The sequence below is a fragment of the Anas acuta genome, chromosome 24 (genome assembly GCF_963932015.1).
Source record: "Anas acuta chromosome 24, bAnaAcu1.1, whole genome shotgun sequence".
Taxonomy (NCBI): Eukaryota; Metazoa; Chordata; class Aves; order Anseriformes; family Anatidae; genus Anas; species Anas acuta.
Window position 1 is genome coordinate 807,200 of NC_089002.1, and position 139,861 is coordinate 947,060.

Consider the following 139,861-nt stretch of genomic DNA (forward strand, 5'->3'; position numbering starts at 1 on the left):
GGGCTGCCTAAGGGCTCCCCTGGGGAGTTCACTTGTACCCAAAGCCTTCCTCTGGGGCACGTTTGGATGGTCTAAAAGGACTCGAATGCTTTTCTGGGGCCCGCAATTTCAGTCTTTTTAATGCCGGCTAGGGATATGTTTAGGGCTGCGGTGAAAGAGTGAACCTGGAGGGTCCAGTTGCATGTGGGGCTTCGTAAAGGCTCCACTGGGGAGTTCACTTGTACCCAAAGCCTTCCTCTGGAGGCACTTTTACATGGGTGAAAGGGGCTCGGAACGCGTTTTCTGGGTCCCGAGTTTTCAGTCGTCTGCCATGACGGATACGGATATATTTAGGGTTGCTCAGAAACAGCGAACCCAGAGGGTCCAGTTGCATGTGGGGCTGCATAAAGGCTCCCCTGGGGAGTCCACTTGTACCCAAAGCCTTCCTTTGGGGGCACTTTTGGATGGCCAAAAGGGGCTTGTAACGCGTTTTTGAGGCCCGATTTTTCAGTCGTCTCCGATGCTGGGTAGGGCTATATTTAGGCTTGCTTTGAAAGAGTGAATAAGTAGGTTCCAGTTGCATGTGGGGCTGCGTAAAGGCTCCCCTGGGGAGTTCACTTGCACCCAAAGCCTTCCTCTGGGGGCCCTTTTGGATGGGCGAAAGGGGCTCGGATCGCCTTTTCTGGCACAGCAGTTTACAGTCGTCTGCCATGCGGGTCAGGGCTATATTTAGGGTTGCTGTGCAAGAGCGAAAACGGAGGGTCCAGCTGCATTTGGGGCTGCGTAAAGGCTCCCCTGGGGAGTTCAGATATACCCAAAGACTTTCTCTGGGGGCACTTTTGGATGGGCGAAAGGGGCTCGGAACGCGTTTTCTGGGGCATTAATTTTCAGTCGTCTGCCATGCTGGCCAGGGTTAGATTTAGGGTTCCTGTGAAAGAGCGAAAACGGAGGGTACAGTTGCATGTGGGGCTGCATAAAGGCTCCCCTGGGGAGTTCACTTGTACCCAAAGCCTTCTTTTCGGCACACTTTTGGATGGGCGAAATGGACTTGTAACGTGTTTTCTGGGCCGATTTTTCAGTTCGTCTCCCATGCCGGCTAGGGATATGTTTAGGGTTCTTCTGAAAGAGCGAAACCGGAGTGTTCAGTTGCATGTGGGGCTGCGTAAAGGCTCCCCTGGGGAGTTCACTTGTACCCAAAGCCTTCCTCTGGGGGCACTTTAGGATGGGCGAAAGGGGCTCGGAACGCGTTTTCTGGGTCCCGAGTTTTCAGTCGCCTCCAAAGCCGGCTAGGGCTATATATTTAGGGATGCTCAGAAACAGCGAACCCGGAGGGTCCAGTTGCATGTCGGGCTTCAAAAAGGCTCCCCTGGGGAGTTCACTTGTACCCAAAGCCTTCCTTTGGGGGCACTTTTGGATGGGCGAAACGGACTTGTAGCGCCTTTTCTGGGCCCGATTTTTCAGTCGTCTCCCATGCCGGTTAGGGCTAAATTTAGGGTTGTTCGGAAAGAGCGAACCAGGAGGGTCCAGTTGCATGTGGGGCTGCGTAAAGGCTCCCCTGGGGAGCTCACTTGTACCCAAAGCCTTCCTTTGAGGGCACTTTTGGATGGGCAAAAGGGGCTTGTAACGCGTTTTCTGAGGCCCGAGTTTTCAGTCCTCTCCGATGCTGGCTAGGGCTATATTTAGGCTTGCTGTGCAAGAGTGAATAAGCAGGATCCAGTTGCATGTGGGGCTGCGTAAAGGCTCCCCTAGGGAGTTCACTTGTACCCAAAGCCTTCCTCTGGGGGCGCTTTTGGATGGTCTATAGGGACTCGCATGCTTTTCTGGGGCCCGCTTTTTCAGTCTTTTTTTAAGCCAGATACGGCTATGTTTAGGACTGCGGTGAAAGAGTGAACCTGGAGGGTCCAGTTGCATGTGGGGCTGTGTAAAGGCTCCCCTTGGGAGTTCAGATGTACCCAAAGCCTTCCTCTGGGGGCACTTTTGGATGGGCGTAAAGGGCTCGGAACGCAATTACTGGGTCCCGAGTTTTCAGTCGTCTGCCATGCCGGCTAGGGATATATTTAGGGTTGCTCAGAAACAGTAACCCCGGAGGGTCCAGTTGCATGTGGGTTTGCATAAAGGCTCCCCTGGGGAGTTCAGTTGTACCCAAAGCCTTCCTTTGAGGGCACTTTTGGATGGGCGAAAGGGGCTCGGAATCCATTTTCTGGGGCTCGAATTTTCAGTCATCTCCAATGCTGGCTAGGGCTATATTTACGCTTGCTCGAAAACAGCGAACCCAGAGGGTCCAGTTGCACGTGGGGCTGCGTAAAGGTTCCCCTGGGGAGTTCACTTGTACCCAAAGCCTTCCTCTGGGGGCACTTTTGGATGGTCTAATAGGACTCGCATGCTTTTCTGGGGCCCGCAATTTCAGTCTTTTTAATGCCGGCTAGGGCTATGTTTAGGGCTGCGGTGAAAGAGTGAACCTGGAGGGTCCAGTTGCATGTGGGGCTGCGTAAAGGCTCCCATGGGGAGTTCAGATGTACCCAAAGCCTTCCTTTGGGGGCACTTTTGGATGGGCGAAAGGGACTTGTAACGCGTTTTCTGGGCCCGATTTTTCAGTCATCTCCCATGCCGGCTAGGGATATATTTAGGGTTGCTCGGAAACAGCGAACACGGAGGGTCCAGTTCCATGTGGGACTGCAAAAAGGCTCCCCTAGGGGGTTCACTTGTACTCAAAGCCTTCCATTGGGGGCACTTTAGGATGGGCGAAAGGGGCTCGGAACGCGTTTTCTGGGGCACGCTTTTTCAGTCTTCTCCCATGCCGGCTAGGAATATATTTAGGCTTGCGGTGAAAGAGTGAACCCGGATGGTCCAGTTGCATGTGGGGCTGCATAAAGGCTCCCCTTGGGAGTTCAGCTGTACACAAAGCCTTCATTTCGGGGCACTTTTAGATGGGCGAATGGGGCTCTTAAAGCGTTTGTTTCGCCCGATTTATCAGTCGTCTCCGATGCCGGCTAGGGCTATATTTAGGGTTGCTCGGAAAGAGCGAATAGGGAGGGTCCAGTTCATGTGGGGCTGCGTAAAGGCTCCCCTGGGGAGTTCACTTGTACCCAAAGCCTTCCTCTGGGGGCACTTTTGGATGGGCGAAAGGGGCTCGGAAAGCAATTACTGGGTCCCGAGTTTTCAGTTGTCTGCCATGCCAGCTAGGGATATATTTAGGGTTGCTCAGAAACAGTGAACACGGAGGGTCCAGTTGCATGTGGGTCTGCATAAAGGCTCCCCTGGGTGTTCACTTGTACCCAAAGCCTTCCTTTGGGGGCACTTTTGGATGGGCGAAAGGGACTTGTAACGCGTTTTCTGGGCCCGATTTTTAAGTCGTCTCCCATGCCGGCTAGGGATATATTTAGGGTTGCTCGGAAAGAGCGAAAAGGGAGGGTCCAGTTGCATGTGGGGCTGCGTAAAGGCTCCCCTGGGGAGTTCACTTGTACCCAAAGCCTTCCTCTGGGGGCACTTTTGGATGCGCGAAAGGGGCTCGGAACACAATTACTGGGTCCCGAGTTTTCAGTCGTCTGCAATGCCGGCTAGGGATATATTTAGGCTTGCTTTGAAAGATCGAATAAGGAGGGTCCAGTTGCATGTGGGGCTGCGTAAAGGCTCCCCTGGGTGTTCACTTGTACCCAAAGCCTTCCTTTGGGGGCACTTTTGGATGGGCGAAAGGGACTTGTAACGCGTTTTCTGGGCCCGATTTTTAAGTCTTCTCCCATGCCGGCTAGGGCTATATTTAGGGTTGCTCGGAAAGAGCGAATAGGGAGGGTCCAGTTGCATGTGGGGCTGCGTAAAGGCTCCCCTGGGGAGTTCACTTGTACCCAAAGCCTTCCTCTGGGGGCACTTTAGGATGGGCGAAAGGGGCTCGGAACGCAATTACTGGGTCCCGAGTTTTCAGTCGTCTGCCATGCCGGCTAGGAATATATTTAGGGTTGCTCAGAAACAGTGACCCCGGAGGGTCCAGTTGCATGTGGGTCTGCATAAAGGCTCCCGTGGGTGTTCACTTGTACCCAAAACCTTCCTTTGGGGGCACTTTTGAATGGGCGAAAGGGTCTAATAACGCGTTTTCTGGGGCCCGGCTTTTCAGTCGTCTCTAATGCTGGCTAGGGCTATATTTACGTTTGCTCGAAAACAGCGAACCCAGAGGGTCCAGTTGCACGTGGGGCGGCGTAAAGGCTCCCCTGGGGAGTTTACTTGTACCCAAAGCCTTCCTCTGGCGGCACTTTTAGATGGGCGAAAGGGACTCGCTATGCGTTTTCTGGGGCCCGCATTTTCAGTCTTCTCCCATTGCGGCTAGGGTTATATTTAGGCTTCCGGTGAAAGAGCGAATACAGAGGGTCCAGTTGCATGTGGGGCTGCCTAAAGGCTCCCCTGGGGAGTTCAGTTGTACCCAAAGCCTTCCTTTGGGGGCACTTTTGGATGGGCGAAAGGGGCTCGGAACGCGTTTTCTGGGGCATTAGTTTTCAGTCGTCTGCCATGCTGGCCAGGGATAAATTTAGGGTTGCTGTGAAAGAGCAAATACGGACGGTACAGCTGCATGTGGGGCTGCATAAAGGCTCCCCTGGGTGTTCACTTGTACCCAAAGCCTTCCTTTGGGGGCACTTTTGGATGGGCGAAAGGGACTTGTAACGTGTTTTCTGGGCCCGATTTTTAAGTCGTCTCCCATGCCGGCTAGGGCTATATTTAGGGTTGCTCGGAAAGAGCGAATAGGGAGGGTCCAGTTCCATGTGGGACTGCAAAAAGGCTCCCCTGGGAGTTCACTTGTACCCAAAGCCTTCCTCTGGGGGCACTTTTGAATGGGCGAAAGGGACTTGTAACGTGTTTTCTGGGCCCTATTTTTCAGTCATCTCCCATGCCGACTAGGGATATATTTAGGCTTGCGGTGAAAGAGTGAACCCGGATGGTCCAGTTGCATGTGGGGCTGCGTAAAGGCTCCCGTGGGTGTTCACTTGTACCCAAAACCTTCCTTTGGGGGCACTTTTAGATGGGCGAATGGGGCTTTTAAAGCGTTTGTTTGGCCCGATTTTTCAGTCGTCTCCGATGCCGGCTAGGGATATATTTAGGCTTGCTGTGAAAGAGCGAATAAGGAGGGTCCAGCTGCAAAAAGACTCCCCTGGGGAGTTCAGTTGTACCCAAAGCCTTCCTTTGGGGGCACTTTTGGATTGGTGAAAGGGACTCAGAACGCCTGTTCTGGGGCATGAGTTTTCAGTCGTCTGCCATGCGGACCAGTGTTATATTTAGGGTTGCGGTGAAAGAGCAAATACGGAGGGTACTGCTGTATGTGGGGCTGCGTAAAGGCTCGCCTGGGGAGTTCACTTGTACCCAAAGCCTTTTTTGGGGGGCACTTTTGGATGCTCTAAAGGGACTCGCATGCTTTTCTGGGGCCCGCTTTTTCAGTCTTTTTTGATGCCAGATAGGGCTATGTTTAGGGCTGCGGTGAAAGAGTGAACCTGGAGGGTCCAGTTGCATGTGGGGCTGCGTAAAGGCTCCCCTGGGCAGTTCACTTGTACCCAAAGCCTTCCTTTGGGGGCACTTTCGGATGGTCCAAAGGGACTCGCAATGCGTTTTCTGAGGCCCGCTTTTTCAGTCTTCTCCAATTGCGGCTAGGGCTATATTTAGGCTTTCGGTGAAAGAGCGAATATGGAGGGTCCAGTTGCATGTGGGGCTGCATAAAGGCTCCCCTGGGGTGTTCACTTATACCCAAAGCCTTCCTCTGGGGGCACTTTTGGATGGTCTAAAGTGACTCGCTATGCGTTTTTTGGGGCCCGCTTTTTCAGTCTTTTCCGATGCCGGCTAGGGCTATATTTAGGCTTGCGGTGAAAGAGTGAACCCGGAGGGTCCAGTTGCATGTGCGGCTGCATAAAGGCTCCCCTGGGGAGTTCACTTGTACTCAAAGCCTTCCTTTGGGGGCACTTTTGGATGGGTGAAAGGGACTCAGAACGCCTGTTCAGGGGCATGAGTTTTCAGTCGTCTGCCATGCGGACCAGTGTTATATTTAGGGTTGCGGTGAAAGAGCAAATACGGAGGGTACTGCTGTATGTGGGGCTGCGTAAAGGCTCGCCTGGGGAGTTCACTTGTACCCAAAGCCTTCCTTTAGGCGCACTTTTGGATGGGCCAAAGGGACTTGTAGCGCCTTTTCTGGGCCCGATTTTTCAGTCGTCTCCGATGCTGGCTAGGGCTCTATTTTGGCTTGCTGTGAAAGAGTGCATAAGTAGGATCCAGTTGCATGTGGGGCTGCGTAAAGGCTTCCCTGGGGAGTTCAGATGTACCCAAAGCCTTCCTCTGCTGACACTTTTGGATGGGCGAAAGGGGCTCGGAACGCAATTACTGGGTTCCGCGTTTGCAGTCGTCTGCCATGCCGCCTAGGGCTATATTTAGGGTTGCTCAGAAACAGTGACCCCGGAGGGTCCAGTTGCATGTGGGGCTGCATAAAGGCTCCCCTGGGCAGTTCACTTGTACACAAAGCCTTCCTTTGGGGGCACTTTTGGATGGTCCAAAGGGACTCGCAATGCGTTTTCTGAGGCCCGCTTTTTCAGTCTTCTCCCATTGCGGCTAGGGCTATGTTTAGGGCTGCGGTGAAAGAGTGAACCTGGAGGGTCCAGTTGCATGTGGGGCTGCATAAAGGCTCCCCTGGGGAGTTCACTTGTACCCAAAGCCTTCCTCTGGGGGCACTTTTGGATGGGCGAAAGGGGCTTGTAACGTGTGGCCAGATTTTTCAGTCATCTGCCAGGCGGGCCAGGGTTATATTTAGGCTTGCGGTGAAAGAGTGAACCCCGAGGGTCCAGTTGTATGTGGGGCTGCGTAATGGCTCCCCTGGGGAGTTCACTTGTACCCAAAACCTTCCTTTGGGGGCACTTTTGGATGGTCCAAAGGGACTCGCAATGCGTTTTCTGAGGCCCGCTTTTTCAGTCTTCTCCCATTGCGGCCAGGGATATATTTAGTGTTGCGGAGAAAGACTGAACCCGAAGGGTCCAGTTGCATGTTGGGCTGTGTAAAGGCTCCCCTGGGGTGTTCAGTTGTACCCAAAGCCTTCTTTTGGGGTCACTTTTGGGTTGGCGAAAGGGGCTTGTAACGTGTTTTCTTTGGCCAGATTTTTCAGTCGTCTGCCATGCGGGCCAGGGCTATATTTAGGCTTACTGTGAAAAAGCGAATACGGAGGGTCCAGCTGCATGTGGGTCTGCGTAAAGGCTCCCCTGGGGAGTTCACATGTACCCAAAGCATTCCTCTGTCGGCACTTTTGGATGGGCGAAAGGGGCTCGGAACGCGTTTTTTGGGTCCCGAGTTTTCAGTCGTCTCCAATGCTGGCTAGCGCTATATTTAGGTTTGCTCGGAAAGAGCGAATACAGAGGGTACAGTTGCATGTGGGGCTGCGTAATGGCTCCCCTAGGGAGTATAGATGTACCCGAAAGCCTTCCTTTAGGGGCACTTTTGGATGGGCGAAAGGGCTCAGAACGCATTTTCTTGGTCCCGATTTTTCAGTCGTCTCCCATACAGGGTAGGGCTATATTTAGGGTTGCGGTGAAAGAGTGAACCCGGAGGGTCCAGTTGTATGTGGGGCTGCGTAACAGCTCCCCTGGGGAGTTCCCAAAGCCCATCTTACGTGCAGATCAACTCCCCAGGGGAGCCTTTATGCAGCCGCACATGCAACTGGACCCTCCGTATTCATGCTTTCCGAGCAAGCCTAAACATAGCTCTAGCTGGCATCGGAGATGACTGAAAAATCGGGCCCCAGAGAACGCGTTCTGAGCCTCTTTGGACCATCTTCCCCCAAAGGGAAGGTTTTGGGTACAAGTGAACTCCCCAGGGGAGCCTTCACACAGCCCCACATGCAACTGAACCCTCTGTGTTCGCTCTTTCTGAGCAACCCGAAACATGCCCCTACCTGGAATCTGAGACGAATTAAAAACAAGGCCTCAGAAAACGCATTGAATGACCCTTTTGCCTAACCAAAAGTCCCCCCAAAGGAAGGCTCTGGGTACAACTCAACTCCCCTGGGGAGCCTTTATGCAGCCCCACATGAAACTGGACCCTTTCTGTTTCCTCTTTCTGAACTACCCGAAACATATCCCTACCCGGCATGGGAGAGGAATTCAAAATATGGCCCGAGAAAATGCGTTCAAAGCCCCTTTCGCCCATCCAAAAGTGCGCCCTTAGAAAGGCTTTGGGTACAGCTAAGCTCCTCAGGGGAGCCTTCACACAGCCCCACATGTGTTAAAGGGTTAGAGGAAGGGGAAGAGGAAGGGGAATGGAAAGGGGAAGGGGAAGGAGAAGGGTAACGGGAACGGGAATAGGAACGGGAAGGGTTAATGTACTGGCCGTCCCGGTGCCGGGGTTCAGTCCCATGCGGATGGGAGGCTTGCCGTCCCGAGCTCCCGGGTGCCTCCATCCGGAGGCGAGGAAGCAGACCGTCCCGAGCCCCTTGGTTCCGGTCTCGGGAGACAATAGTGCTAGCCACACCGGGGTCCAGAGCCGACCTCGGGTGTCTCGGAGACGGCTATCCAATGGCACAGGTATCTGGCCACATATGGCGCGGTGCTTGCCGTGCGTTGAACGAGGTTGTTGCTGTCGAGATGTTTGGGGACCGGCTGTTCCGAAATCTGTGGACTGTGTCGAGCGGCATGCCGGCAGACTGTCCCGTGTCCCGGGTGTCCGGCCTCGATCAGCACGTTGGCCGGCCGTGCCGTGAAGCGGGAGGCTGGTGTCCGCTGCTATTGGGACTCGCCGTTCCCGTTCTCTCCCGTGCAGATCGGCGAACGACCATCCTACGCTCCCGGTTATATCCGTTCGGAGGCGCGGGAGCCAACCGTCCCGAGCCCCTTGACTCAGGTCGTGGGCAACGTGTGTGCTAGCCACACCACGATCCGGGCCCCGTCTCGGGCGGATCGGAAAAGGCGATCCCACGACACAGTTGTGCGGCCACGAGCTGCATGCGTAGCAGCCGTGTTCTGAAACAGGAGGTTGTCATCCGCAGGATCGGGGGCTGCCTGTCCCCGAGACCAAAGCTTCTGTCCTGTCCGGAGCGGCGGCCGTCCTTCCCGAACAGCCACGCTCCGGTCCTGGACGACGTGTGTGCTAGCCGCACTGGGGTCCGGGTGGGACCTCTGTCAGCTCCGCTATTTCGATCTCAGGACACGAGTGTCCCTCCACGGGCAGCGTGGGTCCGGCTTCCCGAGCCCTTTGGCTCCATCCTGGGTGTCGTGTGTGCTCGCCGCACCGGGGTCCGGATCCCATTTCGGGCGCCTCGGGGAAGGAGATCCTACGACACGGTTGTCCGGCCACAAGCGCTGTGGCTGCCAGCCGTGTCGAGAAGTGGAGGCTGTCGTTCACCGGCTCGGAGTTACGCAGTGCCGGGGACCGGGGATTCAGACAGTCCAGAGCGGCAGGCGTCCGGATGTGGACACTGGGCTCCGGTCCTGGGCGACATGTGTGCTAGCTGCACAGGGGTCCGAGTTCTGTCCCGGGCGGCTCGGGGAAGGAGATCCCATGACACAGTGTCCGGCCACGAGCTGCATGCGTAGCAGCCGTGTCGTGAAACAGGAGGCTGTCATCCGCCGGCTCGGGGGCTGGTCTTCCTTGAGACCAAGGGTTCTGTCCTGTACGGTGAAGCAGGCATCCGTATGGGGACTCTGTGGTCCGGTCCTGGGCGACGTGTGTGCTAGCCGCACTAGGTCCCGGTCGGACCTCTGTCGGCTCCGCTATTTTGATCACAGGACACGTGTGTCCCTCAACGAGCAGGGTGGGTCTGGCTTCCCGAGCCCCTAGGCTCCAGTCCTGTGCGACGTGTGTGCTAGCCGCACCGGGGTCCGGGTCCTCCGACGACCAGCTCCGGGAAAGCGATTGCAGGACACGGGTGTCCGTCCACGGGCAGTGTGGAACCGGCTGTGCAGAGCTCCTTGGCTCCGATCCTGGGCGACGGGTGTGCTAGACACACCAGACTCCATGTCCTGTTTCTGTAGTCTCGAGGACAGCGGTCCACGACAGGGTTGTCCACCCTCGACCGGCACGGTTGTCAGCTGTATCATGAAGCCAGGACTCTTGTCCGCCGGCTCGGGGGCTGGTCGTCGCCGAGACCGGGGGTTCAGTCCTGTCCAGAGTGGCGGCCGTCACTTCCGAACACTCACGCACCGGGGTTCGGGTCCCGCCTTGGGCGGCTCAACAAAAGTGATCGCAACACACGGGTGACCGGCCACAAGCGGTGTGGCTGCCAGCCTTGCCGCGAAGCAGGAGGCTGTGTTCCGTTCGCTCGGGAACTGTCCGTCCCGGAGCGGCGGCCGTCCTTCCCAAACGCCAAGACTCCGGTCCTGGGAGACGTGTATGCTAGCCGTGCAAGGGTAAGAATCCCGTTTCGGGCGGATTGGGGACAACGATACCATGACATGGTTGTCCGGCCACGAGCGGCATGGGAGCCAGACTTGCCGCGAAGCGTCAGGCTGTCGTTCACCGGCTCGGAGTTATGCCTTCCCAGGGAACGTCGATTCAGACAGTCCAGAGCGGCAGTCGTCCGGATGTGGACCCTGGGCTCCGGTCCCGGGTGACGTGTGTGCTAGCCGCGCCGGGGTCCGGGTCCCGCCTTGGGCGGCTCGACGAAAGTGATCGCAAGACATGGGTGACCAGCCACAAGCGGTGTGGGTGCCAGCCTTGCCGCGAAGCGTGAGGCTGTCCTCCACCGGCTTGTGGGCTGGCAGTCGCGGGGACATGGGGTTCTGTCCTCTCCGGAGCGGCAGCCATGTGTCCTGAAAACCCACGGTCCTATCCTGGGCGACGTGTGTGCTAGCCGCACTGGGGTCCGGGTGGGACCTCGGTCGGCTCCGCTATTTCGATCGCAGGACACGAGTGTCCCTCCACGGGCAGCGTGGGTCCGGCTTCCCGAGCCCTTTGGCTCCATCCTGGGTGTTGTGTGTGCTCGCCGCACCGGGGTCCGGATCCCATTTCGGGCGCCTCGGGGAAGGAGATCCTACGACACGGTTGTCCAGCCACAAGCGCTGTGGCTGCCAGCCGTGTCGAGAAGTGGAGGCTGTCGTTCACCGGCTCGGAGTTACGCAGTGCCAGGGACCGAGGATTCAGACAGTCCAGAGCGGCAAGCGTCCGAATGTGGACACTGGGCTCCGGTCCTGGGCGACGTGTGTGCTAGCTGCACGGGGTCCGGGTTCTGTCTTGGTCGGCTCGGGGAAGGAGATCCCACGACACAGTGGTCCGGCCACGAGCTGCATGCGTAGCAGCCATGTCATGAAACAGGAGGCTGTGGTCCGCTCGCTCGGGAACTGTCTGTCCCCGAGATGGGTTCTGTCCAGTGCGGAGCGGCGGCCATCCTTCCCGAACGCCTAGATTCCGGTCCTGGGAGACGTGTATGCTAGCCGCGCATGGGTTAGAATCCCTTCTCGGGATGACTGGGGACAATGATCCCATGACACGGTAGTCCGGCCACGAGCTGCATGTAATGAAACAGGAGGCTGTGATCCGCTGGCTCAGGGAGTGGCTGTCCCCGAGACAGGGGTTCTGTCCTGTCCGGAGCGGCGGTCGTCCTTCCCGAACACCCACGCTCCGGTCCTGGGCGACGTGTGTGCTAGCCGCACCGGGGTCCGGGTCCCGTTTCGGGCGGACTGGGGACAGCGATCCCACGACACGGTTGTCGGGCCACGAGCGGCGTGGGAGCCAGACTTGCCGCGAAGCGTGAGGCTGTCATCCGCCGCCTCATGGGCTGGCAGTCGCTGTGACCCGGGGTTCTTTCCTGTCCAGAGCGGCAGCCATCCGTATCGACACCCTGGGCTCCGATCCTGGGCAAAGTGCGTGCTAGCCGCACTGGGGTCCGGGTCCCGCCTTGGGCGGCTCGAGTAAAGTGATTCCACACCACGGGTGACCGGCCACAAGCCGAGTGGGTGCCAGCCTTGCCGCGAAGCAGGAGGCTGTGGTCCGCTCGCTCGGGAACTGTCTGTCCCCGAGACAGGGGTTCTGTCCAGTCCGGAGCGGCGTTTGTCCTTCCCGAACACCCACTCTCCGGTCCTGTGCGACGTGTGTGCTAACTGCATTGGGGTCCAGGTCGGACCTCTGTCGGCTCCGCTATGGCGATCGCAGGACACGCGTGTTCCTCCACGGGCAGCGTGGGTCCGGCTTCCCGAGCCCCTAGGCTCCGGTCCTGGGCGACGTGTGTGCTAGCTGCACCGCGGTCCGGATCCCGTTTCGGGCGGATTGGGGACAACGATCCCATGACACGGTTGTCCGAACACGCGCGGCGTGGGAGCCAGACTTGCCGCGAAGCGTGAGGCTGTCATCCGCCACCTCGTGGGCTGGCAGTCGTGGGGACCTGGGGTTCTGTCGTCTGCGGAGCGGCAGCCGTCCGTCCCGAACACCCACGTTCCTATCCTGGGCGACGTGAGTGCTAGCCGGACCACGGTCCGGGTCGGACCTCTGTCGGCTCCGCTATGGCGATCACAGGACACAAGTGTCCCTCCACGGGCAGCGTGGGTCCGGCTTCCCGAGCCCCTATACTCCGGTCCTGGCTGACGTGTGTGCTAGCTGCACTGGGGTCCGGGTCCCGTTTCGGGCGGACTGGGGACAGCGATCCCAGGACACGGTAGTCCGGCCACGAGCAGCGTGGGAGCCAGACTTGCCGCAAAGCGTGAGGCTGTCATCCGCCGCCTCGTGGGCTGGCAGTCGCTGTGACCCGGGGTTCTTTCCTGACAGAGCGGCAGCCGTCCGTATCGACACATTGGGCTCCGATCCTGGGCGACGTGTGTGCTAGCCGGACCGCGGTCCGGGTCCCACGTCGATCGGCTCCGGGAAAGCGATTGCAGGACACGGGTTTCCGTCTACGGGCAGTGTGGGACCGGCTGTGCAGAGCTCCTTGGCTCCTATCCTGGGCGACGAGTGTGCTAGCCGCACCGGGGTCCGGGTTCTGTCTCGGGCGGCTCGGGGAAGGAGATCCCACGACACAGTGGTCCGGCCACGAGCTGCATGCGTAGCAGCCGTGTCGTGAAACAGGAGACTGTCATTCGCTGGCTCGTGGGCTGGCTGTCCCCGAGACCAGGGGTTCTGTCCTGTCCGGAGCGGCGGCCGTCCTTCCCGAACACCCACGCTCCGGTCTTGGGTGACGTATGTGATAGCCGGACCGCGGTCCGGGTCGGACATCTGCCGGCTCCGCTATGGCGATCGCAGGACACGAGTGTCCCTCCTCCAGCAGCGTGGGTCCGGCTTTCCGAACTCCTAGGCTCCATCCTGGGGGACTTGTGTGCTAGCCGCACCGGGGTCCGGGTCCCGCCATGGGCGGCTCGAGGAAAGTGATCCCACGACATGGGTGACTGGCCACAAGCCGAGTAGGTGCCAGCCTTGCCGTGAAGCAGGAGGCTGTGGTCCACTTGCTCGGGAACTGTCCGTCCCCGAGACAGGGGTTCTGTCCAGTCCGGAGCGGCGGCCGTCCTTCCCGAACGCCTAGATTCCGGTCCTGGGAGAAATGAATGCTAGCCACGCATGGGTTAGAATCCCTTCTCGGGCTGATTGGGGACAACGATCCCATGACACGCTAGTCCGGCCACGAGCTGCATGCGTAGCAGCCGTGTCGTGAAACAGGAGGCTGTGATCCGCTGGCTCAGGGAGTGGCTGTCCCCGAGACCAGGGGTTCTGTCCTGTCCGGAGTGGCAGCCGTCCTTCCCGAACGCCTAGGCTCCGGTCCTGGGCGACGTGTGTGCTAGCCGCACCGGGGTCCGGGTCCCGTTTCGGGCGGACTGGGGACAGCGATCCCATAACACGGTTGTCGGGCCACAAGCGGCGTGGGAGCCAGACTTGCCGCGAAGCGTGAGGCTGTCATCCGCCGCCTCGTGGGCTGGCAGTCGCGAGGACCTGGGGTTCTGTCGTCTGCGGAGCAGCAGCCATCCGTCCCGAACATCCACGCTCCTATCCTGGGCGACGTGTGTGATGTCTGCGCAGGGTTAAGAATCCCTTCCCGGGCGGATTGGGGGACAAAGATCCCATGACACGGTTGTCCGAACACGCGCGGCGTGGGAGCCAGACTTGCCGCGAAGCGTGAGGCTGTCATCCACCGCCTCGTGGGCTGGCAGTCGCGGGGACCTGGGGTTCTGTCGTCTGCGGAGCGGCAGCCGTCCGTTCCGAACACCCACGTTCCTATCCTGGGCGACGTGAGTGCTAGCCGGACCGCGGTCCGGGTCGGACCTCTGTCGGCTCCGCTACGGCGATCGCAGGACACGAGTGTCCCTCCTCCAGCAGCGTGGGTCCGGCTTTCCGAACCCCTAGGCTCTATCCTGGGGGACTTGTGTGCTAGCCGCACCGGGGTCCGGGTCCCGCCTTTGGCGGCTCGAGGAAAGTGATTCCACACCACGGGTGACCGGCCACAAGCCGAGTGGGTGCCAGCCTTGCCGCGAAGTAGGAGGCTGTGGTCCGCTCGCTCGGGAACTGTCCGTCCCCGAGACAGGGGTTCTGTCCAGTGCGGAGCGGCGGCCGTCCTTCCCGAACGCGTAGACTCCGGTCCTGGGAGACGTGTATGCTAGCCGCGCAGGGTTAAGAATGTCTTCTCGGGCGGATTGGGGACAACGATCCCATGACACGGTAGTCCGGCCACGAGCTGCATGCGTAGCAGCCGTGTCGTGAAACAGGAGGCTGTGATCCGCTGGCTCAGGGAGTGGCTGTCCCCGAGACCAGGGGTTCTGTCCTGTCCGGAGTGGCAGCCGTCCTTCCCGAACGCCTAGGCTCCGGTCCTGGGTGACGTGTGTGCTAGCCGCACCGGGGTCCGGGTCCCATTTCGGGCGGACTGGGGACAGCGATCCCACGACACGGTTGTCGGGCCACGAGCTGCGTGGGAGCCAGACTTGCCGCAAAGCGTGAGGCTGTCATCCGCCGCCTCGTGGGCTGGCAGTCGCGGTGACCTGGGGTTCTTTCCTGTCCAGAGTGGCAGCCGTCCGTATCGACACACTGGGCTCCGATACTGGGCGACGTGTGTGCTAGCCGGACCGCGGTCCGGGTTCCACGTCGATCGGCTCCGGGAAAGCGATTGCAGGACAAGGGTTTCCGTCTACGGGCAGTGTGGGACCGGCTGTGCAGAGCTCCTTGGCTCCGATCATGGGCGACGAGTGTGCTAGCCGCACCGGGGTCCGGGTTCTGTCTCGGGCGGCTCGGGGAAGGAGATCCCACGACACAGTGGTCCGGCCACGAGCTGCATGCGTAGCAGCCGTGTCGTGAAACAGGAGACTGTCATTCGCTGGCTCGTGGGCTGGCTGTCCCCGAGACCAGGGGTTCTGTCCTGTCCGGAGCGGCGGCCGTCCTTCCCGAACACCCACGCTCCGGTCTTGGGTGACGTATGTGATAGCCGGACCGCGGTCCGGGTCGGACATCTGCCGGCTCCGCTATGGCGATCGCAGGACACGAGTGTCCCTCCTCCAGCAGCGTGGGTCCGGCTTTCCGAACTCCTAGGCTCCATCCTGGGGGACTTGTGTGCTAGCCGCACCGGGGTCCGGGTCCCGCCATGGGCGGCTCGAGGAAAGTGATCCCACGACATGGGTGACTGGCCACAAGCCGAGTAGGTGCCAGCCTTGCCGCGAAGCAGGAGGCTGTGGTCCACTTGCTCGGGAACTGTCCATCCCCGAGACAGGGGTTCTGTCCAGTCCGGAGCGGCGGCCGTCCTTCCCGAACGCCTAGATTCCGGTCCTGGGAGAAATGAATGCTAGCCACGCATGGGTTAGAATCCCTTCTCGGGCTGATTGGGGACAACGATCCCATGACACGCTAGTCCGGCCACGAGCTGCATGCGTAGCAGCCGTGTCGTGAAACAGGAGGCTGTGATCCGCTGGCTCAGGGAGTGGCTGTCCCCGAGACCAGGGGTTCTGTCCTGTCCGGAGTGGCAGCCGTCCTTCCCGAACGCCTAGGCTCCGGTCCTGGGCGACGTGTGTGCTAGCCGCACCGGGGTCCGGGTCCCGTTTCGGGCGGACTGGGGACAGCGATCCCATAACACGGTTGTCGGGCCACAAGCGGCGTGGGAGCCAGACTTGCCGCGAAGCGTGAGGCTGTCATCCGCCGCCTCGTGGGCTGGCAGTCGCGAGGACCTGGGGTTCTGTCGTCTGCGGAGCAGCAGCCATCCGTCCCGAACATCCACGCTCCTATCCTGGGCGACGTGTGTGATGTCTGCGCAGGGTTAAGAATCTCTTCCCGGGCGGATTGGGGGACAAAGATCCCATGACACGGTTGTCCGAACACGCGCGGCGTGGGAGCCAGACTTGCCGCGAAGCGTGAGGCTGTCATCCACCGCCTCGTGGGCTGGCAGTCGCGGGGACCTGGGGTTCTGTCGTCTGCGGAGCGGCAGCCGTCCGTTCCGAACACCCACGTTCCTATCCTGGGCGACGTGAGTGCTAGCCGGACCGCGGTCCGGGTCGGACCTCTGTCGGCTCCGCTATGGCGATCGCAGGACACGAGTGTCCCTCCTCCAGCAGCGTGGGTCCGGCTTTCCGAACCCCTAGGCTCTATCCTGGGGGACTTGTGTGCTAGCCGCACCGGGGTCCGGGTCCCGCCTTTGGCGGCTCGAGGAAAGTGATTCCACACCACGGGTGACCGGCCACAAGCCGAGTGGGTGCCAGCCTTGCCGCGAAGTAGGAGGCTGTGGTCCGCTCGCTCGGGAACTGTCCGTCCCCGAGACAGGGGTTCTGTCCAGTGCGGAGCGGCGGCCGTCCTTCCCGAACGCATAGACTCCGGTCCTGGGAGACGTGTATGCTAGCCGCGCAGGGTTAAGAATGTCTTCTCGGGCGGATTGGGGACAACGATCCCATGACACGGTAGTCCGGCCACGAGCTGCATGCGTAGCAGCCGTGTCGTGAAACAGGAGGCTGTGATCCGCTGGCTCAGGGAGTGGCTGTCCCCGAGACCAGGGGTTCTGTCCTGTCCGGAGTGGCAGCCGTCCTTCCCGAACGCCTAGGCTCCGGTCCTGGGCGACGTGTGTGCTAGCCGCACCGGGGTCCGGGTCCCATTTCGGGCGGACTGGGGACAGCGATCCCACGACACGGTTGTCGGGCCACGAGTGGCGTGGGAGCCAGACTTGCCGCGAAGCGTGAGGCTGTCATCCGCCGCCTCGTGGGCTGGCAGTCGCGGGGACCTGGGGTTCTGTCATCTGCGGAGCAGCAGCCGTCAGTCCCTCCTATCCTGGGCGACGTGTGTGCTAGCCGCACTGGGGTCTGGGTCGGACCTCTGTCGGCTCCGCTATGGCGATCACAGGACACGAGTGTCCCTCCACGGGCAGCGTGGGTCCGGCTTCCCGAGTAATTTTTTTTCTGTGATCAAAACAGTTTCATTGGTTGGTAGACAACATTCAGTTAAAGTCTGTAAAATTACAGATTGTCACAGAGCCTATGTTTTGCAAGACACTGCATATTCAGTGGTGAGGAACAAAATGGATACAGAGTTTGGACGACTTTGTGAACAAATTAAAGAATCTCGTGAGAAAAGAGGTACGTGCTTTAACGCTAAGGATTTTAAGACTTGTCTCTGCATTTGTAACTGAAAATGCACAACGAAGATCTTTGGTATCTATTCTTTATTGCAAGGTCGCACCTCTCCAGCATGTACTCCATGCGACAACTCCAAGTCACCACAGCAGAACCCTGCTACTGAAGACGACAAACCAGATGAAGAGAGTAATGAAAATGAGGAGATGACAGCGGCACCTGTAGATGCCAGTACACCCGTTTCTAATGGTAAGTTGCATTTTATTCAGCTGCTCTTGTCATTCATACCTTCTCTGTTCTTGAGGCGCAACAGGTGTCTCTGATGCCTGTCTCTTTATGCCAGAGGTATTTTGTTTTCAAATTTACTTCAAAATGTGAGAGAGAAATCCAGAGGTCATTCATTCAATATAGTTATGAATTAAAGTTCAAAGAAAGTTGGTTTACAATATAAAAAACAAAAAAAAAAAAACAAAACAAAACAAAACAAAAAACAACTTTGACAGCCCAATTGACATTTAGTCGCCCCTAAATTGCTAATTCTTGAGGTAAAAAATGTTGTGGATGGCAGTTTCTGAATACTTAACTAGTTTTTAATTATGCAAAATGGTATTTTTACCCCCACTCCACCCCTCCCTTCCCCAAATGCTAAAATCTTAGCTACCTCATACTGTGATTTCCAGTTGAAGGAGGGAAGTCTAACTAGTGAGAGTGGGAATTTTGCCATGGACTCCACCCATATCCTTTTGCAATACTATATGAATACTACGAATGTTGGGCAAAACCACAAAGTTTGTTTTTTCACAAAAGGTTTACCGAATCAGGAAGCATACGAGGTATAAGTCTTCACATTTTTTTCTCCATTGAATATTCCCTTAAAATTGTCTCATTAATTAATCTCTTCCAAACACATATTCAGCTTTTGAAGTCTTCCGCTTGATACCAGACTTGAAGGAGAGCTTATTTCCAGAGGCTTTTATGATGTTCATCTGTATTAGTTCATGCAGTAAGACAGTGACTTTATCAAATAACCTCATGTTGTATTAATACTGCCCATCCAAAGTAAGAATCCTCAGCATGTAAAATCCTGAAAGTGACTGTTTAGTGAATGAAATTCCATAGCAGTGTGTGTGGTTTGTTTGCTTGTTTTTAATCTTAATAGCAAACTGACCCCATTAACTTTCAACTCTTTTCTCAGAATATGTAGGCAGTGGTAGCTCAGTTCCTTTGTTTTCCTTGTCAGTCAAGTAAGATGAAGATAATGGATTTTGAAGAAAGAATTCTTTTGGTTATGTTTTGGATTACTTTTTTATGCTGTCTCTTTGTAGGTGCGTCAGAAAAAAAGCGCAGAAGGAACAACTGTGCGCAAAAAAGCCTCAAACCCTAACCCTAAAAATCCTCGAAAGCCCTATAGACCCAACCCAAACTATTTACCACACTAAACCCCTGAAGACCTATGCCTAAAACCCATAACCCAATAAATTAACACGCTCAAATCCCAAACCCACAAAATTAAGACACTCAAATCCCAAACCCAAAAAAAATAGGATGCTCAAAACCCAAACCCAAAAAAATGAGGACGCTCCAAACAGTAACCCAAAACATTAGGATGCTCCAAACCCTAACACAAAACATTAGGACACTCAAAACCCTAACCCTGGAGAACCTAACCTGAAAAAAAAAAAAAAAAAAAAAAAAGATCTTAAAACCCTAACCCTAAATAACTGACCAAAAATAAAACCCTAAGACCCTAACCCTAAAAAACCTATCAACACTACAACACAAAAAAATCTAAAACCGTAACATGCTAACGCTGAAACCCTTAAAACCCTAACCCCCAAATCCCTAAAATCCTAACCATTAAAACTCCAACCCTACAAAACTTAAAATCCTTAAACATAAACCCTGAGAACACTTACCCTGAAACCCAACCCTAGTGCCCTATCCCTGAAACCTTAAAACCGTGAATCAGTCTGTAGCCAATAACATAGGCTCAGGGGAGGATCTCAGTACAGTAGCATTTTTATTCGAGATTATAATGGCGGGTGTCCCGCAAGCAGGAGGGCGCCTACTAATTCCATACACAGTTTATATACTTTTTTTTTCCCTCCCAAGGACCAGGATCCTCCCCTGTTTCCCCATTAACTGTGCAATCCAGGTTCATACTCTATCTGTTGCTTCACAGAAAATACACAGCTGCTGGCCTGTTACAAGTCACATTTCTTTTGAGGCTTTTACTCTTTGAGGTGGTAATGTTTATTACACGGTGATTTCCACCTAATGGCAGTAAGGATTCTGGTTGTCTGCATTTTACAAGGTTGCCTGTTGTAATAAATGACTAAGTTCCAAATAGGATTACAATCAAAGTTTACAATTTATTAAATGAATAGAGGTAAGCAAACAGCACTGGGTGCACTGGGAGTCTCTGCTCGACCAAGACGCACACCAGTTACATCAGGCAGCTGGTTTTTATGCTCCTAGGCTAATACATATTCGTTACTACTTCTAGAAAAGGAGGGTTATTATAATTAGTTCCTGGAATCCAAACCCACCCACTGGTGCATGCGTTATCAGTCTCTGGTGGTCCCTCTGTGGGTCTCTCGTACTGAAGGCTCATAGTCTTCCTCACAGGCTTTTCCCTTGTCCTTCTCCTTTGTCCATCTTGGTTGGATGTCAGAGACTTGCATAGTGTCCCATGAAACAGTTGTAATAGCAGTTATTCTGAAACCCCTTTGTTCTCTTATCCCCTATTGACCCGAATTGCTGGACCATTCCTTTGCAAGATGAGAAGAGGCAAAGAGAGCAGGAGGAACAGCAGCCCTGTTTTTGGTCTGGCTTAGTTCAACAGGGTGCAGCACAAGCAACCAGGCTGTTTCTCTTCAAAGACTTGCATTGGTGAAGGAAACTGACCGGGCTGACAACCCTCTCACCTTTTTGCACCACTCTACAACATGGGGACTTCACCTCTCCAAGGCTGCATGAGGGAAGGGCGGAAACAAGAAAAAAAGCACATCCTGAGGCACCTGATAACCACAGCCTACCTACTGCAATACTTGTGTCTCTCTTCCCAGCTGCTTTACCTCTGCCACTCTCCATCTCCAAACCACATTCTTTTTAACTGCCATGCAGAGTGGCAGTCCTCTGGGCACCATAGAGCAGCACCATATTTTTATTTTTTTATTAGTATTTTTTAATTTCAAAACAGCATTCTACTTCCCTCTGGAGATGGACAGTAGGTCCAGCCAGTCACCGAGTTGCCAACACAGAGCTTCACAGTTCCAGAAGGCACTCTTTCCTTTGACCGATTCCTTATAAATGTTATCTACCACTGGCAAAAGCAATAAACAGACTGCAAACATCCACTGCCATGTTTGACAAATTTTATGTTTTTAATTTTATTATTTCAAAAGAGCAGTCCACTTGCCTCTACACCTGTGAAGTAGATCAAACCAGTCACTAAGTTGCCGAACAAGAACTTGACGGTTCCAGAAAGCGCTGTTTCCTTTGACCGGTTCCTCCTAATGTTTACCTACTGCTGAAAAAAAGCAAAAAGACTCTGTGCCAGCTGCCCTCGAGTACTCGCCCAGAGCTTGAGTATTCTCCCAGAGACAGAGCAGATGTCTTTTCCAAAGAGTCAGGACAATGTATTATTGCACTGATGGAACACCACTTTAGCTAACATCACTAATTGCCAGGTAGGACAGCTCCAGGCCAAACACACACATAAAGAGGCACGCTACAAACATCATGAATGAAACATGGGAAAAGAATTACTTATGCTATAAGAATTACTCACCTGAAGAAGAGCTGCATGCAATAAAGGCACCTACTACTACATAGATTAATTTACTTTAAATGATCCTACTAGATGTCACCTTAAATAGATGTACTCATCTCTTTCAACTTGGAAACACACCAACCCATAGACTTTGACCCACCACCAGGCAGGGACTAGGAATACTAAGTAGAGGAGAAAACGAGTGTTGTGAGCCTGAAGTGTGTACAACCATAGTAAAGACAGCTCCTGAGAGGATGGGGAAACAAAGGGAAAGCTGCTTACCTCTGAGAAGTCGTCCTTGATCTTTGTGCCACGGACATTTGTCTTGAATGCTCGGCGCACGAGTTTAGGGGTCCCCGTCCGTTGAAGGTTTACCTCCGGGAAGTCCTACATGGCTCCACCCGCATTACTGATTTTTTCTGCCAGCAGGCAGTGGCAGAAAATCCCGAGAAACAGCAGACACATCTTCCCAAACCATTTTCTCAATAACGGAAGCAATGCGAACTGCGCTGAAAACCGCAAGTGAAAACAGCAGAAATACACACCCCACGCTGTCTCAGGTAGGAAATAACTGCCCTGAGCAACATGCCCTTCCCAGGGTGAACCCAATGTACCCATGGCCTTAGGGGGAAGGCAGAAAAGGAACACAAGACTCTTAGTATGTCTCCTGAGAATCACAATTTCCATTTACTCCATGTCTTCTGGTCTCACAGGATGAGGCAGAGGTATAATTAATTCCTTCTCCATCTCTTTGCAAAGAGCTTTTCATCTGTGACAAAGAAGAAAAATGTTCTGATCGTGGGAGTCATTCCACAAAGCCACACGCGGTGAATTCATTATTACAGATAAGATCATTTTTAATCAAAAACACCTCAGCCACAACGTTACCATTGCAAGCATAGCACTGCACAAAAATTCAACTCAGGATATAGGAAAAGGCAATCTAAGACGAATGAAGGTGACCAAAAGCATCTGCAACAACCAACTGGTAGATGGTTGTCCACAGCCACCGGATTTCATGGTCGTCTTTCCTGACAAATGAATCCTGGAAGAACAGAAAAGATACACAACATGTCCACAACAACTTCTGAGGAGACTATTGAACAGAAAAAAAAAAAAAATAGAAACAGCAAGCGGCTACTACGTCAGTTTTGTTAACAGAGTAACATTAACATACCAGAAATTTCCACATTCTATGTAGCCCCAAGGTGGTGCTGGGTACATCCACTGATATTATTGAGATGGCACAATGTCAGAGATAGTTAACAGACAAGGTGCACCTGAGGTGCACCCAGTTTGGATCAGCTTGCATATGAGTCTGCTGATACATCAGTGCTGTTCTTCCAAAAGCAGACAGACTGTTATTCGTTCCTCGGTGGAGCTGTTTTAAGTTGCCCCCTTAATTAATTTTCAGAGATCACTGCATTAATAATAGAAAGGAATTTATTGAGTAAGTCTTAATTAGAATTGAGGGTGATCAAGTGGCAATTCCAAGTCATAGGGCATACCATACAGCATTTCAAAAGGAGAAATTCCTACATCAGTTCTGGGCTGTGTCCATATGTTTAACAGTGCAACAGGTAAACATTTTACCCAAGAAGCCTTAGTTTCCAGCATAAGTTTTGTTAGTTGTTTCTTAATTTCACCATTCATTTGCTCTACCTTTCTAGCACTTTGCGGATGCCATGGAGTGTGGTATTCCCAACTTGTTCCTAGAGCTTTCATAGTCTCTTGAGACACTTTGGAGACAAAATGAGGGCCTCGGTCAGAGTCAATTGTTTCTATAATTCCGTATCTAGGAATAATATTCTCAATTCCCAATTCAACCAGATTTTAGTATTTACTTAACTGATCATAAATTTCGGGATGATTAGGGTCTCAGTGGGGTTGGTCAAGGGAATGCAATTGTCCGCAGTTCCCTGAGCGGTCCCATCGGCAATCTGAGCTTGCACATGAACTCAGGTTGTTTTAAGAGTTAACTGCTTTTCTGTTTCCATAACAACTCTCTTTCTCAGACCCTTTGCCCCAGAGGACTAACACCCCTGATTTTAGGATCTCAGCCTCGGGCTGAGGCAGAGCTATTAACATTCCTACATCCTCTTTCCCTGCTCATTCAACTTTGAATACCTTTAACACTTTCAACAACCCTTTTAACACTTCCTTTATCTTTCTCTAGCCTTTACTTTTCTAATGCCAACATCAAAGGCTCAGTCAGGGGCCAACTTAATTCCGTACCTTTTCCCTCCAAGATGCTGAAACAACATCAATATACAACATTTCATCCTGTTTTCCTTCTCTCCACAAAAACAACATTGACTGTAATATGGTGTTATAATTAATAGTTCCATTTAGGGGCCACTCCTCTCCATCCTCTAGTTTATAAAGTGGCCACCACTGATTACAATATTTGATAAGAGTTCTTTTACTTTCTGTACCCTCTCACCCCACTATATCCCTCCACCGTGTTAGTATACATCCTAGGGGGCTTTTCCAGGGGATTTCTTTGCTTTGACCTTTTCCTATTGTAATCAACAGTGGTTAATATTCCACCGTTTTCCTAGGATCTCTTTACTAGTCAATCCCAATCCCTCCAAAATCCACAATATATAGATACACATGTAAAATCAGACCACTGTAAATTAACTGCCTGTAGGCAATTACACTGAGGACATTTAAACCTGATGAGCCGATGATATGCCTGGGCAAATTTTGTTCCCTTAGACATACACCTCAATGGCAGTTCTTATATTTACATATTAACATATGTATAAAAGAACACTTTAACAAAAATGCCCGGGCTTCTATATATACAATATACAATGTACAGTTATTATTCCAGTTAGAATTATTCCTCAGCAACTGCAAACATTATGCCAGTTACCATTAAAGCTCGCTTACCCTCCTCCTATCTCTTTCTTAAAATCTCGGACATCCCTGGAATTAATGGGGATGACCACATATTCCTAGTCACTGGTCCCTGAGCGCTAGAGTCAGAGTCGCTATCAGCATCTCCCTGGGGTTGTGGATTAGGAAGCCTGGGAGTCAGAGGGGCTGCAGGTGGAGTAGGTGGAATATAGGGAGGCAGTGGGGCTGGGATCTCTAATTCTCGGTTTTTCTTGTGCCTCCCATCCCCTCCTTTTTCTTTTAGAGGGTATAAATTGGCTCGAGTTTCCGAGCCGATCCACAAATGTGCATATTCACTTTCTTCCAAACTAAAAGGTTCCTTTGAGTTTACATAAATATTTAGGCCTGACAAACCCAATCTTCAAAAGACCCAAATATGGGCCAGTAAAGGTGGTCTCCTCGAATCTGCTTACTGCCCCAAACTTCAACACTATAATGTATTATTTTTACTTTATTTTTTCCCTGCCTAGAAAGGGATTCCTCATAGTTTTTAATCACTAATCCCGGGGTAACCTAACATCAGACGTTACCCCACCCATGGGACCAGAAGGCTTACTCTTCTTCTGTCCCATCTTCCGGAGCACCTTCACACATGCATGCACGAATCGCTTCCCCCTTTTCATGGCCCAGTCCCTTGCGGGATGTGGGAACCGTACTACCGAGGGGTCCACACTCGCTTCGTCCTGCTGGACATCTCACAACTATACGCTCCGGGATGCCAACCCCAACCGAATGGCACACCAGCCTATACTTACTCATCCCATGAGTCTTCGTTCATTCTTCGCGCACAAAGATTACTTGGGATTGCTGGCTTTATTTGCTTGTTGCTGAATTTAGGGTTCGTCAGTGAAGGATTTGAATTAAAGTAGTCCTAGCGAAGGCTGCTGAAATCAGCAGGGCGCCCCCTCTGAAGGTCTTTCAATCAAATTGCCTTCATCCGAGTCATGGCACCAAATTTGTTATAAGTTGCCCCCTTAATTAATTTTTCAGAGAGCATTGTATTAACCATAGAAAGGAATTTATTGAGTAAGCCAACAGCAAGCAAAACAGCACTGGGCGGCCGGGGAGTCTCAGCTCCGCCAACGGTGCGCACCTCACTCCCGCCAGGGTCCCTTTTTATATCTTGGTAATTCCGGGATTACGCAGCACATCCTGGTATATTCTGCGACTGCGCGCACTGTTGCTAGGGGGTCGTCTCTGTCCCTCTGGTGGCCGTGAAGATGAAGGCCATAGTCTTCCTTGGTGTTGTGGTTCAACTTCTATTTTTATTTGGTCATGTTGGCCCAGTGTGAGACGGGAAGGCAGGATGTTGATACACTAGTTTAGCAATTTATCAGGAGGTGGTTATATGAGCTTTGCAGCAGTGTCCTTGAACAAAAGAGGCAACTGAGATGCAGAAGGAGAGAAGGGGAGGGGGTTCTCTTTTTTGTTACATTAAGCAAAAGAATTTTCATAGTGTCTAGCCAAGTATTATACAGCTCCTTTCTTCAGCAGGGAGCTTTCGCAACTTTCGCTCCTCAAACAGAACTCCTTGTTTTTTATAATACAAAAGACAATGAACAAACATTTATGGTGTATTACAAAAAGCATTTGTGAGCAGACTGAGGTCCTGGGAAAGTCTGGGATGGGCAGAGTACAGGCCACCACAGGGACACAGATGGGGGTGTCCATTTTTACAGGGTACCCACACACCATGGGACTGCAGCACTGTGAGGCCAGGAGTGCTGACAGGCTGGGAAAGCAGCATCCTAAATCCTGGACTAAGGTCCCCGAGCTGGGTGAGGGCAAGCCACCAGCTTGGTCTCAGCAGGGTGCAAGACTGGGCCTGGTTATGGGTAAGATTATGCCAGGGAACAGTCTCTGTTGACAATCCTGCAGGACACTCCAGAAAATACAACCTCCATAAAGGCTCCTTAGACTGCACTGGGGTAAGAAGAAGGATTTATGGCAGCAGGCTATGTCTGCCATATGGCATCTACCACCAGGCTTGGAGGAAAGCTGAGGCGTGAAAGCTGTGCTGCCCTCAGGCGGCAGCACAGCGCAGCAGACCAATGCCAGGCAGGCTGTGGGTTCTCCCGAATGCCATGGCTTTCCCCCCACCTCACATCCTAGGTACCTCCATCTTCAGGTAAGGGAGGGGAGGGGAGGGGAGGGGAGGGGAGGGGAGGGGAGGGGAGGGGAGGGGAGGGGAGGGGAGGGGAGGGGAGGGGAGGGGAGGGGAGGGGAGGGGAGGGGAGGGGAGGGGAGGGGAGGGGAGGGGAGGGGGAGTTGGCTTGTCCATATGGTGACAAACATACCCCCACCTTGCCCTTTTTGCAGTGAAAAATTAAAGTACAGAGAGGTGGGGGATCTGCCTAAGTCTGGCTATGAACAGGAGGTGTTGGTGGGTAGGTGTGACCCACCAGGCAGCCCAGGAGTTGGGCCTGGCTTCACTCTGCCTCACTGCATGAGTCCACATCTTCACCCTCCTCTGGGTGTATGATCCCTGCAGCACAGCGTGCCATGATCCTCATCCAGCGCTGTTTCAGCTCCTCTGTGTCGGCCAGGAAGGTATAGACCTGCTGGGACTGTGCCAGCTGGAAAAGGTGTTGGGCCTTGCCCTGTGGCAGGTCCCTTACCTGGTAGCCCAGCAGTGGAATGGAGGTGTGGGCTCGGACATCCTGCCAAGAGAGAACACAGCAATGAAAGGCAGGCAATCTAAGCACTGGGCTGCCCCCTTGCAGATGGAGCTGAGCCCAGACTTACCTGGGGGGCTGCATAAATGTACAGCACAAGGGGATCATCCCATGGGATAACAAACCAGCCCCTCATGCCTCCCTTGCTGTTCTTGTCCAGCAGCTGCAGGGAACTGCACAGAAGACTCCTGCCTGATATCTCTGCAGCTCCCTTCTGCCAAAAAATAAATAAAATAAAATAATAAAATAAAATAAAATAAAATAAAATAAAATAAAATAAAATAAAATAAAATAAAATAAAATAAAATAAAATAAAATAAAATAAAATAAAATAAAATAAAATAAAATAAAAACAGCCAACAAATCTCTAAACACCCAGTGTTAGTGGAGGCAGAAAGGGCACTGATCAAAGGGCTGGGAATGGCAGCAGAGGTTGGAGGAGCAGGGCACAGGGAGGATGGGCAGAGAGGGGTACAACTGACCTCCAGGATGCCTTTGTGCTTCCACTCCTGGTCCTCCAGCACTACATGGCCCATCAGGAAGACATAGCATTCCTGACATACACGGTTTAGGCGGTTCCCATCATACTGCAGCTTCACCTTGTGTTCTGAGCAGCGAGCACACACCACCTACAACAATCAGGCATGGACACTGATGGGGCTAGGGTAAAACTGGGGCATCCCTATAACTCCATGAGGAGCTGAGGGACAGGAAACAGCCCTGAACCCAGGTAAAGGGGTGCAGAGTGTACAAGGGCTGCATTCCTGGCCCAACTGCTCAGGCCAGAAGGCAAGGGAAGAGTTGGGGAAGAGGGTAACTCACGTATCCACAAGCTCTACAGTGGTGTCTCCGGCGCATGATGGCATTGAAGGGCTCCTTGCAGCGCATGCACATGGTCACCAAGTTGTCCCGCACCCACTGTGGGGCTCGGCAGCCCAGCTCTTCTGTCTGAGGGTGGGAAATGGCATTGCTGGGGCTGGCTAGCCATGGTCAGGGTGGTCCTGCTCACACTTCTCTCAGCCTCCTCAGGCCCTCTGCACTTACTCGTCCCTCCCCAGTCTGCCCCCACTAGTTCTGTAGGGTTTAGCTTAGGAAATTGAGGCACAGCAAAGTGGGACCTCCCTGAGCTTCAGCGTATGGGGGTGTTGGAGGCAGACAGGACATGGGAAGGACAGACGGGTTACCTTGAGTGTGGGGTTTCCTGTCTCCAGCCCACGCACAACCATCTTAAAGCTCTCACTCCTCTTCTCCTTCCTGTCAATGGCATCCTGGAAAGCCTAGAAGGGAAGGCAGGGCTGGAAGGACAGATAGGGGGGATACCCAAACACTGACAGGTAGGGGATAAGCACCCCTGGGGACCCAGGCATCCAGCTGGTGTGGGATGTGCCACTTCTCACAGCACTCAGCCGTACCTTGATCCAGGCATTCATTTCCTCCCCAGACCTAAGTGCAAAAAGCGAGATGGATAAGCTGGCATCACTCCTCCCTGAGGAGAAATGGGGCTATCACTCTTTCCCTTACCTGGCCTGCAGCTCCAGTGTCCGCTGCTTTCCCGAGACTAGGAAGGTGTGAGGGAATTGCATATCATTCAGCTCCTGCACCTGAGAGACACCGAAGAGAACATGGGAAACAGCTGAACAAACATCCAGCTCAAAGGGACCTCCATCTGTGAAGTGAGTAACAGGGAGTTCCCTCAGGCAGAAGCCCTTCAGCCCCTCAAATCCGTGCATGATATTTCAGTGCAATCTCACAGGATCAGGCTGCAACCAGTCCCCCTCACCCACAACATCAACTCTGGCTCCAAATTCTTCCTCCCTTCCCAGGAAGTACAAGGTAGCAGCCACACTACACCACAGAGAGGGCTGCATTTGGAGGAAGCCTCTGAAACTGCTCCCCAGGGCCTTGGGGAAAGCAAAAAGACAAAGGGCTTGTCTGACCTTCATGCCATCCATGTCAATGCGGAGGCAGACCTGGAACTCAGCGCCCACCTGAATGACCTTAGGCACGCAGTACAGCAGCATGTTGTTGAACTGTGCAGGAGAAGAAGAGTGTGGGTCTGTGCCCAGCAACCTATCTGCTCAGGGCTGAGGGGTTCACTAGGATCAAGGGTCCCTCAGACCCTAGGAGCTGAGCCGATCCCTGGGAAAGATTTGGACTAAAAGGTGCCTACTTCTGCCCCAGCCCTCTCCCACCCTACAAAGGGAAACCACTACAGGATTCTGGCCTCCCCCAGGGAATCAGAGGTTCCCAAACACATGGAGCCCTGAACCAGGGTGTTCAAACCCCACAGATCTGAAATAATCCTTTCTATACAGAGATGAGCCACCACCACCCCTGGCCAAGCTGTCTGCCCCTCTTGCCATCCCTATCCCACCTGCTCCCTGCCCCTTCCCCCTGGCATCCTGGCTCCCATCAGAATCAGGTACTTCTCCGATGTGCTGTTGTTGCGGGTTGAGATTTTTTGGACTGGCCCCTCCTTGATCAGCTCATTGGAGGGATCCACAGTGTCATGCTCAAGGCCCAGTCTCTGGTAGACCTCCCAGAGGTTCTGCAGCCGCTCCTGGGGGAGGCAGGGGAACCTGTCTGGGAGGGAGCTGAACAGCCAACACCTTGTCATACCTGGGTCCCCTCCAGCCCCAGCCCAGCTACTGAGTACCGGGGGAGATGGCACATGTCACTCACCCCAGACTGACCTTCACGAGCAGCTTCCAGCCTGGAAACAGCCAGTCACAACACGGCTGATGCTACAGACATTATTTCCCCAGGCTCGGGGAGATGGGGGTCAGACATCAAAAGCAAAGTCTAACCTCCCCGGCTGAACCCTGCCCCATTCTGGGCAGGGTTTTGCTCTGTTCTGAGTTGCACAGCAAAGAGGCCATGAGAAAATCTGGCAGAGTGCCAGCAAATCACCATGCCATGATTTGCAAAGCATTGCCAGCTGTGACAGGCACTCACCATCTCAGCAATAGCTGTATTTGAATTCTTGGCCACCATGAAAATCAACTCCAGAGCCTCTGCAAGGAAAAGAGAAAAGTTAAGCTCCTGCTGTGGAGAGGTAGGAGAAAACTCCTGCGTCTGTCCTCACCAGCAACTGCACGTGCAGTGGCTGCTGTCCTACCCTGGATACCATCTGAATGGCCCTGAGCACCACACAGGTGCCTGGGTCGTGCTAGGCTGTGCAGCACAGGCAGTCGTGGGGAGACACAGGGTGCTAATTTATCCTTCATCCCAGCTGGACTGGGAACTGCTGTTATCCACATGGTTGTGATACCTCCCCTGGTCGTGGCAGATCTCCCTGCAGGGAAATGCTCTGCAGCAGCGCACCTTATCCTGAACCATCACCCACCTTTCCCAACAACTTTCACAAACCCTAAAGGGGTCAGAAAAGTGTCATACTCAGAGGTTTATCCAAGAGCAGCTGTTGAGAGGACCCAGGTAGCCTGATGCCCATGTACAATGTCAGGAGCTGTCAATTCCCCCACCAACCCACCCCACTGCTCGCTACAGCAAGGAGCTCTTACTCTCTGCATCATTCTGATCTGGGGACTCAGGCGGCAGTTTTTAGATATAGTCTTTTAAGAGGAGTTCATAGCGTGGGATCCTCTGCACTGGTTCCAGCATATGGTGCTGCAGTGTTAGGTTAGCACAGACCTTCCTCTTCTGACCCATGCACAGAGAAAGAAACAGTAAACACAGTAGTTCCTACTCTCCTCTGCTTCCTCCCTAGAGGGGGATTTTGGGAAGCATTCCTGTGGTCCCCCCACACTGCCATGGCCTATCACCTGGATGTCAGCAATGAGCTCCTGGAAGGGCAGTGATTTCTCTGTCCAAACGGTGATGAGCTCCACAGCCTTGTTGAAGTTCTTCACATATTCACCGTACATTTTCAGGAATGGTGCAAGCTTCTGGATCATGTCCCCGATCCTTGGGTGGGAGCTCCTGCAGCAGGGAACCACAGCTTCCTCAGACCGTAGGGAAGATGGACAGCAAGAGATAAAAAAAGGGGGGCAGTTTATGCATGACAGAGGTTTATGGCTACATCCTCATACAACTCCCCACTCTCTAGAACAGGTACATGGCCAGCCAGCCTTGGCATTCATTCCTGGGAACACCCCTAAGCCACATGAGATGTCACTCCGCTTTTCAGAAATAGCTTAATCTGGGCTGGACTGTTTTAAGGAAGTGCTGTCCAGCACAAAGACGTCTGGAGCAAAACAGGCTTGAACTCTCTAGTCCTATTGGGAGGCCAAATTCGCCACTGCTCCTTTATTCTGGGAAATTAACCCAAGCATCCTGGACCCTCCCCTCCCACAGCTCACCAATTCTCCATGCGCTTCTGCAGCTCTGGCAGGAAGAACTTGGCGTGGAACTGGTAGATGGAAGAAATGTTGGAGAAGATCATTTTTACCACCTCCTCTGGGACTGTTTTCCCATTTTTGGCTTCTTTCATCAGCTCTGTATAGAACACCTGAAAGAAAGGTAGGAGAAGATCACATTTGAGATCATCCAAGGAACCTGAATGTGCACAAGCCCAAGGGACCTGACAAAATGCATCCACAGGGCCTGATGGGATTGGTGGATGAAGTTTCTAAGCCACTACCCCTCGTATTTGAGAAGCTGTGGCAGTCTGGTGAAGTTCTCAGTGAATGGAAAAGGACAAACTTAAACCCCATCTTTAAAAAGGGAAAAAATGAAGACCCAGGGAACAAACCTGGCAGACCAGTCAGTCTCACCTCTGTGCTTGGCAAGACCATGGAGCAGACCCTCCTGGAAACTATGCTAAGGCACACAGAGATCAGAGAGGCGATTTGTCACAGCCAACATGGCTTCACTAAAGGCAGATAGTGCCAGACAAATTTAGTGGCTTTCTACAACAGAGTTAAAGCATTGGTGGATAAGGGAAGAGCAACTGATATCATCTACCTGGACACATGCAAAGCACTTGACATGGCACTGCACAACATTCTTTTCTCTAAATTGGAGAGACATGGATTTGATGGATGGACCACTCGGTGGGTAAGGAATTGATTGGATGGTTGCACTTAGAGTTGCAGACAACAGCTCAATGTCCAGGTGGAGACCAGTGAGGAGCAGAGTCCCACAGGGAGGTCAGTATTGAGACCAGCACTGTTTAACATCTTTGTCAGTGACATGGACAATGGGATTGAGTGCACCCTCAGCAAGTTTGCTGAGGAGACTAAGCTGCATGGTGTGGTCAACACACTGGAGGGAAGGGATGCCATCCAGAGAGACCTGGACAGGACTGAGAGGTGGGCCTGGGAAAACCTCAAGAGGTTCAACAAGGCCAAGTGCAAGGGCCTGCACCTGGGTCAGGGCAATCACAAACATAAATACAGGATGGGTGATGAAGTGAAAAGACAGCAGCCCTGTGGAAAAGGCCTTGAGGGTACTGGTGGATGAAAAACTGAACATGAGACAGAAATGTGCGCTTGCAGCCCAAAAAGCCAATCGTATCTTGAGCTGCATGACAAGTATGGCCAGCAGGTCAAGGGAGGTGTTTCTCCCACCCTGCTCTGCTCTCCATGAGACCCTATCATCTGCAGTGGTGCATTCAGCTCTAGAGCCCCTAGCAGAAGAAAGACATGGACCTGTTAGAGTTGGACCTGTCCAGAGGAGGCTTGTAACGATGATCAGAAGTTGGAGCACTTCTGCTATGAGGATAGACTGAGAGAGTTGGCATTGAGTTCAGCCTAGAGAAGAAAAGGATCCAGGGAGGCCTTATAGTACTTAAAGAGGACCTACAAGAAAGCTGGAGAGAGACTCTATCAGGGAGCACAGGAATAGGACAAGGAGTAATGGATTTAAGGTAAAAGAGGGTAGATTTAGATTAGACATTAGGAAGAAATTCTTTACTATGAGGGTGGTGAGGCACTGGCACAGGCTACCCAGAGAAACTGTGTATGCCCCATCCCTGGTAGTGTTCAAGGCCAGGTTGGATGGGGCTTTGAGCAACCTGGTCTAATGGAAGGTGTTCACGCCCGCAGCAGGTGAGTTGGAATTTAGTGGTCTTTGAAGTCCCTTCTAATTCAAACAATTCTGTGATTCTATGACTCTATGATTTTGTGATTCTCTGGCTGTGATGACCAGCAACCCAGCAAGGCTCACATCTGCACAGATTCATTCTCTCCATAACCTCCAAGAAACAGTTCCTGGCCTGTGCGCACACTGAACTGAGCCCAGGCACTGCCACAGTATCCCAGCCCTGTCAAGGAGAACAAGACAACTGCTAAGTGTGTGCCTGGTTTGTCAGCGTGGGCTGCCCAGGCTGTGCTAGTCGGGGCTGGTTGCAGCAGGGCTATCACTTCCCAGGCTTGCATGCACTTTTCTGCTCCCCAGCTCACCTGGTCAAGAAGGTGGAGGCGGTTGACGTAAGCCTGCTCTGTCTCCAGCAGCTCCAGAGCGATTTTCTTTTCCTCTGGCTCCTGCATGAGGAGAAGGGCTCAGTCTCATGGGCAGTGATGTGAGCTGTCCCTAACAGCCTGAGGGGATCCAGCTCTGTTCCGCAGGGTTCAAAGCCCACAGTGCAGCTGGAAGTGGACCTTACTCTGGGTCAGGGCAAAGGAAGGGCTTCAACAAAGCATCCAGCAAAACTGAGTGTGAAAACAAAACTGTGTGAAAACAAAGCAGGCTGTGGGGAAGCTTGGCTCACATTCTTATAGGTCACTCCTTTCTCCATGTCCGTTTCTCCTAGGGCAATACAGGCCTAGTGATCTCATACAGTAGGGCAGCATGGGGTGGGTTAACCCCATGGTCTGCAGTTCCACCAAGGCTTCTGAATGAGACCTGCAGAAATGCATCTGCAATAGGCATGGGTGACGCTGTGGGACCAACCATGCTATAGTTATATCAGAGCTAGAAGACACAAGCTTTACCTGGATCTATCTGACTACAGGGAATTTGTGCCCAAAGCACCAGGAATAGGGCCACTTCTCTGTCACCCCCTGCACCAGACCTTGAACAGGCAGTGACTTGCTCAGCAGAGACCTCAGCTCTGATCCAGCACACACAACTGGGTGTGAGCACCCATCAGCCTACCAGGAACCACCTCCAGAGCTCACCTTGCTGCCAGCTTCGAGGCCTGGATCCTGTTGCCTCCTCCAGTTGTCCCCGCTGATCTTGTGTCGGAAAGAACGAAGGCATTTGAAGCTAAGCCCCTTCTGACCTTGCTGCTCTTTCTGCCCTGCTGCTGAGGCCTTCCTCTTCTGCTGTTCCTCCTCCTCCTCACTCTCTTGCTCTGCTTGGTGCCTGGCAGCCATCTGGGAGAAGTTCTGGCCCTGGCTGGCTGAGGATGTTGGAAGCTGTTGGGGCTGGCTTGTCACAGGATAAGCCTGGCCATGCAGAGAGTGTTAGTCCTTCCAGGGGAATTTGCCAACCCTGCAAGGGGGGGGAACCAGCACGATCAGATGCCCCAGCACAGTGCAGGCCTCCCGGCTGCCAGCCCATAGGCTGGCTTTCCCACAGCACTGTCCTGAGCTGGCCTAGGCTACCATCCTCAAGCAAGATGGTAGGAAATGGCAGCACTTCAGTGCTGATGCTACCCTGCTCTGCCACAACCCTGCTGATACAAACCAGTGTCTGAAAGCCTATACATAGTCTGAGGGTGACATGATCCAGTCTCTCCTCTCCTGGTTCCTCCTGCTGGTGTGGTTAATCCCCATCCTGCTCTACAAGAGCACAGCTCAGCCATTTATCCTATTCACAGGCAGCCTGAGCCATCTTAGCCTTCCAGACTTGTACAAGCCACATATCTCCTTGGCACAGCCCATCACTTCCTCTCAGGCATCACTAGGTGGGAGCAATCTGAAATCTGAAGCTTTGCTGGGTTTTCTGCCCTGTCCCAGGCTCTTCTCCTCGCCACTCCTGATGTCTCCATGCAATAACACACAAACATGCCACCACGTTTTGCTGAATGCAGCCAAAATTCTGGGCTGCAACAGATCACCTGGAGGTTTTCCCCTCCCACTTCAGTGTTTCTTTCCAGAGATATGTCTCTGCCAACTTGTTCCCCATGTCTCCATAGGCTTGACTTGGCATAGTGCTCTTCAAGCCACTTCCAGTCTGGATCTCTGGTTTAAAACTAATTTTACTAATTGTGCTAGGGCCTGACTTGGGAAACCTGACAGCCTCTGAATACCTCTCACCAACTCAACAACTTTCAAGGCAATGCCAGTCCTTGATCATCCCAGACCTTATCCTTTCAACCTTCCTCCCCAGGGTCAGGACAAATCCCACATGAATACCACTTCCATCTCTGGGCTCACATCATCACTTTGGATACATGTCAGACAAAGCTTGTCTGTACTGTTTATCCATGGAGGGGCATCATCCCTGTTCCCAGCAGGATCCTCTTCCACTTCAAGTCCACGCCATTTAGCTTTGGTGTCAGCAAATGGTGCATCTGGATCTTTGCTTGCTCCCAGCTGTTAAATGCCCAAAGTGCAGACCTGTCCTTTGCAGCACTGGAACAGCTCTGGCTTTCTGTCTACTGCTGCTGTGGAGCCAAAGCAGGGAACCAACTGTCCTGGGCACAAGACTTTAAAAGCCAAATAGCCAAGAGGTCTCAGCCCTGAGGAAGGTTTGTGTTTTTGCAGAAGGGTGATCTTTTAGTGGCTTTCTCTCTTCTCTTTTCTGTCAAAGACAAAGACAAATACAGAGCAACATTGACCACAAACACAACCTACCCCAAGCCTCAGAACCACCTCACTGGAGCAAGGCATATCACCAGCCCTGATTCTGGCCTATGCTGTTTGTCATCCCATGCGATCTGCAGGTCCCAGCTCATGCTTCAAATGAAGATGCTGTTTTATGGAGCAGCCACACAGCCTGAAAGGCATTGACTCCCCTCCACACACACACTCCCTTGCAAGATGCTTTCTGTTCCCCTTCCTAGGGGTCATACTGCTGCAAACAACTGGATGTCTGAAGCTGGTGTCTGAGGCTCAGGCCCTCCAAGACACTCAAGTAGTGGATTTCCAAGGACTGTGAAGCGCCCAGCTGTCTACCTGCTGGCCCAGAGCTCGTGGGGCTGCTCTGGTCAGAAGAGTTGCAGAGGAAGCTGGAGGTGTACTGGTGGAGCTATGGCAGGAAGCGTGCACACCTACCGCCCCAGGCTGTGCTTGCCTTTGGGTGAGAACTGTCTGCATGTTTGCAAACCAAAATCTTCTTCTCCAGAGGCAGCAGAAAAACAACATTCAGCAGGCAGGCTAACTGCAAAGGTACTGAGCCTAAACCTGATTCTGGCACAGAAACCTCCAGCAAAGTCAGTCACCTCCTAGCTAAGGTTTTCAGACTTTGCTCCATGACCTGCAGCATGAGGAAGGCTACAGGGCAAATCTGAGTGCTAAAGAAAAACAAATTCCCCAATTGCCTTTCCCCACAGCCTCCAAACAACCTCCACCACGGGTCTTCTTTCCAAAACCCACACCACGTGGAACCCTAATGTACCTGTAGTGCCCCTGACGTTTCCTTCTTACCCACAGTCTTCAAACAGCCACAAGGTTCAGCATGTTCCACTGCCTGCCTCCCTTTCCATGGCACAGGCTGCGTCAGCTGGGAGCAGATCCCAGGTGTAAGGATGGAGCTGCAGGGGCAGGTGACTGTGTCTCCTGGCCACGGCCCTGAGCCTTTCCCTCCCTTACTCCACTTTGAGGTGTCCCTGGGACCCACAGCACAGACCAGCTGCTGTCCCTTCTGCAGCAGATGAGCTTTTATCTGGCACGGCCTCAAAAAGGAAAGAGGAAGCGCACCAGGCTGCAAGGAGCAGCTCTCAAAAACACTGGGAATTTGTTCAGCCTGTCCCCAGCCTGGCTGCGGCAGCAAAGGCAGGGCAGCAGCAGAGTGGCTGTGTTATAAATGAAGTCTCAACTCAATCTGAATTTAGTAATATTTATAAAAGAATATTTATAAAAGGTATAAAAGGCAAGTAAACGGCACTGGGTGTGCGGGGAGTCTACGCTCCACCAACATGCACACAAGAACATCAAACATTCTAAATATACAGAACATCGCTTTACATACTAAACGCAACTATGCCTATACATACGTACAATCAGAAAAGGTAACAAACAATCCTTTAAGTTCCATGGCTTAACAGTCTCCATTTTCCATTCCTTTTCTTAATTACAAACAAGTCTCCATTTTCCATTCCTTTTGAACAATATGTCTCGCTTTAAGTTGTCAAGCAACTCGGTCTTCAGGCCTTATGTATCCCGTTCTTCCCGGATCAAAGAAAAGCAGATCCATCTCCTTTTCAAGGCCAATAGGCCTGGGTCAAAAGGCACGTCCAAGTCAGCAGGGGGCGTAACAGCAAAGGCCTGCAACGGCTGTAGCAGCAGAGGTGCCCATGGCGTAGCAGTCAGATCAGTAGAGGAGCCCGCAGCTCCCTCACTGTCTGGTAAACCACACGTTTCTGACTGTGGTCCCACAGGGCTCTTTAAGGCCTCAGAGACAGCTCACCAGGTGCCGAGCAATCCCACTGCAACCTCGTTGTTTTTAGTTGCAGAGTCCCACAACTTGACATCAATTTGGTCCCATATTTCAGGATCATAAACTGTCTGATTGTTAATAAGGATGTGGGAATATAAATGTTGTTTTTGCAGAGTTACATTGTTTAGAAGGAGGGAATGTGGTACTGAGATATGCTTACAGTGATAAGAAAGCAGGCAACCTTGTAAAATGCAGACAACAAGACTCCTTAGGACAATTAGGTGAAAATCACGGTGTCAAGTCAAGTCAGATAAGTGAAGAAACATTACCACTTCAAGCAGTAAAAATGTCAAAAGAAATTTGATATTTAACAGGCCAGCAACTGAAGTCCATGCATTGTTTGTGAAGCATCAGATAGATTGTGAACCTGGATTACCCACTCAGTGGGGAAACAGGGGAGGGTCCTGCCATCAAAAGCTATCTACACTGTGTTTTGGAACTAGTAGATGTGCTCTCTCCTGCTTGTGGGGCGCCCGCCATTGCAATCGCGAATAAATTACTACTTCACTGAGATCCTCGCCTTAGCCTAAGTTATTGGCTACAGAGTGTTTCTCACAGTGGAGAACAAGCAACCTGAGACTGCATGGTGTCTCCTGAATCACCCTTCTTGGTTCCCTCTAAACTCTTTTACATTACTGATGGCCTCATCGTTAAGAGTCTGATATTATCATCAACCACAGGGGCTTTCCGACCCCCATGGCCACATTCCCAAATCTCCCCCTTCTTTATTAATGTCAACCATTTTCTCGACACGAATTACCACTCCATATATAACAGCTGCAATGCCACGAGCCCGCTACGCGTGCCGGCCCGCGGCAAGCCAGCGGCGGCGGGGCTGTGCCGGGGCAGCCCCCGCGGGGCCCGGCACTGCGAGGGGCCGCGACCGGGCTGCGAGGGAGCGGAGCGGAGCGGAGGCTCCCTGGCCCTCCAGGACTGCTCTGGTGCGAAGGGACAGGAGCCCGCGGGTGGACAGCGCGCTGGGGCCAGCCTCTTGGCGCGCCGCAGCCGCCCCTGCGCGGCCCCGTCGCGGCCTCCTCAAGCCGCACCTACGGCGCCAGCCGCCGCGCGGCGCTGCCGGGCCGCTGCCGAGCCTCCGCCGCGTTGCCTCCCCCCACCCCGCCCATGGTCCCGCCCGCGGCCCCTCCGCCTCTCCCGCCATGGTCCCGCCCGTGCCCTCCTCCTCCTCCCTCCCCTCTCGGGGAGCTGCACCCGCGGCGCAGGCGCGGTGGTGGCGGGGCCATGGCGGACGCGGCGCCGCTGCCCCTGGAGGCGCTGACGCCCCCTGGCGGCGGCCCCGGGGCGAGGCCGGGGCCGGGCCGGGCCGAGGGCGCTGAGGGCGCTGAGGGCCTGTTCGTGGTGCTGGGCGCCGGGCTCGCCGCTGCCAGCCACCCGCTGCTCTACGTCAAGCTGCTCGTCCAGGTCCGGGGCCGGCTGCGGGGCGGTGAGGGGCGAACCCCCGCGTGGGGGGGTCCGAGGAGGGCCTGTGTGAGGAGGGGTTCCGGTCCCCCTGTGTGACGGGGCAGGGCGTGCCCCGCGCACCGGGACCCCCTCTAAGCGGGGGTTGAACGGGGCAGGAGGGACCCCCGGCACGGGGACCGCAGCGTACGGGGGGGTGAGGACACCCCGTGTAAGGAGGGACTGTGCTGCACTGCCCCAGCCGAGGCCTCTGTGCAACGGGGACCGCGTTGCGAAGGGGAGCGGGGCGCTCAGGGAGTGCCACGGGAGGGCAAACCCCGCGTGTACCAGGGTTATAACGGACCTCTGTACGGCTGGGGAGAGGGATCCCTGTTTGACTGAGGAGATAAGGGCGTCTTGTGTGTACATCAACCTAGATAGTGGGGAAAGCGGCACCTGCATAATGGGGTTAATGAGGGAGCCCCATTGCCCAGGGTCCACCTGTATAACAGAGGATGGCACCCTCTCTAATGGGGATCCCTATGTCAGAGTGGGGGACCTACATATAACTGGGAGGATGAGGGTACCTATAAAACAGGGAGCCTTATATATTAGGAGGATGAGAATACTTTCAGTGACAGGGACTCTATAGGACAGGAAACAGAAAATCATATATAATGGAGGGACAAAGACCACATGTGCAGTGGGGACTTCTTTAAAAGAGAAGAACTGAGACCCCTTTTTATGACAGCAGGTGGGGACCCATATAAAATGGGACAGATGAGGATACCTATGCAGTGGGGACTCCTATATAATAAAAGATGAGACATTCCTGTACAATGGGGGGTTGAGGATCCACAGTATCCTGAGAACCCCTCTGTAATGGTAACTGCTATAAAATGAGAGGGACGAGGACCCCTGTTCTACAGAGACCCTGTTTAATAGGAAGGGGACTGCCCATGTCATGGGACCCCCATGTATCATATGGTAACTGAGTGGGACGTGGCGCTTCAGCAGCTCAGGAAGATGGAATCAAGGCCATGTGGTCTGTCAGGTTCAGGAATGCCAGAACTGTTTTGGGAACCTGCTCATGGGGTTTCTCCTGCAGGTTGGGCATGAGCCACTACCTCCAACCATTGGAAGAAATGTGCTGGGAAAGAAAGTACTGTACCTGCCTGGCTTCTTTACCTATGGTGAGTATTTCTCCAGGCCAACCCACACATGCTAAGTGAAATGCTGGATCCAGTGTCCAGCTGCTCTTCCACCTTCCCAGCAGCATCCGTGGTCTCATTCTGAGGCTGCACTTAGACGTTATATGCTACCACCAGTTGCACAGCCATCAGATGTACCTGTTGTTACGAGGCAGGGACAAGAAAGTGGTGGCCCAGTCTGCATCCCCCTCCTATGGCATGTTGCACTGACTTGCTTCCATAGCTGAGAGTGCAGTGGGGGTTTGTATGATGTAGGTTTGTTTGGTGGAGGGTTTTGCATGTATTACAGATAGTGTATCGTGTTTCTTTGCTACAGAACAGCACTGCAATAACTTGGCCTTCTGCCCAGCTCATTTGTATTGTAGGTGGAGCCCTAAAGGGACAAAAATACCATGAAAGGGGAAGGTAATATATTTCTTTCTTTGTGGCTGCAGCACAGGAGAGGCAGGTGAATACTGCCTGAAAGTAGGAGGTACTTTCACAGGTGTGCAGAACTTTGGGGAAGGTGAGCCCTGAGAGTTAAATGGGGCCAATCCCCAAATCAGACAGCAGTACTTGAGGGTGAAGAGCCAAGAGCAGGAGCAGTACAAAAACACTGCAAGCTGGGACACCCAGAGCTAGAAATGCTCCAGTGCTGTGCTTTGGAAGATGATGCATTTTCCAAGTAGATTTACAGCACTGCATGAGGGAGATGGGCACTGCCTTCACTCGGGACAGCAGAAGATGGGGAGGAGGAACAGTCAGTACCTGCAAGCTCACAGTGGGTTGTATTCCACCCTGTTATACCAGGGACAGATTGGCTCCTTTGGCTTTTATTTTTGTCTGTAAACCTGCCTGGGAGAAGGTGGCAGGGCAGGAGCAGAATCTGACTTTGCAAGGTCTTTATTTACCCTGACTCTGACCCTGCAGGGCAGAGGGAGAAGGTCACAACACGCAACACAAGAGATTATCCCACCCTACCTTAGTTCAGTTCAGACTGCCGTGTAGCCCTTTCAGGTAAGCAGAACAGTCGAAGGATGCACTCATCCTTCCAGTTTAGACAGATGTGACAAAGAATAGTTAAGTTTTCTTTGCAACCTATATTAAATTTATTTAGAGCTTTATAATAAAACATTTGTGGCAGGACTGCAGAGCAGTTGCTGTGACTTCTAGAGCTCCAGCGTGGTTTCAGCTGAATGCTGAAGTGGGGCAGGATACTCTCCACAGGTTGGCTGTATCCCAGCTGACAGCAGCCTGGTCTTTTCTTACCCAGCCAGACACATTGTGAAAGTGGATGGGAAAAGAGGCCTCTTCCGCGGTCTTACTCCTCGCCTCATCTCAAGCACTTTATCGACTGTCACCAGGGGAAACGTGAAGAAGGTAAAGGTCGTCTTCTCTCTCCGTAAATCATCTTGCTGGGGCAGACAGTGCTACTGGAGAAGAGCAACAGAGCCTGCATGTGCTTGTACCCAGCCATGACTGAACATGGAGGATTAAAGTACCTGTGCCCATATCCCCAGAACTTACTTTCTAAAGAATCTCAATTGAATTTGACCAGTCACGTGCCTTTTATCTTTTACAAGCAGTCTCATGGTAGTTTTCCTCTGTTTTACCTTCCATCCTTCGTTCTCCTGTCTTCCTCCTTGTCTGTTTTTCTACTGTAGTTTAGAACACAACTGCTGAAGGTTTCCTTCCAGCCCTCAGAAATCACGGGCTTGTGGGTCAGCATCTCCATCAGTTTTGGCCATATGTTTCTTCTCTCCTGCTCAGGCCTTTCCACTGGAGGACATGGAGCATGTTTCTAACAAGGATGATATGAAGACTTCCCTTAGGAAAGTGGTGAAAGAGGTGAGAAATGGATATAGCATGTTAATGAGTGATTAGGGAGATCACACTGGGAATGTGCCTGAAGAGCAAAGGAAGCTTAAACTGTGGCTTTTGGGTGAAATTACTTGGAGGGAAATTCTGGGTAAAAAGACTGAAGTATTTAGTAGCCATTGTGTCCAGATGTGGGATATTTCATAGAAATAGAGGTTTACTGTGAAAAACATACTTAAAAACAGGTCTGGGACCTGAAGTGGGCTTTCCTACACTAAGGGAAAGATCCTGATCTGTACAGGTGGAGCTTTTCACATAGCTGTGGTGTTTTCTCCCTTTCCCAGACATCTCATGAGATGATGATGCAGTGTGTGTCTCGGGTCGTGTCACATCCACTGCATGGTGAGTTCTGTCCTTCTGCCTGGCTGTCCTCTCCAGATTGAGGAACCCTTCCCTGGCTCAGGATCACTTCCAAAATCCTGTTTACTTGATGTGGTTTTCTATTAGAAGTGGCTTTGTATGAAACTACAGAACAGATGTGGGTCCCAGGTGATCTCTTCTCACTTGTCTTAAAGCTTGTCACAGAGGTCCCATTGGGGTTGGGACCAGAAATCCCTCCCTCCACTTAGAAACTAAGGGAAAGCACTGTTTTCTAATGAGCCTTGCAGTGATGAGGACCACAGAGAGGAGCTGATTTGAGAGGAGAAGAGGGGTGGCAGAAGGATCAGGTTGCATTTTCCTTCACCTCCATCACAACTCAAACTTGATTTGTTTGTCAGCTTATGTTTCTGTTCTCCTAGTGATCTCTATGCGCTGCATGGTCCAGTTCATAGGCCGGGAAGTCAAATACAGGTGAATGGCTGCAGCTCTGAATGAAGAGTGTGGGCACGAGTGAGAAGCACGAGTCCTGGAGTCAGGCATGCCCGATGTTCCCACACAGTGTGGATTATGGTGACCCAGGAGGTTTGGGAGACTGAAAAGCGAATCTTGTGGATAGAGGTTGGATAAGCATGGGGTGAAGGGATGTGGGAAGGCTGGACTTTGTCCCTTCACATGTGTCTCAGTTCAGCCTTGTGCCAATGGGTGTTTTGGTGCAGCTAACACACGCCTGCTGTCACCAGCTCCCAGGGGTGCAGCAGAAGAATCAGCCAAATCAAAGCACTTTACATGCCATGGTTGTGGCACACTTACCCACTCACACAAAGCCAATCAGACCTCTTCTAGCTTCAGCATTTAAACATAGATGTTGGCAAGTTGAGTCCTGGAGTTACTGCAAATTGGCAGAGCACAGACACTACCCTTCTTCATGAGTTGAGGATTAGAATGATGCTGCCTGCTACATTGATGGCAGGGTGACTTGTGGGGGGGACACTTCTATGGCCACATGAAGCTGTGCAGGACAGAGATGGAGAAACCTCTGCAAGCTTGTTCTTTTCCTTTCTTGGCAGCGGTGTGTTCAGTGCCATCGTCAGGATATTTAAGGAAGAAGGGATTCTGGGATTCTTCGTGTACGTGAGTTGTTTAAATACTGTCTCCTGTAGTCAGAAGATGCCAGTGGCTCTCCTGGTTATGAATCCAACTTCACTGAAAGGAGTTGTGCTGAGCTCCCTCCTCCCTGAAACCTTGTCTGACTGCAGGACTTTCACATCACTCCCAAGAGCACAGATTAAATCTGTGGCTTTGACAGAGCTCCAGTTGGACCATTAAGTTTGTTTCAGACCTTATCTTCAATCAAATTTTCAGAGCCCAGGGAAAACTATATTTTTTCTTACCTTTCTTTTTCCCTTGTACTTCTTTGTGTTTCAGTGAAGGAGCATTTAAAGCATTTGTTTGTGCAACAGGCACCAAGATCAAGTGCAACAATGAGGCCCTTTGTTGAAATAAAAGCCAGGGCCTGGATAAGGGCCTGCACATTCCTCAGCAAAGCACCATGGGTGCTTGTAATGAGTAGGTGCTTTGCTCTGGCAACAGGTTTGTCTGTACAGCAGGAGCAGGACACTGCATAATGCGGCAGCATTGCTGCCTGGACCAGCTTGCCTAAAGGAGCTCAGACTGTACTTACAAAATGTGGTGAATTGACAGCATCACTAAAGTGAAAGTCTAGCAGACACCTTTTTTTAAACCCTTTATTAATACTTCTTGACTTTTTCTCACATCTATATAAAACAGAACTACCTGCTACTTCTGTTCCCAGTGGAGACATAACTTGCTTTATTATGTCAATAATAGTAAAGGCAGCTCCAAAATTTCAGGAGGGGCTTTCAGGCCTGAAATATATGGCTTTGGAATCACAAAATACGGGCTTCCAGATTAAATATAAATGCATCAGGAAAGGATGAGCAGTCACAGGGGGTCTCACTCTGTTCTTCCCCAAGGGGAAAGGGCCAGAGGTCTGTAGAGACCTTATCAATCAAGTGTCACTATATCTTTTGTGGTCTACTGCTATTCTTCAGGATCTGCAGCCCCAGATCTCAATTAAATACAGCTTCCTCCAGGATGTTCCATGTGGTCTTTCTGAGCTCCCCTTTCCTCCAACTCCCTAGCAAACAGTCTGTGAAAAGAGCCAGCTGTGTTCTCTTCCTCCGTATAAAATAAACACTTGGTAGCCTAATTAAACTTAACAGTTAACAAGAAAGGCTTTAACATAACCCAAAATATCTCAGGAGGGCTCTGAATTTATACGTGCTCTACAACTCAGCTAGGTAATCACACTATAGTAAGAGGAACACAAACTACATCTGTAAGACCAAACTGTTGCTGTTCTGCTCTCAGCACTTCTAATGAAATCCAAACACATCCATTCCCTTAAAATCATTGAGGAACACTTATTTCTCATGGTCTGACAACCTCTACATAGTCATAGCATAATATCGGCAAATTCTCATTCTGGGTGCATGACCAGCCGGAGAAGAAGACATTTCAATGAGAGAACTTCTTAATTCCCCTGATATCTTAGCAGTTTCCTGCAGCCAGCAGATAAGAATGATGCTCTGTGGCCTCTGAAATGGGCACTGAAATTGCTGTACATGGTCAGTTGTTCTACCCCTCCCCACACTGGGGTTTCTCCTGCTGGATTGCATGAAGCAAGTAGGTCACAGCACTGTACATCATACAGGTTTCCTCATTGGTCTTCTGCTCTGAGCTTTTCTGAGAAGACTTCTGTTCTTCTAAGAATTTGCTCTTCATCCAAATGTCCTTGGACATCTCATCAGGTGTGAGAGCTGTAGTGCAAATTAATTTCTTCTTGATCCCCTTCTGCAGCTCTCAGACCCCTGGTCTCCAGCCATCCTTTAAGCACAGATCCAACATTCATCATTACTTGGATAACTGGGGATAGAGAGGGGTATGATCCTTATTGCAAATGGAACAAGTGGTCTGATTCTGTATCAACAGATGGGTGAGGCTTTACTTGCAAGCCTGGCATGGCACAATCCTGGACCAGCCTTCTGTTTCTGGAGTTGCTTAAGCCTCTGTTATATCAGTGGTACTTCAGGAATCTTCTTAAGACTTTACTTTGAGTTAGATGAGGGATTTTTATTTTTTTGTTGTTGTTGTTACAAAGGCTGAATGTAAAGCAGACAATCCCTGGGACCAGACACCTTTGATTCTTTGTCCTGCCTGTTGCTGTCAGGTATCAAGTCTTTTAAGTCAGCAGATCTTCTGTTGAACGTGTGTGCTGTGCCTGGCCCCAAGACCTTGGCTGCATCTCCAGAGCTGCCTGGGCCTTGACAATACACAGGTTGTCTCCAAAAACTGTAAAAGCCAAGCAGATGGAGCAAGCTGGTTCAGAGCATGCTGTCCCAATTGCTGTTCTGCTGCTACAGCAGTCAGAGGAGGAAACAAAATTAATACCCTGCCCCAAAATCTCTAATAAGCCCATATTAGACTTATTTTGAGGAGAACTGTCTTAATACATATGGTGAAACACAGGTTTAAAACACACCTGGATCCTTTTCCAGTGTAACAACTGCAAAGCCAAAGCAGGAGGCCTGAGGTTTGGTGAGTATGCTGGCAGAGCAGATGCTGCTGAGGCTCTGACAAACTGGAGAAACGCTCAGAAATGCTTCATTATTGTTTTAGTGCCAGAAGCTGGGGGTGCTTGTGCTACTGGGATCTCAGTACTGGATTTTGAGAGGGATAAGCCAAAGCAGCAAGCTCCCAGGTGGCAGCAGGGTGCCAGCCTGGACTTGGAGACTAGGAAGATCAGAGGGGCTAAGGTGCTGCCCCCAGTTAATCCCACTTTGCACTAGAGCAGACTTGGTAGGAAGCCCCCTCCCTTCCCCTCCCATTTTAATTTCTAAAAGGAGAGGGAGGTGGTCATCAGAGGTGACCTTCAAATTCTTTATCCAGAAGAGCATCTGCAAAATGAGCTTAACAGGAACCTGCTCCATCTGTGTCTTGCGTGGGTTTCAGAGCAGTAGCTGGGCTGAGAAGGTATTTGGAGTAAAACAAGGGGACTTGGCTGAGTCATACCCCAACAAGAGATCCAAAACTTCCTAGTTATTAGCATCCCCTGGCTGGAGCAGCTAGCAGCACAGACCACCACTTCTGAAGGCCATGAGAGCTCTTCCCTTAAGTCTCCCCTTCTCCCTAAATAAAGATGCATTCTGGGGAGCAGGGTTCCTTCATGCTGGTAGAGGAAAGGAGGGCTCCAAAGGCAGCACTTGGACCCTTCTGCACCTCATGCCCATATTTTTGCCATTGCAGTGGTGTAGTCCCTCACATTGTGGGGGATGTCATCTTCCTCTGGTGCTGCAATCTCTTGGCTCACTTCATCAACACCTACGCAGTGGACGATAATGTGAGTGGAAGTGCCCAATGGAGGGCTTGGGGGTCCATACGGACCACTCGGAGTTGTAAGGAGTTAATGGGGACGGGAGACTAATTTAATACAAATAGTGAGTTTCAGATAAAGCTCTGTATAAGTGCTAATATATGCCATGTCTATTCAGGGCACTGTTCTAGCTGCAGTTTGAGGTTCAGGTTTGATAGCAAATGTCTTCCCTGAGTCTCAGCGGGGATGTGGTGTGGCTACCCCATTGCTTTCTGTCTTGTTCCTATGCCCCAGGCACATCATCTCAGGCTCACAGAGATGTCTTATAGTGATGGGGACAGCTTGCTGGCATCTGCCTCCTCCACAATGCTTTTGTCTCTCTTTACAGTTCAGCCAGGCATCAGTGATCCGGAGCTACACTAAATTTGTGATGGGGGTATGTAGGCAACTGCCATGCCATTGCTTTGCTTCCTGCTATCTGTGGGGTGAGAGTTCATGGTCTGAGGACAAAGGCAGGTGCGTTTGAAGTCTGTATTTTGTATCCAGGATAACTTTGCTAATACACAAAAGGTAGAACTACTGTTTTTGGCATGATCATGTAGAGATGCTACCTTTTTTTTTTTTTGTGCTTTCAGATTGCTATGAGCATGCTGACATACCCATTCCTTCTCGTGGGAGACCTCATGGCAGTGAACAACTGTGGGTACGTCTCACATTGAGATCTAACTCCATCCCTTCCTTTCAGCCCCTTGTTGTCTGAAGCCTTTGCTAATGATTGTAAAGCTTTTATACAGAACCATAAACTATATGGTTTCCTGTCTCAGAATACTTAAAATTTTAGATCAGAGGGCACAGACAACAGCAGGATAAAAGTACAAATGTAGAGGAATAGGGAGAGTTCTGGTGGTGCAGTCTGATCTAAACTACACCAGAGGCAGAAGGGATCAAAGAGAGGATGCTGACTCCAGGGAGCAGCACGAGGAAAAACAAAACTCTTAATACAGCAAGCGGAGACAGGAACAGGTGAGGCAGGACCAGACAGAAATACCTCCTTCACCCAGCTTGCTTTCCCAATTCCACTGCTGCCTGTGTCTTCCTATATGTGTGCTTATGGAAATGGGACTGGATCTGACGCACTGGAATAATGCTGTCTTGATATCTGCTCCTTCTTGAAGGTATAGATACAGCCTATAGTCCTGCACTCTTAATGTGTCCAGGTAACACACCTTGTTTGTACACTCCAGGGGTATTAAATTACAGAATCACAAAATGTTAGGGATTGGAAGGGACCTTGAAAATCATCAAGTCCAATCCCCCTTCCAGAGCACGAACACCTAGATCAGGTCATACAGGAATGCGTCCAGCTGGGTCTGAATATCTCCAGAGAAGGAGACTTCACAACCCCCCTGGGCAGCCTGTTCTGGTGTTCTGTCACCCTCACTATGACAAAGTTTTGTCTCATATTTAAGCAGAACCTCCTGTGTTCCAGCTTGCACCCACTGCCCCTTGTCCTATCATTAGATGTCACTGAGAAGAGCCTGGCTCTGTCCTCCTGACACTCACCCTTTCCATATTTATAAACATTAATGAGATCACCCCTCAGTCTCCTCCAAGCTAAAGATACCCAACTCTCCCAGTCTTTCTTCATAAGGGAGATGCTTCACTCCCTTAATCATTTTTGTGGCTCTGCACTGGACTCTCTCAAGCAGTTCCCTGTCTTTTTTGAACTGAGGGGCCCAGACCTGGACACAATATTCTAGATGTGGTCTCACCAGGGCAGAGTAGAGGGAGAGGAGAACCTCTCTTGGCCTACTAACCACAGCCCTTCTGATACATCCCAGCATGCCATTGGCCTTCTTGGCCACAAGGGCACAGTGCTGGCTCATGGTCATCCCGCTTTCTGCCAGGACCCCCAGGTCCCTTTCACCTACTGTTCTCTCCAGCAGGGCAGTCCCCAACTTATACTGGTGTGTGGAGCTGTTCTTGCCCAGATGAAGGACTCTACACTTGCCCTTGTTATATTTTATTAAATTTCTCCCTGTGCAACTCTCCAGCCTGTCTAGGTCCTGCTGGATGGCAGGGGGACCATAAATTATATGATCTGCTGCTGTATAAGTAACAAGCTGGTGATCTGGCCTTCAGCCCGGTGCAGACACTTTTTCTGTGTACTCATTTACACTTATCGCTGCTTATTTAACTCTGTCTGGATAACATGACATCTGTACAGACCATCTTGGCTATTTCTCTTTGCCATGCAGATTGCGTGCTGGCCTGCCTCCCTATGCTCCCGTGTTCACGTCCTGGATCCATTGCTGGAGGTATCTCAGTGCCCAGGTGAGGGAGTGGAGTACACACAAGGCTTTGGACTTCCTCTGCTCTTTCCCGAGGGCTCTGGCACTGCCCAATGAGTACCTGTGCTGCACCCTTTATGTGCTTGGTAACTATCTCCATCCCTCCAGTTATGGCTCTGGTACCAGGCGTGACAGTAATTAGTGTGCCTGTGTTACCTGAGCTTGCAGCCTGCAATCTTTTAGCAACGGCATTGCACACAGCAAAGCCCCATGGCTCTGCTCCTCTCCATCAGCCATCCTTGCTGGAAGTACCTGACCTCAGTGCTCATGAGGCTGAAGGCCCACTTTCTCCTTCTTAGCAACCAGGGTGCTAAGGGTTTGCAGCTGTGCAGCAGGCACAACTCCGTCCCTGCTAATCTAGCAGTGAGGCGACACTGCAGCTTGGCTGCCCTAACCCCAGTGCTCTCCTCCTCAGGGGCAGCTGTTCCGTGGCTCCAGCCTGGTATTCCGCAGAGCACCCATGCAAGCAGCCTGCTTCCCCATTGACTGACTCCAGCTTGCAGGGAGAGGCAATGAACCTGGATTCCTCAAAAGACCCTAAGATTTTTCCATATATATATATATATATATATATTTGTTCTTTATGATCCAAAGGCTGTCGTGCCAGAACAAGACACTCTTCAGCAAGGCCTACAACAAGTTGACCTGCAGAGATCTGGCTTCAGGCTCCAGCTTGATCGAAGTCCTGTCCTCATGGCTGCCTTGACCAGGGCGCATAGAAGAGTTGTTTCTTTGGTCTGGGCTGTGAGTCTGGAGTCACTGAGGAAGTCTGGGAAACCAGAAAATGCCCAGGTACTAAATAAGCCTGAAATGCTGGGACAAAAGACTGTTTTTTTTTTTTCTGCCTGAGCTGAGAAGCCGCAAGAAGACTGCCTTGCTGAGAAAGCAACAACAGCACAGCCAGCCTCCTGTCTCATCTCTTCTGGAGAGGGCAATTATTTGTTTGGCAGGTAGCTTACACTGAGCAAGGTCAACCCTGAAACCCATACTTAAGGTTTTGAGGTATCTGAACACTAGGTAGTACCCCTGAAAGGGAAGTAATATTAAAACAGAAGAGAGAAACAGCCCCACTACAAAGAGCAATGCAGTTCTTAAGAGACGGGTATGACTTATCTCAAGGACGGTGGCAGAACTTGAAAACGGAGAAGACACTGGGGGAGGGATGTTCACTGTACATGTTGACTGCTTTGGGTAGGGTACTATTAGGACACATCTCCCAGCTGGCAGGACTCCTGCCAAACCTGAGCATCACCATGTCTCTGGTGGACACAGAGCCATGTAATAGCACTGGGTTGCTGTGTGGCATTGACCTGGTGCTGCAAATGTGTTTGCCTTTTTTTTTACTGTGGAGTGAAGGAGTAAACCTCAGGCTGGACAAAAGTTTGCAAGAAGTCAGGGGTCATGGCCTCCTCACATGCAGGGCTTGCCTTTGCATATCAGAGTTTACCTGTGACAGCAGCACAAGATTCATTCTCAGCTCTCCTTTCAGAGGTTTTGCTGGGGGGGGGCGTTACTTTTTAACCAGTCTGTGGTGCTACCATAGCCAGGCAGATTTCCCCAACTCCAACTCCCCATGAAGCAGTCTTTTGCACAGTTCACTGTTACTGCACTCCCTGGGAAGAGGTTTCTGGGGCCCTGAGAAAACTCCTTTGTGCTGCTGTTGCATGGGCATTTTCCTCTATCAGAGGGGCTTGATCCACATTTCAAAGCTGAGGCCTGCAGGAGGAAGGGCCAGCACCAGTGCATGTGGGACCTGCAGTCCCTAAACTAGCTCCCTTTGGTGTTGTGGATTCAGTCCTGTCTGTCCTCCCTTCTCATGTACAGTTTGTGTTACGTTAACAATACTCAATGCATGGCCGTATCTCCTAACACCAGAGATTATCTCAAAGAATATTTAACTATACTCCAAAATACAGCTATAAAACATCTCTTCTTGATTGATTCTTTTTTTTTTTTTAGAAGTGTTGATTTCTTCTGTACAGTAGGATCCTTCACTTGGGAAAGGCTTCCAGTTAAGATAACCAATCCTCTCCCCTCCCCTCCCCCAAAAAGTAGGGGCTGAAAGATTGCCACTGATACTTCTCAGCTCCATGGAAGGTCAGCAATTCTAGGCTGAGCAAACTGCATTGGGTGCACCCGGACCAAGGGTGGAGAAAGCAGTGGTTTTCCCAGAATCACAGAATGTTAGGGATTGGAAGGGACCTTGAAAGATCATCTAGTCCAATCCCCCTTCCAGAGCACGAACACCTAGATCAGGTCATACAGGAATGCGTCCAGCTGGGTTTGAATGTCTCCAAAGAAGGAGACTCCACAACCCCCCTGGGCAGCCTGTTCTGGTGTTCTGTCACCCTCACTATGACAAAGTTTTGTCTCATATTTAAGCAGAACCTCCTGTGTTCCAGCTTGCACCCATCACCCCTTGTCCTATCATTGGCTGTCATCAAGAAGAACCTGGCTCTGTCCTCCTGACACTCACCCTTTCCATTTTTATAAACATTAACAAGGTCATCCCTCAGTGTCTTCCAAGCTAAAGAGACCCAACTCTCCCAGCCTTTCCTCATAAAGAATATGCTCCACTCCCTGAATCATCTTTGTGGCTCTTCACTGTATAGCTGTCATGGCTACCTGAAACCTGCTAAAGCAGGTGTTTGTAGTTAAAATTGTCCCTGAGCATTTCTGGAAGGTACAAAAATCCTTTGCTCCTGGTCTGAGCTCATCAGGTGGGCTCAGCCCCTCTGTCCTCCCCTGTGTTGTTTGATGGGGCCTCACCTTCCTATCTTGAATGCATTAGTTGGTTTCTTGACTATTGTACCATTGGGCACTGCATCTCCTAAATCACACAACACCTGCTCAGGAACATGTGCCTTTATCCTCAAACTTAAGGCCACCATCTGCTGATGATATACCTCTAAAATGTGTAAAAGGCTCCTACACCTCCTACACAGCCTGGTTGCAGTCACTGCATTGAAAAGTACGATTTCCATTGACTAGTTCACCTAAATCTGCACTAGAGGCAGCCTGCTATTCCAGCTCAGTTCACTGAGCCCCACAACCTTTGCAGGACACACAATTCTTACTTGGTAAGCTTTTCGTCAATTAAATGAAAACCAGGTTTCAAAGGCCTATGGTAGCACAATGCAGATCCTCGGGCTTACCTTGGAGCAAGGGCTGTCATTCATACAATGATTAAATGTTTCCTTACTTCCCCTTTCTAACCCTAGTTTTTCTTGTCCTTTGCTTCATTTGAGGTATCCCACCACAGGGACAGTGCCTGTACCAGGAGCAGGCAATAAGAAAGCTCTGGCTGGGCACTCGCACCCACCTTTAACTGCTGCCCTGTTGGTGGGTACCCAGCCCGGCAGCCATTGCCACTGCAGTGGAGCTCACAGGGACTGGGGCCTTGCTTCTACAGGAGAGGGGCTCAGGGGTGAAACCTGCAGTCAGAAAAATAAATGAACTGGCATGGAAGGAAGCTTGGGTCCAGCACCCAGGATGGAGTCAGGCACTTGCCCATACATGGTCCTGGCACTCCCCTATCTAGCCAGGAAACAAACCTGTATTTAAATATTGACACAGAAAGGGGATGGGTGCAGGTTACAGTGCTTCTGTGCCTTTGCAGTTTATCAGCCAACAGTGGAAAGCAGAGATTGATGGGACTTTGCCCTCATGTGCTCCCAGGTGTCAAAGGGAGAAGGGAAGCAGGGATCACAGCTGGGAGAGAGAAACTCAGGTCAAAGCTACCCTAACTCTCCTTGGGGACTGGATGCATGGGTCTGGCAGGCTTTGCGAAGCAGTGAGGTGCTAGTTAAGCCAGGGGTGCCGCAGCTCAGTTCAGATCAACTGCAATGATTTTACCTTCCTTTTTCCCTTGCCCCCTCCAGAGCTCTCCTGCTCTCATAAAGACTGTTCTGTTAAGACAAAGCTCCCACCAAAGTATTGCTCTTCCCACTGTGGAGCCAGAAAGAACAGCCAAGCACGCCCCTCCTAATGGCTGTACAATGCCCTTCACGCCTGTGTCAGTCAGTAAAGGGGCTGCCAGCTCCATGTAGGCAAATAATTATTTTTTAAAAAATAGTAATAACCCCGGCAGAGCCAGCTGGTGCTTCTCAGTCCTGCCAGGAAAGGCTCACTATGTGAACGCAGACCTAGTCCAGGTTCAAGTGGCATGGCGGCCCTTGACTTGTTCCCTGTCTTAGCTCAGCTCTGGTTGGCACAGGGACAGAGAGGAGCAGGGTAGCACTGGCAGGGCCTTCACCCAAAGCAGGAGGTTACAGAGAACATGGAGCCAGGTCCTGCTCAGGGTGCAGAGGGGGAGTTGGAGCAGGCAAAGGTTGTAACAGGGGCAATTCCAGCACGCAGTGAGGAGAAAACACTACAAACAGCACAAATGGAGTCCTAGGTAAGAGAGCAGGTAATCTCTGGAGCTGTGGCCTGGCCTGCCAGGCTGTTCATGGTGTCTCCATCCATGGCTGGAAGCTTTGAAGAGGAGGGGAACTGCATGTGGAACCTTGGCTGTCCTGAGAAGGTGTGGAACTGCTTTCCACACTTCCTTTTGCTTTGTGCAGAGCCTTTTTAGGGAAAATCCATGGACTGGGCCAGCCAAGCCACCCCATTCCGTCCTGTATGCAAGGTCTGCAGCTGTCTTTCATCCCCTGTCAGGAGAACCTAGGTCTCAGAGGAAGAGGCCTGGAGCTGGCAGCAGTGGCAAAGGCTCACTGGGGCAGACAAGATGCCTTTTTCTGCAGCTGCCTGGATCCACATGCCTTCCTCCCACCCAGCTTACATGGTACCGTGCCCCTCCAGCCGCCCCAGGGGAAGGAGGGGCACTTGGCGAGCTGAGATTGTTAAAGTCTCTCCTAGTTTTGATTCAGCTCTTCTCCCCCCAATATGGCTCCACAGTGGGGTGATGGCACTGCCGTCCATGCAGCAACTTGCACGGGTGCCATCCCTCCCAGCCACCCACTGGCAGCCCCTTGCAGTCCCTTGATTAAAACATCCTAATTCTCTAATCTTGGTGAATTCAGTTTCTTCCTTAAAAGCCGTCTGCGCTCTCCAATCCAGCAGCGTGGTTCTTGTCACACTGCCAAAGGAGGCTGGGAGCAGTGTCACATGCCACAAAGTTTTACAAGCCAAGCGAGCTGTCTCGGAAGAGGAACACAAGAGAGACGGACATACGCACACACTCAGCCATGCACGCCGAGAAACCTCCTCTGGGCTCCCTCTGGGTTTATCTGATTTTTTTTTTTTTCTTTTTTTGTAAGAACAAAGACTTTGGGCTGAGTTGGTGTGTTTGTTTTCCAGAGCCGGTGCTGGGGAGGGGGAAAGGAGACCAGAAGTAGAGGGGGGAGCCAGCAGCTCCAATGTGAGAAAGTCCCAAATTGCCCTGGCCAATTTGCAGAGACCTTGCTGTGAAACTTGGAAGAGGAAAGACGAGGGAAAAGGAAAAATACATATATGTGATGACGTCACTTTGAGCAGGGGTGCCTTTCTTGCTGCCTGTCAGATGTGCTTGAAAAGAAAAGGGCAATAAAACAACAGCCGCCTCTGTCTCCCTCGTTAAACATGGCACTAATTGGATGTTAATTTCTCTTTGCTCTTCTCGCTGCTCAATTGTGAGGATTCTGCCTCGCTCTCCCTCTAGCGCTTTCTTTCTTTTCTGTTGCAATGCTCTTGGCAGCTCTGAGGGACTCTGCACTGTGTGCTCCCTCCCGCTCATGGACTGGAATAATTCAGGAGCTGGGAATATTAAAAAGATGAGGCGCTGGGGCGAATGGTTCAGAAACAGGGCGGGCAAGATGGATTTTGAGAGCTACGCTAATCTCCCCGTTTCCCATGCATTGTCCTGCCGATGTGAAGCTATTCTCTTCCCATTTGATTTCTTCCCCCCCTTCCCCTCATGTTGGGTCCAGGCTGCTGGGCAAAAAAATACATAGTCACAAAAAAAAAGCATGATTCAATGACGACAAACCCCCAAACCTCCTCCCAGCTCCCCCCCGTCTCAGCGCACCGCATGGAAACAGGCATTTTAGGGAGCCGGAGCAGGAAGTTGTTGTTCTCAGTGTTGCCCAGGTCATCCTTAAAGGGTATGTGTGCAAGAGCAGGCGTGCATGCGTGTCTTGGACAGCAGCCCCGTGGGCACCCGGCACGACGCGGAAGAGGCGAGTGGGGCGCACGGGTCTGGGGGTGCGTTGGGCCTTGGGGGCAGGATGGGTGGGGGAGTGAAGGGAGGGACGGGAGTGGCGGCGGCAGCAGCAGGGGAAGCAATGTGGGAGTCGAGTCCTACCTGGGATCGGTGCCAACTTCCTGCAAAGGGTTACAGACCCGCAGCTCGGAGAGCCCACCAGAGGCGAGTTGGCTCTTGTCACACGTCCAAGGCAAGATGAAGACAGCAGGAACAGGTACCGCGGAAGCTGAGTGGCCTCATTTGCCCGCCGACTGGGGTGGCTCGGCCGTTTGTTTTGATTTAAACATGCCAAAGGGAGGCTTTGGCACACCCGGGGGCCTCACCAGCCCTGCACAAGGCCGATGGGTGCCAAGGGTGGGGTGTACAGGCCGGGGGTGGTTGTGCAGGGGATCTGGCACTGCTCACTTGCCTTCTTGTCGTTTGGATTAACATGCAGAAGATGTGCCTGTCACTTTGCTTACTGTCAGCGCCTGCTCAGGGATGGGTGACGGCTTTGTTCGGAGCAGCTGAGGGAGCCGTGCCAAGACGGACTTGGCAGGCGTGCCCAGCCAGGAGGGTGCAGGGACACAGGCGAGGCAGCCACGGAGGGCTGGAGCTGCAGGCCCACTGGGGAGCACAGTGGCTGCTCAGCAGTGTGCATCCGCCGCTTGCCCCTCTCCCACCAGGCTAATGCAGGCAAAATGAAAGCATGTTTTGTTGTGTGTTTTTGGCATCTCCCCAGTAGCGCCACCAACCCGTCTGTACCCCCTCCCCACTGCCTTCCCCGACCCACTGTGACTCCTTTTTTATAATCAGCACAACCCATGTGCTCACAGCAGCAAAAAAAGGTACAAAATACCCCCCGCAACCCAAACTACCCACAGTCTGCCCTCCTGAAGGCAACTGCTCCCAAGCTTCCTCTGTAGTGGGTGGGTTGTTTTCTATTTTATTTTCTCTTTTTTTGCTATTTTATTTTTTCTCCTGCACTGGGTCTCTCTCACATTGGGTGTTCGAGTCCCTGTTCAAGCACCCATTGCCTTCCATCATGCCAAACCTGGGCAGAAGGGTGCCCTGTGTGGATGTGGGTCGGTGGGTTAGGGAGCTGGCGATGGAGAGCATGAGGTGGGAGGATCGGCGGGGGAGGGGGTGAGGAGGAAGAATTATATCCACATCCCCAGGCCTTTTGTTTAACCTGCATCAACATGAAGGAAGGTCTTAGCTTTTTTTTTTTTTTTTTCATCCTTGTGCCCCTTGGGGCATTTTGAAATCAAACAGGGCAATTTTTCAGGGTGGGCAGTGTCGGCAGCAATTTTTCGGAGTGGTGTGCGAGTGGGTGTGTGGCGCCAAGTGCAGGAATTCCTGCCAGTTTGCCTTTGTGCCAGCCTGGGCATTGGTGTCTCGTTCGGATGGAGCCTGGCATCCAGGCACCGCCCATTTCTTGGCGTTGAGTGAGAGGAGAAGTAAAGGGGAGAGAGCAAGCCAGAGAAGAGGAAAAAAAAAAAAAAAAAAAAAAAGAAAAAGCTATCTCTCTCAAACTGGCCTTTCTCGGAAAAGGATCCTTCCCCGATGATTGTCCGGATAAGCGGAGCTAAATCCAGCAGCCACTCCACAACAAAACCACTCTCTTCCACGGTGCGTCTCTCTTGCTGCCTTGGTATGAAATCGAACCTCACTTTTGATTTGTTTTTGGTTTGCTTTGCTTTTGTTTTTTTTTTGGTTAGTTGGTTGGTTGGTTGGTTGGGGTTCTTTTGCCTTTGATTTGAAATAATACTACATTCCTCCAGTCACTCAGTTGCTTTGTTGTTGCTGTTAACCTACCTTCTCCCCAAAACCCCTTTACTTTGAGACCCCAGCCTTTGGTGCTAAAACAACTGACTATTACATTGATCTAGAGAGAAGGATGTATAGCAGACATGCATCCACCTATGGGCAGTGCTTGGAGCAGGACTCGACGTGTTTTTTCCTGCCACCCTAACCCTACTGCCTGGGACACTGGCATCCCCAAGAGCCACTCAGAGCTGGGTGTTGTCACGCGAATGCTTTGTGCTTCCAAACCACTGGGGGGGGGGGGGGTGGAAATATGTTGAATCATGTCAGATTTGCAATTCAACATGGCAGCCATAGCAAATGTGGTAGGAGCCTGTGCACTGAGCCCCAGCCCCAGCAGGCTTGGGTGTTTTGTGCTGGCCACACCAGGCAGGCAATTGGCACAGGAAGAAAGAGCCAGGTGGGTGCCCAGGCTGGGGCGGAAGAGATGATTTTTTTATTTTTTTCATGTGAGTGGTGAATTCAACCAGGAGTGATCTGGGAATGAGGGAACCCCTGCAATCTGGTTTTGTCAGTGCTAACCCTTTAGCAGCCAGCTTGTTGCTTTTCTACTGGCACAGTGCACTGGTCTGGGTGCACGGCCAGGGCAAACCCAGGAGTGGGGTGTGAGGCTCCACTGGCTCCAGCGGGCAAAGATGGATGAAGAAGTGCTCCAGTGTTCTCTGCAGGGAGGCTGTTTGTCATGCCGTGATGGTGGCCTTCAGGCTTTGGAGACGGCTTCAGCTGGGCACCCTTGGGAAGGAGCTGCTTGGCAAAGGCATGGGGTGGTTGGAGAGGGCAATTTGCTTGGCCACATCCACCCTCATGGGGCTTTGTACCTCTCCTTGGTTGCCCAGAAAGGTTCTGCACTGCTGCAGCAAAGCTCTCCAGGTCTGCCTGAGCTTGGAGGCTTGTGCATAGTGACTGTGAATCTGCCCTCTTTCTGTCAAACTTAATTTAGGCCCATTTGGGATGCAACAAAAGCAGCTTGTTTGCAGGTCAGGGTTCCCCTGCCTCCTCCCCAGCTGCTACACACTACACAGGTGCTTGGGAGCCATGGAAACCATCCCTCCTCTTTCACCAAATTTTTCCTCCTCCTTCCTTGCTCCTGGTTTCCTCCTTCTCCTCCCTTGTCAAAACAAAACAAAACAAAACAAAACAAAACAAAACAAAAAAAAAAAAAAAAAAACCTCTCTTTCAGCAAGTGACATGCAGCTCTACAGCAAAGCCTTTGCCTCCATGAACTGCTGTTCCAGCCATGCTCCAGGGGACATCCCCAAGATTGTCTCAGTTACCACTCACCTCCTAGAGATGCTTTTCTGGGTGTTGGATGTCTTGTGGGCCTAGCAGCAATCTTTGTGGCCCTGTGCACTGGGGTTTGGATGCTGGGATGCTTGGTTTCAGTTCTGAAACTTCCCATTCAGTTGTCATTTGGCACAGCCATAGTGTGTCTCTAAGGCAAAGCATGCAATAGGCCAGAGCAGATGTAGGAAGATGCTGACAGGAGTTTTGAAAGCAGCTACTAAACACCTCTTGGGGTGAGTGCAGCCCCACAATGCCTCTAAGAGTTGCAGACCAGTGTTGTGGGTCTTGCCTGCAGATCTCATTTGTGAGGCCGCTTCTTATGTGTCCGTGGCTCTCATGATGCACAGCAGTTGGTTTGGGAGTTGAAACGTCCACATTAGCAGAAGCTCAGGGCAGTCAGTCATTCTTGGGATCTGGCCCCAAAATGTTTCAGGATGCCAACTGCAGTGGAGCTCACTTACACAACAGTTTACATCCAGACCTTTAATGCTAATGAGACAGGAACTCTTTTTTGCTCATCCGTACAGCTTTCTCCTTGCATGTTATTTACATAAATAGGGGCTGGGGTAGAAGCAGACCTTTCTTTCCTTCTCTTCTCTTTGTCCACAATCTCTGTAGCTTCAGTGGGAGATGCTGGCAGAGGGCTGCTACCAAAAAAAAAAAAAAAAAAGTAAGATAGAAAGAAAATTGCCAAAGCCGATGATGTGCCTCCTGTGACTGCAGTGGGCAGCCTTAGAGCAGACAAAGTCTGAACTAAGGAAGGACACTTCTCACGTGTCCTAAACAAAACATCTGGCACCTCTGTAAGAGCCATCCAGCCAAGGGAGGCAGCTGTTTTCCTCTACATGGCTTGCAGAAAAATAGGGCTCAGGCTTCCAGAACATGGCTCAGCAAAAAGGACAAATACTTGAAACTGGGAGGTGGATCTTTCTGCCACTATTGCCTTTGAATCTGGAGCTTGCTCTCTAGCTCTTCTGCCTTGAGCTCTGTGCCATCTCAGGGGGAAGACCAGGAGCTTTTCCGCAAAGCTCAAGCCTCTCTTGGCTACTGTAACACCCCCCCTCCTCCCCCCCAGCAACCAGCAGAGCTGCTCTGGATTTACATTGACATTCCTGAGAGCAGGATCAGGTCTCCAGGTTTGTTGAGTGTGGCTCTGGGAAATTTTCTTTCCTTAAAAGGGCTAGGTTTGGCCAAAGCAGAGTTTGGACTGTGTTTTCCTTTTCTTCTTCTTCTTCTCCTCCTCCTTTTTTATTTTTTTCATTATTTTTCTTAACTTGCAGCAAAACTTGCACAGGTGAAAATTGCCTGATTTGCAGTTGCAGACAGTGCTGTGCTGTTTGTGCACAGGCCGGCCCTCTGGGGACCATCATCCCCCAGGTTGCACCATCCACACAACCCGCTTCATCCCTCCAGTGACGACTTCTGATGGAGAAAAAGGGTGTAAAAGGCAGGGAGACTGAATTAGATCTTTGTGGATTTCATCCTCAGCCTTTCCACTAATTGCCAACTTGTTCCAATGGGTCTATAGGGCACAAGCCTAATGGGATCCCAGTAGAAACACATCCAAGGGAAAGATACTTCATGCACCATGGGGGAACACGGACTACCCAGAGGTACTCGATGCTGATTCACCCCAGTACCACCCCACATCTGGTCCTTTGAAGAATCAATGTCATTTATTTTCCTTGCTGCAGTTTTTACTCTCTGTCACCTTTTTCATTCCCTATTTTCCCTCCACTTTTTCTGCAGTTCTGGGTTGTTACTGTGGTGTTGCTCATGGATTCTGTTTCTCTTTGATGTTACTTGGCTGCTGTGAAAGGTGAGGTTTGGGAGGACAAAGAGAGACAAATGGTTTGTTTTTGTAGGGCTGCTTACGAGTTGTGTTGTCTGGGTCTGCAGTTGGAAAGCTGGTGAGATAGGCAGGGTTTGGCACCATAAGATCACTCATGAGTTATTGCCGGCTGCAGAACATGTAAGAGAACAGGCAGTCCAGCAAAGTCCAGCATGCTGCATAAAGTGAGGTCTATGGAGACTAAGAGGTAAGTATTACATTATTGTGATGATAACAATGAAAAGTCACCCTGTATGTAACACCCCATGGTTTGGTGAGGTCTGTACCAGGCAGCAGGGTGGCAGCTTCACGAGCATCTTCCCCAGTCACACCCAACCATGCTATTGTGTACTGTGGCTGCTGCCAGCACATCAGTGTCACTATGCTGCTGGGCTGAGGGACAGAGGAATAGCTCAAAAGAGCTGTCCATGCCCTGCAGGGCAACCCCTGCCCATGAGAGTTAGGGCAGAAGGTTTCTCCCCATCTGCAAGCACCCGTTGTGCTTCCTCCTTCCTCCTCCTCCTGGCTGAAGAGGTTTGTGCAGCAGCTGTGGCCACATTCAACTTGGTTGACTGCTCAGCCAGCATTTCTAGGTTATAATTTAAACTTGCAGGATGGCCTGTGCTGATGTTTTTGTGCCAGGTATGGTGATCTGAAGCAGCTCTGCATGGGCAGGGAGATTCTGGGATCTACACCAAGAATGCATGGAGCGGTTCTTCTTTCCTTCAGTCTTGGCTTGCTCAGCACTGTGCACCAGCTCTGCCGAGAAGAGGTCACAGGAAAACTCTGTCATACCTGTGAACAAAGCCAGGATGGCTTGGGAGCTGGCTGATTTGCTTGAACTGAGTTTGACAACACAAGTCTGAGGGCTAAGAATGGAGCCACCCACAGCATGCAAGGATAGAGAGTCCCCAAAAGCCCCACTTGGAGCAACAGCTTGGGTTGTAGCATTTTTCAAGCAGGCTACACTCATGCACACCACCAAAAGTGAAGGCAGGCGCTGATAACAACATGATAAACAGCTTGAATATCTGTGCCTCTGCTCCCAGGGTTCCTGTTTGTGGGAGAAGGATTGAGTTGAGGCTTCTGAGACCTGACTGACCCACAGGGAGGACACCTGAGACCATCCCTGCAGCCCTGCTGCCTTGGGAGCATGACAGTGTGGTTGAAGAGAGCTGGGATGGATGCAGAGGGACCAGGATAAAGGGGTCAAGGATGTTTTTACTCCTTTCTTCAAGGTGGTGTTGCTAAGTTAAGCAGGCTATGAAACCTGACCACTCAAGATCAGGGCTGGACATCAGGAAGAAGTTCTTCACCGAGAGGGTGGTCGCACACTGGAACAGGCTCCCCAGTGAAGCAGTCACTGCACCAAGCCTGTCTGAATTTAAGAAGTGTTTGGACTGTGCACTTAGTCACATGGTCTAAACTTTTGGGTAGACCTGTGCGGTGCCAGGAGTTGGACTTGATGATCCTTATGGGTCCCTTCCAACTTGGGATATTCTATGATTCTATGATTCTAAGAAGCTTCAATCCCACAGAAATAAGATTGCAGTTAAATTCTTGTCACCCAGTTCAGTCTGACAAGTCATCAGGCAGCCTGCTAGGGGATTACTTCTGATGTTTTAAGTCTACTAAAACACCTTTATTCCCTGGCTTCACTGGATATGTGCCATTCACACACTGGACATCACCCCAGAACTGTCTGCATCTCAGTGGAGGACATGGTGGCATATGTTGTACTGATCCCCAACACAATCTTTGTTGCACAGCTTTCTCTTGTTTGACCTGAATTCTTCCCTGCTCTTCAAAGAGGCAGTGGAGGAAGAGTCCTGCAATGAGCTCCCCAGGTAGAGAAACATAAGGCTGGCTATGCTGGAGCTGACAGCCAGGATCGGCCCCTGGCCTGGGCCTGGATCCAGCCACAGGAGCACTGTGGGAGTTCCTATCTGGATGTCAGCTTTGCAGTCTGGGCCTGTGAAATTATCTTAGATGTGGTTCCTAGAGCAGAGGAAAAGGGCTAATGAACAGAGATATGTTAAAGAAGCAGGCAAAAGCTTTCTGTCCTTCATGGCTGAAGAAGAAATCCTGCAGCTGGTCAATCTGGATACAATTAGAGTTCATTTCTCCCTGTGTAATCAACCCATCTGTCTATCCCTGCGCATCAGCAGTGCACACCCCACTGCAGGCAGATTCTTCCCAGGCACTGTTGTTATCTGCATTTGCTGTGGATGCTCCAGGCAGCCCAAGGACAAGGCTCGCTCAACAACTTCACCTGTTCCCTCTGCCCCTCCAGGCTCAGCAGGAGCTCTGGGAATGCTGTGGACAACAAACCAACTGTGATCACTGCAAATGGGAGGATCAAGCACCGGCAAAGGCTCTCCAAGAGGATGGTGGGTGGGTGTCTTCTACAAAGTGCTTTACATTTTCTGGAGTGATCTTTGTAATGTACTGATAGCTTCAGTTTTCCAGACACTGCCTACTCCTCTGAGCTCAACCTTACTGTAAGCAAGTAATGGTAGATTATGTTCAGGTGCCACACTGAGCTTGTGAAGTTGTGTTCATCACACGGGATCCTGAGTACTGGTTCAGGTGTCTGTGGTTCTGGTGTCCTGTATACTCAAACTGTATGAACTTGCATTTACATTAGCTCTTGCTTGTGTCACATTTTGTCATCAGAGTGTCTTGAGGGATCAATCCACTGTACTAAGTGCTGTCTACACAGAAAATAAAGATGGTCCCAACCTGAAGCAGCTTACACAATCAGCTCAGATCTCTCCTGTGTATTAAGTGATACAGGCACCTAAACTTCTGCCACTTGCAGAGAGACAAAACATCTTTACCAGCCAGAAACAATTTGAAGTATGCATCACAGGATTAAACATTTATTTTGCTTTCAAGGGGCACTTGTTGCTTAACTTCTAAATCCAACTTATTGTCATCCTCTATTATATTGTTCAGGATTGCGATTTGGGTCCTAAATCTTCTGATTTTTATTTGTTTTCCAATGCACTGATTTACCAATAAGGAATAATGGAAAAGCAAAAGAAAACAGCAGCACTTGTTTGCATAGGCTCTACATTGTTCTGTGTTGTGCTGCTACTCAAACAGAAGCAATAAATCCTACTCCCTGGATAAAGAGGGGGCTTGGGGTGGTGGCTGAGTAAAAACAAGGCCAGGGAAGATAAACAAACAGAAAAATACTGCTTCTAGGAAATAGCAATTGAGGATGGCCAATCAACTGATGGGTCAAAGCCAACACAACACCATCAATTAGAAAAGGCATACTGATAGTATTTCTCCAAGGCATTTTTGCCTCAATAAAGAGGAAAGAGATGGATTTGTGTTACAGTATCTGTGGTCAAATTTGACTGCAATTAGGAATCTGTATAGTTTCTGTGTTGGAAAAGGGGGGTTTTGTAAAGAACTCTGTAGAAAATGTACACGGTTCCAGAAGGGCTCTGCCAAATGGGTGCTGAAGATCTGTATGTTGGTGTCATTGTCAGAATTGCTGGAGGTGGGAACATTTGCTAATACTGCTTATTTTAGAGGGCCAGCTCTCAGCAACAGTTCATTCCTGAAAATGCAGCTCTGAAAACTCAGCCCTCAAGTCTGTGTGTGACACTGTCTTGTGTTCTCTTTGCTAGATGGGGAGGAACACAGCTAAATCTACAGAGTTTCAGAGCATGCAGAATGATGTGGAAAGAACTTAATCTCAGATTGCAAATCTCAGATTAATTGCAAATCAAACTTGACCTCTGTTCCTTGAGCAATCAAAACTGTCACAATTTCTTTTCCATCCAGCCCACACAGGATGACCTGGAGGAAGTCTCACTCATAATGGGTAACTTTTGGCATCCTGATGAATTGCAGAGTCTAAATGGATTGCTGTGTTCATATCTAAGGAAGGCAAACAACCTCCATCAGCACCAGTGGTTACATCTTCGTTAGGACCTTTCAGAACTAGATTACATCCTCTGTTGTGGGATTCAGCAAAATGGTCTTTGGATGAGCTCAGGACTGGCCAACATACCAAATAGTTTGGTTTGTGGGATTACTTGCAGCAGTTTGGCATGAGTCCCAGTGATGTGGAAAACAAACTCACCTCCCACCTTAGCAGGCAGAGGGTTCCCTACCACCATCTGCCTTCTGGAAGAAAGGAGAAAACACCTTGGCTGTGTGCAGTCCTCCAGAGCAAGGTGGATATGGGGCACAAACAGAGTGCTGGGCACGTACCAGAAAGACTGGCAATGTTGTTGAAAACGCTATCTTTGACTTCTCTGCTTCCTTGGTCTAGAGCCCCAGAGCTGTGTTGGTAAAAAGAAAATCAACTGCATCTTCAGTTTTCATGGGAGTAAAAGGCAGGAATGATCTAGCATGGACTCTGGCCATTCAACACTTCAGATGTGTTGTGAGTAATGTGATGTGTGTATGAGTAATGCAGATAAGTTCAGTGCTTTTCTTTGTCTGATTGGCAAGGTGTACTGGCTGATAATAACTAGGAGCCCATACATGTTAAAGCCGGTAGTGGAATTAGACCTTCATGAGATCTACTGCCTCAAGCAGTTCCATTGTTTGAAACACATTCAGTTGATTAGTACATTAACTGATTAAACTTCTCACCATCCCAGGTAGGGACTACCTATCTCCCAAAGGAGGAAACAAAGGCAAAGTTTTTACACTAAGACTAGATGTAGTTCATCAATGCAGCTGTGTCAAGTCTGTTTTTGTTTTGTTTCATTTTGTTTTGCTTTCTTCCCAAATGATTCTGTTGTTGCTGCTGCTTCTTTATGTATGTAGTCCCTTCAGACAAAAGAAAATGCTCAAGCCTGGTGGGGAAAGGTGCTACTGGACACACCTGTAGTGTCCACCACCCACGTTTATGCACATAAGGCAGTTTGGTTCACCTACATTCTAGCACCAACTAAGGAAAAAAGCTAACACTGTTTCTCTCCATTCACAAGGAAAGTTCTTCTCATCATCAAATAATTAAAATCACTTTTCATCTTACTCACATTTTCATCCACCCTAAACTTCATGAACCTGAAGCCAAATGGCCAGTGGGGGGAGAAGAGAGCACGTGAAATATGATTTCTGGGGCTATATTTGTACAGGCACATAGGGATGTCAATAAACCAGAACAATGAGACCTGAAGAGACTCCAGTAAATAGCCAGAGGGAAAGCTAAGATGCTGATCAAGTCCAAAGACTCAAACACTAACATAGAATCATAGAAATCATAGAATCATTGAGGCTGGAAAAGACCTTCAAGATTATCTGGTACAACTATCACCCTACTACCAATGTCACCCACTAAACCATGCACCAGGTCCAACATTTCCTTGAACACCCCCACGGACAGTGATTCCTCCACCTCCCTGAGCAACCCATTCCAATGCCTGACTACCCCTTCTGAGAAGAAATGTCTCCTAAATTCCAACCTGAACCTCCCCTGGTGCAACCTGAGACCATTCCTTCTAGTCTTATCGCTAGCTACATCTGAGGTCAACCCCCAGCTCCCCACAACTTCCTTTCAGGTAGTTACAGAGAGCAATAAGGCCTCCCATAATGACAAGCAGGTGATTTCCACGTCTTTACAACATGGTAGTGAAAAAAAGGAAAAAGGAAAAACAAAACAAAACAACAACAAAACAAAGCTAAAGCACAAAGATAAAGTTCTTTGGATGGCAGTATCACAGATCCTTTCTCAAAAGCCCCAGTTGCAAACAGAAATTGGCAGTCTTTTTCTCCCTACCCAGGTCTGATCCAAAGATAGACAGCATTCTTTGCTCTATCTACCATCCAATGACCCCTCCTGGGCAGCAAGTAAACATGCACTGAAGAATGAGCACCAACTCCTGCATTCAGTGATCATTTTCCTGAGGAATAGAGTCTCCTGGGTCCTGAGTATGGTCCCATATGACTTACCAGTGATGTGTTCCTGGTTTTTGACCAGTTTTTGCCCAGGTAGTAAACCTTTAATAACACTGAAAGATTGAACAGCAATGTCAAACATTTTAATAGCATTCACTGCCCCCCTCTCCTAATTGAAAACAACTTCCCAGCTCTCTCAGTAGCTCACGTCCACAAAACCTATGCATTCATGACCTCCTTCCCTTGCTTACATGGTCAGATTGCCCTCCTCTCTCCCCATGCTAATAAGCCTCCAAAGACCAAGTAAGCACACCCTCTTGTTTACTCTTAATTTCTTATTCCCATCTCTCACTCCTTGTACACCCATTTGACTAAGTTATATTGAATAAGCAACAAATGCTGAAGAATTATGCATAGTTTTTTGGAGGCTATATGTGTCTTCAATAATCCAAGCCCCAGAGCATGTCTATAATCCATTCTCTCCAGCTCTGTACCACCAGGAGAGTGCTGCATAGCAGATCTAGCCTTGTTATTGGGAAAGGAGCACATCACATTATTTACACTATTTACTGTCCAGGGAAATTCAGGAGCTTGACATTACTGAGTTGGTTTCCGTTCTCCTGCCCTGTTCCCTTTGGAAGCTTATCAGAGAACAAACCCCTCAGTACTGGCTATGGTGGGACTGGAGCCTGCTGGAAAGGAGATGCCCACAAGGCCTAGGAACATTGCATAAATCCTTTCAGGACAGGCAATTTGACCTCAAGTGGTTTGGGTGAGCTCGAAGTCCCAACCCACGTCTCTTCCCGCCACGTCGATCTGGCTACAGGGCTGGACAGGGCCGCTCAGTTTGCAGCAGGAGGCAGGCAGGACGCAACCAGGCATCCCTGCCAAGTGTTGCAGTTCCTGTTAAATCCACTCCCTCCCTTTTCCCTCCCTCTACCCTCCCCATCCTTCCCGGCCTGCATCTCCCCTCCCTTCCCTTCTCCCTCCCATTCCCAGCAAACAAAATGGCTGCTGCAGGGCCATTTTGTTTTCTGCCTGAAAGAGGGAAGCAAGAACGCTGGGACTTGGCTTTTTTTTTTTGGAGACTGCAGCCATGTTAGAACCCAACTCTCCCTTCTCGACGTGGCACCGGCTGTAGCGGGGAAAAAAAAGGACCTTCTGGAATGAGACCAAAGTCAGAGACAGAGAGTGGGTAGTTTTGGCATATGTTGAGCACTGAAAATGCCTGGAATTGCCAAACTGAGCTTTTGTATTAGCAGAGTAAGGCTACTCGGTGCATGCAGAATCGTGGGGCTGCACGGTATAGCTGGATGGAAAGGTTTGTTCACTATATTCAATAAAACAGCCCTCCTTTCTTGTGTATTTATAAAGTACCAGTGAGCACTGTTGTCTAATTTGTTTTTGGACGGGCAGATGGTTTTACACATCGGCTTGGTATGATTAGAGCCAGTCATTGCCGGACAGTAGCATTTTAACCTGTTGTGTGTCCTCTTGTTTTTGGTGAATACAGGTTTTGACCTATCCACTGATCTGGCAGTGCCTGAATTTAGCTAATGGGATCTGGAGGATTTTTTTAGGTATTTTTGTTTTGTTTACTGCCTTAAAAGCTTTCATCTTGGGAATAAAAATATTAATTTAAATATTAAAATAAATAGATGTTCCTGGCTTTGTAAGCAATTGCTTTTCTTGCCTGGATGGTGCAGTGCTGATAACAAGCTGTTTACTGCACCACTGTCTGCACGCATTAAGGTGTGGTACACATCAGATATACTATGAACAGTAATGTGCCTTGAAATTTTAAGGGAACTTGGTGGCATTACCATACGATGTTGCACAGACACATGGCAAAAATACCTGAACATGTGCCAAAGAAAAGTTTTTTTTGTTTGTTTTTTTACTTTAAGTGATTCTGCATTACCCTTAGTAGCTAGGATATCTTCTCAGTAGTCATGACTCTTTGTTCCCGGACACTTGGAGGAACAGCTTTCTGTCTGGTGGCATAGGGGGATTGGGCTTTGATAACGTGTCAGTGGGGTGATAGTCTCACTTTTCCTGGAGGGACTGCTGAGGCATCTGCAGAAATGCAGAGAGAAGCTGGGAAGGAGAACAGAAAGTTGGGAATTGCTGTTCTTAGACAGAAAAGGTATTTGTCTCCATATCTGCTTGGCTTTTTTACAAAAGGACAGTGCAGGCAGTTGCACTGGAAACAGTGGTCTCAGAGCTGGTGCTGCAGGTGTGGACACTGGTCAGGTGGTTTGTGTAGCAAATGAAATATTTTGGTCAAAATATATGTTACAGGTGGACATTACCTGTGTACCTTTTGTGAGCAGTTTTTGAAGTGAAAATCATGAAGGAAAGCAGTATGGATGGAAGAGTTTACAGAGTATTACAAGAAAGGATCTTTCTTTAGATTTTGGGGTTTTCCTAAAGACTTGAATATAGAGCAGTTAAAAAATAAACATTTTTTTCTCTTATATCTGTTGATTTTAATTATTTTTAAGAAATCATGAAACATCAATAACATTTGTTTTTAATTTTATGACAAAAATGTGTATTTTTTTTTTCTTTCAGGAAAGTATTAATTATAGGCTAATGGACAATGAAAACATATTTAAGTTTAGAAAAAGTATTACCTTTGTGGCCAACTCTAATAATGGATTTATGAAGGGTTAATAAAACATAAATAGTGTAACAAGCGTGTTACAGATGCATATATTGTAGATAACAATACTGGATTGATTAATGATGATCCAGAAATTTAGAAGCATCTGATAGGCATTGAGACAAGCCCTAGCACGAGTAGGTATTCAATAACTGTTAATTGTTTAATAATTCTTTATAAATAAGTGCTGCAACATTGATATGAAATGCTATCTACACCATTAAAACAGCACGGACAAAAAGCATTATTGAAACATGGGGTTGCTGAAAGAAAGTATTTTAAATATTTTTGCTTCCATTTCCCTTTTCCACTGTGCTTATTTATAGCACCTTTGATTAATTCTTCTGCAGAGTGGTGTTTTACAGTCAACTCCAGGGACAGGTGTATGAGCAGCTGGATTGTCTTGCTTTTCTGATAGGTCCACCTGGTTTGTGTGACATTAAAATAAACTTGTCAGTATGGCTAGTTTGGCAATTGTATTTTTTGCCTTCTGGTGGTACTGAGCGCTTCAAGAGATTTTTCTGGACCATTGCTGCTTTTCCTATTCCTTGCTGCTGGCAGTGTGGGTGTATGCTCCAGGGCAGTGTTTCCATCCAGCCTACAGCAAATAGCAAATCCTTTTACAGCAATACTGTGTCTAAAGGAAGCAAACAAGGCAAAAGAACTGGGGCAGGCACACAGCATTGCTGCATTCCAGCAACATTAGGGAGCTAGTGAAAACTTTTTTTTTGCTTTTTGTCCACTTGCTTTTCATTTTCCCACCCTGGCAAGGTGGCAAGGCAAGGACATGAAGTTACTAGAGGCTTCCCCACTGGCAAAGCTAAGGAAAGAAAATGGCTGACACTCAGCCATTTTGTGTCAGTGCAGGCAGCTGGCTTAATGTAGGTTTTGTGTTCATCAGGGCTGGTTCTGCCCTAGTTCAGCTGTGACTCCAAGAGGCTGAAAAGGGTTTCAGAGATTCAGGGCCATGATTTCCCACTAGGAAGTCCTGCCTGTCCCCGGCACATTTTGGCACCAAAGCGCTAGACTGCATCTATACAAAGGCTGAAAGCAGTGTGTGCTTTTCAAGGAGTGACTTTGTTCTTTCATGGTTTCCTCCTCCTTCCTCCATTTCATTCAGTTCTCCTTAATAAGCCAGATCAGCACCTCAAAGCTTCAGAGCTGTTCCAGCTACTTCCCGAGGCTCTGAGTTGTCTCCTGGGGGTCTGATCAGCTAGTTCATTATGAGACCAGGTGTTTTAGGTCACCTCTCTCTCCCATAAATTAGTAGGAAAGCTGGACAGGAGATGTCTTTTTTTTTTTTTTTTTTTTTTTTTTTCCAGCATAAAGGATCTTGCTGTGAAGAAATATATTAATCCTTTACCTGCCAATCAATTTCCCCTCAATCTTCCAAAAACATCTAGACAGCAAGACCATGCTGTGGCATACTCTGAGCATGGAGATGGCCTTGCAATCTTTCTCAGAAGCTGACTAGCTGACTAGCTTTGTCAAAAAAAAAAAAAAAAAAAAGAAAAAAAAAAGAAAAAAAGGCTAATTTTTAAGAACTCATGTGGATCTGGAAGGGGAAAACAGTGGTACCACTTCCTTAAACTTTTAGCACAGAAAATGGTATTTTTCAAAGTGGCCCAGCTCTTCACAGTGAAGTATCTAAAAATCTTCAGAAACTCTGGGCTTAAATAACTAAGAACTTAGTTAGTGGCTTAGGGTTATGGGCTCCTGACTCTTACAGACCCTTTTGGCTATTTTATGTAGAATTTTACATAGCTGCATCACATTTAGGCTCTTGTACATCTAATGCCTTAGCAGCAGTGTGCTGGAAGGGAAGTCTTCATGTCTGGAAACAAGGGCAGACCTTGGCTTATGGCTGTATGCCATAAGAACTATAGCTCTTATGGCTGTATGCATATATGCATATATTGATATGCCTCTTTGTGAAATCCCGGCAGGTTTCACAAAGCTTGTGAGCATTCATTTCTATTCTACTGAGCTTTTATCCAATATGTATGTGGTATTCTCTCTCCCAGGATGTGTGATTCTCCTGCAAATATTAGAATGGAGCACGACTTTTTCTGTCTCTGTGAAACACTGTTGGTAGAGGTGGATATCAACTGATCCTTTGGCAGTGTGACCAGAGACAAGAGCAGGACTTGACAATGATGGTTCCAGTATCAGCTTTCATATGGACTCACTGTGTGATCTTTGGCAAATTTGGTCACCTCTCTGTTTCTTCTTTCCCCACCTTGACTTCATGATTTAAACCATAAGTAATCCAGGAGAGGGGCTAGCTAGCCTTACAATTTCTATAGCAGCTTGAACAATCAAGTGTGACAGTGATACAAAGACTAGGATAGTCATACTGATCCTTACTGAGGATAGCACTTCTAAATCTTCCTTCCTGTTTGACTGCTTTCTTCATGAGCCCTGGCAAGATCAGGATTGTAGTGTCAGCTGCTCAGTATTCCCAAAACCTGTACTCGTTAAGACAAGTATCATGATTAAATCTCCTGTTTTCAGGATTGCTTGTAAAAGTCAGAAGGGATTTTTTGATTTTTTTTTTTTTCCTCTCAATGTATAATTAGATCTATGTAAACTAGGAGTTACTTAATGTAATTTCCTATCCACAGTTTGATATTGGCCCGAGCTCCTATTCTCTGCAATGGTACCAAAAGTGACCTAAGTGACCTTTTAAATGCATGGCCCATACAACATGTTTATATGTTTAAATAATACAAAACACCAGAATGGGAATCAAGAAATGATTGTTTCTCTAATTCACTTGTTAAGGGCCTCATGGGAGAAGGTGAGCATCCTTTCACCTCTAGTACTGTGTGCAGTTCTAGGCACCACAGTACAAAAAGGACATTAAACTGTTGGAGAATGTCCAGAGGAGCGCAACAAAGATGGTGAAGGGCCTAAAGGGGAACACATATGAGGAGCAGCTGAGATCACTGGGTCTGTTCAACCTGGAAAAGAGGAGACTGAGGTAATACCTCATCACATTCTACAACTTCCTTGTGAGGGGGAGTGGAGAGGCAGGTGACCAATTCTCCATAATCACCAGTGATAGGACCCGCAGGAACAGTGTTAAGCTGAGAGGAAGTTTAGGCTGGACATCAGGAAGAGGTTCTTCACCGAGAGGGTGGTTGCACACTGGAACAGGCTCCTCAGTGAAGCAGTCACTGCACCAAGCCTGTCTGAATTTAAGAAGTGTTTGGGCTGTGCACTTAGTCACGTGGTCTAAACTTTTGAGTAGACCTGTGCAGTGCCAGGAGTTGGACTTGATGATCCTTATGGGTCCCTTCCAACTTAGAATATTCTATGATTCTATGATTCTATGGTTCTTTGCAATAGGCGTCACCTGATGCAATCATCTGGGGCCATTCACCTTCTCAGTACTCAACCACTGCAACAACTTATGGCTTTCTTGCCACCAAAATCCCTCTGGTTGCTGTCTGTGGCACTAGCTTAATCTTTGAGAAGCTGAAACTCTTTAGAATAGAAAATCTCAATTTGGAAGGTACTCACAAGGATCAAGTCCAACTGCTAAACTTCTGACTTTAATCTAAACTAATACCCCTGTTCCTGATTGTAACTGCTATGAAGCTCAGACTGGTGTTCCATGCACTAAAGAGGCTTATTTAACCTTGGTGCATTGCTTTCTATGCCAATAAAACTGGAAGAATATTTCCCATCAGAAGGCTATTTGGGATTCAAAGTACTTCGCACTGTGGATGGGCTGGGTACTTAAATGCTGTCTGAATCAGTCCTGCAACACTGGTTTTCTGACATTATTTATATCTAATCATACTAGGAGAGGCCTGGCAAGGCTGAATTTGTCAAAAGAAGTTAAAGGAATTACCTGGAATGTGTTGACTGCTAGTGAGAATGACTTCTGGACATCTCTGCAAAGGAACAGGGGCACTTTACAAGCATCACTGCAGAAATATCCTTGTACCTACTCATCCTAAACTCTCACCTTAAGAATTCCATCTAAAACAGACCTTTCAGAATCTCACTCATTTGGGCTATTGCCTGTTAGCTGTGAAAGCATGAACACAGCCTTTGTCCTTTTGAAAACCCCTGCCTTAGCCCCAGCATATCCCACAACAGCAGTTAGCAGATATTCAGAGAGGCTGGAGACCCCTCTTGCTTCAAGGTGTCGAGTTCCAATGGGAAGTCCTCCTTTGGGTCTCTGCTGTGCTGCACATGCGACTCCTTTATTGTGCTACTAGTGGCTTCCTTTTTGTTATATCATTCTTTAATATTTTAGGGGAACTCTTTCTCATTTCAAGAGGAACCTAAAATGATTCTTTTAAATGGCCATCTTAATACCTTGCATCTGTGTTTAGGTGTACAAAGAACGAAAAATTCTCAGAAGGTGAGACAAGGGCTTGGGGAGAAGCCAGTCTGTCTCAGATCCATGCTAATATTGCCTGACTGTTATATAGCATTAAAGGGACACCAAGCCTGCATGTTGTACTTGTTTGTTTAGGAAATGAGATCTGCCTTAATGTACTCAATACCATTACATTTGCAGCCTAAAAGCTTCCTTGTACTCATTTATGATCTGTTCAGTTCCCCGGAATGCATAGAAGCTAAATTGATGGATTATTTTATATGGTCTGTCAGGTTTGTTCTAGATATGCTTTGTGTTCAAGAGGTGAGGTCAGCCTGCCTGTATATTATTTGGCATTACTGCAGTTTCAGGAGGCTTTACTAACTGTGTGCATGGCCCTGGGTTCAAAGGGCAGGGCTGCTGCTTCCATAAGGGCTTGGGTGCATAAAATTTGCAGCCAGTGTGATTGCCAAGGATAAACTGTAGTCAAAGTGGACAGAAAGAGGTTTAAAGGAGGAAAGAGTGCTACAGGGCAAGGTTGGGTATGAGACTCAGTTCCCCTAACATCATAAAGTCTGATGAATTTTCATGCATTTCTCTTTACAGGAGCCACAGAGCAGCCAATTCCTGGATAAGGGTCATCTCATTGCCTTAGACCACCATGGTCCCAAGCTGTCCTTGAGGCTGAGGTAGTAGATTGAATAGTTGTGGAGTCCTATCCTCCCTTTGAGCTAACTATACAATCTACTGTCTTTCCTAAGGAGACAGTCAGGTCTTCAGTTCTCATCATCTACTTCAACACCAAGCGTGGAGACGGATGGTCCAAGTAATCCTGTTCTTACAAAAAGCCAGTAATGTGGCTGTGAATCACACAAGACCTCTGTACTGCTTTGTGGAGGTGAGGTAGTAGGTTGTATAGTTTTGTGGGAGGGATTGTATCCCATTTCAGGTGATAACTATACAGTCTATTGCCTTCCTTAAAGAGCAGCAAAACCATTGGAGAATTGCCTCAGCCACAGAGGTCCAGAGACATCATTTCTTTCTGTTGAGGATCCAAACCCATTGCTGACCAACTCAGTGTGTTTTCTCTTACAGCATCCAGGATTGCATTATTCCAGGGACTGCTCCATGCTTAAGTCATATGAACAGGGAGTTATCTATATATTAAAACAAATGAAAAAGTCCCTGTGTTTAATGGGTGCAAGACAAACAAGTAATGAGCTGGTGCCTAAGCTCCTGGTGTTCAGTTCTATCCCTCCCCACCCCCACTCCCTTTTATTTTTCTGGAGATGAGCTGAAGTTGTGAAGGGTTTAAGTGTGTTGTTCTTTTCGGTCTATTCTCAAGTGTGGAGGGAAGTGTATTTGTATTTTTTGGTAGATCTGTACTTTTGATTTAAGTTTGTTGAACCCAGTTCTGAAGTTTGGATTAAAAACTATATCCAAGAGTAAGTTTAGCCTGTGGACTCAAAACCCCATGAGCTGATAGATTTTGGCTGGTTGGCCTCTGCTCAGTAAGTGCATTCAGGTTTTGGACAAGTTCCCAGCTCTACCCTGTTATAAAGTTAGAGGGTATTTCTTTCTAATTTGATAATCTATATTATCTGAACTCACTGATATGCAAACCCTAGCAAAGCAATTAGCGCTCGTGTATTTACATAGAATAAGCCAGCAGTTTATACTAACACCCTGTCCTAAATGTGAGACAGGTGAAGAAGAGACGTGAGGTGAAGGCAGCAAGTCTTAACACTTCTGGGTTCTCCCAGGTAGGAAGTACTGACATCTGATAGTAGACAAATGAGAAGACAGCACACTACAGAGCTCTAGCACTTGACAACAGACAGGGAACAGGTTTTTCCCTTTCCAAGAAGCAATTAGAACTATCCCTCTGCTATATTCCAGAGTAAATAGGATCAAGGTCATGAGTGGGACTGTAATGTGATCAGGGCTACACCAGTTCTTCAAGACTGAGGGATGTGCCAGGAGATTATCACTGGCATCACACTGTCAGGGAAATGTGAGATCTGAGACACCGGGGAGCAAGAGCAAACTGAGGACACTTTCACAAATTAAGTAGGAGAATGAGAGCTGCAAAAAGACATTAGAGCCCTCAAATTTCAGCCTTGAAGTGAGAGACAGGGAGAATGAGACCTGGTTGCCTGGGCTATGGGACTCCCAGAAGTGAAGCAGTTTGTTTAAGGCTCTTCTGCTTCTTGGGATGGGGCGTAGCTGCAGTAAGGCTGAGATGTGATTTCTGCAGGCTGGGAAACAGCTGGTGGGTGGGGATGCTGCAGTGTCTAGCATCAGAGGAATGCAGCCCTCTCTCCATAAATCTGGCTTTTCAGCAGTCCTGGGGACCTGCCACACAAAGCTACAGCTTGCTCCTCTTCTACGCATTATTATCCTCTAGCTGCTTGCTAAGGGGCAGGCCTTTCCTACCCCCAAGATTGCTCAGAAGGTAACAAAGAATAGCGCAGCATATCAACTTAATATTTAAGAGATATCCCCTAGAGAAGAATTAATCCTTTGTGTCCCAGATTGAATCAGTTCAGCCCCATCCATTGCACTGATGTTAATGTCTTAAGCAGCAAAACTGTATGAGGTGGAAGCCAAGAATAAAATATTATTACTAGAGATACTCTCTTGTAAAAACAAACTTGTTTTGACTTAAGAAAAAAAAAATTGTCTTTTTACCATCTTGAAACGAGCACAGCTGATGAACTGGGGCTAGGGCTGGCCAGCGCTCCTGATTGTGTGTTCCCAAGTTCTCCATGTGCCCAAACCCCTGAGCAGGAAGGGGAAACCACAGCCAGGACATTATAAGGGTGTGGGGCATATGGGATTGGCCATGCAGCTGAAACCATAGGTCTTTCTATCAGTGCACTCTAGCAGAATCCCACTGCAAAGCTCTGGGGCTGTAGCTGGGCTCCTCTCTGCTTTGTACAGCCACTGTTATAAGCACATTTGTAAATCTGATACAGATTTCCAGATATACCAATTATCCATAAACTGAGGTCCCCACCACAGTGGCAGGGCAGTGGCCATTTCATAGCTGGTGTCATGGCCCATACTGTAAATTCCTGAGGACAGCACATATGCTGCCCCCCCACCCTTCTAATTCACCATCTTCAGAGGAGCTTCAGGAGCTGAATCCAGATGACCTTCTCTCCCCCAGCCTGCAGTGAGTACATCCACCTCCCCACTGGAACACAGGTCCTGGGGCTTCAGGGAAATCTGCAGGTGGGGTTCATGCAGCACCCAGGTCTTATAAACACCACAAATCCCCTGATTTCAACCCAGCTGGCCAAAACTGATGGTTAAATGCCTTAAAGCATGTCAGAGCCTGTGTGATGGAAAATTGTGGTGCTGTGTTGCCATGGTGATGGGCCCCCACGGCACAGGAATTTGTTTCCTGCCTCCTTATAGCCTGCTGCCATGTAGCCCATGGTCAGACAAACATCAAAAACATCAACCCAGTGTCATGGGGCATCCTTTAGAGGTGTTGTGAATGAATGATGGCAAGTTATCCATAAGCAGGGCCTGACCACCCTCAGGAGGCTCCACTATGACCTGGTAGCTGCTATTTTCCTTCAGTTGTCAAGGCAAATGCCATCTGCCACCCTAAAATACCTCCATTGTCCCCAAGGACTTTGGTCACATGGGGAGGCCAGACAGCAAGAACATGAAGCACAGTCCTTTTCTAGCATGGTCCTCTTCACCATTGAAAGGATACCCGTATACAAACCTGCCACTTCTGCCACACACAACTGTGGGACTGCCAAGCACCAGCAGCATCTTTGACAGGTGATTGGTTCCTTCCCTGCCTACCCTGGAATCTCCCACCAATTCACCTAGATGCTAGAGCATCCTTCATATCAACCCCAGAAATGGGGTGGAAATGCAGCAAGTCTCCCTTGAATGTTTTGCATCTTTTTCTGGCATACCCCACCATAACCACGACCCACCTTTACCATACAGTCACCTTCTTTCCTTCCCTACATCCTCCTAGTTTGGGATTAAACCAAACCACTCCAAATCCCCTTGCTGGCAGGTCTCAGTTAGGGAACATGGGGAAGAAGAAAGGGAATTTTCCATCTGTTTTTGAATTTTCTGTTAGAAAGAACTCTATAAATAGGTCCTTGCACAACTGCATGATTACAGAAGTCAAAACCTTAATGAAAACAAAACTATAGAGATCAGCAGCCTCAAAACCATGATAAAATACTTAAATTGTAGAATTATTTGTATAGACACATGCCAGCATCCCTGTTAGGTCCAGTTCCATAATGGATCCCAAGGCAGGAGACTGTGGGGTACCCAGCTTTGCAAAAAAAAAAAAAAATGACAGGTGTTGACCAAATGTCTTGATTTTGCTGGAAAGGGAAATGCTTTTCTGCTCTTTTAATTGTTAGTTTGTAATTAATGCTGCACTCTCCTTTACCCAAATGGAAAAAACATTACAGGCCTGAAATGCTCTGTCTCTGCCTTACCCTTCGTGAGGCTGCAGCCCCCCTTACAAGAGGTGAACAGCAGCCACTCTGACTGTACATCATTGGTCTAGTGACCATCCAGACCCAGGCTGGATTTTTTTCTGCCAGAAGCAGCTCCACAGGAGCTTGCAAAAGCTCAGCCTGCAACAAGACCATGCAAAAACCATGGCATCTGAGCAGGAGGCTATTTCTAATCTGATTCTGAACTACATCTGATGCTTGTGATTAAATTGAGCACTAGACTCTCCAGAGGGCTGTGCAGTGAGGTTGAATTTGCTCAGTTCTCCGTGGTGACTCTCCCACTCCCATCTGCTGGCCACTGTTCAGCAGGGCTAATGGTGACCCTGATCTAAAAACACCCCACAGGCAGCCGGTTTCTTGTAAGGGATCTGGTGCTGCTGGGCTCCTGAACCAGGACTGCAGGAAGAGGTGTAACACAGAACCGCAGGGCAGCCTCACCAGGCAAGGCAGGGGTGCAAGAATAGGGAAAAGCAAAAAGCAAAGGTCCAGCGTCACCATTGCTCCTGTGCAGCAGGTTTACTCCTCACAATAAGAGATCCATTCTTCGCATGCTCTTTGTGGCTGGGTGATGTTCTGCAGTGAAAACACTGCAGAAATGCAGAGTCTGGGGAAAAAGCAGGGGAGGACACTTACATTTACATTTTTTCTTTACTGAAAAGATGAAATGGTGTGTGTTTGGGGGTGGGACGATGCTGACTGTTGGGCCTCTCTAAATGCAGAACCAGAAGCACTCTAGCCCTAGGTTTTTGTTTGTTTGTTTTTCTCTGAGCTCTCTTCCTCTTACTTTCCTTGCTCAAAAATTCCTGTTGGGGACAATTTTGTTTGCTCTGCACTCAGCTGGGAGCTAGGGGAATATTTCTTATGTCATGCTAAATCTCCTCCTTCTGCTGCCTTTACAAAGGCTTAAAAACATAAAATTGCAACCTTATAGAAACCAGCACCCAGATGCTTTTGGAAAGTCAAAAAAAAAAAAAACATTCAGCACTCCCCAGGAGCTACAATGTGTTTTAGCAGTTCTACTTAAACACACAAGCAAGATTGTTTTACGGATATAAGCTGGTCTTGGATACCCCAGAAAGACAGTGCATGCCCCACAGCAGACTTTCAGAACAAGATTTATTGAGTGCATGCTCTGCGGCTGCACAGGACACAGCATTCTGGGGGGGATAGACAAATACTGGACTTAAGGTCTTTCTCCACCTCACTCATCTATTAAGAAACCAAAGAAGGGACTGGATCTTCTAGTCCCTTCTGCTCATCTGTAAAACTTGTCACTTATTTAACCCACCTTACTGGGAATCTTCAGGTGAACAGAGCAGAAACATGGAGGGATAAAACACACATGGAGAGATAAAACACACAGTGCTCCAGAGAATGAATACCATCCTGCAACAAGGCCTGGAACCATTGGTAACCTCTAACATCATTCAATTGGCTCTCTCAAGCTGAAATTGTACCAGCACACCTCATTATTTTGTTTTCTTCTGGACCAGGTTCCACCATCCACAAAATACATGTTATCTGTATCTAATTTCAAATACATCGTACTCTTAAGTTATGCAAAGAAGGAAGCCACGCAGAAAAAAGCTGTATGAATAAGCCAGTAACTCCTCTCTAGAGCTGAAGGATTTTCTTCTGTGCAGGCACGTGGGTAAAATAAAGCCATGCCAATGGAGTAACTGTGGAATGGGTACATGAAATGAGGAAGCAAGCAAAGGTTGCAGATGTGAGAAGGAGAAAGGAGTACATAGGTTACTGGCCATAGCTATACCAGAAGCAGGAAGGAAATATAAATCCTCTTCTGTAGAAAAGAAAAAAAAAAAAAAGCCACACTTTTGGAAAAGGAAGGAAGAGGTGATACGTCCAAATTTGAGACAAACAGGCACATCAAGAGGAAAAAAGAGCATTTTTGTTAGAAACTCTTTCTGGTAGGCAGACATCAAACCCATCTACCATGCATTGTCTACAGACAAACACCAAAGCCAACATCCATGTCTCATTGCCATTCTGGTTTCCAAGGCATCTGCTTTCCCTGGAGACACGGTGCAGCAGGACCTGCCAGCTGCACAGGGGGATGAGAGACCTTACCATTTCCTGTTTGGAAACAAACCAGAAGCCCAGGATGTCTGGGAAGAAAGGCAAAGCACTGGTGTCCAGGTTCACCAGTGTTATGGCAGACACCCTCCTGCCCTTGGGCCTCCTCAGAAGGGGACTGAGTACCCATGGGATGGACAGTTGCCCTTGGCACATCAGAGCTGGAGTGCGTTAGCCAGTCAGTGTGAGTGAGCGTGTCAACCTGAACTGTCCACAGTGTCTCCCAAGTCTACCAGGGTTGTGGGACAACCAGTGCTGAAGAAAGGCTTGGTGACTGGTGCAGGGACAGCTGAGAAAGACTGTTCAAAGCAAAAGGCCCATCAGGATGACACTGGGTAGGAAGAGTGAAAGGCCCCAGCAGGTACTGGGGGCTCCAGCTGTGGGCTGATCCATGCTTTTCTGGTCTGAGTTTGTCTCCCATTCTTCAATGGCTAGAGTATCTGCTGGCAGAACAATAGAAAAACAGGAGTTAGAGGGAAAGATCTGAGCAAAAGAGAAGCTCCAATTCATGCAGGTCCTTCAGTGATGTGTACCAAGACACCCTGAGGTGCAAGGGACAGAAGTGCACAGATCCAGCAAAGGCAAGGGAAAGCTGGTGGGTGTTAGCGAGGAGCATGCTGTAAACAAAACCATGCTTCGTGAACCAGACATCCAATCTGCCCCTTTCAGTGTTAGAGGAAAGAGTGAGGAAAAGGGTTAGTACCACACATGAAATGAGGATCCAGAGGACCAGTCTGATACTGGTTCCTCCCAAGCCATGCCCCATGCTGCTTGGGGATCATTCAACATCTACATGTCTATGCCAGGACAGACTCCACAATTACTTTACCTGAGAGGGAGGACTGGAAAGCAGGGCTCTGACCCTTTTCTTTGGAAGATGATGTCAAACGCAAGAAGGTGGGTTCTTCAGGACTGAAGACCACTGACTTTGAGGAGGTTATATGCTCAGTTTTATTGAAATCTAACTTGATCTCTGGAATAATTTTGCTGAAGGATGGAGGTGGACTGGAAAAGAAGGATAATTTATCTCCTCCATCCCCTTTCACACCTTTATTTGTCTCTGGGACTGATTTGGGGCTGAAGGCTGTGCCAATACTTCCTAATAAGGTAGGATCCTCTGTACTTAAGCCAATGGGCTCTCCAGTGTCTAACTCTACATCTGGAAATATTTTATAATCCCCATCTAATGTGGGCTCAAAGGAAAGTGTGAGCCCAGTTGCCTCAGTTGGGTTGGGTCTTTCTGTTTCAGTTTTTGTTAGCATCTTTGCTGTTGAGGTGGTGAGATTTTGCTTTGTTGAAGTTGTGTAAGTGTGTGTTGGCTTGGATAAAATGGTGGTAAATGTTGGTGAGATGGTTGCTGGTTTGGCTGTAGAAGGTTTTGTCTTGGCCATAGTTGGGGTGGGTGCTGGCTTGGCCATAGTGGTAGTTGTGGTGGGTTGTGGCATGGTTGGTGATGGCTTAGCCACAGTGGTGGTTGTGGTGGGTTTTGGCATGGTGGGTGCTGGCTTAGCTGTAGATGTTGTAGTGGGTTTTGGCATGGTGGGTGCTGACTTGGCTGTAGTGGTTGTTGTTTTTGACATGGTGGGTGCTGTCATGGTCTTTGTGGTAGTTGTGGTGGGTTGTGACATGGTTGGTGATGGCTTAACTGTAGTGGTGTTTGTGGTGGGTTTTGGTGTGGTGGGTGCTGGCTTAGCCATAGTGGTGGTGGGCCTTGGTGTGGTGGGCACTGTCTTGGCTGTAGTTATTGCGGGTTTTGACGTGGTGGGTGCTGCCTTGGCCATAGTGGCAGTTGTGGTGGGTTGTAGCATGGTGGGTGCTGGCTTAGCCATAGTGGTGGTTGTGGTGGATTGTGGTGTGGTGGTGGGTGCTGGCTTAGCTGTAGTGGTGTTTGTGGTGGGTTTTGGCATGGTGGGTAATGGCTTAGCCTTGGTGGTGGGCCTTGGCGTGGTGGGTACTGTCTTGGCTGGAGTCATTGTGGGTTTAGATTTTGTGGGTGCTGCCTTGGCCATGGTGGTAGTTGTGGTGGGTGCTGGCTTAGCCATAGTGGTGCTTCTGATGGGTTGTGGTGTGGTGGTGGGTGCTGGCTTAGCCGTAGTGGTGTTTGTGGTGGGTTTTAGTGTGGTGGGTGCTGACTTGGCTGTAGTGGTGGTTGTGGTGGGTTGTGGCATGGTGGGTGATGGCATAACGGTAGTGGTGGGGGATTTTGGCGTGGTGGGTGCTGGTTTGGCCGTAGTGGTTGTGTTAGGTTTTGGCATGGCAGTTGTTAGTGTGATGGGCTTTGGCTTGCCTGTAGCTATGGTGGGTTCTGGCACAGTAGGTTTTGGCTTTGCCATGGATGTGGTGGGTACTTGTGTCTGGGTTGGGGGTATGGTTGTGAGTTCTGGCTTCGCTGTGGCCATGGTGGGTGATGTTGTGGTAGGTTCTGGTGTGGTTGTGGTGGATGTTGTCACAGAGGTTGGAGTGGTCTCTTCTACAGTGGATTCTGGTAAGAGATGAAAAACACCATGGGTTAGCACTAGGGTCAACTGACCCATTGCTGTCCAGGCCTCTATGTCCTCGTACTGAGGGGCCTAAAACCAAACACAGTACTCAAGGAGCAGCCTCACCAGAGCAGAATACAAGGGGATGATCACCTCCCTGGTCCTGCTGGCTGCACTATTCCTGATACAAGCCAGGATGCCGTTGGCCTTCTTGGGCACACTGCTGGCTCATGTTCAAGCAAACATCAATCAGTACCCCTAGGTCCTTTTCCTCTGCACAGCTTTTGAGCCACTCTGCCCCAAGCGTGTAGTGCTGCATGGGGTTGTTGTGGCCAAAGTGCCACAAGACCTGGCACTTAGCCATGTTGAACCTCACCCCACTGGCCTTTGCTCATCAACCCATACTGTCCAGGTCCCTCTGCAGGGCCTTCCTATCCTCCAGCAGATCAACACTTCACTCCAGCTTGGTGTCATCTGCAAGCTTAGGTCACTCTGGGCCATCTCCCACACTTGAGGTCCCAACCTGGAGACATCTCATCTCCCTGACACAACCTTCTGCCCCCTGGGGATGAGGCAACAACTCCTAGCTAAGGGGGTTATGAGGTCTGTGTCCAATCCTCATCTAGTGACAGCTGACCAGTCTCAAGGGCTTCCATCCCATGTGATGCCTCACAGTCCAGGCCTGGAGCTGCTGGTCCAGGTTCAGAGTTTGGACCCCAACCCAGGGGTCTCTGTCCCAATAGCCTGTCAAGGCACATACATTGCTTTGCTTCACTTACCACACAAGGACTTGACACACACTCTACCCTCAGGACACTGTGAGCAAGAGGGTCCTTCTTTGTATGGCTTTCGGCCTTTCACATTACCCCTGGACGCAGAAGACACCAAGAAAAAAAGTGTAAGGAAAGAGGGGAAATGCCAACCCCAAAGAGGGAGGTTTGATTCAACTGGAATATCCTAGCCATGGCAAAACTCAGAATTAATGTTAAAAAATAAAAATTAAAAAAAAATCAGGTCTTTGTCTCCTGCCACACACTTTCAATGCCATTTACTCAGTGGCCTGACCCCAGGGTGACTAAAACCAGAGAAGAAAGTTCCATGGACCAATTCCTTCACTACCACCTAGAAAAGAGCAGTTGGTGGACATTTGGACACATGATTTTATCTCCCCTCTACTAAACACCCCTAAGAAGGTCTGCTGTTGCTCTCCATCTCCAAGTGAGTGGTCTCCAAGGCTAGCCCCGGGGTTTCACAAGCAGGTACCCACCTCTCCTCCCATGTGCAACTCATCCTGCTGTTACAATACATGCTTCCTGACCCCTTCCCAGGCCATTGCTGCTGCTATTGGGGAAGAACAAGGCACAGAGCATGTAGGTAATGTTTGTATCCTTAGTTACTGTGACATCAACCGTGGGCAGCACTCTGGGGGAGTTCCCTCCCTGGACTGTGGCAGGAGCTGAACCAGACCTCAGTAGTCCTCATAGGCAAGGATCAACAGACAACCCTTCCTTCCTTAGTGACCAATCCAAGACAATAAAGGCCTTTCTTGAAATCGTCTTGCTTGCGTTTCTGAGCAACACCAAAAGCTTTTCCTGCTGTCTTATAGGGATGGAAGGAAGGGCATTTCCTTGCAGAAGCCCGATCAAAATGAACCAAGTCATGCAAGGCATAGGACTTACGGAGGATAGTAGTTGCAAACAAGCAGGTACATGTCCTCTGTTTCGATTCCATCAATCTTCTCACAAAACTTTGCCCCACAGCCAATACGATGTGTGTTTGCCCAAACCACCTAAGACAAAGACCAGGGGTGAAGGTGAGGTGATTGGATGAAGGCAGACGCCCTGTTGGCAACCCATCCTCTGGCCTTGAAGGCTGCTCCGTTATCACACCAACACCCCCCATGTCTCAGTGTGTGCCCCAGGTCCCACATGCCCGTGTTGCTTTCGCATTCAGAATCCTGCTACTTGCATCTGTCTGGACCACATTCACAACGTAGGGCCACAGCCCACATAACCAAGTGCCACAGCTTTTCTACCCTATACTTCTCCCAGGTAGAGCATCACTACCTCTGTTTTGGTCCTGGGGACCTCCACAGATCCATCCTGATATTTATACCACCACCATCTACGCTTTTCTCCACTCTCACCCATCCACCCAAGCTGCAAAGACACACTCACATCTCGTCTGCCTAAGACAAGCCAGCACCTGGCTCTGCTGTGTAGCCGAAAAGGGGTGCAGAGCACTTTTTAAAGAGAGGTCTTATCTAAAATGCTGGTTATGGTTGGCACCATGCCCAGATTCCCCTGTATCAGAGATTCCTGCCTGGTGCCCAGCATTAGTTCCCCATCTCTTTGCAAAGACTCTGAGAGGACCCAGGGCTCTGGTACATCTCCTTTCCTGACAACCCTCTCCGTCTGCCCCAGCAGGCCAGTACCTGGGTGTAGTGACCACACATCTGCCCAGGGACACACACGGAAGTCGTCAGGTTATAGTATTTCTCTTCCCCGTTCCAGTCCTCCACAGCAAATTCCAGATCCAGTGTCGGAGCCATAGCAAAGAGGTTTTCTCCCCGTCGGCCCCTCTCCTTGTTGTGGTCCCAGATGCATTTCTCCGCATAGGCTTGGGCAAAGGCCTCCAGCTCTGTGTCCCAACTCTGAAAGGACCTCAGTGTCAGCATACAGAGAGGGACATTGGGCTCTCCAACACACACAAGGACATGTGCTCTTGGGCTCCTTAGTTGCAATTTCCCCATTTATGAGTAAAACTAAAATTGCTACTCAATACATGGGTATCCCTGAGTGCACTCTGAGAAGTCCTCAGGAGATGGGAGCTCTTCAGTCTATCTCAGCACAAAACAAACCGCAACTTACAAACAGGTAGGTCAGTGCTGAGCATAATTCTCACAACCTTGCCTGGAGCACCTGTAACATCAGCATCCTCAACTCAGTGTGGAAAAGCAATGAAGAAGCAGTAAAAATGGAGGAAGGGAGGACGCTCACAGTGGGTCACACAGGAAGAGAACAGGGGACATCCTTCTCACCAGGGTGGGGATGGGAGAAGAGCAGAACACATCTCCCCTGGCAGCTGCACAGGTCCTGGGAGTACATGCTCCTAAAAGACATCATCAGTTCCCCTGGATCCAAAATGCAGCAGCTGCCTGCCTACCAAGAGCCCTTCCAGCACAGGGAGCAGCAGTGGCCCCACTGCCAGCTGAGTCCCCAGGCCCTAGTGACCATACTGCTATGCCTTGCAGAAAGGCATATGAGGAACCCTACACTACAACTGCTTGGACCATCCTAACACTATTTGATGGTGACAGCAACTTTGCTTCTGCAGCAGGATGGAAGGCAGCCAACAAACAACAGGTCCTCAGTGGGACCTTCCTTGCTGGAGTCAGAGCTGGATTCTAGAGGGGGACAGAGCACAGCTCTGTTACAGGGCATTACCACTGGGGTGTCAAGGGGACACGGACAGGCCCCCAAGCAGTAGCGCTGTAGGTGAAAGAAACACTGAAATAATCCGGGTGGGGGCACAGAGAGCTAGTTGACCTTGCATCATGGCCCCAAGCCAGGCTGAGAGTGATGGCTTGGAACCCTGCTGGGGAAATGCACACCCAGCTTCCTCTGGCACAGAGCTGGGTTCCATAAACAGCAGGCTCACACCTGCAGGATTTGCCTCATTTTTTTTAAAAAAGTGCCTTTAGGCTAGGAATCCCCCCAGTGCCTAACTACTTCCACAGCAACAAGACTCATGTCCCAAACAGAAACACAGCGTGACATCAGTCAGGCATGGTGCCGCAGCAGCAGGTGACCTCAAAGACAAACACAGCACAAGCGAAGTCCCAGGGAGGAAGGCAAGAATGGCTCTTACATAGAAAGCCTTTAATAAGAAATCGTTAGGGCTGCTTTATGATAAACATTTGTTGTGCTTCAAAGAAAGCCTTCTGCTCTGCAGTGTCAGTAGGTCTTGTGTTTAAGCAATTCGTATTAAACTAAGAGACAACACAGCCTTGCAGAGGGCAGCATCTCAAAGCATGTGATCTGCCATCACTCCTACAGCCAGCAGCAACACTCACCAGATCAGAATTGCCACCAACTTAAGGACCTTGACTCACATTTTAGGTACTTGAGAGATTGTTTCCCTCATGCTTTCCCTAAGAGTTTGGCTCCAAAGCCCATACTTCCTGATTTTTCTGTGCCTTGCTGTGGTGGGTGTCCATGGAAATTGTGGTGCTTAGGGTTTTCACACCCTCTGAACCCAAAGTCTCTTGTTAGGCCCCCATTATGCCTTAACATTGCCTCTTTCTTCATTTGCTCAGCAAGCTCTCACTTACCAGCTCATGAGCATTTAATTCAAGTGGTGCAACTTCAAGGCCAGATAAGAAGGTCTCCTCTGACTACACTGACCAAAAGAGCACAACACCCCAAATAGCTGTAATGAACAGCTCTCTTGCTCCTCTGCATGTGTTGTAAACAGCAAGGAAAAGGGGCCAAATAAGACAAAAACCAGCACCGGCTCAAGATGTCATTTTTGCTTCCACTGCAGCCACAAGCATTGGTGGGCACCCGACTCAGTTTCTTACAGAAAAATGGGAGATCCTTCACCTCCATGTCATCACGCATAGGTCACGGTAGGAAGTAGGAGCGTGATGGAGAGCCCAAACTGACCTGTTAGTCATGCTTGAATTTGACATTCCCTCTCATAAATTAAACCCCAATCACCTGCAAAGACAAATAAAGCACACTAGGTGACGCTTCACACAGGTGGTGGAACAGGATTCCTCCTCCAGTTGCAGGGCCCCACTTATTGCAAGGTCTCAGTGCAAGCGCTTGCCTTTCCTATCCATCACAAGGAGCTCCAGCTCCTTGTGAAAGCTGCATTGCTCTCACAGAGCATCAGGGGACTCAGATCACACTTGTGAGCTTCCAAAAATCATCAAAGTCAACTCTATAAGTGAAAGGAAACTCATCTTTTAGAGGCAATTTAGGGAACCCCTACATTAATACCAAATTGCAAACCCACACAATAATTGCTCTGCCTCCCAAATCCCTGCTAGCATTAAGATTCAAGCTTGCACTACACAAACTCCCTCTGAAATCCCCCTCACAGTAAAAGCCACTTACCATCTTCAGCATATCCATAGCAGGAGGAGAGACCTGGGAGCGGTATTTATTATGCCCATCCAAGATTATCTTCTTTTCTTCATCAGTCAGAGACCAGCTTAGCTCCAGTGCAGTGAGCAACAGGAAAACAGGAGGAAGACCTGTGCTCAACATCATGCAGCCAGCTTCTGCTCTTAGCAGCCCACAGCTCTGGCAGTCAGATTTAAAGCACCTCCCAAAAGCAAGGAACACCCAACAGCTTGAAGACTGGGGAGGAAATGTATTTATTAGAGGAGGATTTCAGAGCCACATGGAACACACCCATCTCACATATCAAACTTGATAGAGAAGCAGCAGTGTCTAGTGCCAATGAGCTCGCAGGGTCCACTCCCTGAGACAGACCCTGTGCATGAATTGTAATTCCCTGCACTGGCGTTTTCATCCAAACCTCTGCTACTCCAAATCTCAGACATTGCTTTAATCATCAGTTATAGGGTTCCTTTTCTATGTTTTCTCCTAAACTGCAATAATTCCCAAGCAACCAGCAAATAAATGCAAAGCTCCATTTACACAAGGGTCTTCCCCCGTCACTGGGGCACAGCCATTTCTAGAAAAGGCAACAAGATGCAACTCCTGAGAATCGTTTGCAGCCCTGTAACCCCAGTGCTGTAACCAGGCTGGGAGTCAGACCCACCTTGTCCTGTCCCTGCACCTGTACACTGATCATGCCACGGGAAAGCAGCAGGTAGCTGGAAAACAGCCCCTAGGCTCTCCCAGCCTATTAGGAAGGCAGAGGGTAGCAGAGAGTTGATGACCCTTCCCCACGCCATCAGGAAGATGAGGGAAGGAAGAACAGGATGCGCAGGAAGATGAGGGAAGGAAGAACAGGATGCGAAGGTGAAATGACCCCCAGAAGAGGAGTTAGCAGGCTCCAGGTCTGGCTGGAATACTAGACCATTTTCTCTGCAGGGACAGACTGCTCCATCCCTAGCCAGACACTTGGCGGGCTCAGGCTGAGGTGTCTTGAATTGCATGCCACACCACTTGCCTTGGGGACTGTCTGGCAGAAACCATCCCACACGCCTGCCACCTTTTCCTCCCCATCTGCGATTGTGCAGTCACTCCAGCTCTGCTCCTGGATCTGCCTTTGGGGATCACAGGCTATTAGAAAGGATCAGTGAGTGGGCAGCCCTAGCTAGCAGAGCCAAGTTAATCACACAGTCTGCTCTGCCCCTCCCCTCCCACTTTGCACCGCTCTGATCACCTCTCTTGCCACAATTGCTCTCCTACTGCCCCCCCAGATTTCTTACCTCTGTGCATTACCTTCTCCTTCATTAGGTCCAGAGTTTACCATGCTCTCAGTAGCCCAACAATTTCTGCAAGAAGGGTCTGAGGCTTCAAATGAGAGGTTCATATTTATCACTAAGGTCAACTACAGGCCTGGAGTCTGGGTCAAGACTAAAAGGCAAATCTGTCCATCAAAAGACATCTCAGCAGCTCTGCTGCTGCATCTCTGGAGACCTGGAGAAACAGCTAGAAAGGAACAACACTGGATCCCCTCTCCTACCAGCGAGCTCACTATGACCTGCCTATGAGGAACAAGGCAGTGCTAAGACGCCAATGAACTTGCTGATGTCTCCAAGTGACGCAGAGGTAAAGAGCCAAGCAGCAAGTGGTCCCTGGCTCTATAGAATCCTAATTAGGCCTTACTGAAGATAGCATAGCAACAAGAAATAAAAAATCGGGGGACACAGTGCTCTCCGAGAAAACAGGCCTGGAAGAGTCACAACCAGGGCATGTGGCTCATGGGGAGATAATTCCCAACTTCCCAGTCTGCCCCAACGGCTCTTTTTGAAGCCAGCATCTGAAACATGGAGATTAGCAGCATACGGTCCAAGCCCCACCCTGGAGCTGACAAGCTCATGTCCAGACAGCATTAGGTAAGTGCAGGAGGAATGCAGATTTCCTGCTGCTCACTCAAAGAACAGCCAGTCCACTGCAGCCCTGGGAGCCAACAGCCTCAGCACAAGACAGGAGCAATGTGCTGATACCTGATGGGTTGTAAAGGGCTCAGCTCAACACTGGTGGACTCCAGAAAGGCACTGCAGAAGAAATGAAGCCGGGTTTCCTACTGATTCACATTCTGAGGGTCTTCAGCATGGCTTCTTGGGTGTCTAACAAAGCTAGCACATTATCCTGATAGAAGTGGGATCTTTCTCTTCTACTTGCCTGCTTTTATCAGATCTGGAAGAGACTATCATCTTCTAACTCTCTGTCAAGGTTTGGCTGAAATATGCTGAATTGTGAAGGAGTGACAAAGGCTGTTAGTTAGAAGGACAGACATAGCTGTTGCATAACCTTTGCTTAGGGAATCAGGTTAAAACTGGCAAACTGTTTTTAAAGCACTTCTTTTGACATTTTCCAAACAAAATTGTTCCAACTTTTAAGTTAAAATGACATTTCCACAAAGTGCCCTAAAAGAGGTTAAATAACCCCTCAACAGCTGACACGCAACATGACAAAAATCAGAAGAGGGAAAAGGTTCATTAACACTTCCATTTAATTGCAAAAAGTAAAAACTTTTTATTCTTCTTCTCTACATACAAATCTCATTTATTTACACACTTTACAGGCTTTTCCCAAGTATTTACAAAGTTTGCAATATATTAAATTACAACAATCCATAAAATTCTGCATTAATTGCATATTTACATTCTTTTTATTTTTTATCCACCACTGAATTTATAGTGTACAGCATTGAAACAGTCTTTACGCATATATAGCTTTACTTCCCGGCACCCCTGAGCCTTTATAACATGACTCCTCTCCCCACAGAGAGAGAGAGAATTCTAAAAATAAATCACCTGTCATTTGTTTGAATCTTCAAAGGAAAGGGGAAGACCAGCATCTCCCTTGTTTAACTCAGCAGGACATTAAATATATCCTTTATGAGAAGTAGTTTCCTGAAGACAAGAATATATAACTCTACATATAAAGTTTAGGAAGAGGAGAAAGGTTTCCCAGAAGTAGAAGTTCTCTGCACACCCACTGCAAGGCCCACCAAAATGATCTGGCCTCAGAAAGTGCTCAGCTCTGTGGCTCCCAAGGGAACCAAGTGGGAGCCAGAGAACCTGGACCACTGAGCCCACGATTGGACAGATCCTGTAGACTTCACTCTCCAGAGCAGCATTACTGGTGCGAGCAGGAGCATCACGTTGCTGAGATGCTGGCATTCACACCTCGAGGAACGTGCTTTACCACTCTCCACCTCATCTCACTAAGGGAGTTCCCATGCTGTGAGCAGGACTGCTGAGAAAGGCGTGCAAGGCTTGCTGCTGGAAAGTCAGGGAGGCCAAGCCAGAAGAGAAGGGAGGTGCTTTTATCCAGCCCTGTTCCTTGCAGTAAAACCAGCTTCCCTGACAGACTATTAAAACAAGAAGACTAGCAGGAGAAGTTAACGGCCCAGGATACACAGGAAACTTGACCGTAGAAAGCTCTCCAGAACATTGCAAAGGGAGTTTGGGGCTGGGATCTGCAGAGCTGCCCCAGAGGAATGTGTGTGCACAATGCCAATGGGGAGAGGAAGAAAGACAGAAAGGAATCAACAGAAACTGGCAGCTTGCCCCCCACAGGGGATACTGATTTCCTGTTACTGAAGAAAACAGTACTCCTTTCTCCTCCTTTCAATTACCCTGAGTTCAGGGCTGAGTGAGAGCAAAGGTCAATGACCCCTGCTTTTGGAAACTATCTTTAAAACACAATCCAGATGTGGCACAGTCCAGGGTGGCAGCCCATCTCTCTATCTTGACAAGCAGAAGAATGACCCCTACACATCTCCACCCACTAGGTTCTTCGGTAGCACCAGTTTCAGGGCCTCACTAGTGTGATTTCAGAGCACCTTTGCAGTCTGTGGGATTTCAGGTGTGCAGACATCCCTCTCCCAGCTTAGACATAAAGCGCTCTGAAGCATTTGAATAGATTTTTAAAATGAGGATGCACATATTTACCGGGCACTCCTCTGAGCTGGCCAGTAAAGGGGAGTATTATGCAAAACAGCACACACACTTGGATATACAAGTGCCAAAGTGAAGCTAGTGGCAAGGGAGACTGTGTTGGGAGACACACCCTCTGTGACTCATCCAGATCATGTTCGTTGCTACAATGTCTCGATAGCTGAGAAAATGGACACATTCTACTGCAGTTCTACTCCAGACTGAGCAGCTCATTAGGAATTGCCGAATTCCCTAGGGAGGCCACAGCCTTTGGTAAGGTTGTGTGAAGCTGAAGCCGCTGATGAGGAAGATGGCCACTTGACCAAGATGCCAAAACCTCCTTTTTTTTCCTTACCCATGTCACAATGCAGAAGGCATTAGCATAACCTTTCTGGCAGTTGATTACAGGAGCTACTCAAGATGCTGCACTATAGATTGAGGCTCCATGCTTGACAGCAGCTATGGCCAAAATCAGCTCTTTATCAGCAAATAATTGCCGTCCTGTTTCAGTGTAGCAGCCAATTCCTTACAGTCCTTGGAAGAAGAAGAGAAAATATACTGGAAGTTTAAAAACAAATGATGTAAACTCCAAAGGGAGTAAGGTTGGGACATATGCAATATATCACCTAGACACAGATTTGGAAACTTATGAAGACACCATAAAGTGCACTTCGAAAGCTGACAGTCCAGATTCACCATCATCAGTCCAACCAGCTGTAACACACTGAGGAGGGGAGAAGCAATATCTAAAAGCACCTTTGCTAATCAGGCACAATTCTGCTCTAGCGCCCCTCCGACCCTCAACCTAAACAGCAGCTGTAAATAGATCCATTTTCTCTGCTATTTCTCAAAGGAGCCAGACAGCCACAATGACTTAAGTATGACTCCCAAAAAGTAGGCATTTCACAGACACTTGAGAATTGTCTCTGCAGCTCTTTTACAAGTTTCATTCAAGGACACTTAGAAGTAACAGCATCACCAAACCACCTGCAATCTCTGCAACAAAAGGTCCAAGCAGGTTCTTCCCGTATACAACTCCAACCCAACAAAATGGATCAGGTAAAAAAACAGTAAGAGGTGAAGTAACCTTGTCAGTCTTTGACTTGAGAAGTGCCAAAGTGCAAATAGCAACAGTCACTAATGTGGGCCCTCTGATGATTCTGCCATCACTGAATTCCCAAATTTCCATTAACTAAGACCCAGGCTTTAAGAAGAGCAAGAGGGGTGGTGTGTGTGTCTTGGCATGTACAGGACTGTATGTAGTGTCACAAGTCCAAAACACACTCCAAGCATTAACAATACTAACATAACTCTTATTAATTCAGTTCCCTTTGACAGCTTTGCTACAAATTAAATGTCGTCTTCTGTTCTGACTCAGTCTCTCCCTCTTTAGTTCTACTATATCTGATGTATGTCAGTTCAGTGTCAAGGACCAAACACACTGACACAGGTGCTGAGGTTGCTCTCATTAGCTCACAGGAAAAAAACAAGTGTTACGCATAGAAATATTTGTAATGCAGACTAAACTCTCCCAGGCTAAACTCTTTGGAGTGATCTGGACTGTCCTCTGCCTTATCTTTCTTAAGGAGCCAGACATGGTCATCCAATTTGGCAGCTTTTGTCAGTCCTTAATATGATTAGTAAGACGTTTGCTCCCATTCACCTGCTTTTGCTCAAAAGCAAAGGCTGGGTAGACATTTTTCCAATTGGTCATTTTAAGTGTACTTAAACTATTTACAGAGAAAAAGGTTCTTGCTTCTAAGAACAGAGTTAGCTTGCTTTCAAACAAAACCCATTCCAATTTCATAGTAACAAGTGTGAGAGTATGTCCTGAACCCCAGCCCTGGCCTATGAGTTCAGCTTTACACATCTGTAAATGATCTTCAACAGCAGGAACAGACCCAAAGGATCAAACTTGGAAGGGACTGCAGCATCCACAGTCCGCAAACACTGAAACCAAGTCTCTCAGGATACTGGATAATGCAGTGCTCAAGCAACAGGAAGCATGCAAAGGCAGCTTGGAAGGAACTCAGGAAAAAATCAAAATTCATTCTGAAGACAATGTATCAGATCTGGAAGAAGTTGGTACAAAAAAGACAGTGACAAGGAGATGTTCTGGTGCTCCTGCAGGTACCCCAAGTCAGGAACACAGGCAGTACTTCTCCCAACAGAATATATATGAAAACAGTCATGCAACCCCAGTATCTTAGGTGCACAATCACAACATGAACTTATAAAAAGCTTCTTTGCACCCAGCTCCACCTCCATCCAGAACTACTGCACTCCTGGCACCATGACCACCAAAACTTGCATCGGTGTTTTTATAGGAAAGGAAGTGGGGGGGGGAAAAAAAGCACAGTTACTATTTGACTCAATTACAATTTGCTGATAGAGAACAGTAGAAGAGCGATCACAAGACACAAAGAGCCCTGAACAGATTAATTTGGTACAAGAACAATGCTGTGGGTGAGTGTCCCTGCCACTCGGTTGGGAGGCTCATGTCAGCCCTGAAGCACAGAGCTAAGGTTGGCTTTGCAGGGCACACTGTTGAGGCACACAGCCATGAGCGTGATGGAGAGATGGAGCAGATGTGGGACATACCAATTCCCTTTATAGAGCTGGCCTGCCAACACAGGCTTCAGGCTTCCTCCCCAGGAGGAACGTATACAGAAATGTCACACAGACCCCTCCACTCCTAACCTCCTCCCACAAAGATTCAGAAGTGCCATAATCCACAAAGGTGAATCTCATCCTGAGACATCCCTCTGTTGCTCCTGGAAAATGCCTTTGCTGCCAGCCCAAGGCTTACCTGAGGGGACAGGGAAGGTCATGAATAGCTTGAGCTTCTCCCAAAATACATCTGAGGAAGGGCAAAGGATCAGGAAAACAGTCATTTTTTAACACTGTAAACATGCAAGGTGGCAAAGCTGCCTGCCACAGTTGCCCCAGGTCTATCGCTTTCAAGATGTTGCCTTGGCTTCACAGCTGAAAATCTTCTTGTCCTGGAAGTAGTTGTTTTCCCACCCACTGTCCTTAGCTAGCAGCTCCATAACAAACAACCGCCGGCTCTGTCCCTTTGGCCATGAAGCTCATCATCCAGTAATCTGTGCTGGCATAACCTTTGGAAGACACATTAGATGAATCAATGCCTAATCATTGCTCACATTTCCCACAAAGTGGTGGGGGTATGCAGACACTCTTTGTGAAGAGCCTGCCCTCTGTGCCACACTGGGTTTGTAACACCTCACAGAGCACAGTCTTGCTTAACCCCAGCTGCCCAGTGTTAGGCATCTCTGAGTAACCCCAACTACCCATTCAGCATCTCACAGTATCCAGTTGTTTGTGTTCCAGGACATGAATTCCCACATTCAGAATAATCACATTCATATCTTGCTGCAAACACTGAAGGCACACGAGTTCAGAGGTGGTAATGGCACACATCACCTTCTCAGGTGTCAGTTATGACAGATCCAGCTGGAAGAAGTCTCCTGGCTTTAACGGATCTCACAGACCCTGCATACTACAGTGCAGATACTCACCCAAATCTCCAGCTTCCAGCTCCACCTTGAACATCTCACAGTGTTCTCTGCACTTGTCCAGAGGTACAACAGTCAGAGTGAGCTGTCCGCTTCCAACAGCAAAGAGGCCATGCAAGCTGTAGCTCTAGGATGAGAGCAGAATATTTCAGAAGCCTTGACAGACCCTTTTCTTGGGTCTGTCTAATCAAGAGACAATCACTGCCCTGAAACAAGGCAAGACAGCACAAATCACAGGTTTGCTGCTCCCCCCAACTACCAATAGATCACGGCAAAACTCTCCAAGACAATGCAGGCCCTCCACACCCACAAAACCTCACATGAAAACAAAGGAGGAGATCAGGCTAGAAGAACCCATTTCAGTGATGTGCCTCCATGGCAGGTATCTCAGAATAGATGAAACTTATTGCCAGGAATTGCTCCAAAAAAGCACTTCTCAAATGAATTGTGCCCCATTGCACATACAAAGTCCATCCCTTCACCACTATAGAGCAAGGCCAGGACATAAATTTGAGTGGAGCTGGGACATCCCATGGGTATTTCTAACTGCCAAGGGAGATGGACACAGTGTACTAGCAGCACAAAGCTATACACAACACACCTCCTTCCTCCTCCTGAATGGTACAGCAACTCTGAGATGCCATATTACACAGGGATGGAAAGAACCGCTACAACTCTGCATCCACTGAAAATGTCCTGCAAAACCCCTAAATGTGTGAAGCTTATGGATGACAACTCACAGACAGGGAAATAATGTGATAGGGATGAATTTCTCACCTTATTCCCCAAATCTGGATGGCGTATGAGGAAGCAAGTCTCTAGGGACACTGTCTTGTGGAAAGACAATGAAGAGGAAGTGGGGAAAAATTCCTGCAGAATCTGAGTTCTATCTACAGATTTGCTCCTAAAAAATAAAAAATCCAACCTGTATAAATAAAACATGTAAATATATAAATAAAACAACCCGTATTAGAGAAAGATCACATTATGACAATGCTTATATTTAAGTCTACATCCAAGATCAAAATTGTTCACTAAGATCAATGCTTGATAAACATGGAGGCTGATACACTCCCCCTTTTTGGAGGGGGAGACTGAGGCAGAGACTAGAGAAGCTAAAAGAGCACAAACATCACTCCTAAGAGCAATATTGGACTTTTCAGCTGATGAACCTGCGCTCCTTCATATACTTTTAGTACCTGCTGCAGGCCCATATAAACAAGGAACAAACACATTGCCTTAGATACCTAAGAATTTTCCTCCTCTCCTTCCCTCAAAATGATCCAAATTGTCAATCAGAGCCAATAATTACAAAAATGCAGAGAGGTGGCATTGTATGCAACCATAACTGAGACCACATGGCAAGGTAGTGGGGGTGATGGTGGAGGTGGCATGTCTAAGCATATTCTCTAGGCCGGGCAATACAGCTGGAAAAGGCAGGGTTGGGTCTGTTATTTTTACTGTTCTGTAAAGTGGCTTGACATGATTAATACTGTTATACTCCAAGTCTGTCTGCACAAACCAAACAGGACACTACCTGGCACGTTCGTATGAGCAAAGGAGCAGTCTGCTCCACTGTGGCACCTTCCCATGTTACTTCTTATCCACATGAAAAGACTTTGCTAACATACAGGGTTGCTTCACAACCTTAGAGAGTTCTGAATTGTTCAAATGTCTTGTAGTCACTCTAAAAGCTGTACCACAGTTAACAGAGGTCCAGGATTAGGCCAGGCTGTTTTTCCTGAATGAGACCAAATACAAATTACAGGATCCATTAGTGTTCTGGTACTTCTCAGTGTTTTGCAAAAGTCATGGTACCTTTTCTCAGTTGATATTAAGAGTGGAAAATTTTCCAGAGGTTACCAGAAACGTAAACCGGTTGCCACAGACCACAGCCCAGATGATTAATATACGGCCTAAAGAATAGGACTGAGCAGTCACTAGGATATTTTTGTCTTGAAAGGGGAGCAACACATGAAGTCCCAATGTGTAACATTCCATTTTTAGTGCACAAGTATTCTGCTTGGATCCAGTCAGTGTCAGCAGGTGGACAGCACCTATAACCCACACCTTTTCCTCTTCACTCCAGTAAAAGTGCAACTTACAAGCTCCTGCTAACACACAGAGGCAAAGCGTGGGTACCCCTGAAGACAGGATATATACATCCATCACATCCTTTATCTTTGACTCACCAGGGAAAGAAAAATGGGAAGCTCTGTCTCGGGAGGCAGCTCCACAGTTCAGATGAATTTTCTTCTATTACAACCTCTGCCAGTTCTGGATGCTGGGACTGAAAGTGCTTTAGTTCTTCATAAGAGAGATGCTGTCCTGTCTTAAACAACACAGAACAACAACAAAACAAAAAAAAAGTTGCGCACCTGGAGTTTCTCCCCTCTCTCATTTCCATCCCACTGAAGAACATCCAAGAGTAACAGCCATAGATTGCTAAATTTTCAACCACAGTGATAATTACTCAGAGGAACAACTTGCTAAGGTTGCAGAGAGCTTTCCACCCCCAATATTTTTTAAATGGGGCTAGATGTATTCTTAGATATATGTTCCACCTGTATAAACAATTTGAGTTTGTGGTTGAAAATACATGGCAGCGTTCTTCAGCTGGTGCTATTCAAGAGCTTGGACTAAGCATCCAGCCTTATGAATCAAGACATTACCTTGATTAGAAAAGGCTGAGACCTCTGGAGTTCTTCTGATAGTTCTCCAAAGTCTGTCACAATCTGAAGGCTTTTCACAGAAGAACATGCTGTGCAACATGCAGGCAGCGTAGAAGTGTTTTGTCTACAACCTGCTGTCCACCAGTCCTGGCATTCTTAAAGGAAATAAGAGAAATGTGTTTAATAAACCAAAAACAAAATGGAAAGGAGACAGACTCAAACATAAATTCATTATCCCTAACATGAAACACTGAGATTACTTATAGCTTCCAATGGATGCAAGTTACTCAAAAAAGCAAGCTTCACTGGGGTAGGGAACATTTCCAGCACAGTTTGAAGATGTTGGAGAATTGGCTCATGGTTTGGAGAAATGGGAGAGCTGTCTATTAACTCCACTTCTCTGTATATATAAGGCATACAGGCCAAGTTACCCTTTCGCTATCAACATGAGGAAGGCAACCACCGTATACAGCGCAATGAAGTTGAAACAACTCCACAAGCAATAGTGCAATCCAAAGAGCATTTACAAGTGAGACATCCAGAAGACAAAATTACTTTAAGAAAAAAAGTATCTCCAAGTTGAAAATAGTAACTCTAATGTGGTTAGTACTGATGCCATGAGCCCTGCTAAGACATTCCTGAAACCCTGCTTTTCTACCTGCATTAACTTACAAAGACTCTGTCCTGGGCAAAGTTTGCCCAGTCCCCGATATGCAGAGGATGCTGGGAAATGTGGGTTTTCACCAAGATGTGGTGATGATATATTATTCCTTCATCTCTTGCATTGACTTGAAGATAAACTGAGGAGAAAAGTCCCAACATGAGGAAAAACTTTGCAATATATGTAGCTTATTAACTTGATACACAGTCCCCCCACCTTCCTCCTGAACCACATCTATATCCGTTTTAAGTTCCAGAAATCATTGTTACACCACCATCAGCTAAACAGGACTACAGTGAACATTGCATATATCTACTACTTCAAAAATATAATTTTTCACATGAAACTATTATTTGATGCCTATATCCTACCTCCCTCCTCCAACTTGCAGCTCTCCCAGCACAGAAGAGTAAGCAAACAGTAACAGAATTGACTTGTTCCTGCACTGAACAAACAGGACAAGAGAAGACAATCCTGAATATCCCATGTATTTCTATGTTAAGGCACCTGCAGCCACCAGACTAAAAGGACTTGGCTCTGATTTAATGGAAGTAACAGCTTTAATCCTATGGGAAGATGTTTAACTTGGGCAGTGGCAACAAACCCAACCAAACACCTGATCTGTCAGGGTGGGTTAGGAACCCAAGGCCCTGGCCACACCTCACATGAGACATCCATAAATCTACCCTCATAACAGACTCATCTGTCCTGTCCAGAGCCAGCAAATGTCAAAACAGCTCGGGTCTCCTGGGCATTTGTGCAGGCCACCCATTTGGGAAATGGGGTGAATGGGAAAGAAGAGAGAGAAGAGACAGTGATGCCTGTATGAAAAATAGTTGGGAAACCATTATACACAGCAGCTCTTCAGGCTTGCAGCCTTTGTGTTACTATGGTCATGGTTTCCAGCCACACTGACGCTCCTGCTGCTCATGGGTTATAACCGATGAACACCACTTAACAGGAAAGCATTTGCTTAATTTTTCCCCTCTGACATCTGCAACGTACAAATAGTAACATTATAGAGGGTTTTAGGTTCATCAGGACATAACAACAAAGAGCAGATTGGATATATTCAGAGGAAAAAAGCAAAACAGATCCCAATCAACTCACAAATGCCACACCTATTGCTGGTATATGGACTGAAAGGGATCAGGACATAATTCCTAGTCTTTCTGGAAAAAGCATCCCTGTTTTTGAGGAAAGGGGTAAAAAGGCAAAACAAAGAAAATCCCTATCGCAAGCAGAAGTCCCACTCCCATGAGAAACTGCTCCAATGCATTTTCCCTCCCTGTTCACAAGAGAAAAAAGAAAATCTTTGTTCCACAGGCTGTAGAAAACTTCAATTTTACAACAAAAAAAACTCAACTCATGAAAAACTGCTGGTCAGCAATGGGAAACAAAAGGCTGAAAGATCTCTCCAGAGGAGGGGCAGTCACCATGAAGAGAACAAGAAAAAATATCTTATGGTCTGTCATGATACAGAGAGCAACATTACTATAATTTCTTTCTGTGCAAAATTTAGAAAGTTCATCCTACAGTGTTAAGCCCAGTTGTCCCTAAATTTTCTCTCTGGGCTCAGGACAGTATCCCATAACTGGATACTAATCAGCTTTGACGGTATAGAGATTGATTTCTCTTTTGAGCTAGGCTGGTATATTTGCATTCTCAATTACTTGATTCAGGAGGTTATTTCTTTTCCCTATGAATAACCCAGGCAGAGCACAGTTGAGACACATTTCAAACGCCACAAGTGAGACTGTGGGATTTTTTTTATTTTTTTTTTGTAATTGATCTTTTAGATTTATTGTTGAGGGTGTTAGTCTGTGCACTAGCATGTATGTGACTGGCATGACAAGTACAGGCAGCGAGAAGGGCCTGCACTTCCCAGGGATGGAGGGAGGTGAGACTGCACAAAGAGCAGAGGGCATGCAACTGCACACTGGGGACCAGAGCAGGAGTTTTACCAAGGATGCTTATTCTCTCTTTTGATTACACTCACTGCATTCCTTTTACATTACCACCCTGCCCAGACACCCTGAGGATTATTTTGGTTTAAGTCATGCACACTGTGCGCATGCATAGCTTGCTTGGATATTGAAAAGAAAGATGCACTCTTCATCTCAATGCAACCATCACGTGCAACTGTCACACGATGGCTCTATCCACTCACATTCAAATGTTAAATTGTTGGGCGTGTGCAATTATCCCTGTGGAGTTTGACTGCAGGAAAGCAGCTGTAGTACTGACACATACAACTATTCATTACGTGACGGAAGTGTGGGCCAGACCCAATGAACCTCTCCTACACGCCTGTGCTTTCTCACCCCTCTTTGAGGAGCAGCCTTCACTTCGTTACACAGAACTTGTTCTCTGTTGATCACACTCACTTAACGCTTCCTTTTATACTTAATTAGCTCTACAGAACAAAATATGTCTTCTCCCTTGTGTTTGGATAGCTCCTAGCAGAACCAGGGCTGAGGACTTCCAGCTTCTAACGTAGCACAAACGAAGAGATGACAGCTTTCCTTAAAATGCATCTCTGAGTAATGCTGGCAGGAGTTTATAGCTGTACTTTCCATTGTGTAGGGAAATAATTTTCAATTTACAATTAGTTTAAAATGAGCACCCCACCCTATTTGGCCATTTTCACAGAGGATCTCCCAAGCTTCTTGGCTGTCCTCAGACCTACAGAGGGGTGTGTGCACACAGCCCCAGAGATGCTAGGCGTGTACAGTCAGATGGGAGGCTAAGAGTTTACTGAGAAGACCCAGCCCTGCTTTTACCCACTGCAGTGAAGCAGTAAAACTTACAGAAACTTGCCCACATTGATGTGAGACCAGGAGAAGGGCCAGGTCTCTTAACAGACCATATAGAGGGGGAAGTATCAGTCTGATGGCAGTGCAACAAGTTCAGAGTGAAGCCATCTAGCAGGGAAACCTTTTGCTCCAGCATGACACAGGAAGTCAATGGCTCTTCCTGACCCCAACAAAGTGCTGGAAACAAAATTGCAGAATTGCAGGTGCAGAAGCAGCTTGCTGGCTCTCCAATAAGCTGGTTTGCTTCACAGCACTCAGGACTGCAAGGCTGAAGAATTCTCTACTAGGCAGGTGACAGCTAAATTTGCACAGGAAAATCTGTTCCAGGGGATGGGGGCCTCTCCCAAGAATTTGCAGCCACCCTAGATCTTCTGCCACCATCACCTACAAAAGAAAGCTTCCCAGAGGACTGTCTAATGCACTAAGCAGCTCCACAACCTGCAAAGGTTGGTTCCAAATCCTCAATTCATCTTTCTGAGCCTGACACTCTTCCCTAGTCCTGCAACGTAATTTGCTAGAAACCAGTTCCAGGAATATATGAACAATTTTAACAAGCATGGAATTAATTCAGGACTCTCAAAAAAAGACTATACACCTGTCTATACACTGAACAGTCACAAGACATTTCTCTATCCTTTATTGTAGGTCTACTGTATGGCTTGACCGTACTATATGGCTGCAAATATTCCATTAACCACAACTAATTCGGACCACCCCTCACAGGGTTCAACATACCATCAAGAACTATACCTGTAAGCAGGGTGGGTGAGCAGGCAAGCCTAAGGGTTCAGAAAAAGCATGACTAACATTGGAGAACTGAAAGGTAGGCTCAGGATGGGGGTGGACTCACCTGGGCCTGGCCCACTGCCTCATTGATGACGCTGCACTTCAACCACAGTCTTATTCCTATGTGCTAGATGCAACAATGAGAAGATGCTGATCTCCACATTTGCCATGTTTCCTCACATTTGTCAAAATCAAGGGATTTTCAATGTGGATCTGAAAAGACCCTTAGAAAGGAAGAGGTTAAGACCTCAATCTACCTTCTGCTTTGACCATACTTTGGCCCTTTACGGATACGCACCCGACAGCCAGTAAGATAACTCCTCCATTCATTTCTGTAGCTAAGGCCCAATCACAAGCTAGTTCTTACAGCTGACACAGGGCAGAGCTTTTTAAAAGACACTCGGTCCCACTTGTAAAATTCCAAGTGATGTAGGGCCCATGAGATCCTCAGTGCTCTGATTTCCAATTACTACCACCACAGAAAAGCTGCAGCTCTTCCTCCATTTGAATATATCTAGCTTCCAGATGCTGGATTTTACCATGCTGCTTTCTATTATTTTTAGGACATGGATTTGCAAGGTCTAGCCCTTAACCTTAAAGTGAAGTTGCAGCTCATAATGTACTGTTATTGCTTTGACAGCCAAAGAATATTGCAGGCCAGGTCATCCTTGCACCTGAGATACGACTAGCCTCTTGTTGCTTTGGGACCACTGCAGACTTACAGACACTACACTTCTCAAGTAAATAGTTTGCATGCTGTTGAGCTATACCATTGTAGCAGATATACTATAAACTTATCGTTGTGCCTCCTTTCCCGGACTTTATGTAAAGATAAAACTGTTTTAAAAACTCAGCCATCAATTCATGATTACAAATTCATGATTATTCAAAGATATCAATTCATGATTACACGTCAAGACAAATTCAGGCTAAACCAACAGGTTCCTGAGTAAGTCAGAAAGCAACAGTCAGAAGTGCTTATTAATTACAGTGTGGAAGTTCTGATTAAGGAAGGCAGCACAGTGGGTTTTTAATAATACACCATGCAGAGCTTCTGTTCCGCACAAGATCCTCACCTCTTTTTCATATTGAACATGTCTGTAGCTCTGATTTTTCTTAACGCATTTATACCAGTAGAAGTACCTCCCATTTGGTTTCAGAGCATTTGTAGGAAAAGCTAGCAACAAAATAACAGCTACAAGTAAGCCCATCAATAAACACTTATTTTTGTTCTGGGTAAAAAGTCAACAGCTCATGTAACTTCTCACTCATTTCACTAATGGGTAACGGCTGGTCAAACAACCAAAGGATGATTAGTCAATCTCTAGCAAAGCACAAAAATGACCTTGATCCAACAAGACATTGTGAAATCAAGTCTGTTCAGCCTAGCCCAAGAGAAACTCTCAGACCACTGGGACAAAAGAGCATTACTTCCAGGACAAATCTGCATAACTGAAGGTAGGCATTAAGCTGTCAGAAAATCCTCCAAAGTCCACCTGCACCTCTGGTTACATGCCTTAGAAGGCAGCCTGTGCTGCTCTGGCAGTGTCTAGATGAGCAATGTGGCTTGGAGGAACAGCATGCATTTGAAGCAAATCCCTCTCAGATTCTTCCACTTGCCTGACAGTGACTTGAGTCTGCAAGAGGTCTGACATGCCCATATCACTAGTGCAAACCAGAGCTCTGTTACTCTGCAGAGCTCTGCCTCTGCAAGAGGTCATATACGGCACAATCACTCCAGGGAAGCAAACCAAAATGAGAATTCACTTGCTCTGCAAATGAGTAAACGAGATTTCTGGGGACATCCAAATATAAAACGAAGAGTTTTTTAAAGTTCTGGATTACCACAATTATTTTAAGCTAGTTTATTTGGATTTGCTAACAGTAAACAGTCCACTGGCTGAATGAAGACCAAAGTAAAGCAGTATTTGAAAACTGTTTGGCACCAACCTACACTGCAATATCAGCCTTTTTTTTCCCCCCTTTGAATGAGCCGACACAGGTGTCTGTTGGCCAGTCTCAGGTTACATTATTAAGGGTTGTTTACACATACGCACAAATCAGATAAATTAGTAGCTGCATGGGGATGGGAGGGAGCCCTGTCTGCAACCCATGTCACACCTCAAAATGGTCAAGCCCCTGAAGTGGGAACATGAGAGTATGTAAAAACAGAATAGCAAAACAGCTTGAATAGGCCAAAATGCATTAGGTTTAGGAAAAAAACCAATATCCATTGTAAGCAAGAGGGGAAGGCTATGCTGGAGGCAGGAAAAAAGGTCAGTTAGTGATTAGACCACTAAAATGAGCAAGAAGTTGGAAATCAGACCTTGAGTTATGCCCCAAGCAGCTTTCTTGTTCAAACCTTTAATTCAGAGAAGATCCATGTTCCTTGGGCTCGTACATCAGTGAAACCAGCAGGTCAGATGCAGCATGGGCTGCAAAACCTGCTAGGAAAAACAGTCTGAATACTAAGATGCTTAGCCCACAGGGAGCTCAGGAAGCAGAATGTACCCCCTCAGGTGAAAAAAAAAGGCACACTGGATGCTCCCTTTCTGCACAGAACTGAGCCAAGGATAAACATATTTCAGGGAAACAGAAAGAAATCTGGCAGCAGCTGGCCCATCACAGGCTGCCTGCAAAAGGTTAACTGCAAAAAGAAGCCGGAGCCTGGCCAGGCGCCAAGGCAAGCCTCAAGCTAAATTGAAGGTGGCCAGACAAGAGGCAGAGGCTGCAGTCTTCTCCCAGCTGAACAGCTCCAGTAACCCAGACTGCTGTGACCCATCCCCACAAATAGCTCCCAGAGGCACATCACAGGCCCCAGGATGTGACAGTGACATGCCATTTACAAGGTGTTGCTTAAACACAACTCCTCCAACAGGATTCATTTCTCTAAAATAGGTTCTGTATAAAAAACAATAAAATGTTTTTTAGCCATTCTGGTCTATACAGAAGGGAGCTTTTAACACAACTCTTCTCTGAACTGGGGGTAACTTATACAGGATCACTTTTATAGGTGTGTGTGCTTGCATATGATTTTTGGGGTGCTGAGCAGCTACTGACCCAGTTGATTTTGAGCTGTGTATTTGGTAAAGTTTGGGCCTCATTATTGAAGCAAACTGGATTTTCCTTCAGGTTATTACAGGGGTTATTATCAGCATATGAATTGTCAAGTTGTTGGATGAGAGCCAGTTCATTCATCATTGACCAACATGCATTGTGGAGGTTTTTGAGCTGCAAGGACTTACTGTACTTATCATAGGCAGACATATGAGTTAATGCAAGAGAAACATAAATCCTCATCAATGCTCTGTGTGGTTGGCAGGGAACAGTTACCAACGTGACATCAAAATTAACATTTAGATATCAACAAAGCTATAAAGATGTCATACTGTCACAAAAGGAAGAACCACTAATAAATATGTAGAATGTTCCCCATTATGATTTTAAAACTTCTGTTAAAGAAAGAAAATCCCTTTTCATTTGCCTCATATTAATATATGCTCCAAGAGCTCCACTCTCATTATCTTTCCTCCTAACATTTGCAGGGGAGATGGAAATACTCGTAGCCTTATTTTGCAGGCATAGAACAGAAACACAGAGGGAGTGACTTGTCCATCCCAGCCTATTAGGAAAATAGAAATGAATCCATAGAATCATAGAATCATAGAATATCCTGAGTTGGAAGGGACCCTTAAGGATCATCAAGTCCAACTCTTGACACCGCACAGGTCTACCCAAGTTCAGACCATGTGACTAAGTGCACAGTCCAATCTCTTCTTAAATTCAGTCAGGCTCGGTGCAGTGACCACTTCCCTGGGGAGCCTGTTCCAGTGTGCAACCACTCTCTCTGTGAAGAACCCCCTCCTGATGTCAAGCCTAAACTTCCCCTGCCTCAGCATTATTATACAGATTATATACAGATTATTATCTGTATAATCCAGATTATACAGGCTCTACTTTCTCTCCTAGGAAGTTTTGTGCTAACCCACAGGCCCAACCAAAATTATCTGTGTTGCATGCAACAGACTGAGCCCGAGGTCTGCAAATCTGCAACCTTCATGGGGAGCTGTACAACATGAAGTGCCAAGTTATCCAGCTAAAAGAAACATGCCCACACGATGAGAGGCGTTCATCCTTCCCAGAGCAAGCAGCATGACCCAGCACTGAGGTTTTCACAAGCTCTGCGTAAACACAAGCACAGGAAGAACAAATGCAAACCACATTTCCGTAGAACTTTTCCCCATCCAAAGGGACCTTGGTTCCCAGCCCTGGGAAAACAGCTTAAAAAGAAGCACAGGCGCCAAACCCAAGAATCTAAGAGTCACCTTTGAAGACACAAAGACTGGTAACATTAATTTTAATATGTGAATTCATACAGAGGAGAAAGCAAGAAAGCAACAGAACAGAAAGACAGGCAAAGAGGAAATTTACTTTGGACCTAATCCTACAAACCTAATGCAATAGTCGCAGCTTTGTGTGCACTGCTCTTCACCTTGTCTTTGTTGTAACAGCTCAAAGGTCCTCCCACATCCAAAGGCAGACAGGCAGCCTTTCTCATCCACAGCACAGTTCCTGGGGTACAAGGGACTAGAATAAGGGTTAGGAGGAAAGCAGGCCACGCTGAATTGGAGGGAGAGAAGAGCAGCACCCTGTATCCCTGCTTCTCTCAAAGCCCCTCCACCACCCTAGTTTGGGGCTCTGTCACTTGGAGAAACTAGGCATCCAAACCTGCCCCATAAACCTGACTGCTCAGGCCACATCTAGCCATGGAAGATGCTCCAACCTGCAATCCTGTAGACTTGCCCAAAATCTACGCTTCCAGAACAGGCCCAGGAGGTACAGCATAACCCCAGACTGCAGCCCCACACAGGCAGGCTGCCCCTGCCTGCTCCAGAGGAAGTAAAACAAGCCACCCATAGACCCTGTGGCCAGGCTTCATCAAAGCAATGTGGACAGGGGAATTCTGCCAGCATTGCTGGTGGGCCAATATAGTCTCCAAACTGCAAACAGGTGGTGTTCAACACAAATAGCCCAGGCTGGATTTGAACTGGTGTCTGAGCCCAGGAAACTTCAAGTTTCATCCTCAGCCCCCTCAAAAAATTAATCCAGCAGGTATATACACAAGAACGGAAGACGAGTAAGTATGTTGAGTCCCTTGGCTAGTGTTTTTCTTCTGCTGTGCAGACTCTGCATGGTGTCTTATTTGCAAATGAAAAATGCTAGACCTGCTTACAAGACCTCCTATCCTCACATTCTTGTCAATGAACAAATGGTAGCATTACCCCCTCCCTTCAAGAGACCGTAAGGCCAAAAGAAAGGGAAAAACATTACATTGTGCAAAAGGAAGTAGTGAGAGAGAGATGGAGACGACCCAGCCCAGCCCCATGCCATTCCCTTTGTCTATCCCTCATTAATGATTTTACCACACTCCATCCAGCAGAGAGCAGTGTGACACAAGCACTGCTGGGCCAGCACTAGGAAAGGCCTGGTAGCCACAGCTGCCCTCTAAGAAGCCAGGACATGAGGGATCTCCACAGGAATCCAGATGAGGTTCAGCCTGGGTGCTATACTCTGTCATTCAAATAGTCAGACTCTAACTCAGTTTCTTTCTCTGAGGCTAGATCAAAGTTACCCGAGCCATGTCAACTCATGTCAAGTGGTTATAAGAGCCATCTCTTCACCTTTGTTTTTTCTTCCCTGTGAGAGATTCTAATGAATAAGGAAATGAACAATGGGGGATACCCTGACCAACCCATGCAAACTCAAATCAACAGAAATCACACGTCAGCAGAAGAGAGAGAGAGAGACGCAGAAAATGCAGAATGGTGCTGGCATTTCAGGGAACCCTTTTTAGCTACAGCAGGTAGGTCAGAACTATAACAGAATCCCACAACACAATGAGCTGCGGAAGTTAAATATAAGCCACCCAAGAGCATGGACACTAGAGTTTGTTTTTACAGTGAGCCAACAGACCATCAACTTTGTGCCACATCCCTGCTCAAAATAATTCACAGTCTTTGTATTTTATCAGAGAGGCAGAGCCCATGCTTATACCACTTGCCAGCTTAAGTCAATTGAAATGATTAACTGAGAATGAGAAACGTTCATACTTTCTGTTTCTATTATGCCAGACTAGTAATATCTGTCATGTTCCTTTTCCATGATGGGACCATCTCATTACGAAATTATCTAGCTTCCTTACACACATTACGCTTAACATTACTTTAACTGCTATAAGCACTGTAGGCTCGCAAGCCCACAGTTCTTTACCAGTATGCCACTTGGTAAAAAACACTTTTCCTTAAACCTAGGTCACGTGCTGAGGTTTCTACATGCTGTTCACAAATATGAAGACAAACTGTTTTTGCATGCTTACTCAGAAAGAAAGTTGACATTTATCCAGCATAGCTATCACACTACAGTTCCCAGAACTGCAAAGATTTTTAGAGAAAGGAGAACCCTTGTGGAAGATAAAAACGTGTTAAAAGCAAGGAAAAGAGTGCAAGAAGAAAATGATGAATTTAAGAGAAAATATGCCTCAGCACCAGTGAATAGAAGGGAATGTACCCTAGCTAGAATTCAGGATGCTGTTTTTAAGTACAGTGGTAGGGGAAGAGAAAACCATGGTGCCATGTCAATACCGCATTTGCTATTTGGTGTCTAAGGAGACACTCAAGTGATTCGCATGGCTGGTATTTAACTTGGTATTTCTTTCTAGGGTTATGTTACAGCAGAAAAATCATTTCCTTACTCTCGAGCATGTACTTCTTAGCAATAGGCAGAGACAGCAGTCGGAGGTGACCGATGAGGGAGCCCCAGGAATGGGCTCTGGAGAGCGGAGCTTCAGGTGGCAGCAGGCTGTATGGCTGGATCACGAAGTAAACAGTTAGCAAAACCAATCCCAGCATGAGCAGGCCCTGTGAGAGAAAACAGCCATGTAATTAATTATATTGCAGTGACCTGATGCATTTTCAGAACATGACACACCTTCTGGCTGTTATCAAAGGACTGTGGCTGTGCACTGTAAGATGAACACTCAAATTTTTCACTGTGGCTCCTCATTCAACTGCAATTCTATTTACATACACAGGGAGTTGTCACCCAGTTTCACTGTTAGGGCAGTTCCAAAGATGAAGTAAAGCAGCCTTCAAATCAGACCCATGCAACTTCATTCATTTATTTTAGCACCGTGAATAATCCAGCACCAGAGCAAGAATGATCTACAGATGGTTTTGATTCCTCCCACCTAACCAAATAAAAGCTTGCACTTCCACCATGCCTCTTACACAAAGTTTACAAAGCCTTTTGTAAACATCCGCCAAGCCTTGAAACACTTTGGCAGCGCTGGTGCCAGCTCCCTCCCTCGTAACAGAACCTCAAATAAGCCTTAAGGAGATGACATTATGCATTCCCCCCCACCCGGCCAAAGTCAGAAAGAATCAACAGCAAAAACAAGAACAAAAGTTGAAAGTTCAAAATTCCAGTTTCTTGTTCTCCTGACTCATTTTTACATCTTTTATATGATAGAGGGAAGACAGAAGGGATGGATTTTTTTCTAAATAGAAACTACTGTGATGATTTTTCAAAGACAACACTAAAACACTATGGAATATTATGTCAATAGGAAGCTTTACATACTTGTAATATCTCCAAGCTACCTAAGAGAATGGAATCCTTTCACCCACTTTGTAACACTTTTTACAACATCTTCTAACTATGGTCCTCAAAACATTTTTCTGTCATCAAGCACCATGGCAGTTGATTCATTTTATTGACTAGAAGGAGAATAAAGATAGGTAGAAGCTCATGACAGGGTCAGAAACAGAATATGGATGTTTTCATTAGTCAACCCTGAACTTTAAGAATCTCCTTCCTTTCCACTATGTGTGCTGACACTTGGAATCAATGCCTGAAAAAAAAATAAAAATCCAAAGGCTTTGTTCTTCAATAATTTAAGCAAAGGGGGGCATTGACATATTCAACTTTCAATTCATATAAGCAATTCCAAATCTTGGTCATCTGTCTTCTTTTTTCAGATCAAATTCAGGAAGGAAGGAAGGAAGGAAGGAAGGAAGGAACGAACGAAGGAAGGAAGCTACACTTAACAGTTTTTTGAATAAAGGACTCTGAAAAATTAATCAGGAAAACACAATGGGAAACAAAAGGCTCAGGTGCCAAAGGAGAAATTCAGATCTACATGCATAAGACACCTTACCTTGTAGACAGCCACTAAGATAGGGTAGCGTGGAGGTCCCCTTTGGGGTTCATTTCTTTCCAAGAGCTGCTTGATGAATTTCTCAATAGCTTTTTCTGACATCCCACACTGGTGGCCAGTCTGTCTCACTAGATCAATTGTCTCTGATAGCTTGTCATAGATGCTGAGGTCAGTGGCTGAAAGCTCCATGGCCTCCAATGAAAAATCCCTATGGAAAGATTCGATACATTAACAGAAAACATAACCCAGTCATCCAGTTCAACACCAGCATGTGAAAAGAGATCTCAGGAACACCAGAATGTCTAGACAAGAAGGAAGGTTTCTCTGGAGCAAGCCCATTCACTGACAAAGACACAACATTAACTGCAATCTTAATAATCTCTGGTAGTCCAGTACCTCCAAAGGAACAAAAGAATATGTAAATTTTCCTGAAAACAGGAAAAAAACAGGAAAAGATTCACATTATGTAAATGAACAAAACTTCCCAGAAATCACTGAAAGTTCATTTATTCATCTGTTCCAAATGAATCTGTCCCATAAAGTGTTGTTCACCAAGTATGAATGCCAGCAACAGAAAGTTGATCATCACACACAGTAGCCAAGCAAAGCTCTCCTGCACTGTAACTGTAGTCACTTATTTTAACGTAGATTTCTTTTCATTAAATCCCCTGTCAGCAACTAAGTACAGAACAGGGAAATGAGCAGCATGTGCAGGGCAAAGTTCAACAGTTTACAATTTGTTTAAATTTTTGCAACCTAATGTCCAGGCCAACTGATTATTGAGTAACAGTTACAAGATAGCAGCACAGTCTGCAGGCAAAAAGAAAACTCTTGCATTCTTCTGAAAGGTTGCCTTCAGGTCATTCTTAAATGCAATGTAACTAAAACTGCAGTAAGAACTGCATTGTGAACTCAGGACAGAGACAAAATGGCATTTGATAGCAAATTACTTTCCATCGTGAAATTTCAACAGGGAAGCCTGTAAGAACACACCTATGAGCAATCAACATTAAAACACAAAAAAAGTGGTTCTGCTACCACTCCTCCTGCCTGCCACAAAGGATGAGCCTTACAATATCAAGAGCAGCAGATAGGGCTGAAGAAAAGATACAAAGAAATAGCAGAACAAGGAAATAGCAGGTAGTGTGAGAATCCCATTGTTCCAGACATTTAGCCTTGACAAAACACTGCTGATGTAATAAGAGTATCTTTGAGGTCTTGCTTTGCCTCTAGTTTCTGAGATGGGAAGACTCGAACCTAGATCAAACCAACACTTCTCCTGGAGAGTCACAGTTTAGCAATGCATTGCCCTGAAAGCACAGGCTGAGAACCATCAGAGAGAAACTCAAGGAGCTTGACCAATATACCCAGCTCACAGCTGAAAATGGAAATCAGGCCCCCAACCCCCTTTTGTTTTATGTACTACCTGACATCAGTAACAGCTCACAAATCCAGTGTGCTGCTTCACCCAGTGCAACACCTTGCCCTGCTAAGTCTGTTGCTGTACTGCAATAATCACCTAACTTCACACAGGTTTTCTCTGCATGTGCCTCACAGTACTTTCTGCATTTTAAAAACACAGGTCCATTTTGCTCACTTGAGAACAAGCTGACAAGCACTGAGCAATATGTTATTTAAACTTAGATTGGCTTTGCTGTAACCCATCCTGGCTGCAGACACGGGACAAATCAGCCATAAATGTACGTATGCATATACCATTGTTATTAATGAGGTCTCAACTCAATCTGAATTTTGTAATATTTATAAAACAAATATTTCTAAAAGGTATAAAAGGCAAGGAAACAGTGCTGGGTGTGCAGGGAGTCTACACTCCACCGACACGCACAAACAAACATCAAACATTCTAAGCTTTACATACTAAACGCAACTATGCCTATACATATGTACGATCAGAAAAGGTAACAAACAATCCTCCAAGTTTCACGACTCAACAGTCTCCATTTTCCACTCCTTTTCTTGATTACATACAAGTCTCCATTTTCCATTCCCTTTATACAATATTGTCTTGCTTTAAGTTGTCAAGCAACTCGGTCTTCAGGCCTTATGTATCCCGTTCTTCCCGGATCAAAGAAAAGCAGATCCATCTCCTTTTCAAGGCCAATAGGCCTGGGTCAAAAGGCACGTCCAGGTCAGCAGGGGGCATAACAGCAAAGGCCTGCGATGGCTGTAGCAGCAGAGGTGCCCATGGCGTAGCAGTCGGATCAGTAAAGGAGCCCACAGCTCACTCACTATCTGGGAAACCACACGTTTCTGACTGTGGTCCCACAGGGCTCTTTAAGGCCTCAGAGACAGCTCGCCAGGTGCCGAGCAATCCCACTGCAACCTCGTTGCTTTTAGTTGCAGAGTCCCACAACTTGACCTCAGTTTGGTTCCATATTTCAGGCTCATAAACTGTCTGATTGTTAATAAGGAGAATAAGCTGTAAGGTTACCAGGACAGCCTTTGTTCCTAAGGATGTATGATTCCCCATAATGTGCAACTGCTTACCAGCGAGAGGCAGTTATGTGCACGGGTCCGCTTCTCTCAGCTTGAGCTTCTCTCCAGCTCCGGTGTGCCTATTTCCAGCGACTTTCTGTACGAGCTTCTCTGAGCGGTTTGCTGAGTTTGGCCGAACCTATCTTCATGAGGCAATCAAAGTGCCTGTTCCCATCCTGGTCTCCATTCTGCCAGCCTGTTCCTCTTCACTTCTTTTTCCTGCTTCTTTATTGAAGACGTAACTTAATCATGTTGCCTTTTTTATCTTGAGGACAGGCTCCCCTCTTATACCCTTCTCCCCACAGCAGTTCTTTTCAAAACACCTTTTCATTGGTCAAACAACTTTGAATGCAACAACAACAGCAAACACCCAGAAACATCCATGCCTTAATGGCTGGAGAACAAGAGACCAGCTGGAGAACAAGAAACCGGAGACTGCGTGGAGTCTCCTGAATCACCCTTCTTTGTTCCCTCTAAACTCTTTTATATTCCTGATGGCCTCATCGTTAAGAGTCTAATGTTATCTCAACCACGGGGTTTTCCAACCCCCATGGCCACATTCCCAAATCTCATCCTTTTTTATTAATGTCAACCATTTTCTCGACACGAATTACCACTCCATATATAACACCATGAAGTAAGATCATCTTGTTGGCAACCAAACTTGAAATCTGCTTTGCCTTTCAAGTACTGGCTGACAGTTCTCCTCCTAAACCCTGGGCTTCTAGAAGTCAGAACTCAAGCAATGACATTTCTAATGATTTTCTTCAATAGTAAGGTGTAGTTTTGGGGGAGGAGCGGGGAAGAAAAAAAAATCAGTATTACAACTAACTTCAGCAACTACTTCTCTCTCCCAAGATCAAGTCCATGTTCTGCTCTTTGCACATCTATGTGGTCACATGGTGAATCAGGAAAATTACCTGGCTGAAAAACAACCCATATTTGTTTAGTCAGCAACTGCCTAGGCATCCAGCTCAAGTAGTTAATGTCAGATGTTACATTAATTTATTAGTTAAAATAAATTGCATTATATCTGATTTCAGCCCTAGAAACAACAAAAGAGTCAAATTGACATTTTAAATCAAACACCAAGCATGCAAGAAGAACATGTTGCACTACACTGCCAGGTTAATTAGTTCCTGGTCCTGTTCTGCCACCTTTCCTAGCATTCTAGGCAAATATTTGTCCCAGATCTTACTACCCGAGCAGCTTCATGGGCTGGCAAAACTACTCCAAGGCAGGTTTGATCAACATCTTATTATGGAACATAAGCTCTCCAAGGCAGGGACCTTTTCTTCTGGTCTGTAAAGCACCTGGCATGCATTTGGTTCTATAAAAACAATTCATTGCTTTACTAACTCTTTCATTTATGTAATACCCCAATTCATAAAAGAAGCAAGAGCCAGCACATCTGCATGATATTAAATCCTTCTTTTTTTTCCAGCTTTTAGAATTACAGTGGTTGCCTTGACACTACAATTGGTATGCTAAATGGTCTGAAAGGTTACCTAGCTTCCTCTTTTACTCCCATGTGCCAAAGCTTTTTTTGCTTGTGAAGCTCTCCCATGCTGAATTCCAACAGATTCAGTGAGCTTCCTCTGTGTGCAGAATCTCTCCTGAGCCACTTAAAACAATTATCCCTACAGAAATGCTGTCAGACATGACAGTTTCCCCCTTTCCAAATAGCAGAAGCATCCTTCTATACTAAAACGCTGAGACACATTTTAGTTCTCCCCACCTCTACATTTGTATTCAGCTCTGAGCAAGTATGTTTGAGGACAATGCCTGCAAGTCACAGGCGGTCATTTAAAAACCCTGTATAGTTTGTTGACAAATTCAACAGTAATCCATGTTCTCAGCTAAGAAATAAGGCATTATCCTAAGACACTGCTTTGAGAACAGATAGCTTTAAAAATAATAATACATTATATTCCTTCCCATCAGCACAATAAGACTAACAAAATAATAATAAGAGACTACTGTATCCACTTAGCTGTTACACAATGAGTCCTTCCACACAGCAACCTCTCAGAGGCAGGCGTTTTAAACTAGAGAACCCATATGGTTAGTGCTATTTTTTATGAACTCCACCAACCCAAGAGGAATGAGCAGCCCCTCTCTGCTGGCCAATCCACAAACAGAATTAGCAGCAGATCTTGTCCTGAAAGGTTTCCATTCAGGCACCCAGTCCGAGCAGCAAACTCTATACAGGGCTTTGCAGAGAATATGCTCTGCCTCCATGACGTACACTGGAGCGTTTGGACTGAGGCTTTAAAAAGACAAATATTTAGAAAGAAATGCTATTAGAGAAGTCTTTAAATGGGAACAGCAGTTTGCATTGCTACTGCCATCTGGTAAACCCGAAATAGCAATATACGAGAAAAATTTTAACCTGCTTTAACACCATTTCTGCTGCCCCCTGTACAGGGGAGAAGGGGAGGGGGCGGCGGCGAGCCCTGGCCTGTAAGTTCCCCGCCCTCTCCGGGAAGGAGCCTGCATCCCACCGCCACGGTAACGTGGTATCGCCCTTATTTATTTCTAAGAACCTCCGTCCAGGTTTTAACAAATAAACAAACAGAAGCAGAAATCACCCCAATCCCCGCAGCCGGGAGCCGAAGCGCGGAGGCGGGGGTGGGGCGCATTCGCGCCTCAGGCCCAGGGGAGCCCCCTCCGGCCTGCCCGGGCCACGACCACCGGAGGGGGCTGAGGGCCCGCTCGCCCAGCGCTGGGCTCTCGCCCCAGAGCTCCCAGCACCCCGCTGCCCACCCCGCTTGCCGCCCCCTGCCTCACCCGGCGGCCGTCCCTCTCCGCCGCCCGGCTCCGGGCTCCTCCCGCCCGCGGTGGGGGCGGGCCGAGGGGCCGCGCCGCTGCTTCCTGCTTCCGGCCCGGCCCAGCACCGCCGCGGGGAGCAGCTCCGGCGGCCCCGGGCGCCCAGCGCTAGTCAGAGCCTGGGACTGTCCTGAGCACCCTCGAGACAGTCCCCACCACCCACCGGGGCCCAGTTCCCCCTGAGACCACCCACCCAGCAGCCCCTTGACACCAAAACCACCCTGAGGTCCCCCCAGCGCCCTGAGAACCCCCAAAGAGCCTCCCAGCACCCACCGGCGTCCACAGCGCCCCGAGACACGCCACCGCCAACAACCTCTCCCGGGCACCCCAATCACCCTATTTGCGTTCCTGCACCTGATGTCGCAGCACTCCCGATACCCTCCTCCAACCCCACGCATCTCTAATCCTTGCTTCAAACCCTTTCCCCTGCGGTGGTTTAACCCGGCCGGCAGCTAAACACCACACAGCTCACCCTCCCCACTCCCTCTCTGGGACAGGGGAGAGAAGCGGGAAAGTGAAGCCTGTGAGTTGAAATAAAGACAGTTTATTAAGACAGGAAAATAATAATTATAATAATAACAATAATGATGATAATAGTACTACTAATAATAATGTGTACGAAACAAGTGATGCACAATGCAATTGCTCACCACCCGCTGACTGATGCCCAACCTAACCCCGAACAGTCTGGCCGCCCTCCCCCCGGCTAGCCACCCCTATATATTGTTTAGCATGACATCAGATGGGATGGAATACCCCTTTGGCTAGTTTGGGTCAGCTGTCCTGGGTCTGTCCCCTCCTAGCTCCAGCTGCACCCCCAGCCTGCAAGTTGGCAGGACAGAGCAAGAAGCTGAGACGTCCTTGGCTTGGTGTAAGCACTGCTCTGCAACAATTAAAACGTCGGGGTGTTATCAGCACTCTTCTCATCCTAAGCCAAAACACAGCATTCTACCAGCTACTAGGAAGAAAATTACCTCTGTCCTAACTGAAACCAGGACATCTATCCACCCCTTATTCCATACCATTTATGTCATGCTCAGGTTACACTCTTTCCCATACATTCTAATTAATCACCATTTTCATCTAGGGTATATAGTAATCATGGTAGTGATGACATACAGTATTATATGGTAATTAACATGATAGAATTCAATTCATGGGCTATTCTCACCCAGTATTAAATCCCCTTGAGGTACACACCGGACCTCTCCATTCTTTTGCATCACCCACCAAGTGTATCCAGGTCCCTGAGCAAAAGGAATTCCACAAATGGGTTTGCTTTTTCCTGAGGCAGGAGTAGCCCAGACTGTTTTACCCAGCATATTTCTTACGTGCACTACAGGAGCTTTATCCCCATCTACAGTACGTAACAGGTTTGATTGGGCAGGTTCAGCTCCGTTGGCAGATCCCCTTAGTATTGACTAACCAGGTGGCCTTTGCCAAATGCGTATCCCAATTTTTGAATGTCCCAGCACCCATTGCTTTCAATGTAGTCTTTAACAGTTCATTGTACCATTCAATTTTCCCGGATGCTGGTGCATAAAAGGGTGGTACACCCACTCAATACCATGTTCTTTGGCCCAAGTGTCTATAAGATTGTTTTGGAAATGAGTCCCATTGTCTGAATCTATTCTTTCTGGGGTGCCATGTCGCCATAGGACTTGCTTTTCAAGGCCCAGGATAGTGTTCCAGGCAGTGGCATGAGACACAGGATATGTTTTCAGCCATCAGGTGGTTGCTTTCACCATTGTAAGTACGTGGCGCTTGCCATTGCGAGTTTGAGGGAGTGTGATGTAATCAATCTGCCAGGCCTCTCCATATTTATATTTCAGCCATCGTCCTCCATACCAAAGAGGCTTTGACCGTTTGGCTGGCTTGATTGCAGCACGTTTCACAGTCATGAATAACCTGTGCTATAGCGTCCATGGTCAGGTCCACCCCTCGATCACGAGCCCATCTGTATGTTGCATCTCTACCTTGATGGCCTGAGGTGTCATGGGCCCATCGGGCTATAAATAATTCACCTTTATGCTGCCAATCCAGGTCCACCTGAGCCACTTCAATCTTAACAGCCTGATCCACCTGCTGGTTGTTTTGATGTTCTTCAGTAGCCCAATTCTTGGGCACATGAGCATCTATGTGGTGTACCTTTACAGACAGGTTCTCTACCCGAGCAGCAATATCTTGCCACAATGCAGCAGCCCAGATGGGTTTGCCCCTGCGTTGCCAGTTGTTTTGATTCCATTGCTGTAACCATCCCCACAGGGCATTTGCTACCATCCATGAATCAGTGCAGAGGTAGAGAACTGGCCACTTTTCTTTTTCAGAAATATCTAAAGCCAGCTGAACGGCTTTCACTTCTGCAAACTGTCTCGGTTCACCTTCTCCCTCAGCAGCTTCTGCAACTCGTCGTGTAGGACTCCATACAGCAGCCTTCTATCTCTGATGCTTCCCTACAATACAACAGGACCCATCAGTGAACAGGGCATATTTCTTCTCATTCTGTGGTAACTGGTTGTACAGTGGGGCTTCTTCAGCATGACTCACCTCCTCCTTTGATGATATCCCAAAGTATTTGCCTTCTGGCCAGTCCATAATCACTTCCAAGATTCCTGGGCGACTGGGATTTCCTATTCGAGCCCACTGAGTAATCACTGCAACCCACTTGCTCCATGTAGCATCAGTTGCATGATGTGTAGAGGGGACCCTTCCTTTGAACATCCAGGCAGTCAGGGTGCTAGGAGGAGCTGCGCTTCAGTACCGACCACCTCCGAAGCAGATCGAACTCCTTCATATGCTGCCAATATCTCCTTTTCAGTTGGAGTATAGCGGACTTCAGATCCTCTGCATCCCCGACTCCAAAACCCCAGAGGCCGACTTCGAGTTTCCCCAGGTTCTTTCTGCCAGAGGCTCCAGGTGGGGCCGTTCTCCCCGGCTGCAGTGTAGAGCACATTCTTTACATCTGGTCCTGTTCGAACTGGCCCAAGGGCTACTGCATGAACTATTTCCTGCTTGATTTGTCCAAAGGCTTGTCATTGCTCAGGGCCCCATTCAAACTCATTCTTCTTACAGGTTACTTGGTAGAGTGGGTTTACTATCAGACTGTAATTTGGAATGTGCATTCTCCAAAACCCCACAACACCTAGGAAAATTTGTGTTTCTTTTTTGCTAGTTGGTGGAGACATAGCTGTTATTTTGTTGATCACATCCATTGGGATTTGACGATGTCCATCTTGCCATTTTATTCCCAAAATCTGGATCTCTCATGCAGGTCCTTTGACTTTATTTTGTTTTATGGCAAAACCGGCTTTCAGAAGGATTTGGACTATTTTCTTTCCTTTCTCGAAAACTTCCTCTGCTCTGTCACCCCACACAATAATGTCATTGATGTACTGCAGGTGTTCAGGAGCTTCCCCCTGCTCCAGCGCAGACTGGATCAGTCCATGGCAAATGGTAGGGCTGTGTTTCCACCCCTGGGGCAGCCAATTCCAAGTATATTGGACTCCCCTCCAAGTAAAAGCAAACCGTGGCCTGCACTCTGCTGCTAGAGGGATGGAGAAGAATGCATTAGCGATATCAGTTGTGGCATACCACTTGGCTGCCTTCGACTCAAGTTTGTACTGGAGTTCCAGCATGCCTGGCACTGCAGCACTCAGTGGTGGCTTGACGTCATTCAGGCCACGATAGTCCACTGTTAGTCTCCACTCACCATTAGACTTTCGCACTGGCCACATGGGACTATTGAAAGGTGAATGGGTCTTGCTGATCACTCCTTGGCTCTCCAATTGACGAATTAGCTTATGGATGGGGATCAGGGAGTCTCGGTTAGTGCGATATTGCCGCTGGTGCACAGTTGTGGTAGCGATTGGCACTTGCTGTTCTTTGACACTCAGCAACCCCACAACAGAGGGGTCCTCTGAGAGACCAGGCAACGTAGACAACTGTTTAACGCCCTCTGTCTCAAAGACAGATATACCAAAAGCCCAATGGAACCCTTTTGGGTCCTTGAAATATCCTCTTCTAAGATAGTCTATGCCAAGGATACACAGAGCATCTGGGCCAGTCACAATACGGTGCTTTTCCCACTCTTTCCCAGTCAGACTCACTTAAGCCTCCAATACAGTTAACTGCTGAGATCCTTCTGTCACTCCATAAATACAAATGGGCTCTGGCCCTTTATAGCTTGATGGCATTATAGTACATCGTGCACCAGTGTCTACTAAAGCCTTATATTTCTGTGCATCTGACGTGCCAGGCCATCGAATCCACACTGTCCAATAAACTCTATTGTCCCTTTCCTCCCCCTGGCTGGAGGCAGGGCCCCCCTAATCCTGGTCAGAATCTTCTTCATTTCTGTGTTTGAAGGACTGTCTGCTGGAAGTTGGAGCAGCAAACTTTTCAGAGAATCCCTTTTTCCCAATTGTTTTCTTTTGCAACTCATGTACCCGTGCCTCTAGGGTCGTGGTAGATTTTCCATCCCATTTTCTCATGTCCTCTCCACGGTCTCATAAGTAAAAGCACAGTGTGGCATGGGGTGAGTACCCACCATATCGTCTTCCTCGTGTGAATGAATGCTTACCCCTGATAGCTGAGACACTGGTTTGTACAGGTGGGGGGGAAAATAATCTCTCTTCAAGTTGGTGATCCTTTTCAGAAATTTTCTCCCAAGTGTTCTCTTTTAGTTGGTGGACACTGGTTTGCTCAGGTGTGGAGGAAGATAGATTCTCTTTAAGTGGGTGGCACTCTTCAGAAAGTTTCTCCACAGCTGAGACGCAGGCCTGTGAGAGTCCTTGCTGCAACGTCCTTTTAGGTAGTTGTAGAGAGTGATGAGGTCTTCCCTCAGCCTCCAGACTAAACAACCCCAGCTGCCTTGGATACTCCTCATAACTCATCTTCTAATTCCTTCCCAGATGTTGGTCTTCTCTGAATTTGTTCCAGCAACTCAATAACTTTCTCGTAGTGAGTGCCCTAAACTGAACACAGTACATGAAGTGTGGTCTCACAAGTGCTGTGTACACGGGGGCAAGGGCAAGGGGAGTCCTAGGGGATGACCACACTATTTCTGATGCAGGCCAGGAAGCCTTTGGCTTTATTGGCCACCTGAGCACCCTGTTCTCTCTTGTTCAGTTAGCTGCTGACCAGTACCCCCAGCTCCTTTTCTGCTGGGCAGCCTTCCAGGCACTCTTACCCAAGTCTGTGTTGCTGCATGAAATTGTTGTGACCTAAGTGCAGAACTAGTGTTTAGCCCCAGCCCATCAATGCAGCTGGATAGGTCCCTCTGCAGAGCCTTCCTACCGTCAGGCAGATCAACACTCCTGCCCAACCTGGTGTTGTCTGCAAATGGACTGAGGGTGCACTTGATCCCCTCATCAAAAGCATTGATAAAAATGCTAAACAAAACTGGTCCTGGTCCAGAGACCTGGGGAACACCACTGGTGATGGGTCACCAAGCGGATGGAACTCCATTCACAGTGACCCTTTGGGCCTGGCCATCCAGCCAGGTTTCTACACAGCAAGCAGTACATCTGTCCAAGCCATGAGCAGACAGTTTCTTCAGGTGAATGATGTGGGAAACAGTATCAAATGTTGCTGGGATAACAAAATCAATATTTCATGCCTTTCTAGCATTTCTCTCAATGAGACATTCATTTCAGAGTTTGAAGAGGAGGATTTGAGAGCAGTAACATTTGCTTTATGCAACACCTTTGGGCACAAAGTCAATCCTCTTTTATAGACCTATTTCCAGTGAAATGGAACAGGCATTTCTCTCTATTTGCTGCTCCATGAAGCCTTTTCTTTTGCAGATCACTGTTTGGGGCCCTGTTCAAGCCCTCTGTTCTTTCCCTGGAGCAGCAAAGTTGCATGGTTTGAAGGTATTGCTGCATTTGCTGCCATCTAACGGGAGAATATAGCCTCGGCGGCCTCAACTCCTTACATTTATGTGGTAGATACAAATGTTTCTGTAGTAGCAGGATTGTGCAGGAAAAGCAGCAACAGCTGCATGCAATGTGAGCAAAGGGAAAAGGTAATCTGTTGTCGAACTTCAGCACATGGCCAGTTTTGTACAGTGGCTGTGCAGTCAGGAACCATTACAGAGCCGGTGAAAGGAGCCCACTTGGGTTGATCAGGCTGAAATGGTGCTTCTCTCATCACAGATCAGACTTGCAAAGTGCGTTTTATGTTGTTTTAAGATAAAACAGTAGAAACAGTGAAGATGGGCACAAACAAATCCTGTTACGGACATCCAGAATCCAGCCACAGCCCTAAGCTAAGCCAAGTAAACTCTTCCTGGGTAGTTGCATTTTTCAGGCTTGTCCCACAATGCAACAAGTAATAAAACCATTCTATAATGAAATATGGTAGAAGGTGATCACCATGGAGTGGTATCATATACTGCATTAAGCAAATAAAGTTCTTTAAAAATTAGGGCCAGTGGAGAATGGCCACTTGCAAAAGGATGGACTTGGGAAGGACTCTTAGGGGATGGGGGCTTTGGTGATACAGAGGTATTGGGGCACTGCAAAGGGGATGGCACGTCTAAGAGAGCTATCAGCACTGATGCTGCTTCTTCAGCTTGTTATAAATGATGAGAACTGCTTTGTATCAAAATTGCCTAGCTTTGGATTATTTACTAGCACAAGAAGGAGAAGTCTGTGGAAAATTTAGCTTTAGTAATTGCTGTTTAAAGATTGATAAAAAGGGTGTTTCTTCCTAGTAGCTGATAAAATGTTATGTTCAGGTTTAGGATGAGAAGAATGTTAATAATATGCTGATGTTTTAATTGTTTTTAATTGTTACAGAGCAGGGCTTACACCAAGCCAAGGACCAAGTCAAATTCAGCTTCTCACTGTCCTGCCAGCAGGCAGGCTGGGAGGAGGGCCGGATTGCTCGGGGTTAGGTTGGGCATCGGACAGCAGGTGGTGAGCAATTGCATTGTGCATTACTTGTTTCGTATACATTATTACTAGTAGTAATATTATCATCATTATTATTGTTATTATTATTATTTTCTTGTTTTTATCTCAACTCACAGGCTTCACTTTCCCATTTCTCTCTCCCATACCAGAGAAGGAGAGGGGGGGAGGTGAGCGAGCAAACACAAACCTGGAAAGATATGGAATGGGATTTATTTTCATGGCTGCCTGGTGGACCATGGGTTAAAAGAGTGTTATTTTTATTGTTATGTGGTGTAAAGATGTTATTGTTTATACCTTGTATGATACCTTGTCTTACATTATTAATACGCCGGGTGATAAATAGTACGTTGGTAATAACTTCATTAAAAAAGGAAGGGAATATGTCAATTATGATGCTTAAGAATTGGACCCTCCAAGAACGGACTGATGAAATCCAGTTAACAACAGAAGAGACACGAATTGTTGATATTAAAAAGAAGATAAGGGATTGTGAGGAATGTGTTAACAATTCGTGTCCATAAAGAACAATTCTGTTTGAATCCTGTCTGCCTCTGGGTCCTGCACTGGCAATTTAATTCTTGAACCACAGATGCAGTGTGTCCCAGTCTCCCCCTCATTCTAGTCAATTTATCACGTCTTCAGAAAACACTCCCTAAATTTATGAACCTGTTTGCTTTTGTTATTCCGGACTTCTATTTCTAACAGTTACAGCCTTTTTTCCTGTCTTCTTCGAGATTAACTTAACACTGCTATAGATGTGTCTGTGAATCACAGAATCACAGAATTTCTAGGTTGGAAGAGACCTCAAGATCATCGAGTCCAACCTCTGACCTAACACTAACAGTCCCCACTAAACCATATCCCTAAGCTCTACATCTAAACGTCTTTTGAAGACTTCCAGGGATGGTGACTCCACCACCTCCCTGGGCAGCCCGTTCCAGTGCCTAACAACCCTTTCAGTAAAGAAATTCTTCCTAACATCTAACCTAAAACTCCCCTGGCGTAACTTTAGCCCATTCCCCCTCGTCCTGTCACCAGGCACATGGGAGAACAGGCCAACCCCCACCTCGCTACAGCCTCCTTTAATGTACTTATACAGAGCAATAAGGTCACCCCTGAGCCTCCTCTTCTCTAGGCTGAACAAGCCCAGCTCCTTCAGCCGCTCCTCATAGGACTTGCTCTCCAGGCCCCTCACCAGCTTCATCGCCCTTCTTTGGACCCGCTCAAGCACCTCGATGTCCTTCTTGTAGCGAGGGGCCCAAAACTGAACACAGTACTCGAGGTGCGGCCTCACCAGAGCCGAGTACAGGGGGACGATCACCTCCCTAGCCCTGCTGGTCACAGTGTTTCTGATACAAGCCAGGATGCCGTTGGCCTTCTTGGCCACCAGAGCACACTGCTGGCTCATATTCAGCCGACTGTCCACCATCACTCCCAGGTCCTTCTCTGCCTGGCAGCTCTCCAACCATTCCTCTCCCAGCCTGTAGTTCTGCTTGGGGTTATTGCGCCCCAGGTGCAGGACCCGGCACTTGGCCTTGTTGAACTTCATACAGTTGACCTCAGCCCATCGGTGCAGCCTATCCAGATCCTCCTGCAGAGCCTTCCTACCCTCGAGCAGATCGACACACGCACCTAGCTTGGTGTCATCTGCAAACTTACTGAGGGTGCACTCAATGCCGTCATCCAGATCATTGATGAAGATGTTAAAGAGGACCGGCCCCAGCACCGAGCCCTGGGGGACGCCACTAGTGACTGGCCTCCAACTGGACTTGGCTCCATTTACCACAACTCTTTGGGCCCGGCTATCCAGCCAGTTTCTAACCCAACGAAGCGTGCGCCAGTCCAAGCCAAGAGCAGCCAGTTTCTTGAGGAGAATGCTGTGGGAGACGGTGTCAAAAGCCTTGCTGAAGTCAAGGTAGACCACATCCACAGCCTTTCCCTCATCCACCCAGCGCGTCACTTTGTCGTAGAAGGAGATCAGGTTCGTCAAGCAGGACCTGCCTTCCATAAACCCATACTGGCTGGGCCTGATCGCCTGCTTGCCCTTCAAGTGCCGCATGATGACTCCCAAGAGGATCTGCTCCATGAGCTTCCCTGGCACTGAGGTCAAACTGACCGGCCTGTAGTTCCCCGGGTCTGCCCTCCGGCCCTTCTTGTAGATGGGCGTCACATTTGCTAGCCGCCAGTCAGCTGGGACCTCCCCCGATAGCCAGGACTGCTGATAAATGGTGGATAGGGGCTTGGCCAGCTCCTCTGCCAGATCTCTCAGTACCCTTGGGTGGATCCCATCCGGCCCCATCGATTTGTGGACATCCAAGTGCCGTAGCAGGTCACCAACCAGTTCTTCGTGGATGGTGAGGGCCACATCCTGCTCCCCGTCCCCTTCCACCAGTTCTGGGTACTGGGTATCCAGAGAGCAACCGGTTTTGCCGCTAAAGACTGAGGCAAAGAAGGCATTAAGCACCTCCGCCTTTTCCTCATCTCTTGTAACTAAGTTTCCCCCTGCATCCAGTAAAGGATGGAGATTCTCCCTAGTCCTCCTTTTTGTGTTGATGTATTTATAAAAGCATTTTTTGTTATCTTTAACAGCAGTAGCCAGATTGAGCTCCAGACGAGCTTTGGCCTTCCTAATCTTGTCCCTGCACAGCCTCGCTACATCCTTATAGTCCTCCTTAGTGGCCTGCCCAATTTTCCAAAGATTATAAACCCTCTTTTTTCTCCTAAGCTCAAGCCACAATTCTCTGTTGAGCCAGGCTGGTCTTCTTCCCCGCTGGCTCATCTTTGGGCGCATGGGAATAGACCGTTCCTGCGCCATTAGGATTTGCCTCTTAAAGAGCGCCCAGCCTTTCTGGACCCCTCTGCCCTTCAGAACCGCCTCCCATGGGACTCCACCAACTAGTGTCCTGAGCAGCCCAAAGTCAGCCCTCCGAAAGTCCAATACAGTGGTTTTACTGGTTCCCTTCCTGGCCCCGCCAAGAATAGTGAACTCCACCATTTCGTGGTCACTCTGCCCAAGACTGTTCCCGACAATCACATCCTCCACCAGTCCTTCTCTGTTTGTGAAGAGAAGGTCTAGCAGGGTACCACCCCTGCTAGGTTCACTAATCAGCTGCGTCAGGAAGCTATCTTCCACGCTCTCCAGAAACCTCCTAGACTGCTTCCTCTGGGCTGTGTTGTGCTTCCAGGATATGTCAGGGAAGTTGAAGTCCCCCACGAGTACAAGCGCTGACGATTTCGCAACTTCTATCAGCTGCCTGTAGAACTCCTCATCCGTCTCCTCATCCTGGTTCGGCGGTCTATAGCAGACCCCGACCAGGACACTAGCCTTGTTGTCCCTGCCGATCCTAACCCAAAGGGACTCGATCTTGTCATTCCTAGCCTCGAGTTCTACAACATCGAAAGACTCTCTAATATAGAGAGCCACACCGCCACCCCTTCTGTGCTGCCTGTCCCTTCTGAAGAGCTTATAGCCAGGCATTGCAGCACTCCAGTCGTGAGACTGGTCCCACCACATCTCCGTGATGGCAACCAAGTCGTAGCCTGCCTGCTGCACGATGGCTTCCAGCTCCTCCTGTTTGTTGCCCATGCTGCGTGCATTGGTGTAGATGCACTTCAGCTGGGCCTTTACCTTATCCTCCGGCCTTGCCATTGCTCCCCCTGGCACAGCCCCAACAGTCCTTGCTTCAGCCCCATCCCCCTTCTCACCTAGTTTAAAGCCCTATCAATGAGCCCTGCCAGCTCCTGGCCCAGGATCCTTTTTCCCCTAAAGGATAGGGGAATGGCTGGGGAAAAGCATAGGAATGGCTGGGGAAGAATGTTTTAATTACTCGTGAAGCATCAAATAAGAAAGCTGTTTGTGTTTTATGTCTGGGAGTTTCAGAACAACTGATAACAACTAGTGACTGTTATGGGATACTATGAGGATCCTTGGTATCTGGCCAGGGGGGCCAAGAGATTAAGAGGAAGAAAAAAGAAGCTGAAGGACGGTTGGGAGACAAGACCTGCAGAGAGTGTACAGAGAGTGTTCCATAAACTTGGAATAGTGCCGAGTGAGTACAAAGGGTGAGAGGAAGACTACGAGCCTTCAGCATGAAAGACCCCTAGAGACCCCCAGAGGAGACTGATGCGCATGCTCCAGTAGGAGGAACTGGACCCCGGAAGCTAATTATAATAATCTATTTTTTTTTAGAAGTAGTAATGAATATGTATTAGTCTAGGTGCATAAAAATCAGCTGCTTGATGTAACTGGTGTGCGTCCTGGTGGAGCGGAGACTCCCGGTGCACCCAGCGCTGTTTGCTTACCTCTATTCCTTTATATTCTTTTAATAAATCCTATTTTTTTATTTAATCCTAATTTGAATCCTGAGCCATTTATAACAAGCTACAGTCACTACAAAGTGACAGTACCTACCACCTTCCCTGGTGGAGCTCATGACCCTGATTTTTCCGAGCATGGTCATCCTTTGGTCTCCATTCATCTCCCTCTGCAAATCATTATCAATTCTGAATACTTTTTGTGGATCATACAGAGTTGCCTTTTCTTGAGAATAAGGGAATAAAACCCCAGCCTGGCTTTGGATGTCACTTGGTTTTGGGGACAGCAGGGAAACCTCTCTGTGCTTCTTAGACAGGACTGTGAGCAGCACATGTGCCCTGTTTAAATGGATAATTCTGTGTGCAGGGCAACGGCAGTCTGTCCTTGCCTAGCACTGTAAGTTTTCCATTGCCTAATAAAGACTAAACTTAAATAGCGACTTTTCAACAATGGTGACATGAATTAGTCTCAGTCACTTCTGCCTTTATTAATACAGAAGTGGCAAGTTCTCAGAGTTTTGATATCACTATCAGATACTGTTAAAACAAGCCACTGTTAGAATCAGGGAAAGAGAAACTAGGTACATACATGAGGAGCTCTGTAGCCTTGTTTCACTGGAAAGCCGAGCTATAACAGATTCAGAAACACAGTTGTGGTTTTTTATTTTTTTTATATTTTTGGAATATATAAAAACACAAAAATGTAACACTCATATTCTTATCTATTTAGTCTGTATGCCTTTCTCTGCAAAAATATGGTTATCTGCATCAAGCTGTTAAAAAAAAAAGAAATTGTGATATGTACCTTTTTAGATGTCACACTGAGATTCAGTACTTCATCAGAAGTATCACTTTTAAAGGGCAGGGTGCAGAAGCTCACTTTTCCCTGCCCATACTGAGGGTTTGCTGTGACAGTGCAAGACTCTGCTCTGGGTGCACTAAAGTGAAACAAGGACTCATGAGCATTTCTCTGTCTATATACCTCACCACCCCACCACTTCAGTGCCCTTTCTGTTATCCTGGACTTGCTTTTGATCAAAACACCTTGAAAAGCTCCAAAGTTTTTAATCTTTTTCAGACAGGACCCATTGCTGATCACTGGCATTGGAAACTGAAAAAGGGAAAAACAGCTTTGCCTTGCCAAGTTGGAGAGACTTACACTGCACTTAGGATATACAGCATGTTTCATTGGTCCAAACCAAATCTGACCAGCTTGTAAAGACAAAGCCAAAGTCCCCACTGCACAGCAGCACAAATGGCCTTAAACATTCTGCTGACTCCCTGTACTCATTTCTTTTATCCTGAGACTGGGTTTTGCTGCCTGCTGCTTCCAGGATGGTTCCAGTATCTTGGATCCAGATGGGTTCCTTTCTGCCTCCTTCATTAGCCCAGTTTTGGTCTTCAGGTGAAGGCAGTGCAGTTTCCCAATAAGTCTCTTGGAGGGTTTGTTCTCTCTGGCAACTGGCAATAGCAGAGATGAGCAGGGAGCAGAACAGACAACAGCCTTCTCCTCTGTAGCATTTTTTGCTCTCAGCATCAAGGGAGCTCAGGCAAGACAGGCACACAAGGAGCAGGGCTGGTGGTCAAGAATCCTTTTTTTTTTTTTTTGCTTTTCTGCCACAGCAGTTTCAGTCTACATCAAGGACTCTGTTCATCACCAGCAGCAGCCCTTTTTCTTCTGAGGCAGCTTTGCTACCTCTTCTGTCTTATTTCTCAATTGATCTTCACGAACTTTAAGTGACCTGGGCAATAAGAAAGTTAGTTAGTCAGGTGCTTTCCCCCATATTTTGCATTGTTATTATATTTTTTAGGACAAGCATTGGTAAGGGGACTCAGTGCAGTGAAAGGAGTTGGGAACCTTCCAGCTCAGCACGCTGTGAGAACTGCAGACTCTGCTGAAAATGCCAACCTAAATCCAATCACAGACAGAACTGATTTCAAGCAACTCAGGAAGAAATTAGCAGCATCCTGAGAAGGGTTTCCTTCATCCCCTTGCAATGCTGTACATCCAGGTGACATCTCACAGCACCTCCCCAGCTCATCCTGGCCATGCATGTGCTGCTCTGGGAGCTCTCCATGGCATATGGGGACACGGAGGCTGTGGTGACAGTGAGATGCCAGCATTTCCTAGTGAAAAAGGCAGGAGGAAGTCCATGAAATTCAGGACAGCTGACGAAATACAGGCACAGGCCTCACCTGATTAGGCTGACCATGGACTCAGCAACGTTGTGGCCAGAGGCAGCGCTGCATTCATAAAATATGAGCTGATACTCCTGGAAGACAGAGTCCACAGAGAAATGTGCTTTCCTTGCATTGGAATAGCTTCATATGGGAGCAAATAGCCAAGAAACATCATGGTCAAGTGGAAACAGAAGGACTCAAAGGAACAGGTAACTCAATAACTGATTTACAGCTCTTCTGGTAGCTGCAACACCAACATTTAGTGTCAAGAAGAAGGTTACTACTGCAGAGAACAATGCAATGCAGCCTGGTTAGTGGAGCAAACGCAGAGAGAGCAATGAGGTATTACTGGGTTTTTGTACCTGCCAGTGACAGGTTTGTGAGAAACAAAGCATCTAAACCCTTGTCCTGCTGCTTCCATTGGCAGAATCAGTCAGGGGATACTGGCCCAAACCTCAGAAACTTTGAAATTAAATGGGTAAAGGTGGATTTCTTCTTATCTACTTTTTATTAGCCACCTACATTTTAAGAGATTGATAATATTTTTAGTGTTCAGTATCTTTAAAACATGAGAGAGTTCTGTGTTTTTATTATTTGCATTATACTGGGAAGATGCATGGCATTTCCCAGCAATGATAAGATGGGTTCAGAGATCGTTTTGCTGTCCACTGATGCACTAAGTTGCATTTTGTAATGCAGGTTCCAGGCAGGCAGGAGCTGGTGGCTTCTATCCTTGGGTGTCCCTACTGAATCTGTGTGGGCAGCATGCTGCAGCAGGGCCATGCACCTACCTCAGCCAAGCGTTCTGCCTCTTGAGTAGGGACCTGTCTCTCTGTAGCGCAGTCCATTTTGTTCCCAAGAAGCAGAATAGTGACTCCGTCATCTGCTCCCTCCTGGACAATAAAACAGGGAAGAATCAGGAGCACACCTACATCCTCCTTGAATCACAGCCAGACACACTGCCCAAAGACATCCTGGAACATCATGAAGGATGTGCATAGATTTTTTCTGGTAACAAAACTTTAAATTCTTAAACTCACTTAACAACATTTAAGAAAATGTTTGTTTGTTGTTAAGTCATCTGTCCTGGTCTATTAACAGGGCAGGTAACCAGGCAAGTTCACTACAGGGTTATCTTGCTTTGTGTTTGACTTCAAGAACCCTTCAGAAGATGCTCTGACTGTGATTTATGGGCACTGAGCATAGTGACAGACTATTTTGTTCCTTTAACATTTTATACTTAATTGAAAAATCTCTGGCAGGAAGTTTTTAAGAAGGCATGAGTTACCTCCTATTTCTCAGTACTCAAAAGAGGACTATGCTTTACTTAAAAGTGTTACCAAAATCACTTTCAACATTATCCATTTTTCTGCAGCAGTTTTTAATTTTAAAAAGTTTAGGAATCATAACAAAAGTTAAAACAACCTTCACTGCAAAAATATGAAAAATGTGAGCACCTGAATTGTTTAAATCCTTCCATAAAAATCAGTTTATGACCAAAGCAAGGCAGAATGCCCTTTGCAAAGTGCTTAGCAGCTACCAGCTGCCCAGCCACGACCAGTGGCAGAAGTCAAATGGTGAAACGCTGATGCCAGTCATCATGAAACCCCAGGCCATGAGGCAGAACAAGGTTTTCCTGCCTTGCTCACCTGGATGCAGCTGAGCCAGTAGCGCACATCTGCGAAGGAGTACTGTGACGTGATGTCATACATCAGCACCACCCCGTCTGCTTTCCGGAAGAACTGCTTGGTGATGCTGTGGTACCTGTGGACATTTCAAACCATCACCAGGATGGAGTATGGAGGTTTCACCTAGAACCAATCTAAAATCCCAGAGGGAAAACCGGAAACATGGGTTGATCAAAAAGGAAAAAAGAATTTGCTTCTATCCCAATTGAAGAGGCCATGCAGACAGCCTGAGTGCTTACTTTTATCTTAATTACTTTCTCTATTATTTTTTTATCAGATCACACACTAATCAGAGTTCATCCCTAAACAATTGCCTTTGCTTAGCAAAACATTTGATTCCACTAAACTACCAAAAGAATTAAAAGCTTTTTTTGCTCTTCCCAGTCATACAGCACAGCACCTCACCTTTCCTGCCCAGCTGAGTCCCATAGGCGGAGAGCAAAGTGCTTGTTGTCCATGATGAGGCTTTTGACCTGATAATCCAGTCCTAGGATACACAGAAAGGGAATGTTTTGTTATCATAGAGTTGACCACTGTTGTTGAGAGAATCTGGAAACAACATAGATCCCATGGCCTGCTGTAGCTGAGCAAACCAAGCTACCAGAGTAACTGTGAGAAGCTCCCACAGCAATGACTCCCATACCGCCCAATTAAGGAACTCAGAAAAATATTGTTACCAGCAGCTGGCCTCAAGGACAAGGTCTCCGTGACTGCTAATCACAAGGGGGGTTCTTTTCTTGCAGGTGGGGTTGTTTTCTTATAGCTGTTTGTCTGAGTGCTTTTGACCAATAATCTTGTGTGAAACACTGTTCACCCCTGTTAAGTTTTCTATAAAAGTTAGGCTATTTGGGCAATAAAATGAAGCATGAGCTGACTCTGCTGGTGCCTGTCATGCTTTCAGCCGTGCTTCCTGCAACACACACTGTGATAGATAATGGATGGAGAAGCCATGCTGTGTAGGCATAGTGTGGGGCCACAGCTGAAGCGGGATGGTTCCAGAGGAACCCATGATCTCTGGTGGCTGAATTTTGGAAAGGTCTCAAATTTCACAATGAGTAAAACCAGCTTGGTTCAGAGAATAGAGACAAAAGGCAGACCAGAGAGAAAAACCACTGGGGCCATCAGCATTGCCCCAGAGAGGGCAAGGAGGACCACCATTACCTGCTCATGAGCACCCAGGTATGTTGGTGGTCCTACTTGGTCCTTGGTGACAGGTTTGAGTGAGCAGTAATGCACATGTAATGACTTCCAGCAGCTTATGGGGCAGAGGAAAGGGGATTGTGGTGGTCGCACAAGTAAGTGTAGAGCCCTCAAGAGTGCAGTCAGAGGAAACCTACCTACTGTGGCAGTGAGGTGTGGGTTGAAGGTGTTGGCATGCAACCGGTACAGAAAGGATGTTTTGCCCACATGGGAATCACCAACAAACAGCACATTGTACAAGTGGTCTGGGTCCAGGGAGACTTCAGAAGAGCCCCTTGGAGAAGCTCCTGCTCCATTCACAGTCATAGCTCCTGGCTCTCCTGGGCTGGGCTCACCTTCCTGGCTCATTTTATGCCCCATCTCTTTTTTCTTCTCTGGTTGGCCAACATCAAGGTCTTCCCTCCACTCTTCTGAGAGATGCCTTTGAGGCTGCACCCTGCTGTTGGCTGCATCCATCAGTGTGCTGTCTCTGAGATTCATCCCCAGCAAATCATTCCCAGTATCTTCCTGCTCTTGGACCCTTGTGCAAAAGGCTGACACTGGTGGCACTTCTTGTTTTGGAGGCTCAGCAGGTCCAGCAGCTACTTGCTTGGTTTCTATCACACATGGTGGCTTCTCCTGTGGCTGCTGGGGAGCAGCATGAAGCCTCATCTTCTCTTTCTGTGATGAGACCTGCTCCAGGGCTGCCTGTCCCGAACCACCTAGCCATTGCACATCTGGAACGAGAACATCCTCCTGCATCACCATATTCCAATTTAGAGTGCTAATTTGTAGAGGCACCTCAGAAACAGAGGCGGCCAGTGTGGCTGCATTAGTATCATGGCCCTGCTTTAGTTCTAAATGCTGAACTTCAACTAAGATCCTTGCCTCTGCCTCTACTCTAGCTCCCTGCACAACTCCCAGACCTTGAGCTCCATCCAGAGGCCTCCCCTTTGCATCAGCACTCTCTTCCTGGAAAATTTCCAGAGCTTGGTTTTCTTCCAGGGCCTGCTCATCTGGATCATTAAGTGCTACCAGTTTTACATCTGGATAAGGATATTTAGTGGCAGAAGCATACTCAGGATGCAAAGCAGCCACAGCTGGAAGGGGCACAGGTGCATCAGCATCCCCATCCCACACATCTGTGTTGCACAGCCCCACTTCCAAAGCCACGGCTTGGCTCTGTGCCACTTCCCCAGTCCCTTCTTCAACCAGGGGCTGCAGGTCAGCCCATGTGCTCCCTCCAGGGGTTGATAAGAGTTCCTCCACCTGCACAAGTGACTCTGCCTCCTTCAATTTCAATTCCTGAGCATTATCTTGGACCAGTCCATCAGGGACTGGGCTCCCCGCAGGGGTTTCTGTTGGGGAAAGGCCCTCACCAAGCACTGCAGCAGCACTGGTTCTCTCCTCCAGCCCTGGCCATGCTCTACCAACCCCCTCCAGGGGCTGTACATCTGGCCCCATGCTCCCTGCCTGCTCTGTACCTGGGGCACCAGCAACACTTTGGTGCTGTAGCTCTGCTGCTGGGCTCCCTCCTGGGCTTGCCTCAAGCTCCCCCAGCTCTGCAAGCAGCTGCACACTGGCAGCACTGCTCAGGGCCTCCAGCACCTCCATGCTTCCAGCCTTCTTCTGTTGTGGCACCTCTGAAACAGCCCCCTCTGCCAGCCCAGCTTCTGCTCCCTGGGGATCAAGCAGAGGCTGATTTGGCAGCCCAGACTCGCTTGGCCCTTGTCCGCCATCCCCAGCCTCCTCCATGAGACGAATGGCCATATGGCGCCCCACATCCCTTGGGGCTTCTGGGATAAGACCCCCATGGAGCAGAGTCTCTGCTGGAGAGTGTTCTGCCTCCTCCATTCCCTGTGTCTGAGCATTAATCAGGACCAGCCTAGGCAGACCTAGGTACTCCATAGGGGTTTCTGCTGGGGAAAGGCCCTCACCAAGCACTGCAGCAGCACTGGTTCTCTCCTCCAGCCCTGGCTGTGCTCTACCAACCCCCTCCAGGGGCTGTACATCTGGCCCCATGCTCCCTGCCTGCTCTATACCTGGGGCACCAGCAACACGTTGGTGCTGTAGCTCTGCTGCTGGGCTCCCTCCTAGGCTTGCCTCAAGCTCCCCCAGCTCTGCAAGCAGCTGCACACCGGCAGCACTGCTCAGGGCCTCCAGCTGTTGCACACCTGCCACCACTGCCCCTTCCTGTGTTTCAGCTTGTGGCACTGCCTCTAGCTGTAGCACATGTGCATGTGAGGTCCCTTCCTTCATGTCCCCAAAATCTTCCCCACTGGGCTGTAGCCAGGCATCACCTTGCCCTCCCTGCATTGCCTCTCCTGCACCCCTCTCCTCCTCTGCAGTCTCAGCTAGGAGCTCACAGGCTGCTCCATGACTCCTGCCATGCTTTGCTCCATGCACCTGAGCTGGTTCTGCATCTACCTGCACTGTTCCTTTGTCCTGTCCCCATGACTGCACCTCTGCACCATCACCTTCCCCATCTACATTTTTGGGGTTGGAAACTGTTGTCACCCCTGGGAGGACACTGTCTTCCTGCTTTGCTGCCATTTGCACCTCACCCCTGCATATCAGCTCCGGCTCCAGGCACCCTCCCGGCTCCCCAAGCACATCTCTGGCCAAGTCCCAACCTGGTACAAGCTCCAGTTCCCAGCCCTCGGGGGTTGCCTCCAAATTTTCTCCCTGGCTTAACGCTGCTTCTTCAGCATCTCCTGGCAGCTGTGCCTTTTCCTGTTCTGTCTTTTTGTGCACCCATTCTGCTTCCTCCACCTCCACCCATTCCTGATCAGCTGTCTCTTTTCTCTCTCTGGGTGCACATTGTGGACACTCAGCCTCCTTTAGTATCTGCCCCTTCTCATCAGCACCCTTTCCCTTCCCAAATAATGTCCCTTTCACCTCCTCCAGGCCTTGCCCTGCTCCCTCCATGCTGTTTCCCTGCTCTGCCCCCAGCTCCTCAGTGGACGCACTGGCCTGTGTCATGTCCCGAGCAGGAAGCTCAGCTGCAGTTCGTCCCTCTCTCAGGTCTTCTTTGAACAGCTTGTGACCAACATGGGTATTCCTTGGGGCCCCAATGGCTGAGCCATGCAGTGTTGCTGCTTCTGGTCCTTTTTGGCACTCAGCATCATGTTGCAGGCAACAGGCAGCTTCTGCCAGTGCAGCTGGTGCCTGTGGCTTCAGCTGCATGCTCAGAGCTGCTATTGCATCATTCATCTCTCTTAGCAAAGAACCTTGGTCAGAAAACTGTTCCTCTTTCAGAAATTCAGGGAAAGGGTCCTCTTCTACAGAGAGTGTTCTTGGCAGTCCTGAAATGCTTGTTTCTGCTGGCAGCTTTTCCCAAACCCTGCAAGAGCAGAACATGGTGTGAGAACAGTTTGGCAGCAGCTCTGTCCCATCCACCTCCACCTTGGAGGATGCTTCCTCTGCCTCTTTGCCTATCCCTCTCCAAACCCCTCTGTATTACAGGCAGTGCCATGCTCAAAATCTCCAATCTGGACTGGAGCTGCCAAGTTCAGAGAGCAGCAAAGAAACAGAGCCAGGATCAGATCATAGCTGAGAAAGTGAACATGCTTCTTCCCAAGCTCCACATTCACGTTATCAGAGATGAAAAGAAAAATCTCAGTCAGATACAGTGAGTGCCTGCTCCAACAGGAGCAATGCAGAGCAAGGAACTATGTGATCTCTGAGATGAGAGATGGATGGGTAAGAAAGGAGCACTACAAGGAAGAAACATGCTGTTTAGCCTGGGGAGGGTGGAGGACCTGGGCCCAGGATCCCTTACACTTGGTGGGTGTTTTTGCGTTGTGGCTTGCCAACTTGTGACCCCAGCCTGATCTGCACCTCTGAGCAACACTTCTCACTCTGCTGTGGACTCATCTGTGGTGAACGGAGAGAAAAAGAAGGGAAAAATAATGCTTGACAAGGGAGTGTATCAATGTCATATGATGTTTAGCTTTCCAGCTTCAGTTTACAGACATTCCCACACAAAATTTGGAAGTACCAACCCTAATGTGCTGCTGCCCCATCCCTCTTCAACCATGTGGGACATGGTGCCAACCCCCAGTGTGAAAACCAGGCTCTGGAGCAGGGACACCCCGTCACGTTCCTACCATGCATGGCTGCAGTACCTGCAGGGATGGTGGCATCTCACCAGGCAGCTCTGCCACTGCTCTGTCCCTATAAGCAAAGAGCACAGGGGTCACAATGGGAAATGCATCCTCTGCACTGCCTCCATCCCTGCCCCCAGGTCATCACTAGCTCCAGAAGTAGTGATGGGCTTTGGTCTAGCCAGGAGGGGGACAACAAAACCCACCACTGGCCCTAGCACCAGTGCTGGTTGGGGTCCTCCTGGGTGAAGGTTGCCCTGGGACTACCTTCAAAGGACGTTCAGTGCATAATGCTGATAGTCCTGGTTTTTTTTTTTTGTGTTTTTTTTTTTGGTTTGTTTGTTTGTTGTATTCCCCCCTCCAATACTTTGCACACCAAGCCACTATTCATCCATACCATCCAGACGACTGCCTCCCCAACTGAAGCAAAATGATGGCTGAGCACCATCACAACTCACATCCCATCTGCTTCAAACCCCAGGAGGAAACCAGGTATGAGCAGGAGGAGATGCTGGTCCCTCAGCTACTCACTGCAGCTCCTCCATGTGCTCTCGAGCTACCGCGGCCCTTGTGGTCCACAGGTACCCATGGGTCTGCTGCAGTTGCAGGTTGATGTGCTGCAGCTGCTCCTCCAGCACCCGGTTGCTCTCTTCCAGCTGCTGCTTTTCAGTGCTGGCAGTTTGCTGCATGCTGAGGAGGCTGTGGCACCGTGTCTCCAGCTGCAGGATGACAACCATGACACTCACACCCAGCTGGGACCCCTTGGCCCAACATGAAAAACAATGGATCACCATCTCTAAATGGTGGATCACCATATCCTCTAGACCTGAGGCTGGATTTCCCCCAGGGTGTCAGGTGGAAAACTCAAATTGGATGCTCCCAGGGAAGGAGAGGAAGGGGATAAGAGTGGCAGAGGCGAGGTGATGGAGGTCCTATGTGGTAACTTGCATCAAGGGCTGGTAGGGACTGTCCAGGATCAGGTGTACACCACCATGCCAAAGGTAAAGGCACAGCTCAAAGTTCTGCATTGCAATGGGGACCAGGATTTGGGATCATCTCACCTCTACCTGTGCTGTGACCAAGCGCTGCACCTCCTTTTCACTGGCATCCAGGACTCGCTGCAGCTCCATGCCATGCAAGTGGCTTCGGGCCATGCTCTGGAATGGCAATAGGAACGCTGGCACCCACCCATCCATCTAGGTTTGGGGGCACTAGGTCCACCCAGAGTGGATGACTGGAGGGGATGAGCAGCTAATAAACCCACCTCCTGCTCCAGCCGCTGCTGCTCCTGCTGGATCTGTTGCTCCATGGCTGCACAGAGCTGCTGCACCTCCAGGTTGTGCTCAGCCACACATCTGGTAGGGACAGCAGGGTTGAGGGGTCATGGGGGATTCAGACCTCATCAAAAAGGGTGCAGGTCTGGGGACCCCGTGTTGCCCATGCAACCTGCAGACTGCAGCCATGGCTGCCTGGAGGCATTCACCCAGCAAGGATGTTTCCAGGAGTCTGACACTTTTGCTGTCCTGTGAGTGACTGTAGAGGGAGCTCAATCCCAAACATCGGAATCAAGGAAAACCTCAGCTCCATTCACTGCTGGATGCCTCCTTGGGTGCATCTCTATGGCTGGGGTGAGCAGGAGCCCCATCCTTCCTGTCCCTGTTCCCCTCCTTGTCCCTCTCTGATGTCATGGGGTGACTCACTTGTTCAGGGTCACCTCCAAGACCTCCTTCTTGCTCCTGGCTTCTTGAATGCGGTGCCTCATCTTGGCCAGGAAGTCCTCCAGGTTGCCCAGGAGCTGTGGCTCATCCTTCCGGAGCTTGGCCCAGAGTTGCCAGATCTCCCACCTGCTGAGAGAGAGGTCTTTGGCAGCAAACATCCCCCAATGCCCTGCCAGTTCTGGCGTCTCATATCATTTAGCCCATGCTGCTGGGGACATGTGGTCCTGACAGTGGCCATGATCCTGTCCCCTGCTCCTGCACCCGGGAAAAAAGTGCTTGCAGCCTGTAGGGGGACCAAACTGGGGGAAAATCCTGCCCTGTTCCAACCTCAGGCAGCTCTGCCCCATCCTGCAGGACACCCATAGGTGCTAAGCCAGGCTGCTCACTCTTCAGAGATGTCATCTGTGCCCAGCTGGTCCATGAATGCTGCAAAGTGTTTCTGCTCCTCACTGTCCACCCCCTCCAACAAAGGGCTGGCAAAGACTGAGTTCCTCCAGGATCCTGTTTTCCGCTGGCGATGGTCCCTGCTGGCCTTTTGGGAGCTCAGGAACTGCCCTGTCAAAACACAGCCCGAACCCTCAGTGCCCAACCCAAATCCTGGCATTCACCATCCCAGCACTTCTCCGAGTGCACTTGAACCCAGTGAGCCATGGGCTCAGAGCCCATCTGCAGGGCTGCTTTTGGGCCACTGTGTGCCACCCAGAACAGGGAGTGTTGCAGATCCCTCTTGGAAAGGGGGCACTGGGGTGGGACCAGGATGCTTGGAGACACTGTGTTGGTACTTACAGAGCCCGGCAACAAACTCCTCAGTGTTCAACTGCCCGGTGCCAGCAGCATCCAGCCCATCAAAGAGGAGCTCCAGCTCCTCTGTGCTGCATGGGAAATTCTTCTCCTGCAACTTCTAAGAATAAAGGAAATTAGGAAAAAAAAAAAACCATCCAGTCATCAGGATCCCAGTGGTCCCATCCTTTACCTGCATGTCTGAGCGAGTGATGAACCCTGTCTGGTCCTTGTGGTGCCCACGGATGAAGTCCTGCACCTTCTGCATGACTTTAGATGCCCACAGTGGCTCTTCGCTGGGACCAGAATCCTTGCAGAGCTGCCTGCGACGGCTGGAGCCCATGCGCCGGCCCTTGGCACCTGCCCGGTGTTCAGCCATGGCTCACAGCTGGGTACTGCAGGGGGGGAACCAGTGATTACTGAGCCTCACCAGTGAGTGCTGAGCCTCAGAAATTCATTTTAACTGGTGGAAACAGCCCTGAGTGGCTGGCAGGTTTGGCAATAGGAAGAGAGGCACTTATCTCCGGTTGCACAGAGCAAATGTGGCCTCAGCCAACAGCAACAGCCATCCCCACCAGCCAGGCTTTGAGCCCAGCACCCAACAGGTACACAGCTTCTGCCCTGCTCAGGCTGCCCGGGCTACAGGGGACATGCAGGGCAGCATCCAGGGCTGAAGGCCACCTGGGAGGTGCCAAAGCCCTCAGCAGAGGACCAGCTGGGGTGATGCTCAGTCTGAGCAAAGCTGAGTGGCTCCACCTGTTTTGTGGGAGCTCATCAGCATCTTTTAAAATTCCTCTCCCCAGCTTTCACAGCTGTGAGTAATCCCTGAGCAGAGTCGCATGCAGCCTTGGGGAGGTTTCCACTTGTGCCCATACATTCTCTCCTGGTTCAACCCTCCCATCCTTGGTGCCTCACAGCATCAACAAATTCTGACCAAAAGCTGGCCAGGGTAGGAGCCTGTCTTTGTGCTCTGCCTGGGGAAACCCCCTGCTGCTCCATCCCTTGGCTTCTTTCCTTTTGCAATGTGAAACAGCAATTTTGCTAAGTCCTAAGGTGCACCGGAAATGCAGGAATAGGCCCCCAAAATGTCCACATCCTCTTCAACTGTTGTGCAGCACCCACAAGCACCATCCCACAGCATCATGAAGACATAAGAGCGTCCTGCAAAGTCACTGGGGTCCCACAGGGAACCCAGCAAGGTGGGGGCAGAATCTGGGTACCTTTTTTTGTGATCCCAGCCTCTAAGACAGCAGAAGCAACATTTTTTGGGGGGAAACAGCCGAAGGTGGTGGAAAAATCCCTAGCTACCTGCCCCATCACCACAGACAGCTGAGCCTGCTGCACACCATGAAACAGGGACACAGAACAAGGAAAAGATGAAAAAAAAAAAAAAAGAATTTAAACACTGAAGTCTGTCTGAGATATTTCCTGCTGACGGGCATCCATAGGGTCATCACTGCCAAAATTTGGCAGCTGCACAGCCAGGAGTAACAGAGGGCCGAAATCTAAACTGTAAGTCACTAACACTAGCAAAAATATTTTTTCTTTGCTTTTCTATTATTTAAGGTGATGCATGAGCCACCTTTAGAGCAAAACTTACCTTTTCTGCGTGCTGAAAGGTATCCTGAGCTTCAGGGCACTGTCTGGCTGTGTTGTGAGGTTCCCCGAGGTCAGAGGGATATCAGCCCCACACCAAGGGCATTGCTGCTGCACACCCGCCTGCCCCACGCCCAAGCTGTCATTTTCTCTTACTCAAGGCAGCTTTCCGTTTTTGGGTTGCACTCAACTACCGGTGCACACACATTTCCTGTTTGCTGTGCTGCAAGCGAGTATGCAAAGAGCCTGCCTGAGGGGGTCACTGGACACCCTAAAACTGTCCTGAACCTACAATAGCATCTGCAGCAGCATCTCCACCACCACTTCTAAGAACAGCAGAAGTCCCTGTCCTCTCCTCATTTGCAGCATCTGGCCAAGGATGGAACGTGTCTGGG

General features: G+C 48.7%; 5 protein-coding genes and 2 long non-coding RNA genes across 20 annotated transcripts in view; 2 read left to right on the forward strand and 5 right to left on the reverse strand.

Moving 5' to 3' along the window:
- Positions 1-25,110: 25,110 nt before the first annotated feature.
- Positions 25,111-36,530, reverse strand: FGD2 (FYVE, RhoGEF and PH domain containing 2). Its single transcript, XM_068660002.1, is given in 16 exon segments — positions 25,111-26,774; positions 26,860-27,003; positions 27,272-27,418; positions 27,612-27,737; positions 27,974-28,066; positions 28,202-28,232; positions 28,311-28,390; positions 28,727-28,819; positions 29,197-29,349; positions 29,745-29,803; positions 30,311-30,449; positions 30,572-30,728; positions 31,109-31,257; positions 33,152-33,232; positions 33,869-34,184; positions 36,284-36,530. Coding segments are annotated over 15 exon segments (1,881 nt in total). The 5' UTR covers positions 34,067-34,184; positions 36,284-36,530; the 3' UTR covers positions 25,111-26,543.
- A 1,931-nt stretch (positions 36,531-38,461) lies between these two features.
- On the forward strand, positions 38,462-50,751 carry MTCH1 (mitochondrial carrier 1). Of its 4 annotated transcripts, none has more exons than XM_068659989.1 (12): positions 38,462-38,714; positions 39,799-39,883; positions 41,154-41,260; positions 41,651-41,728; positions 42,043-42,100; positions 42,478-42,550; positions 43,147-43,206; positions 46,406-46,499; positions 46,861-46,908; positions 47,108-47,175; positions 48,731-48,909; positions 49,239-50,751. In XM_068659989.1, the coding sequence occupies exons 1-12, from the start codon at positions 38,535-38,537 to the stop codon at positions 49,307-49,309; spliced, it is 1,101 nt and encodes a 366-aa protein (XP_068516090.1). In that variant the 5' UTR covers positions 38,462-38,534; the 3' UTR covers positions 49,310-50,751. The 4 variants fall into 4 exon arrangements, with proteins under 4 accessions (XP_068516090.1, XP_068516091.1, XP_068516092.1 ...); XM_068659990.1 differs by having other exon boundaries at positions 38,464-38,714; positions 42,499-42,550; XM_068659991.1 differs by having other exon boundaries at positions 38,465-38,714; positions 48,731-48,806.
- On the reverse strand, positions 40,961-55,624 carry LOC137844056 (uncharacterized). Its single transcript, XR_011089782.1, has 2 exons — positions 55,107-55,624; positions 40,961-45,451 (listed from the first exon to the last, which is right to left on the reverse strand). It is a non-coding gene; the product is annotated as an uncharacterized lncRNA (long non-coding RNA).
- A 28-nt stretch (positions 55,625-55,652) lies between these two features.
- Positions 55,653-75,435, forward strand: LOC137844057 (uncharacterized). The gene is made up of 2 exons (XR_011089783.1): positions 55,653-64,336; positions 73,407-75,435. It is a non-coding gene; the product is annotated as an uncharacterized lncRNA (long non-coding RNA).
- Positions 75,436-78,407: 2,972 nt separating this feature from the next.
- PI16 (peptidase inhibitor 16) lies at positions 78,408-87,815 on the reverse strand. 2 transcript variants are annotated; one of them, XM_068659987.1, is made up of 6 exons: positions 87,006-87,815; positions 84,317-84,535; positions 83,562-83,671; positions 82,662-82,750; positions 80,232-81,884; positions 78,408-79,845 (listed from the first exon to the last, which is right to left on the reverse strand). In XM_068659987.1, the coding sequence occupies exons 1-6, from the start codon at positions 87,159-87,161 to the stop codon at positions 79,706-79,708; spliced, it is 2,367 nt and encodes a 788-aa protein (XP_068516088.1). In that variant the 5' UTR covers positions 87,162-87,815; the 3' UTR covers positions 78,408-79,705. The 2 variants fall into 2 exon arrangements, with proteins under 2 accessions (XP_068516088.1, XP_068516089.1); XM_068659988.1 differs by having other exon boundaries at positions 78,408-79,842; positions 87,006-87,809.
- A 1,711-nt stretch (positions 87,816-89,526) lies between these two features.
- On the reverse strand, positions 89,527-115,398 carry C24H6orf89 (chromosome 24 C6orf89 homolog). Of its 8 annotated transcripts, XM_068659998.1 has the most exons (10): positions 114,949-114,995; positions 112,991-113,082; positions 112,171-112,383; positions 109,663-109,870; positions 108,199-108,364; positions 97,185-97,339; positions 96,705-96,844; positions 95,290-95,437; positions 94,516-94,639; positions 89,527-94,095 (listed from the first exon to the last, which is right to left on the reverse strand). In XM_068659998.1, exons 4-10 carry the CDS (start codon positions 109,849-109,851, stop codon positions 94,010-94,012), a joined length of 1,008 nt encoding a protein of 335 aa, XP_068516099.1. In that variant the 5' UTR covers positions 109,852-109,870; positions 112,171-112,383; positions 112,991-113,082; positions 114,949-114,995; the 3' UTR covers positions 89,527-94,009. The 8 variants fall into 8 exon arrangements, with proteins under 8 accessions (XP_068516099.1, XP_068516098.1, XP_068516102.1 ...); XM_068659997.1 differs by lacking the exon at positions 112,991-113,082 and having other exon boundaries at positions 114,949-115,020; XM_068660001.1 differs by lacking the exon at positions 112,171-112,383 and having other exon boundaries at positions 114,949-114,991.
- Positions 115,399-126,862: 11,464 nt separating this feature from the next.
- The window catches only part of RAB44 (RAB44, member RAS oncogene family), a 13,443-nt gene continuing 444 nt past the window's right edge, over positions 126,863-139,861 (reverse strand). The window contains exons 1-17 of one of the 3 annotated variants that reach the window (XM_068659798.1): positions 139,471-139,861; positions 138,064-138,265; positions 137,877-137,991; positions 137,477-137,645; positions 137,073-137,216; positions 136,637-136,727; positions 136,434-136,529; positions 135,904-136,091; positions 135,394-135,442; positions 135,048-135,142; positions 134,236-134,609; positions 131,425-132,003; positions 130,493-130,574; positions 130,049-130,163; positions 129,191-129,292; positions 128,415-128,491; positions 126,863-127,960 (exon numbers count right to left, since the gene is read on the reverse strand). The exon at positions 139,471-139,861 is cut by the window's right edge and continues 428 nt beyond it. In XM_068659798.1, coding sequence (XP_068515899.1) covers positions 127,873-127,960; positions 128,415-128,491; positions 129,191-129,292; positions 130,049-130,163; positions 130,493-130,574; positions 131,425-132,003; positions 134,236-134,609; positions 135,048-135,142; positions 135,394-135,442; positions 135,904-136,091; positions 136,434-136,529; positions 136,637-136,727; positions 137,073-137,216; positions 137,477-137,645; positions 137,877-137,991; positions 138,064-138,249 — 2,550 coding nt within the window. In that variant the 5' untranslated portion in view covers positions 138,250-138,265; positions 139,471-139,861 and the 3' untranslated portion in view covers positions 126,863-127,872. Of the gene's footprint in view, positions 127,961-128,414; positions 128,492-129,190; positions 129,293-130,048; positions 130,164-130,492; positions 130,575-131,424; positions 134,610-135,047; positions 135,143-135,393; positions 135,443-135,903; positions 136,092-136,433; positions 136,530-136,636; positions 136,728-137,072; positions 137,217-137,476; positions 137,646-137,876; positions 137,992-138,063; positions 138,266-139,470 lie in introns of all 3 variants that reach the window. The other 2 variants (XM_068659796.1, XM_068659797.1) reach the window with 2 other exon arrangements.

What these genes read in the sequence shown, in the direction of transcription:
- MTCH1 (XM_068659989.1), top strand. Translation starts at nt 38,535, where the DNA reads ATGGCGGACGCGGCGCCGCTGCCCCTGGAGGCGCTGACGCCCCCTGGC. An exon ending in ACGTCAAGCTGCTCGTCCAG is followed by an intron (nt 38,715 to 39,798) that starts GTCCGGGGCCGG and finishes TTTCTCCTGCAG; the next exon opens with GTTGGGCATGAGCCACTACC. An exon ending in CTGCACCCTTTATGTGCTTG is followed by an intron (nt 48,910 to 49,238) that starts GTAACTATCTCC and finishes TCTCCTCCTCAG; the next exon opens with GGGCAGCTGTTCCGTGGCTC.
- PI16 (XM_068659987.1), bottom strand. Translation starts at nt 87,161, where the DNA reads ATGATGTTGAGCACAGGTCTTCCTCCTGTTTTCCTGTTGCTCACTGCA. An exon ending in CTATGGATATGCTGAAGATG is followed by an intron (nt 84,536 to 87,005) that starts GTAAGTGGCTTT and finishes AGGTCCTTTCAG; the next exon opens with AGTTGGGACACAGAGCTGGA. An exon ending in GTGTGTCAAGTCCTTGTGTG is followed by an intron (nt 81,885 to 82,661) that starts GTAAGTGAAGCA and finishes ATCTCTTACCAG; the next exon opens with AATCCACTGTAGAAGAGACC.
- C24H6orf89 (XM_068659994.1), bottom strand. Translation starts at nt 115,385, where the DNA reads ATGCGTGGGGTTGGAGGAGGGTATCGGGAGTGCTGCGACATCAGGTGC. An exon ending in TCTTAGTGGCTGTCTACAAG is followed by an intron (nt 108,365 to 109,662) that starts GTAAGGTGTCTT and finishes TTTCTCTCACAG; the next exon opens with GGCCTGCTCATGCTGGGATT. An exon ending in GCTGGAAGCTGGAGATTTGG is followed by an intron (nt 94,096 to 94,515) that starts GTGAGTATCTGC and finishes TGTCTTCCAAAG; the next exon opens with GTTATGCCAGCACAGATTAC.